The sequence below is a fragment of the Strix uralensis genome, chromosome 36 (assembly GCF_047716275.1).
Source record: "Strix uralensis isolate ZFMK-TIS-50842 chromosome 36, bStrUra1, whole genome shotgun sequence".
In the NCBI taxonomy this organism is placed as follows: Eukaryota; Metazoa; Chordata; class Aves; order Strigiformes; family Strigidae; genus Strix; species Strix uralensis.
Window position 1 is genome coordinate 453,641 of NC_134007.1, and position 132,804 is coordinate 586,444.

At 51.8% G+C, this 132,804-nt stretch overlaps 1 protein-coding gene, 1 non-coding gene and 1 pseudogene across 2 annotated transcripts; 1 reads left to right on the top strand and 2 right to left on the bottom strand.

The window, feature by feature from the left end:
* Positions 1 to 23,590: 23,590 nt before the first annotated feature.
* Positions 23,591 to 23,663, top strand: TRNAF-GAA (transfer RNA phenylalanine (anticodon GAA)). The gene has a single exon. It is a non-coding gene; the product is annotated as a tRNA-Phe (tRNA).
* A 4,178-nt stretch (positions 23,664 to 27,841) lies between these two features.
* LOC141937019 (scavenger receptor cysteine-rich type 1 protein M130-like) lies at positions 27,842 to 88,999 on the bottom strand (annotated as a pseudogene).
* Positions 80,292 to 84,545, bottom strand: LOC141937010 (antigen WC1.1-like). Its single transcript, XM_074854428.1, has 10 exons — positions 84,350 to 84,545; positions 84,192 to 84,265; positions 83,772 to 83,855; positions 83,244 to 83,367; positions 82,570 to 82,632; positions 82,178 to 82,492; positions 81,726 to 81,761; positions 81,303 to 81,440; positions 80,471 to 80,566; positions 80,292 to 80,359 (listed from the first exon to the last, which is right to left on the bottom strand). The coding sequence occupies exons 1-10, from the start codon at positions 84,543 to 84,545 to the stop codon at positions 80,292 to 80,294; spliced, it is 1,194 nt and encodes a 397-aa protein (XP_074710529.1).
* Positions 89,000 to 132,804: the final 43,805 nt, after the last annotated feature.

Sequence of the window (132,804 nt, forward strand, 5' to 3'; positions counted from 1 at the left end):
TTGATTATCTGTCTTGTCTGCTGTGCTCCAGTAAGACATTAGTTAATTCTGTGTTTTCTGCTGACACCTGCTGGCCCTTAGCAGAAGGTTATTGTGGGCCTTCTACAAAACTTTCCTGCCTGAAAGGCTTTCACAACCTCAGAAGTTGTTATTATTGATGTACCGGGTCTGGCTGAGCCAGAATTGGTTTTCCCCTGTAGCAGCCCTCATGGTGCTGTGTTTTATGCTGGGAGCTGGCAGGGTGTTGATAGCACACTCGTGTTGTGGCTACTGCTGAGTGGTGCTTCCACAGCACCAAGGCTCTTTCTGACATTTCCCCCCACAGTGGGACGGGGTGGGCAAGATCTTGGGAGGGGACACAACCAGGACAGCTGACCCGAACTGACCAAAGGGATATTCCAGACCATATCACGTCTGCTCAGTATAAAGCGGGAAGAAAGGAGGAAGGGAGTGGGGTCACCCTTGGTCCTCCAAGGCAACCGCTACGCGTATTGGAGCCCTGCCTCCTGAGAAGGCCCGACATCGCCTGTTCATGGGAAGTAGAGAATAAATCTGGGTTTTTTTTTTTGCTTCCGCGCGCGGACCTTTGCTTTGCTTTGCTTATATTAAAACTGCTGTTGTTTTACCCACAAGGGTTGTTTGTTTTTTTTTCCTATCTTATTTTCTTTCCCCTCTTTGCCCTGTTGAGAAAGAAAGGGGAAGGGGGGGAAGTGATAGAGCGACTTGGTGGGTACCTGGCATTTAGCCAAGGTCAAACCACCACAATTGATAACGATGTCAGGGTGCGGCACAGGACCCCTCAGTTCATCCCACAGAGGGTCCCCATTCGGAGCGCTCCATTCCCTCCACTTTCTGGATCCCTTTGCCGAAGGGCCGCAGGAAATACCCGGCCAGGTCCCAGCAGAGCCGCCCTGCGGGGACACAAGCATCAGCTCTGCTGGGGACACACACGTCCCGTCCAGGGCCACCCTGCAGAGACCCGGGAGACCCCAGCACCCATTGGGGCCATTTTGGGCTCACCAACCCCTTCGTGGGGGTCCCAAATCCAGGACTCACCCTCAGGAGCCCCCACAACGGTGACAAACATCATGGCAGCCGCGAGGACATGGAGGAGCGAGGGCCACCAGCCGAAGAGCAGTGAGCAGAGGACGTTCCCACACATCACCGTGGATCCCACAGGAGGGGAGGCACTGGGTGGGACCGTTGTCACCTGCAATGCCCCAAATCCACACCGTCACCGCACAGGGTTGTCCCCAAGGCCACCCACCTCCGGAGACCCAGATGATGTTGAAGTTGGAGTAGAGCTCCTTGACTGTTAAGAAATAGATGAAAATCTCTTTTTTAATGATTACTTACAAATAAATGAGATCATAGAAATAAGAAATCAGTGGTCATTGTGATTCTGAATAAGAGACTAGAAATTAGTAAACTATTGTAAGGATGCAGGTGTTCAAATAGTCTGAAGATGTAAAACCACGCTGTGCTGCTCATTCGTCCTGTGGTTGACCAAAAACCCAGCCCAGTTAATCCATGGATAAAGACAGATGAATTGAAACATTTGTTTTGATTTTTTATTATATTTATATTTAATATATTTTTATTATATTTATAATTAAATATATAAAATAAATGTATATTATCTATATTATAGACAATATCTATATGTAGATTTAATTTATATTTAGTATATTTTAACTGCTATAGACATAAGAAATGGGTGATAATCAAAGTGTCTAGTCTTAAGATTCTTAAAGGTTATAAGATTAACTTCTCAGAAATTAGAAATGTTAAATGGAACATCGAGAGAAGGTTGCAGAAGACAGATGAAGAAAGAGGCTGTTTGAAGCTGGATGACTTGATGGCCCTGAAACGGACCAATAGACCACGTGATCAGGAGCAGAACCAAAGACAAGAAAGGACTTGCTGACTGATGGAAATTTATGGACATTTTTGATCACTGAAAGAATAGAGAATTGAAACATCAAGGGAAACTGAGGTGGACTTTGATGTGATGGTTTAGAATCCCGATATAAGGAGGAGCAGGGACTGATGCCAGTTGCCGTTCACTGAGGTGGGGTGCACGTGATAATAAAGGCCAAACTAGAGTGAAGCCCATTCCGTTACAAGTCTATTTTACTTGTCTTTATCACTCTGCAAGACATAGAAATATCTGTCTTTTATGCTGCAGGCCTGAGTATGATAGAAATGTTTAGCAAATGTCAGTAAAAATGAAACAAAGAAGAAATGAGGAAAGAAGCAAAGCAAAGAGTATTTTTTAATAGAATTTTCAGCTTTTTAACATATTTTTGTGTTTATTTCCTCTTTAATATACCTTGCTTTTTTTGATATACCAATCTTTGGGGCACTTCATGAACATATTTTCAATTACGATTTTGAAAGACAAAAATATTTCCAGAAGTGGGGTGGGATGTAGCTGCAGGGACACAGATGCCCTAAGTCACAGGGGAAGAGTTTTGTCTTTATCATTGACGATCTCTGATCGGTGCTCCCAGGGCCGCGTTGTCCTGTGGCTCTTCCATTTCTTGAAGCCAAACTGCAGAGGTTTTTTTAAATTTATTTTTCTGGGGGGAGTAGAGGGAAGAAAAACAAACCCCATTACAGCCATCCAGCAGCACCCATGGGTGCCCCCACCCATGCCACAGCCACCCACCTTAGAGTCGTCGGAGAGCTTGTTGGCCTCCGTGGCGTTTTCGGCCGCAGAAATCCCCTCCTCAGTGTGATACTCAGGAGGGGGGGCCCCTGATACCCAGGATGGGGGGGCGCCCCCAGGGTGCCTGGGATTGGGGGGACACACCCTATCAGTGCCCAGTGTGATGCTTAGGAGGGGGAACCCCCCTGGTACCCAGGATGGGGGGGACCCCCCCCCAGTGCCTGATATAATTGTCAGGAAGGGGGACACCCCCCTCAGGTGCCTCCCCCCCCCCCCCCCCCCCCACGCTCTGGGCACATCCTCCATGCAACAGCAGCCTAGGGGAAGGGGGGAAGCCTAGGGAGGGCTCCCTCTCGCTGTCCATGGCGGCGTCTGTCCGTCCGTCCATCAGTCGGTTGGTGGGTCCGTCCCGGCCCGCCGGTATTTAACGGGAGGTGTCGGGCATGAGCGAGATGCGGCCCCCCCACCTCCCCCAGAACCGTCCCCCTTCCCACCAGGAGGGGCCGGGGCCGACCTGCCTCCGCAGGGTCCTGGGGTGCGCCTGATAACAGGGTGCATGGTGTATCGGGGCACCCAAGGATGTGGGTGCGCTTCGACGGTGGGCGTGGTGTATCGGGGTGCAGGGGAACCAAGGTGCATGGTGTGGGGGGGTGCACAGGGTCGGGGGTGCACAGGAATCAGGGTGTGTGGTGTACTGGGGTACACAAGGATGGGGGTGCATGGGGAGCAGGGTGCGTGGTGTATCGGGGTGCGGGGGGTTGGGATGCAGAAGAATCTGGGGTGCCCAGGGAGTGGGGTGCATGGTTTACCCAGGTGAGCAGTGCACAGTAGCACAGGGGAGTGGGGGGCACAGTATGTTGGAGTACACGGGGACTGGGGTGTGTTAGGGTACACAGGGACTGGGGCACAGAGTGTATTGGGGTGCACAGTGAGTGGGGTGCACAATCTGTTGCGGTACAGTATATTGGGGTACATGGGGAGCACAATGTATTGGGGTACACAGGGACTGCAGTACACGGTGTGTTGGAGTACACAAGGTGTTGGGGTACATGGGGTATGTGGTTTCTGGGGGTGCCTGGGGACCAGGCACAGGGTGTTATCGGGGTGCAGAGCTATCGGGGTGTGCAGGGACCTGGGCCCCGGGGCTGCTTCTTGAGAAACGCCCAGTTTTGGATCAAAAAGAGAGAATTTCTGCCCATCAAGAGCCTTTGGCAGGTGAGTAATGGGGCTGGGGGGGAGAGGGGAGGCAGAGGGTCAAGCCCAGCTAAACCCGGTTCTTCCAAGTCCCCCCTGGGTGCGGTGATGGGCTGAGCGGTGCTGAGCCCCCAGAAAAACCCAAACCAGCGTTTGCTCAAACAACTCCTTTAACACAGGAAAAACCCGGCGGCTGCCGGGGGATGAGAATCGCCAGGAACAGACGGTTCACACCAAAAACCAGCAGCTCCCCCCGCCCTGCAGAGAGAAAATACAGCACAAAAATAGATTTTCTCACACCAAAACACGGGGGGTTCCCCACCCCCACTGCAGTTCTCACAGCTTTTATAGACAAATGGAGGGGTTTTGGCACTTTACGACTCACAGAGACCTTTAGCATCGGGGGCTTATGGATTTTTATTCCCCTTTGAAAAAAAACTATTAAAACTCTACGCTTCCAGCGACCTCATTTGCCAGAATTTCCAAGAGATTCTCCTCCCCCATCTATAAAAAGGTTTTTTGGCAAATACTGAACAACTCTGCTTTGAAACAAACCCAAGGGGGTTTTTTCCCCCCAAAAGGAAGGAAGACAGAATTCCACCTTGATTTCTAAACGACATGAATATAAAAGACTCTCGTTTGGGGTTTGGGGTCTGGTTGGGTGGTTTTGGTCTCCCTTGCACTTACATTTTGATTGCTTGGTTTTGCTTTGTTCTGATACAAACCAGCTGCTCTAAACCAAACTAGGGACAAAGGACAAATCCCGATATGACAAATTTAGATCTGCTTTGCAAAAGGAGCAAACACAGACACAGACAACTCTCCGCTGGCTGCTGCTCCCCTTCAGCGGCACAGGGCACCAAACAAAGACCCCAACTGTCCCCTCGGGAGCTGGCCTGGTCCTTACCTGACTGGAGCTGCTGCTCGGGGAATAGGTTCCAGCACTGCCATAAGCAGTGCGGGTGCTTGACAGAGCCCGTTGATGAGGGCTGTACCCTGGGCTACAACCGGCAGCAAACTTTGGGCGGGCGTGAGGGCAGCGGTACAGGCTGTAACTCAGCACACTCTGGCCCCGGAGCCAAGGAGAAGGTGTCCAGGACGGGGCTTTCTTTGCCGCCAGCTCACGCGCTGGAGTTGTTTGTACCGCTGCAAGAAGGAAAAACAGAATTAGCATTGCGGATGCAGCAGCCCCAAACTCTCCTCCCCACTTTAGACGCACACACAACGCTATCTTAAGGCGATTTAAAAAAGGTGCTACAAGGGACACTAGAAAAATCTGGCCCCTACAGAACTCAGCAGTCAAGCCACTGACAGAAAAAAAGAGAAGACTGAGACACAGGACCACAGCTCAGCACGAATTCTGCAGCTTCAGATTTCAGTTCAGTGTTACCAGGCACCTTGCCTAACCCAGGGGGTTCTCTATTCCCTCGCCTATCTCATCAGCTCCTCCACCTGCATACTTTGTGCATCTTCAGGCGTTGAATGTCTCAAATGGTCTGTGCAAATAAACACAGGAGATGCTTGAACCTTGGTGTTACAGCGTTACAACCCTCTGGTTCCCATTTTCTAGGGGCAGAGGAGCAGAGCGCAATACTACCGTGCCAGCATTTCCCTTTTGGTGTATTTGCCTTGTCAGGTTCTTTTTAGAACTTTGCTCTGACCTTCAAAAGCTTTCTGAGTGACCACTCTCTAGACTCGTTCTCAGACTTCACACGAAGGTCTGTCTGTCCCTCTCATTTGGTTCTCGTTACCCAGCGTGACAGTAGTAGGACATCAAAATTAAATACGAACCTGCGCTCTCTGCCTTGCTCCTAGTTCCACGGATAAGTCACAAATTCCTTGCCCAACCTGTCCTTCAGCAGCCACTCTCATCCTGCCCTCTTCCACCGTCTGTGTTTCCCCTCCAGTTCTCCCCACAACACTCATCAAATTATCACTTGACGTGGTGAATTTTAACATGCTGCGGGTAATTCAGTCACCGTTCCTGTCACATGAGGCGATTCAGAACTCGCTTTGCTAAAGAATCCTGGTGTTGAGAAAGACACCATCTTGAAACAAAACAAAAAAAAGAATAAAAAGAATTGCCAGAGCTATTGACTGCACCCACCTGCATTCCGCAACCCCAGCAGGGTCTGCTGGCGAGGACTCACGACCAAGCTGGTCGGTGCCACTGTGTATCTGAAGTACACCCAGAAATCAAAGGCGGCGTTCAGGCTGAACAGAGATGCGAGTGAGAGTTCTAGAAGAAACAGAGAAGTTTTTACCGAGGCTTGAACACGGGGAATAACCAAAGTGTCTTGTTTGCAAAAACAGGCATATGCCTATTAAAAACAGGTCTAATTATTAGCGCTGTCAATAAGTACCAGTTTGGGCAATGGCTAAGATTTCACTTTTTTATGCCAGAACCATTGGAGATAATTTTCCTTTCTGTACTGAGATTAATTGACACTGCTAAAATTGAATTTTTAAAGATGGACAGTCATTTTCCAAATCTACTACAATGAAGTTTCACAGTATTTCTCAAAAACTGTCTTCTGTCAAATCATCTGTCACTCATCTCATGATTTTTCTCCTCCTCTTGCTTCATCCACTAATCATATTTGACACAGCTGGCTTAGAGTCTGCTCCTCCAAAACAAACTTTAATTCTTGTGAAATGCCATCCACGCCCACGGTACAATAGAGCAGGAAAATCTGCCGTGTTCCCCAAAGCCTTCCTCTACACGGTCAGCAGATTTAATGCACCAAGGAAGTTCTTCCTATCTAAGAAAGCTGTTAACACTCCTTACCTGTCACTAAAACGGATGAAATTCCAAGTTTCATGGAGACAGCAGAAAGCAAACCAAAGCTTTGGTTTAAATTTAAAACAAACAAAAAAACCCCAATTTAAAAAAAAAAAAGCTAGTTAAAGACTACCTCTCCAGCAATCAAACTGACAAGTGAGAAGAAGAAAAGAACCCTGAGAACTAATTTAAACGCTGCAGCAACTCACCAAGATACCAGAGTGGCCAGCATGCGATGTTGTAATACGAGCTTAGGAGTTTTCCAGTCCTGAAAAGAAAACAAAAGAAGTTCTCATTTTGCAACTATTCAGTCCCAGGAAATATTCAGGGAGATACAAAGGAGGAGGCTTTGCTTGTTTGACTCAGATGTGACAATTAACGCACATTTCAGTATAGATCATGCCTGCGAGAGACACATTAAGGAGTCCCCAGGCCAAGAGCTCTTTCCGGGCTTCAACCTCCTTCCTCATCTTGACGGCCCTGTCGATGACGGGAGTTGCTGGACTCTGTTCTAGTGCCATGGTCTGTAACAGCAAACACAGAGAAATGACAGAATTCGACAACTTTTATACTGTAAGACCCTCGGTCAGCACATGATTCAAGAAAAAAAAGCAGTAATCCAAAACAGACCATGTAAATGGACTTTACCTTTAGCCAGAGTCATGTTTACCATCTTAAAAAAAAAAAAACCCAACAGATTCTTTTTACCAGCAAAAACAGGTAATATTTCTTCGATGAACTCTCCTGTCAGCACTGCCACCTCATTACTGAGGAACAGCGTCCACCTTCCCCAGTGAGGTGCAGGTAAGAGGACAGAGACAGATCCCAACCTCGGTTTTGAACAATAACATCCTTCAGCAGCAAGAGGCAAAGCTCCTGCCTTCTCCAAGCAAAGGGAGCCAGAGGAAGGAAAGGCCTTGCACAGCTCTGCAGTTTTTCAACTGAGAATTCCCACTCGTTTCAGTTGGGAACAGAGGGTTTTCAGACTGTACAGCCACGTCCTGGGAGTTCGGTACATCTAAAAGTTCGTACCAGATGTGAAAGAAATAACCCTGGTGACTTTTTCTTCTAGTCCTGTCACCAAAATACGCTGCTGCTCCTCCCTGCCACTCACTTGAAAACTTGTCACAGAATTCTTCACTAGAGGGGAACATAAATAATTTGCTTTCTGGGACAAATACTTCTTGTATACATCACTGCCTCCTTACTGGTACAACGATTCAAGGGTGAAATAGCGAACACCAGGATTACTGGGAGAATTCTACAAGAACACGGTGCCTGGCAGTTTTCTTGACAGGTTTTTCACACAGTTTCAGCCCCAAGACTTCCCTTCCCACACCGACAAAGGCAGCGACCCCAAGCTCAGACCCTCTCCCCATCCTCACGCTCCCAACCTCTCCCTGAACCACGTCCTCCTGCAGAAGCTGCACTCTCAGGGCACTGACATCAAAGGGACATTGGATCCTTTTCTCCTTGCTGAGGGGGGCTGGGTGTGGGGTGTTCACCTCCAGACTGAACTATGTCCTCCCTGTCCCCTGCCCTCTTCTGCTAAGGCACAGGCATGAGGGGAGGCCTCACCCTGACACCCCAGCAGGTGCTGACCCCAGGGCCACACAGGGAGGTCCCCCACACCTCCCCTTGCCCCAAACCCCCCAGCTTCCCCCCACGCCATCCCCTCTGCCACACACAGCCCCAGCTCCCCACGCCCCACGGCACCCTCCCCCCAGCCCTGTCACACACCAACAACTGCCACAGCTTCCCCTGCCACGCACAGGGACCCTCGGAGCTCCCCCTGCACAGACCCCACTGTCACACGCAGGCAGCCTCCACAGCTGCCCCCAGTCACCACCCCCCACACCACTCTGGGGGGGTCTCCACAGCTCCCCCCGCTGTTAATATTTATAACAGGTGAGCTCTTTATCTCCGGCTAACACTGCAGCACGGTGGGCTCTTTATCCTTGGCGAACAGCGCAGGAAGGTGGGTTCTGGCTAATTGGGCAAAGAGGGCTGTGGCTCTCTGGCTAACAATTGAGGAAGGTGGGCTCCAGCTCTCTGGCTAACAACGCAGGAAGGTGGGCTCAGAGTTTCCTTTGAGGCTGGCCAGCCACCCAGAGCATACTGTGAGCCAGTTGGACACCACCTGGCCAGCCAGAGGCAACTTAGAGTCTGCCTGGACAAGAGGTAGTTCAGGCAGAGCCTACTTGCATCCCTCGTGGACCACAGCTGGCCAGACAGGTCCTCTTCAGAGTTGCCTTGGAGCCCGGCCTGCCACCCAGAGCCTATTTAGAGCACAGCTGGATACCAGATGGCCAGCCAGAGGCAACTTAAGAGCCCATCTGGACCACAGCTCAGCTAGCCACAACCTACTCACAGCCCTCTTGGATGGCAGCAGCTGGCCAGACAGAGCCTCCCCAGAGCCATTGTGGCCTGCAGCCTGCCATCCAAAGCCTACTTGGAGCCCACGGGACAGCACAGCTGGCCAGCCAGAGCCTACTCCCAGTACTTCTGGAGGCCAGCATGCCATTCAGAGAGTAATTGGAGCCCAGTTGGACACCAGCTGGCCAGGCAGTGGCAACCTACAGCCCTCCTAGACCACGGGTCAGCCAGCCAGAGCCCACTCACAGCACTCTTGGACCTCAGCTGGCCAGCCAGAGCCTACCTGCAGCCATCTTGGACCAAAGCTGGACACTCAGATCTTACTCAGAGTCATCCTTGAGGCCGGCATGCAGGAAGGCCAACAACGCAGCAAGATGGGATCTGGCTAGCGCAGGGGTGGTGGGCTGGTCCACATGGGCTCCAAGTAGGCTCAGCCTGGATTACCTGCAGTCCAGGGGGACTCTAAATTGCCTCTGGTTGGCCAGGTGGTGTCTAGCTGGACTCTGAGTAGGATCTGTGTGCCATGCCAGGCTCAAAGACTACTCTCAGTAGGATTGACTGGCCAGCTTTAGTGTTGCACTGGGCTCCAAGTGGGCTCTGACTAGCAGGCTGCAGGCCACAAGGGCTCTGAGTAGGCTCTGGCTGGCAGGATGGGGTCCAAGAGGGCTCTGAGAGCCAGAGCCCATCTTCCTGAGTTGTTAGCCCGAGCCTACGTGCCTTTGGTTAGCCAGGGCCCACATTCCTTTGATTAGCCAGAGAGCAGGACCCCACCTTCTCTCATTGGGAATCAGAGCGCCAGAGCTCAACTTCCTGCCTTGGTAGCCACAGAGACAGAGCCCACCTTCCTTTGCTGTTAGCCAGAAGCACAGCCCACCTCCTTGCCTTGGTAGCCAGAGAGCCAGAGCCCTCTTTCTTTCCTTGTTAGCCAGAGACAGAGCCCAGCTTCCTGCCTCGTTAGTCAGAGAGCCAGAGCCCACCTTCCTCCATTAGCCACAGGCCCCCTTCCTTGCATTAGCCAGAGCCCACCTTCCTGCGCTAGTTAGAGACACGGAGCCAACTCTCCTGCACTGTTGGTCAGAGAGACAGAGCCCGCCGTTGAGCCTCGTCAGCCAGCGCCCAACTTCCTGCTTTGTTAGCCGGAGACCGATAGCCCTCCCTCCTGCGTTGTTAGCCAGAGAGCCTGACCCAACTTGCCTGCATTAGCCAGAGAGCCAGAGCCCACCTTCCTACCTTGTTAGCCAGAGCCCACCTTCCTGCGTTGTTACCCCGAGACACAAAGCCAAATTTCCTGTGTTGGTTGCCAGAGAGCCCGAGCTCCTTTCCTGCATTGGTAGCCAGAACCCGAATTCCTGCATCATTAGTCAGAGAGAAAGAGGCCACCTTCCTTCCCTAGTCCATTAGCCAGAGAACCAGAGGCCAGCTTCCTTCCCTAGCAATTAGCCAGGGAGCCAGAGGCCACCTTCCTTCCCTAGCCCATCACCCAGAGAGCCAGAGGTCACCTTCCTTCCTTAGCCCACTAGCCAGAGAGCCAGAAGCCACGTTCCTTCCCCAGACCTTTAGCCAGAGTGCTAGAGGCCACCTTCCTTCCCTAGCCCATTGGCCAGAGAGCCAGAGGCCACCTTCCTTTACTAGACCTTTAGCCAGAAAGACAGAGGCCAGCTTCCTTCCCTAGCCCTTTATTCAGAGAGACAGAGGCCAGCTTCCTTCCTTAGCCCACTAGTCAGAGAGCCAGAGGCCAGCTTCCTTCCCTAGTACATTATCCAGAGAGCCAGAGGCCACCTTCCTTCCCTAGCCCATCAGCCAGAGAGACAGAGGCCACCTTCCTTCCCTAACGCATCAGCCAGAGAGACAGAGGTCACCTTCCGTCCCTAGCCCATTAGCCGGAGAGTAAGAGCCCACCTTCCTAACTGTGGTGGTTTAGCCCCTGCCGGGGTCTGAGACCACGCGGCCGCTGCCCCTCCCCCACAAAGGGAGTGTAAATACAAAGCCCCAAGTCTGAAATAAGGAAAGGTTTAATACAACAATGCAATAGCAACACAACAAACAACAACAATAGCAATAACAGTAATAGTGATAGCAATGAACAAAGCAAAATAGCTACCAAATACAGCAGTTTGAAGCACGATGTACAAAACCACGAGTGCACCGCGCTCCCGCGCCAGGAAAATGTGACCTGCCAGGATGTGACGTTCGCATGGTATCTGAATAACCTGGCTAGAGCTCCCCCCCCACTGCTGGGGAAATTTAACCCTATCCTGGTTAAACCAGGACATAATCCACCCCTTTATTCTATACCATGTGCGTCACATCCAGCTGCCACTTAGCAATTAACATTGACAAAGAAAAAATTAACAAAAGCACAGTATAACTCACCCACAATCAAGTCCCCTTGTGGTACGCATTGGACCTCTCCATCCTTCTGCATCACCCACCAGGTGCACCCAGGTCCTTGAGCAAAAACAATCCCGTGGATGGGTTTGCCTTTGCCCGGCGCAGGACTAACCCAGACCATTTTTCCCAGCAGGTCCCTCATGCGCACCACAGGGACTCTATCCCCGTCCACAACACGTGGAAGTTTTGACTGAGCCGGGCCAGCTCGATTGGCAGATCCTCTTGTGTTCACTAACCAAGTGGCCTTTGTCAGATGTGTGTCCCAGTGTTTGAAGATTCCACCCCCCATTGCTCTCAAAGTAGTTTTTAACAGTCCATTGAAGTGTTCGATCTTCCCAGAGGCTGGTGGGTGGTAGGGGATGTGGTAGACCCACTTGATGCCGTGTTCTTCTGCCCAGGCATTTATGAGGTTATTTCGGAAGTGAGTCCCATTGTCCGACTCAATCCTCTCTGGGGTGCCGTGTCGTCACAGGACTCGCTCTTCAAGGCCCAGGATGGTGTTCCAGGCGGTGGCGTGGGACACTGGATAAGTTTCGAGCCATCCAGTGGTTGCTTCCACCATTGTGAGCACGTGGCACTTGCCTTGGCGGGTCTGTGGCAGTGTGATGTAGTCGATCTGCCAGGCCTCTCCATACTTATATTTCATCCATCAATCTTCATTCCGCTGGGGCTTCACCCATTTGGCTTGTTTGATTGCAGCACACGTCTCTCATCCATGGATGATCTCTGCGATGGTGGCAATGGTGAGGTCCACCCCTCGATCTCAAGCCCACCTGTATGTTGCATCTCTGCCTTGGTGGCCCGAGGTCTCATGGGTCCACCAGGCTATGAACAGTTCACCTTTGCGCTGCCAGTCCAAGTCCACCTGAGCCACTTCAATCTTAGCAGCTTGGTCCGCCTGCTGGTTGTATTGATGTTCATCAGTGGCCCGACTCTTGGGTATATGGGCGTCCACATGGCGCACCTTCACAACGAGGTTCTCCACCTGGGCTGCAATGTCCTGCCATACTTCAGCGGCCCAGACAGGTCTGCCCTTGCGTTGCCAGTTGTTCTGTTTCCATTGCTGCAACCACATCCACAGGGCACTTGCCACCACCCACGAGTCAGTGTAGAGATAGAGCCTCGGCCACTTTTCTCAGTCAGCAATCTCCAAAGCCAATTGGGTGGCTTTCACCTCTGCGAACTGGTTTGATTAACCTTGTCCCTCAATAGCTTCAGTGGTTCGTCCTGTGGGATACCACACAGCAGCCTTCCATCGTCGATGTTTTCCCACAATGGGATAAGACCCATCAGTGAAAAGGGCATATCGCTTCTCCTCCTCTGGCAGCTCGTTATATGGTGGGGCCTCCTCAGCACGTGTTACCTCCTGTTCTGGTGACATCCCAGAATCTTTGCTCTCTGGCCAGTTTATGACCACTTCCACTAAACCTGGGGCGTCGAGGTTCCCTATTCAGGCCCGTTGTGTTATCAATGCAACCCATTTACTCCACGTGGCATCTGTTGCATGATGTGTGGAGGGAGCCTTTCCTTTGAACATCCATCCCAGCACCGGCAGTCGAGGTGCCAGGAGGAGCTGTGTCTCAGTGCCGACCACTTCTGAGGCAGCTCGAATTCCTTCATACTCTGCCAGTATCTCCTTCTCAGTCAGTGTAGTTAGCTTCAGAGCCTTTGTATCCCTGGCTCCAAAAGCCTAGAGGTCGGCCTCGGGATTCCCCATCTGCTCTCTGCCAAAGGCTCCAGGAAGGGCCATTCTCCCTGGCTGCGGTGTAGAGCACGTTCTTAATCTCCTGCCCTGTCCGGACTGGCCCGAGGGCCACTGCCTGGGTAATCTCCTGCTTAATTTGTTCAAAGGCTTGTTGCTCAGGGCCCCATTTAAAATCGTTCTTCTTGCGGGTTACGTGGTAGAGAGGGCTCACAATCAGGCTGTAGTTTGGGATGTGCATCCTCCAGAACCCCACAGCGCCCAAGAAAGACTGAGTCTCCTTTTTGGTGGTTGGTGGGGCCATGGCTGTTATCTTGTTTATCACCTCCATCGGGATGTGGTGACGCCCATCTTGCCATTTTATTCCTAGGAACTGAATCTCCCTTCCAGGCCCCTTAACTTTCTCTCGATTGATGGCAAAACCAGCCTTCAGGAGGATTTCAATTACCTTCTTTCCTTTCTCAAAGACTTCCTCAGCCGTGTCCCCCCATACAATGATATCATCAATAAACTGCAGGTGTTCTGGAGCCCCACCTTTCTCCAGTGCAGTATGGACCAGTCTATGGCAAATGGTGGAGCTGTGGTTCCACCCCTGGGGCAATCAATTCCAGGTGTACTGGACACCCCTCCAAGTGAATGCAAACTGTGGCCTGCACTCTGGTGCTATTGGGATGGAGAAGAACGCATTAGCGATGTCAATCATGGCGTACCACTTGGCTGCCTTCGACTCCAGCTCATACTGGAGCTCTAGCATGTCCGGCACTGCAGCACTCATCGCTGGCGTAACTTCATTCAGGCCACGGTAGTCCACGGTTAGTCTCCATTAGCCATTAGGTTTTCTCACTGGCCATATAGGGCTGTTGAAAGGTGAATGAGTCTTTCTGATCACCTTCTGGCTTTCTAGTCGACGGATCAGCTGATGGATGGGGACCAGGGAATCTCGGTTAGTGCGGTACTGCCGCCAGTGCACCGTCTTGGTAGCAATTGGCACTCGCTGCTCTTCAACCTTAAGCAACCCCACCACCGAGGGATCCTCTGAGAGGCTGGGTAAGGTCGACAATTGCTCAGTCTCCTCCAGGGCAGCTATACCAAAGGCCCACCGGTACCCTTTTGGGTCTTTAAAGTACCCTCTCCTGAGGTAGTCTATACCTAGGATGCACGGGGCATCTGGGCCAGTCACAATGGGGTGCTTATGCCAGTCCTTCCCAGTTAAGCTTACTTCAGCTTCTAATAGGGTCAGCTGTTGGGACCCCCCTGTCACTCCGGAGATGCAGATGGGTTCAACCTCACTGTGGCTTGATGGCATCAGGGTGCACTGTGTGCCAGTGTCTACCAAGGCCTTATATTCTTGTGGTTCCAATGTGCCAGGCCATCGGATCCACACCTTCCAGTAAATCCGATTATCCCTTTCCTCCACCTGGCTGGAGGCAGGGCCCCTCTAATCCTGCTCACCATCACTCACTTGTTCTAAGAGTGACTCCTGCAAGAATGACTTCCTGGTCCCCTCAAGAGGGTCAAGCATAATGTTGGCCATTCTGTTCTGTCTGGGGGATTTCCGACTGGACACTGGAGCTGCGTCTTTCTTGGAAGACTCCCCTTTCATGGTGGTCTTCCCTTTCAGCTGCTGTACTCGTGTAGGTAGGGCAGGAGTGGGCTGTCCATCCCACTTCCTCATGTTTTCCCCATGGTTGCGGAGGAAGAACCACAGGGTGCCCTGTGGTCTGTATCTTCCACTGCCCTTCTCTTGGGTGGGAAAACGCCTGTTCCTAATGGCTGAGACATCGGCCCGTGGAGGTGGAATGTAGGACATGTCCTCTTCCACTTTTTGGAGCCTCTGAGACAGTTCCTCTACAGCTGAAACCCAGGCATGTTGAGAGGAAGGGAGATTTCCCTCATATTGCCGGAGCTGGCCTATCACTTCATCCACTGTCTGAGTCTGGGTGTCTCACCACCAGGACACTACTGCTAATGCTTTGGAATGTGCCTCTGGTCCACTTTGCAGGAACTTCTGCCACATCGACTGTGTGCAAGGGGCCTGATCTGGATCCATTGGTGACTGCTCATCATTCAGATCACCATAGACCATGTCAAACACAGCCATTTCCCTGAGGTTTTGAATGCCTTTCTCCATGTCGGTCCACTTGCCTAACCGACATAGAGCATCATCCTTGTAGGGGTGCCTCTCCCTCACACCAAGCAGGAGTCGCCTCCGAAGGCAGAGGGTTCGAGTCTGTTTCCCTATTGCCTTGTCAATACCAGCCTGCTTGGCCAAAGGTCCCAGCTGCTTGGCCTCTCTCCCCTCCAATTCCAAACCAGCAGCTCCATTATCCCAGCATTGGAGCAGCCAGGTGTAAATTTGCTCGCCTGGAAGGCGGCTGAAATCCTTCCGCATATCTCGCAACTCACTGAGGGATAGAGATCGGATGGTTACCTCCGGCTCTTCCTCCTGCTCTCGTGATGGGCCTGGTTCATCATCACCCTGTACACTGCGAGGGGATTTATTTGGTATATTTGGTTTTCCGTATCAGGGTGACTGATATTGGTACTGCTTGTCCCTCTGGGTCAGCTGCTGTGCTGGTGGAGGCAACTGATGTTGGCACTGCCTGTCCCCCTCGCTCAGCTGCTGTACCAGTAGGCTCACTTTCAGATCCTGCAGCCCCTTCTCCCCCTTGAGGGCAATGAACAGTGTTAAAGATGACACGGTAGGCACGGGCAAGCCCCCAGCACATCGCAGCAAGTTGTGTCTCCCGGGCTTTATCAGATTGGCAACACACCTTTTTCAAACACTCCACCAGTTTATCAGGACTCTGCATTTGTTCAGGAGTGAAATTCCAAAACATTGGAGGTGACCACTGACTCAGGCACTTGCCCATCTTCTCCCACACACCTTCCCATTTATAACTATCTGCCCTCGGGGCAGGTTTCCGGGTGGTGTTATTATTGCAGAAATACCGCATGGCCCAAGACAAGATCTGGCAGACATTCAGAAAGCATTGTGCCATGAACACAGTGGCCAGGATGCTCCAGGGATAGCTGAAACTCTCAAAAACTGAGAGGATCCCTTCCCCTGGCTCACCCATAGAGGGGGTGAGACCCCTAACAAAAGCCCAGGCAGCAAACAGGTACGAGTTCACCCCCACAAGCAGTGATGCAAGCCCATTATAAGCAGTCAGTAGCCAGTACAGCAAAATAAAACCCTTGACACATTTTCCACCGACAGCAAACGCCAGCACTAGGAGCACAGAGTGGATATAAGGATTAATCCAGCTCCACTACACAAGAAAATTGGCCAGCATTGCAAACGTTCTTTATCAAACAATACAAATAAAAACAGAAAAATTGCACCTAACAGATTGCTCTAACACACCTTCTCCTTTTGTCCTTATCTCAGCCCTCTCGTGGCCCCACGTTGGGCGCCAAAAGTTGTGGCGGTTTAGTCCCTGCCGGGGTCTGAGACCACGCGGCCGCTGCCCCTCCCCCACAAAGGGAGTGAATTACAAACCCCGGGGTTGAGATAAGGAGAGGTTTAATACAACAGTGCAACAGCAACAAAACAAACAACAACAATAACAGTAGCAAATAACAATAACAGTAATAACAGTAAACAGAACAAAAAACATACTGATACCACAGTGAGGAGAGCGACCAAACAACACACGCGTTCACCGATTCTCCCACGCTTGGGTGCCAGGACGTGACGTCAGCGTGGTATTGAATAACACGGCTAGAGCTCCCCCCCCACTGCTGGGTGAACTTAACCCTATCCTGGCTAAACCAGGACAGAGACATCTGGATTTGATGGACTATTTGGGGTCCATGCTGGGACCAGTACTGTTTAATATCTTCATCAGTGACATAGACAGTGGGATCAAGTGCACCCTCAGCATGTTTACATATGACACCAAGCTGAGTGGTGCAGTTGACACTCCCAAGGGACAGGATGCCATCCAGAGGGACCTGGACAAGCCCAAGAAGTGGTTCCATGTGAATCTTGTGAAATTCAACAAGGCCAAGTGCAAGGTCCTGCACCTGGGTCAAGGCAATCCCTGGTATCAGGACAGGCTGGAGGATGAAGGGATTGAGAACAGCCCTGCAGAGAAGGACTTGGGGGTGGTGGTAAATGAAAAGTTGAACATGAGCTGACAATGTGCACTCACAGCCCAGAAAGCCAACAGTATCCTGGACTTCATCAAAAGAAATGTGGCCAGCAGGTCGAGAGGGGGGATGGTGCCCCTCTACTCTGCTCTGCTGAGACCCCCCGGTGTACTGCGACCAGCTCTGGGGTCCTCAGCACAGGAGAGACATGGACCTGTTTGAGCGGGTCCAGAGGAGACCCAGAAAAATGTTCAGAGGAATTGTTCAGCCTGGAGAAGAGAAGGCTCCAGGGAGACGGTATTGCTGCCTTTCAGTACTTAGAGGGGGCTTAAAAGAGAGGTGGAGGGAGACTGTTTAACAGGTCCTGTTGTGATAGGACAAGGTGTAATGGTGTTAAACTAAGAGGGGTTGGTTCAGATAGATATAAGGAAGAAGATTTCTATAATGAGGGTGGTGAAACACTGGAACAAGCTGCCCACAGAGGTTGTAGATGCCCCATCCCTGGAAACATTCAAGGTCAAGCTGGATGGGGCTTTGAGCAACCTGATCTAGTTGCAGATGTCCCTGCTCATTGCAGGGCGTTGGATTAGGTCACCTTTAATGGTCTCTTCCAACGCAAACTATTCTGTGATTCTATTCCATGATTCTTTCACAGCCACCTCCACATTCATTTTTCTGCCTGGTTCCGTCACCTCTGATTTCCTTCCTCCCCAGCCCCTAGGGATGGTCACCTTCTCTGGTTGCTCCCTCCATAATCTCTTCAGTGATGGCCCTCAGTGGGGCATGATAATAGCCTCTGACACATGGAGGTTTGCTGCTGACTTTCAATTCTCCAGAGCCTTGTTTAATCTTCTCTCAGGATCTGCAGTTCAGGAACTTGGCACCAGAGGGATCATTAACATGCAACACTCTCTGACAAGCCAAGTCTCTGGGCATAACTTTCCTTATCTCCTCACATCTTATGTAGTTAATTTGAGAGGTTTCAGGAGCACAGTCACTGTGAAAAGCTTTAATACTCAAATTCAGTGAGAAAGAATTTATTCTTTTTCCATTTTCCTATTTCTTCTGATTACAGATTATGTGATATCAGTCATCTCCAATTAGTCGCCCCAGTCTCCATGACCTTTCAGAGATGATGGAGAGTGGCCTCACTGTGACATCGTCTTGCTCTCTCCACACCCTTGGGTGCAGCCCCTCTGGTGTTGTGGACTGCTAAGGGTTGACTTTGATCAAGTAGCCCCTGATTCGGCTTTCCTTGACCACTGAATGCTCTCCTCCAGAGTCCTGCCTTGAGGCACAAAGGCCTGGGAGACCTTGCTGCTGAAGACTGAGGAAAAGAGGACAGAGAGTATCTCAGATCTTTCTCCACCTACCCTTACTAAATGTAGCAGTGCTCCCACATTCTCTTTGCTACTTCTTTAACAAATCCTGAAGCAGTAAACACTTGTTACGATACTCTTGAACTCACTTCCAAGTTTCAACTGAGTTTTGATACAGACCATTGCCAAGCTTGGAAGATGCTCTCATGGAAGACGAGTTGTCCTGAGTTCTGCTTCCCTTCAGTGCTGCTGACTGTGAGATGCCCACTAAAACTCCCCAGAACAGGCCAGAGGCTGCTCTTCTGATTTCTTGCATCTGCAGTCTTCTAATCTACTTCCTCACTCCCCTCGGGCACTGGGACCCCACTATTTCAAGGTCATGACAGCTGGTCTGCACATCCCTGGCCAGCTCTGTCTTTCTTGAAAACATCACATCCAGGTTTGCTTTATCCTTATTGGCCCATCCGGCAGCTGTGCTAAGAAGCTGTTGTGAGACACTGCAGGAACCCCCTGGACTGTTGGCATGCTGCCGTGTTCTTCTTCAGAAAGTGCCAGGGTCATTAACGTTCCCAGTGAGGCCCAGGCTTCTCCATCCAGAGACTTCCTTGGGGTGCTTAGAGAAGACTATGCCCACTTTCCATGCTGACTGGGGGTTCCTTAACTCCTACAACAATGTCACTTTGCTGGCCTCTCCTCTGATACTCACGTAAAAAGGCTCACCCAACTTTTCACCAACCCCATTAAACAGCTCCTTCCTTTTGAGGGACAGCACTCCAGATCCTTCCAGCCTGTCTCTCCTGAAAAGCCTGTACCCATCCATTGCAGCACCCAAGTTGTGTCACTTGTCCTGCCACACTGTGGCAGTTACTCCATGGATGTCAAAAAGCACAGGCTGCAGCTTTTCCTGGCGGTGCCCCTGGCTGAGGGCATCGGTGCAGGTTTGGGCTGCAACACCTCATGTATGGTTATAGGCTAAGCTCTGACTTGTCTTAGGGAAACTTGGTACCAAGCATCCAAGACCCCCTGTGTGCAAAGGCTTTGCTTCAGAGCAGAGACGTGCCAGAGGGGTTGGGAGAAACATAAAGCTGAAAGTGGATGCCAAGAGAGTGAGTGTGAGAGATGACCTGTTAAAATAGGTCCTGAAAGAAACAGACCTGCGAGAAACAAAGACAGAAAAACATCCTGAGAAAGAGATAAAGTGTAGCAGGTGGAGTGGAGGCCCTCCAAGCTAAGGAATGTCTAAACACTCACAAGTAATGAAACTATGGTCATGGAGTGGATAGTGTTGAGGTCGAAGCTGATAAGGCTGCCTGGATAGCACAGGATGCAGCTGGAGGGGGGAGACCTGTGGGGACAGGACGGTTCTGCTCTGGGGCACCTGGTCGAGTTTCAGGGGCCATCTGTCCGGTGAATGACCTTTGCTTCATTATCCATGAAATGCATATTAAAGTTAACACCCCTCAATATGCTAATGAGGGCTAACATGATCATGCTAATTACATCATCCCATGAAACACCTTACCCCTCCCCATCCATTGGATACGTAGGCATGGGGGTCGACCTAGGGGATGGACCCAAGGAAAGTGTGTATAAATTGGGGGGGGGGGCAAGGAGTAACAAGAGATAAAGAAAAAAAAAGACATGAAGAAATGAAGAAGAGGGATGCATCCCTGACGAACTCGGATGGGACCAACGCAGGAACCCGGACCGGTGATCTCTATTTCTCTATTCTCTCTATCTCCTTCCTTTCCTTTTTCCCCTTTTCTCTCACTACCGGTAAGTAACACAAGGCATACTATATCGCTTACCATAACTCATTATATAATTAGCCAGTTATCATGTATCCAATTAGTACACTGAGGGAAGTTAATAAATGTCTGGACTTTGAGACTTGTTTCACTGTTGTCCACTCTGTTGGGGATTTACCTATCTGAGTCACTTGTCTCCTCATCTGAGTGGGACGTGACACCCCACTCTAAATGGGGATGGCTCTCCTGGGCTGTACTTGCAAGCTCCATGGAGCTGGGTGTGAGAGTCTTGGTATCTCACGTAACACTACAGGCCTCTATTTGGACATTAGATAGAGAAACTGTCCAGAATTTAATTAGGCAATGCGGGGATGAAAACCATCACTACAGTCAGTGGAGATCTGGTCAACCCAGCTAATGGAAAAGACAGAGAGAACCTGAGCTCTCCCTGGGCTACAGGGCACCATTTGTCAGATGGCAGCATGGGCTGCCAAGAAAAGAGTAAATAAGGACAAGTGCAGTTGTCTTGCAGATGCCTTGGAAAACCTCTGGCACCTCAGATGTCACCAGGTGTTTCATCTGAAGAGCCAACTCCTGACCTGCATCTTCATTAGTTACCACAGGAGCTGAGACAAGGAACTCACATACAGGTGCCTATTTAATGCAGCTCTGAACTGAGACAAGAGGAATCCCACCTCCTGGGGGGTTGCAGCAGGCATGGGAGGGAGCTGAGTCCCCAACCAACACTAGCGACAGAAATGAAGGATGCTATGCCTCGACTGACTCAGCTGAATCCCTTCCTCTCAGCAGGAGTAAAGAAGATCCCTGCCTGTCATTGTCTGGGTATCCTGCCTAGTAATAAGATAAAAAGGAGATTTTTAGACCTAACTCTATCTCTGATAGCAGAAATGCCACTGCTGGAAAGAAGTGTCTCTCCCCAGCTGTGGGAGGGAACATCAGTGACTGCTTCAGGCTGTGTCACAGCAGGTTCCCCTGGAGCCCCTGGGTCCCTGCACGCCAGCGGCTGTGTGCTGGGGCAGGGACTCTGCCGCCTGCCAGGGTCAGCACTCAGCCTGCTCAGGGAGCTCCCCACAGCGTTGTGGGGAGAAGCTGTGGGGGGAAGGAGAGACCCCTGGCAGGACAGGGTCCTTCTGCTGTCAAAAGGGTGCTGTGTGGACCAGGGCTGATCACAGCCCCAGATCACATGCAGTGAATTTCCAAGGGGAATTTTCAAGAGGAAGGTCACGATGGGGACTACGTAAATGGGAAGGAGTGTGTGATTTGAGATTTATCTCTTTGGTTGGTTGGCAGGGCAGTGGGAGACTGTAGACTTCTCCCTGCTCTGGAGAAGAAACTTTTCTGAGCTGCTCCTGAGCCCCTGCACACACAGTGATACCCCTGGGCAGCGCCCTGCTACCAGGAGGTGTCTGCAGGGCAGAGCTGAGCACACAGTGTGTGAGATGGGGTCTGTGAGCACTGACAGGGAGGAGACTTAGGGACAGAGAAATAGCTCCTGGCTGGGAGAGTTCAAGGCAGCAGAGAAATGGCAGGGAGGAAGAGACAGCTGCTCCCAGAAATGCCATGGATAGGGGATTTGGGCATCTCCCTGCAATCCCCTGCAGTTCAGACATGTTCAGGGAACATCCCCCTTGGTCTCCTCTCCCACCCAGCACAGCCTTTGCCCCAGGGTTGTGGGGTTTCAGACTGAGTCTTCTTCTTGGCAGCCCAACCTGCAGTGAGGAGAAACCCCCAAGTGCCTGTCTGTCTGTCCCTGTCCTTCCTCCCTTGGCAGGAGCATTGGGGCATTTCTCTGTGTTCCCCTCCTGTCCTTGCTGCTTGTGTCCCCACCTTCCTGGGGACGAAAAGGTTTCCTGAAAGGGGCAAGGCAGTTGAGGGTTTTCCATGAGAACTGGGATAGGTTTTGCTCAGAGAGCTCTGCCCTAACTTCTCACTGCCTTTACCTCCTTGTGCAGGTCCCCGTGCACAGAGGCAGCAAATGTCCAACGGCAGCTCCATCACTGAGTTCTTCTTCCTGGCATTCACAGAGAGACGGGAGCTGCAGCTCTTGCACTTCTGGCTCTTCCTGGGCATCTCCCTGGCTGCCCTCCTGGGCAAAGGCCTCATCATCACCTCCATCGCCTGTGACCACCACCTGCACACCCCCATGTACTTGTTCTTCCTCAGCCTTTCCCTTTTCGACCTGGACTCCATCTCCACCACAGTCATGGTTTGAGCCCAACAGGGAACTGAGCACCACGCAGCCGCTCACTAACCCCTTCCCCCTCAGGAACGGGAAGGAGAAAATGAAGTAAAAGGCTCGGGAATTGAGATCAGGACAGGGAGGAATGACTCACATATTAAGGTCATGGGCAAAAGAGAGTCTCACTAGGGGACAAGAAAAGCTATCAATTTAATTCAAACACTAACAACAACAACACTTAACCAGCAGAGTGGGACAGTGAGAAATATGACCACATCTTAAAAACAACTTCCCCCCAACCAAACCTTCTTCCTGGGTGCAGCTTTGCTCCTGATTTCTCTACCTCCTCCCATGGTAGCAGCACAGGGGGGCAGGGGATGGGGTTACCGTCAGTTCATCAACTGTTGAAACTGCCGATCCTTAACCCTCGGGGCAAGGACTCCTCGCACTCTTCCCTTGCTTCAGTGTGGGTTACCTCTCACAGGAGATAGCCCTCCATGAACTTTCTCTGACGTGAATCCTTCCCATGGGATTCATTCTTCCGAAGATGCTCCGGCGTGTGTCACCCCTGCGTGTTGTAGTCCTCCCAGCACCAAACTACAACAGCGGGGGCCTTTTCTTCCCTCCGATTTCCAACCTCCTTTAAGTGCAGCTGCCTGCTCCTGTGTGGGGTCCTCCACAGGCCGTAGGTCAGCATCTGCTCCACTGTGGACCTCCATGGGTGGCAGAGGGTGGCCCTGCCGTCTCACCATGGGCTGCAGGGGGGCTCTCTGCACTGGCACACACGGCCCCCAGCCGCTTCTTCTTCCTTTCTTCCACTGACCTCAGTGTTCGCAGAGGTGCTCTACTCACAACTCCTCCTCACAACTCCAACTTCTCCTCCCAGTTTCCCCTCTTAAATACATTATCAGAGGTTCAGTCACCATCATTACCTGCTTTGGCCTTGGCCAGATGCGGATCTGACTTGGAGCCAAAGGACCTTCGAGAAGCTTCTCAGAGGAGCCACTGCTGTAGCTGCCTCCCCTGCTACCAAGAACCCCTGCACAGCACCCAATCCCAGCACAAGGAGCTGACAGTTTGCAGGGACAAGAGACATGGGCTGCTGGGGCAGGGCTGAAGGAGCTCAGCTGGGAGAGCATTAGACTGAACATCTAAAGGTCCCTGGTTCAACCCTGGGCTTCAGCAATGATTTTTCCCCCTAGATTTTTGCAGAGCCCATCTGCCTTCTTCCAGCCCGCCCTGGCCCTCCTTGCTCCTTCCCTTCTTGCCAGAGCACTGCCCGTGCGCTGTAGCTGCAGATCTAGAGGCTAGAATGAGCCTTCCTCCAGCATCACAAGCCCCAGCCTCCTCCTGGGCAAGAGTCTCCATTCAGGGCTTCTTTGGGGTGGTCTCCAGCTGTGCCTCCTTCCCTGTTCCACAGGGACTGGGACCTCATCTCTGTGGGGTCTCTGTAAAGACCTTGTCCCTCTCATCTTTGTCATTCTCAGTGGTGCACAGACTGCTCCCCTCCTCATGCCTGTCTTTCACCTCGACCTCAGTTCCCAGACCAGGGCACACTGCCCATGGGGAAGCCACTGTCCCCCCAGTCCCAGGGAGAGGCACTTTTGGGAACTGAGACCTAAATGTCAGCCAGACCTCTGATGTTCCCCAGACAGCTGACAAAGCTGTGCTGAGGATCATCCCCTGTGACGCTTGGGCCTCACTGTTGTTTAGTCACACACTGTCCTGAGCAGAGTTTCTTGGTCCCCTTTGCCCCCTGCTGCAATGTTTGATGAAACCCAGACATGTTCCTCTCTGGGCAGCAGCAGGGAGATACACAGCACAGGGGGACACCTCTGGGGCCCCACATGAACATCCCTCTGCATCAGCTCCTCCCTCCTGCAAGGGCACAGGTCGGGACAGAAGTGCCAGCAGTGGCTTCCCTGGTGTTTGTGGCATCGCTGGAGAACAACGGACATGTTGTGAGCGATCCAGACCAAGGGGCCTCACTGTAACAGCAAGCTGCAGCTGTGTTCAAGGACATAAACAAGGGCGAGACGGCCTGAGAAACTACATTCCTGCCCAAGAGATAAAGATGTTGGAATGTCGAAAACAGGGGGTCTACCTGGTGTGAGAGCAGCGCGTGGACACCACACTGGGACCAATCATAGAGGGCAGAAGGGCGTGTGAACAGGTAGCTTTAGCCTATTAGCAATACGATAGTGGTGAAGCCTGGGATAGAGTATAAATTGCTGTGTAGCCTTTAATAAAGTGGCATTAACTTGATCAAATTGGTCGTCTAAGATGTGTCCGAGACTTCCACGTTGGCAGGTGTGCAGCATGGAAGGTCACCAACTCACACTATGACTTCCAAACAGGGTTGTGATGTCACATATACATCATGGGAGGAGAGGGTCTTTCCTGCTAGCAGGTGTAACAGGGATGGAGCCGAGCATCTGCTTGGCATGGGGGAGGTCCTGGCTTCACTCCCCAGCATCTCCAGAGGTGCTTCTACCCTGACTGCCCAGCCTCAGGCAGGTGTGGGCTGCAGTTCAGACACTGGTCCTCTCCAGGCCCTGAGGGCCTGTGCTGCCCACCCAGGGCTCATCTGCGAGGGTAGGAGGGTGGTGGAAGGGCTGTGTGCGCTGCCTCTGCTGAGCCCCTCTTGGAGGAGAAGAGGGCGGCTGTGCTGGACCTGAGCTCAGGTCACTGCCCTGTGCCACAGACCCCCACCACCCAGGGACAACGTTGGCAGCGGAGTGTGCTCCTCTGTGGGGAGAGCTCAGGGAGGGGAAAGATGTCAGCAGCACGCTAGGAATCCTTTCTGGCTGCACTGAGAGATGTGTTTTGAGTGTGCTGGTCCAGCTCAGGTGTCCTTTGGGACCAGGGACACACTGCCCTGGTGATTTCCTAGGATTGAGGGTCTGAGATTGTCCTTTCTCCAGGCAGAGATCCCATACCACATGGGAAGCCTCCTCTGTGCCAGCAGGTAGCAGGGTCTGAGTTGGATGAGCCTGGCAGGGCTGTGGGACTCCCAGCTGGAGCAGATGCATTTCTTACCCCGACCCTGTCTCTAGGTCCTTCTCCTTCCACCATCACCACTGGTTTGAGCAGAGCCTCAGCTCAGGGAACCCAGAGAGGCTGAGGTCAGGCACAGCCCTGCCAAGGGGGGACTGGTAGGGCCAGTGACCACTTCTTGTTCCCGGGGTGTTTGGTGTCTCCGTCCAACCTGTGTTGGTGGGATCGGAGAGGCACAGGTCTGTCCACAGCCACGCAGAGGTGGCGATAGCCAGGAGATGGTGCCTCAGCTGCTTCCCCAGCAAGACACTGGCAACTAAATTGCGATGTGAGACATGGACTTTCACGTCATGGTGCCCAGACCCTGGGCATGGTGAGCCCAAACTCAGAGAAATAAGGCTGGTCTCCTGTGGGCTTTCTACAGCTGAGCTCTGCCCAGTGTGGGGCTGCAGTGCTGAGGGTTGGGGTCTCACTGCGACCCCCCTCAGGTAGGTCCTCAGGAGCTGCAGGAGCACCCACAGCTCTGGGGCACAGTGACAATCTTGCTTGGCTGCAGAGAATGGACCCAGCCATCAGGGCCAGACTGTTCAGGTCCCCAAATGCCATGAAACAGGTTCCTTCTGCTCAGCGGTGCTGTCCCCTCCAGCATACCCAGGCCTGGGGCTTCTTTCTCCCAGAAGGAAGACGCAAACCTCTACCAGCTGCCAGAGTAAGGGAGAGATATTATACCTGTGGGAGGGCAGAGTTGGTGGGGAGGTGGCATGGAACAGGCACTGGGCTCTTCTCCCCAGTCCCCACTTGGGGCACCCTGAGTCCATACCGCCCATAGGTGTCCACCATCCTGTGTCCAGAAGATAACACTCCCTTCTTCTTCTTTACTTCACGTTTAGACCTTATTTCTCTGAGACACAGGGCTGGAGCTTATCCCAGTGGGAGTTTTGCAGGGGATGGAGGCTGTGTTTGCAATGCCCATGTACGTCACCCATCAGCGTGGGGGTCTTGCCCTGGGAACTCTGGTCTCCCATGGGGGCTGCCAGCAAAAAGGCTTCCGGGTGTGGGGCAGAGGGATGTGTGTACCTCAGCTCACCCCAGCTCCCCCCCAGGGGTGGACAAACTCCCAGCAGGGAATGGGGCAACACTGCAATAGGAGAGGATGTTGCCAACATCTGCCTCCTCCCCACTTCTGCTCCAGGGCCAGATCCTGCTGTTTGCAGGGCTGCAGAGCTGCAGCTGCTCCCCACAGGGAATCCTGCCACAGACACCCAACGCACATTCCAGCCCGTGGCAGAGAAGCCTGTTGGAGAAGAGCTGGCAGGGTGTGGAGACCCACCAGCGGGAGCAGGGAGCGCAGTTTGTCAGTTTGGGCGCCAGGTCCTGCGCAGGTGTCAAACCCTTCTCCCAGCCTGGCTCCTGCATGAGAGGATTCTCTGCCCATGGGCACTGGGGCAGGTGAAACCCCAGCTGAGGGAGAGGGACCCTGGCTCAGCTCTCAGCAGCACCTGTTTTAGTGGAGGGACACAAAATTTCCACTGCCATGGAAATGTGCCCACATGAGCAGCCGCCTGGATGGGCCCTTCTCCAGGCCAGGAGCTCGTCCAGGAGGAGGAGGTTGGGGGCCCAGGGATGCCACAGGTCTGCAAAGCAGCAGGAACAACCCATGGAGACGGGTCCTGGTAGAGCATGAGGAGAGGGAATCCCAGCCCCATGTGTCCAGAAAATGGCTCTGCACTCTGTGCTGGGGTACTGGGGAGCAGAGCTGCCTCCTAAGTACTGGGGGAGATAATCCACAGGCCACGATCCTCCCTGGTCTGGCTGGGGTGTTCAGGGGCCCTGTGGTCACCTTAGGCTCACTTCTGTGAGCCAAAAGCCCAGGGCTTCCCCTGACATGGCAGCTCTGTCATGGCCTCTGCACTGTGGGACCAGCGTGACCGAGGCAGGGCCTGGGGCAAAGAGCAGCTGGAACCCTCAGGTGAGGAGATGGGTGCTCCCACAGGGTACATCACGGGACCTACCATAGAGGCATATTGACTAGAAACTGCCTGTGGCCAGCAGGATGGAAATATTTCTGTCACTAAGATTATTCCCCAGGGGCCATGGGCTCTCGCAGCCCAACAGCCTGACCCTGAGTCTGCTGTCCCTGAGACATGGCGCTTCCCTACCACTGTGTCTTTGTTCTCTGCTCCCCTGACCAGCCTCAGGAAGATGCCCCTGACACCTGGCAGGCAAGGAGATGCTCTGGGTCAAAGCCCCCAGAGAATTTTAATAAGAACAAATAAGGATGCACAGCATAAAAATGGGAATAAAAATAGAGGAAACTCCAGGTGATTTCTGCTGCCCATGGGTCAAGGGAGTCGGTTCCCCGGTCCTCACGGCCCTCCCAGCTGCACAGACCTCTCCTCCCTCCCAGCTGCACCCAGCTGCAGGGCAGGGATGGGCTCTCCTGGCCTGGGGCTCAGGGACTGTTGTGCACCAAGCTACAGTGTCACAGCTGTTGTGTCCTCATGGGGATGTGCCACAGACACCTCTTCAGCATCATCATAGCCCATGCTCCCCGGGGACAGGGACGAGGTGTCTCCTTCAGCTCCAGGGATCTCAACACTTCTCTGGGAGCATGGGGTGACCCCTGCAAGCAGCAAGGCAGGACATTTCAGTTCACCTCTTGGTGTCTGTACCCCACCATCGTCCCTGCTCCTCACCACATTCAGCTCCTTCTCCCACCTCCAGGCCTTTCAAGGAAAACTCCTGGGGCAGGTTCCCCCTTCCCAGGAGGTTTGGGCCTCACTACAGTAGTGACTTGGGAGGCTCAAGGGATTGCACCCTAGGAACAGGCAGTGCTGTCTTTCCCTCTCACCTCTGGGTGCATCCCTGGGGCCTGCTCCCTCCTCTGGCATCCTGGGCATTTCCCACTCTCCCTTCCCCGGATCAGAAACCTCTCTGGCATCATCGTAACCATCTTCTGGGTGATCTCTGGGCAGGACAAGGACATCTGAAAGGAGAGGGGAGCTGGTGACAGTGAGAAGATATGTCCTGCGGAGCAGAGGACAGGAGGATGCGCAGGGACACAGGGCTGAGTCACTGGGCTTGCCAGCACCTCAGGAGATGCCCATGTCCTCCCCATCTCCAATGGTGACACTCAGTGACTCCTCTGTCCATCATGTGTTTGCAGGGAGATCAAACCCTTCCTGCCTCCATTACCTGGTGCTGATCCCAGACCATCCTCGTCCTCGCTGACCCCAGGGTAGGGCTGTAGCTGGGTCAGGGACTGCTCTGAAGAGGAGCCTGGAGAGCAGCACAGCGGGTGTTATGGAGCAAGCCCCACTGACCTGGCTCATGGTCAGCGCTGCTGGGGAAGAGGGACCCACAGAGCTGGGGCTGCATGGGGAGGAGGGCTGGGAATTCACCCTGCTCCCCCAGGACAAACCCTGTCCCAAAAGTGCTCCAGAGCTGCCCTAGCACAGCCCCTTCCCTCACTCCTCGGGTGCCACATGGGGTGCAGGGGCAGGAATAAAGGGGCTGTCCAGCTGGGACAGTCAGAGCTGACTGGTAGAAAGCTTCTCTCTTGGGCCAAGGACCTGGATGCTCTCCCCACAGACCCCGCACACCAAGCACCAGAGGGACCCTGGACTGGGAGGGCTTCAGGGGATCAGCTCTGGGTTGGGGCTAGGGGAAAGGGTTCTGCAGATGTGCCTCCAGGGAGTACCCACACCCACCTGAGTGACCAAACCTGGCCTGCTTCTCCAAAGCTGGGCTGTAACCAATCTCCTCATACACAGCCTCAAGGAAGGGCTCCTGAGCTCTCCTGGAGCCTGGGGACAGAAGCAGGGCTAGCACAGGGACAGGCAGAGGGGCCCTGGGTTCACACTGTGATCCCCCAAACCAGTGCCATGGGCCAGCCCAGGACTGCTCTGAGAGCACAGCCCCACTGTGCTGCCCAGGCACGACTGCCACATCCCCCGTGAGGGCAACATCGCTGTGGAGATCCTCTGGGGCAGCGTCACCCTCGCATCATCCCTTTGAAGACAGTGCTCATGCCCCTCTGGCCCCTGGATCATGCCCCCCTTATCTCACCCTGGAGCAGCTCCCACACTTCCTCTGCACCTGGAGCTTGCCCCTGTCTGCCCCATGGGTCCATAGTAGGGTCCCTGTCCTGGGGGTGGGCAGGCATGGGCTGAGGGACAGGCTTGGGGCCTGACACCACGGTGATGGACCCTGCTGCCCCGCACTCCTCCTAGCATCTCCCTTGCCCCAGAGCCCTCTCCAGCACTACCTAGAGCACTGCCAGTCTTGGCCATCCCCACTCTGCCATATCTCTCCTCGCCCCATCACTAGCTACCCCCACCTCTGGGCTCTCTCCAGCCCTTGCTGCTGGTGGCCCACGGACAGGCACTCAGTGGGGCAGTACATGTGAAGGTGGCAGCACACATTCTCATCTCCCCACTCTGCCTGTGCCTCTCACTGACAACCCTCACTGACACCCCCCTGCAGCACCACACCGTCCTTCCAGGAGGTATCTCCCCCTGGGACCTCTGGGGAAGGACCCACCTCTGCTCCCAGCCCTGGTGCTCAGCACTTGCCCAGCCAAGAGGGCCAGGAGCAGGCAGAGAAGGGCCCCCAGGATGATGCAGATGATGACGGGCACTGAGACTCTCCCGCTGCTGGTCTGACGGCCTCGAGTGGGAACTGCAGGAGAGAGAAAATGGAAGGGGCAGCAACCAGGCCTGGGAGAGGTGGAGGCAGCACCAGTCCTGACCCCATCACACAAGGCAGCAGAGGCTGGAGGGCCCCAGGAATGAGTGTTGGGGAAGCTTCCACACTGCTGACAAAATGACAACTCTTCCTCACACCCTCCCACCACCTCAGTGCCTCCTCCAGAGACTTTCACACCCCAGCAAGGAGCCCCTTCCATCCATCTGTGAGTCACAACCCAGCTCCACAGATACCCAGCCCCAGAGGGAGGACAACTTACCTGCTTGGGGTGGGGATGTTGCCATCCTGGGTGTAGCTGCAGAGGAGGAAAAAGAGAGCAGGGCTGAGACACTGGGTATGCGGGGAGGGGGGAGCCTCGTCCCCAGCACACCATGGGGTGTCTATAGATGTCCCTGACATATCCAACCCAAATAGCCCCTCCTGTAGTGCCTGAAAGAGAGGCCAGGGCAGCGCCCAGCACCTCTGCTCTGGGAGGCAGGCAGGAAGGCACAGGCAGACCGGGGATAGCCCTGGGACTGCAGGGCCCCATGGGTAGTGGCCAAAGGACATCCAGTTCAACGAGGCTGCTCCCTGACTGGCACCAGCCTCCTGTACTCTGCAGGAACATTCCTGCTCATGGGAGGTCGGGGCCATGTCAGGACCTCGTGCACTGAAGGTCTTCCCCAGCTCCCTGCCAATGCCTGACCAAGGGGTCCCAGCCCTGCCACTCACCTGAGCAGCGCACGGCAGCGTCTTCCTTATGCCGGCAAGCACCGCTGTCCCCAGGCCGGGCCCAGCAGTCCTGCAGGGATGGCTCCGTCCCCTGGCACTCCACCTGCTCCAGCCAGATGGGGCCCATCCCCATCCCAAACACAGCCTCACGCAGGGCAGACACTGCACGGCCACAGCCCAGCTGCCTGCACGCCACTTCGGCATCCCGTATGTCCCAGGAGTCGTCACACACCGTTCCCCAGGAGCCACGGTGCCAGACCTCCACTCTGCCCGAGCACCCGTCCTCACCGCCCATGGCACGAATCTTCTCCCTGGCTGGAGAAGGAAAAGACCTCCCATGGCACCAGGACAGCAGGCAGAGCCCTGCCAGACACAGAGGGGCAAATCCTAACCTGTGCAGCTCGTGGAGTTGGGGCACGGGGCCAATGGGGTCAGGGGCATTTCTGGGTGTCCCCCTGAAGAAAGAAACATTGTGGTGAAGGGGCTGGTTTGGAGGACCATTCAGGAGAGAGCAGGGCTGAGCTCTGCTTGTGCTTTCCTGTACCATCTTGGTTATGGCAGCAACTGAACTGCAGTCATCCAGGGGACACGCACAGGACTGTGGGGGGACCCCGAGTGCTCAGCCCCAAGAGCTCCCTGGTTCACAGCACAGCAGTAGCTTGTCTATGGAGGGGAGGCTCTTCTGAAACCTGTCTGGTCTCTTCTGAGACCTCACCTGGAGATGCCTCTGCCTCCCCCAGGTGCTGCTGGCAACCTGGGTTGCAACTGCTGCTGGACATGTGTGGTTGTGGTCATGTTTGTGCCACTGGCAGCAGAAGGGTCTGACGTGGAAAGGAAAAGCCCCTCCAAGCTCTTTATCTGTGCTTGGCTATGGCCAGCAGGCAGCAGGATCTGAGGTGACATGAGTACCTGGGAGGATCAGAGTTACCGTTGCAGGTGATGTCGGTCTCCTCTCGCAGGTCTTGGCATGACTGTGGGTTCCAGGGAGTGGAGGGACACTGCCAGAAGGAGCTGTTTCTCTCCCCACACTGCACGCGATCCAGCCAGGCAGGGCCAGACTCCCTACCAGAGGGCTGGCGTCTTTCCAGGGATCCTCCATCCCCACAGCCCAGCTCCTTGCACACCAGCATCACTGTGTTGAGAGTCATCGAGTTGGAGCAAACGCTCCCCCATGTCCCGTTGTAGAAAACCCGTAGACGCCCAGAGCAGCCGTCACTGTTCTCCAGCCTCAGGGCCACGAACTCTGGGAGGAAAAGACCCCAAAGGGGGAACAGGCTGCCCTGGGGCTGTGGGAGCCAGGACACCTATGCATCCCCAGGCCCTCCACTGGGCAGGGCCAACACGTCCCCTTTGCACACAGGGGCAGAGAGAAGTCCCTGATGGACAGACACCCCTGCCCTTCCCACTAACCCTCGGGGATGGCTGAGCTCCCCAGGACCCCCAGTGGGACTGAGGGTGCCCATGTATGCGTGTCCACAGGATGTGCTCGGGCAGGAGCTCAGGGGCAGCCAGGGACAGCCTCAGCCATACCCGGCTCTCCCCGTGTCCTGGCCTCCCCAGGAACCAGGCTCCCACCACAACTCCTGGCACAGACCTGAGCAGATGACTCCTGCATCCTCTTTGTGCCCGCAGTCATGCTGCCCCCAGGGCCCAGCCGGGCAGTCCCAGAGAGCAGCTTCGGTCCCAGAACAGTTCACACCATCCAGCCAGATCTGCCCGGAGCCTTCCCCGAACTGAGCAGAGCCGGCTGCCTCCACTGCCCCTCCGCAGCCCAGCTGGTGGCAGACAACGGTGGCATCAGACAGGTCCCAGCCATCGTCGCAGACAGTCCCCCACATGCCCTGGTAGTAGATCTCCACTCTCCCTGCGCAGCGCCCGGCCCCATTCACCAGCCGGAGCCATTGACTCCCTGCAGTGGGTACAAACCCCAGTTGCTGCCAGGGACTGTCTGCCTGCACAGACCATCACCTGGGGAGCCTGCACAGTGCCACTCACCCCCACAAATGACTCCCACGTCCTCCACAACCCCTGCCGCCAGCACGCTCTCAGGCAGGGAGGTGTTGCAGAGACTCAGGTTGGCCTCATGCCCTGTGCACTGGACCCCACGCAGCCCCACGGGGCCCGTTCCTCGCTCAGGCTTTGGGGGGTTGTAGGCTGTCCCGGCCTCCCCACACCGCAGCTGCCGGCACACCACGCTGGCCTCATTCACGTCCCACTGGTCATCCAGGACTCTGCCCCACGCCCCATCCTGGAAGATCTCCACTCGTCCATCGCAGCGGCTCCCTCCGCCCACCAGCCGCAGGGATCCAAACCTGGCCGAGCCTGGGGAGAGCAGAGATGCCACGGCCATGGGCGGCACTGGGAGCATGGCACCCTTCAGGGAGGGGGGCAAGGGGGGATTTCACCACCAAACTGGACAAGATTGAGCCTTGTGCTGAGGAGAAGCGAAGGTAAAGCCTGGGCCCTCTCTGCAGCTCACACCCAGGTCTGCTGCTGCTGGGGGCACCCAGGCAGCTCCTGCTGGGTGGTGGGATGAGGCTCTGTGGGGATGGGATGTGGGTGTCTGCAGCCAGAGGGATGGGACAGAGCCCTGCAGTCCTGTCTCAAGCTACTTGCACAGTACGAGAACAGAGGAGGCCAGGCCTGGCGGTGACACTGGGGCCCAAGCCACTGCCCTAGGGCCAGATGCCTGCCTCCATTCAGTCCTCAGCTGTCCCAAAGTGGAGCGCTCACTCTGAGCAGGGAAAAACCTCCAGATGGCTCCTGGGGAAGCCAGGGTTTCTCCGGGGAGAAAGTCAGCCTGGTATGGCCACGGGAGCCCTGCTCTGCGTGGCCATGTTATACACAAATGACAAATGGATTTAATGCAGCATTCTTCTGGCACTCACCTGAGCAAATGACAGCAGCAGTGTTCCCTTGGGAGCACTGTGAGGCCCCCAGGGTGGTCACTGGGCACTGCTGCAGGTGGGCTTCAGTCCCGTCACAGTGGAATGAGTCTCTCCAGACAGGGCCAGTCTCTCTCCCAAAATGCTCTCCTCCAGGAATGGACTCAGCAAACCCGCAGTTGAGTTGCCGACAGAGAACGTGGGCATCCGAGAGATCCCAGCGGGAGGCACAGAGGGTCCCCCAGGTCCCCAGCACCTGGACCTCCACCCTCCCTGCACACACTGTGCTGCCATTCACCAGCCTGAACCCTGTGTACTCTGGGGAGAGAGGAGGAGGAATGAGGGTGGATTGGTGCTCTTGTACCCTCCGTAGCTGGCAGAGAGGCCAGAGGGACAACATGCCCTTGTTTTCCTCCTGCACTATTTTCATGCTGCAGACAACACCATCCACCCCTCCTGCCCTCACCCCCGGCCCAGCACGGCCCTTGCTCTGTTACCCAGTCCCCACCACAGCCCCAGTGTTCAACACCCCTCCCTGTGTCCTTACGTGTGCAGGTGACAACAGCGCTGTTTGCCTGGGTGCAGGGCTGGTCCCTGGGGGACCCCCTGGGGCAGGAGGCGAGGAGGGATTCATTCCCCACACACTGCAGCTCTCCATCCCAGATGGGACCCACCCCTTCTCCAAAGGGACTTCCTCCAGGGACAGGCAGGGCTGCGCCGCACTGCAACTCCCTGCAGAGCACGTCAGCAGCTTTGGGACCAAAGTGGGAAGCGCAGACAGTTTTCCACTGGCCCCCGTCATGGATCTGCACACGTCCTGAGCAGCGGCTCCTCCCTTCCACCAGACGGACAAATCCTGCAAAAAACCCAAAACAGTTGGGAGTTCCCAGAGCCCTCTGGCAGTTACATGCCCACATCCCACATCACCTCTGAGCAAGCTGTGACCAATTCACCCATTGCACATCCCAGAGGAAGCTGCTGGGGGAGTGTTGGTGACACAAACACATCCAGGCTCCCTTGCACCCCTTCGCTACACCGTCACAGCACATTCCGGGTTTTGGCCAGGATAGATTTATATTCCCTTGGGCTGAGAGGGAGAACAGCTAGAGGGTCGGATCCCGATCAACCATTGGAGTATTTCATACCATGTGACGTCATGCTCAGTGTATATAGGCGGATGAGGGCTCTCTCTAGTGCGCTCTATGCGGTTTTGCGGGATTTTCTGGTGCAGTCGGATTGCTGCTGGGGGGTGGGCTGCATACCTGTCGCCGTGCTCGGTAAGCCACTGCTGCATTTTACACGTCTTTGGACTCACTACTATTACTGATGTTTTCTTGTTACTTTTAGTAAATCTTTTTTTTTATTCAACCTACGAATTTTCTTCTTTTTGTGTCTCCACTATTTCACCGGGGAGAGGGGAGGGGGACGTGAAAGTCTGGCCACGTAGCGATTGGTTGCCAGCTGAGTTCAAAGCACAACAGGCACTCAAGGGTATGTGTCTGTGACAGACCCACAGCACACCCTGCAAACCATGTGGGTGCCTTTGGGACCAAAGTGTGAGTCACAGACAGTTTTCCAAAGGTCCTCCTCATGGATCACTATACGTCCTCAGGAGGGGCTGTCCCCTTAGAGCAACTGGAGAGATTCTGGATCAACCAAAGACCCCTGAGAGTTCCCACAGCCCTCTGGCAATACCCTGACTGATCTCAGAGGTGGCCACAGGCAAAAAGCCCTACGACATCCCCAGCTGCTCTCAGGGGGTGCTGATGGCAAAAACACATCAGCCCCCAGCCTGCTGCTCCTCGGAAATCGGCACAGAACTTCTGGGCTTGCTTCTCTCCCAACAGCCACAGCCACAGGAATCTCTCAGAGAAACTGCTGCTGCCCCAGAGACCTTGGGCTGCCCAGTACTGGTCCCTGGGTACTGTCACACCCAGAGCACTTGGGGTTCAGGGAAAAGGGCCCAGGCACTGTTGGGTGCTGCATCTTGCTCTGTCCCACTGAGTTCAGGGTCAGGCGTGAGGAACCCCTTGGTGGCACGAGAAGCCCACCTTGTTTCCACAGGGGTCTTGAGCTGTTGGGGCACTGCTGGGGGATAGAACGTGTCACAGGGCAAAAGTACAGTGAGGATGTACTGCTCAGGTGCCCACCCAGGAAAGAGGTTCTCAGCCTCAGCCAGAGTGCACTGCTGGACATGCATGTCCCTGCCCATGGCTCACAGAAGGCAGGAGAGTGGACAGAAGAAAAGCCCTGGGCTTACACGAGCTCCTGGTGCAAGGGCAGGCACAGAGCAGAGACAGTAAGTGCTGACAAATCCCCCGTGGCACCGAGCAGCCAGGGGTTGGGGCAGGCAGGAGAGGCTGGGCAGCAGGTCAGCACTGCCTGGACGGGGCAATGTCCCCATGCTCAGGCTCTCATGGGTTGACCTGGGAGAGGAACGAGGTGCCACGTGCCACCCTGCTCTTCTGCCCAAGCCCAGCACTTCTCCTCTCAAAGCAACCCCTTTTCTTCAACCAAGGGACTCGTGTCTGCCAGGGGGCACAACCCAAGAGTAGCTATTCATCTCATGCCCTTGGCCAGGACAGTGGGTGGCCACATGAGTCACTTGTGGTGCCTCTGGCATGGGGGCACCTTGCCCTCAGCACCGATAGACAGGTCCTGGGTGAACAGGAGGAGAAAGATGGGAATCAACAGACAGTGCAGGGCAGAGATGGAGGGTTCATCTGTGGCACCTCAGGGGCCAGGCACGGTAAGGGCAATCCTGGGCAGGTTCCCACTGGCCTTTCCCCAGGGACTGGGGCTACCAGTAATGACAGTGCCAGCTCAGCAGTGTGACCAGCCACATTGGGCAATGCTCTGGCGCCTGACAGTTGATCCCTGAGGGCACAGCCAGGTTCCTTCCACAATCCCAACCCCAGAGATGGAGAATAGCTCGTCCCCTTACCTGAACATATCACTCCAGTATCAAAACGATGATCACAATTATGTTTACCCCATCCACTGTGTGTGCAGTCAGACAGGGCAGATTCGGTGCCTTTACACCCAACATCATCCATCCAAATGCGGCCAGATCCTTTCCCAAAGTGTCCGTACTTAGGAGCTCCAACAGCAGACCCACAGCCCAGCTGCTTACAAACCACTGCTGCATCAGTCATGTCCCAATAGTCACCACACACGGTCCCCCACTGGTCTTGTTGTTTCACCTCGACTCTCCCAGCACAGCGACTGCCGCCATCTGCCAGCCTCACCTCCACAGCACCTTCAAACACCAACATGAACTGGGTCAGGAGAGCACCAAGCCCCAGCACTGTCGCTCTCAAGGAACTCCCTGCCAGGGTAGAGTCAGAGGTACCAGGGTGGGACCCCACTCCCCTCCAGGATGTCCCCAGGGCACTTCAGGGGACCCTTCTATCCTCATGGGCTGTGCAATGCTGTGGGTTCCCAGATGTAACCCTGCTGGGTCATTTACCATCCCACCACACAAGCCATCTTTTCACAGCCCAATGGCTACCGCCCTCTTGCCCATGACCACCCACACACTGCCCAGCCTTGCACTCGGCACCTTCTCCTCCCCAGCACCCCCTGAACAGCCCCATGTGCCCAGGCCTGCAGCTTCCCATGCAAACTGCCTGCCCCAGCACCATCCAAACCCACCCCCAAGCCCAGGGCTTTCCTTGTCCCCACTGAGAGGATCCAGAATGTCCCCGCACCCACATCCCCTCCTCACCCCTGGTGTCAGCCCTTTCTCTGCACTGGGCCAGACCCCCAGGCAAGATGTCCCCCTACAGTAGATGCTCCAGTCCCCTTCCCTCGGTGGGGTACAAACTGTTCCTGTGGGGTCAGCGATCCCTGGAACAATGGGGCAGGGAACAGCACACAAACCCTTCAGGGTACCCGAGAGATTGGCAGTGCCCTGGGGGGATCTCTGAGTGCTTCCATCACCCACTAGGCCACCACCGGCTCCAGAGGCTCACTGCTAGGGAACAGGGGGTCCCAAAAAGGTACCCCATGACAGGGTGTCTCTGATTGCAGCTATGCACAGGGTGCCCTAAACAGCAGCAGCTGGAGAAGGAGATGATACTCTCTCCCACCCAGGTGGGCACAGGGTCCCGGAACTTGAGCACCTTCTGCCCCTCGTCTCAGTGGCACCTGCAAAGCATCCCCATTCCCTGACAGATCCCAATGACCACGCTGGTACCTGTTGGCCCTGTGCTGTGGGACAAGGGAGATGGCACTTACCCCTGCACAGCTGTACCCAGAGGAGCAGCCACAGCATCTGAGGGGACAGGAGTCCCTCTGTGCCCATCCTAAGCCTCCTGCCCTGCCTGCACATCCCTGCTGCGCCACACTCCCTGCCACAGCTCCTGGGAACTCGTGGGGACAATGACGACGGGAGGGCAATATATCTCTGCTGATGCCAGCTCAGCTACAGGAGGAGCCAATCAAAGCAGCAGCCCCTTTTTAGACATTATCGGGACCTATCTCCCCTCCGACACAGCCCAGCCCTCCAATGAACTTCTCCAGTGCCATTCATGACCATATATGAGGGATGGCTCCGCTGCAGGTGACACGTCACAGTGGCGGTGGGGCGTCACAGGACAGGGTCAGTTGTAGTGGGGGAAATGGGTTTTTCATGCCTTGAACCCTGCTGTGTGGACCAGGAGCACTGAGCATCTCCTATACTGGGCACAACCAAGAGCCCAACATGCGAGTTTCCAGCCATCCCCATGCCATGGGAACAACAGGGCTGGGACTGCACCGGGGGATGTGTCAGGAAGGGAACAGCCCCTGCCCCTGCTTCAGACCCCTCTGTGCTGAGAGCATCAGCTGGGAAGGGGCCTTAGCCCAGGCCAGAGCCCCATCCCAGGAGCGCTGGCTCACCCGTCACTCCCTGGAGAGCCCCACGGAAGGTCCCTTCCAATGAGATGGAGCTGGAGCTGGGACATGTCCCTGTCCTGGCAGCAGACACACAGCTCAGACATATCCCTGACTCTCAGCATGTCACCGAGGGGCCGTTATTCCCCACGGGTGGCTCAGGAGCTGCAGCCTGCAGGTGCACAAACCACAGCCCACGTGACCTCGCAGAGCTCCCTGTGCTCCCCCCGCAGAGCCCGGGCAGGATGTCTGTGGTTTCCTCCTGGCGCTGAGCCCAGGCACATCCCTGTGGTACCCTCAAACTCCCCCTACCCCAACAGCTCCAGCCAGGGCTGCAGGGGCTGCTCCTTCAGCCTTGCAGACACGGGGCCGGGCAGCTTCTGGCCACTACAATGCCCCTCTGATGCAAATGGCTGTTCTGCGCTGAGCCCCACGGCCACGGAGTGCCATCGGTGACGTGACCTCACACCCTCCTATGGCCACCACTGTGTGCTCATGAGTTACACTGACAGTGACCTCACACCCTCCTGCTGCCACTTCTGTGTGTGCACGAGTCACACTGTCACACGTGTGTGTGGTATATGACTTCTGCTGGCAATGGTTCTTCCAAAAAGCCATATTTGGACACGGTCTAAAGATCATTAGGTGACATCAGAAGCACCTACACAAGCTATGGGCCAGATCCTGCCCTATCAGCTGCTCAGGCACCAGTGACATCACAAGCTCACACACAGCCATGGGCATGCTCCTGCCCTATCTGCTACTCAGACACAGGTGATGTCATAGCATCTACCTCTGACATTGGCCTGCTGCTGGCCTATCGGCTGTTCAGACACCAATGACCTCAAACCCACCGACACAAACTATGGGCCTGCTCCTGCTCTATCAGCTGCTCAGGCAGCAGGGGCATTATAAGCACCTACAGATGCCGTGGGCCTACTACAGGCCTATGAGCTACTCAGGCGTGAGTGACCTCATTAGCACAGACACAAGCCATGGGCCTGCTCCTGCCCTATCAGCTACTCAAGCAACAGTGACCTCAAAACAACCTACATGTACTTGTCATGGTTTAACCCCAGCCAGCAGCTCAGCCCCACACAGTCCCTTGCTCACTATTTCACTAAATACAAAGTTAATTCTAACCCAGCCAAAACCAGTACAATGCCAGATGCCTGCTCCTGCCCTGTCAGCTACTCAGGCACCAGTGACCTCACAAGTGCATATACACCTCTTGCCATGTTCTCGCTGTTGATGTATTCAGACTCCGGTGACCTCACATGCCCCTGTAGAGGCCATGCACCTGGTCCTGGCCAATCAGCTATTCAGCCAAGAGTGACATCACAAGTACATACCCAATGCATTTGTCTCCCTCTTGCCTATCAGCTACTTGGACATCAGTGACCTGACCACCACGCATCCCTCCACTTGTTATCTGCTCGCCTATGAGATAAGAAGGCACAAATGGCCTCACAAGCTCTGACACAAGTCATGTGCATGCGCTCGGTCTATCAGCTACTCAGGCACCAGGAATCTCACAAGCACTTACACAAGCCATGTACCAGCTCCCAGCCTGTGATCTACTCAGGCACCAGTAGCCTCACAAGCACATACCAACCTAGTTGCTCTGTGCTTGTGTGGTGGGTAACCCTGTGTGGCAGCCCCCACCCAGTCACTTGCTCACTCCCCAGCAGCAGGATTGTGGAGGGAAGTGGAAGGAGAAAAGTGAGGGAAACAATCTCATGGGCTGAGATAAAAACCGTTGAGTAAGCAGAGCAGCAATCACTCAGAGCAGGAGATTGATCCCCGGCCAGACTCTGAGCAAAGGATACTTTGAAGAACACCCTCCACTCCCCCAGTTTTATTGCTGTTCGTGACATCATATGGTGTGGAGTATTGATTTGGTCAGTTGGGGACAGCTGTTCTGGCTTTGTCCCCTCCCAGACCCTTGCTACCACCAGCCTCCTGCTTGTCAGGGCAGAGGGAGAAATAGTGAAGACCTTGACACTGTGCAAGAACTGCTCAGCAACAGCTACAGTGTTGGGTGATATCAAAGCTGTTTTGGCCACCAAGGCAAAGCACAGCACCATAGGGGCTGCTGAGAAGAAAATTAACTCCATCCCAGCCAGACCCAGTGCAATCCCCACCCCTTATTCCATACCATGTGCATCCTGCTCAGCTCCTACCATATTCAATACATTTACATCCACCACCACCATCCCCTTCCCCATCCCTTGACATGACACACACACAGCACACTGGGTTTGGCTGGTGTGGCTCAAGCAGACTTGGACAAGTCCCAGCACACGCTTGACTTCTCCCCTCACTCAGTCAGGCACAGCTTTTAGAAACATTCAGTCAGGTTATCAACCTAAGGACAAGAAAATTTATGTAACACCAGCCTGCACCCCACGGTGGGCTTACAGGTAGCTGACCCCCACAGCCATGGGGAAAGGGAGTTCCCCACCAGCACCCTACCCCTCTGTTTGGCACCTCAAAATCCAGTTTGTGGTTCATGGGCTAACTGGTGAGTTCCTCTGGTTTGCGTGGTCTTTTTTGGAATCCCCTCTGGGTCTTTTCTCTATTGTCCCCATGCACATATTCTTCTGAAGTTGGCATTTTGTCCTGGTTTTCCCCATTTGCAGACAGTGTTGCCTGTGCCTTGCAGCACCAAGAAGAGCTCAGAGTCTGCCCCAGTCTACCTTGCCTGGCCGTCCGGCAGGGCTGGGCTGCTGGGGGCCTTCCAGTCCAGCTGGCAGGATCGGGCTCTTCTTTGGATGTTACAGGGATGGTACTGAGGGCCCCTTAGTGGTGTCCTGGGAGGGGCCATAGCCGTGGGGCACGTTCCAGCTTGTCTGTGTCCTCCCCACCTTCTTGAGGTTCCCCCAGCCCAGACATGTCTGGACTTCTGCAGCCTGGTAAAGTAGGGGACCTCGACTCCTACAGTATTCCTATGATACTTTATTGCAATTGATGCTATTCCTCAGAAGAAATGATAAATGGGATGAGGTGGTATATGCTGATATGTTTTTCACCTTAAGAAATCATCCTGAGTGGCAAAAAGAGTGTGGTAGAAATTTGGCCCCTCAGGATCCCCTTGTTTTGGCATTAGAAAAGAATAAAAAGAGGGAACAGGGAAAATTGAAGCGATGTTGTTCAGCATGTAGTATTGGAGAAAGATGTCTAAAAGTGAAGGACTGGGGAGCTGAAGAAAGGATGGAGGATTATGTACTGCCACCTCCTATATTACCTGCAGGATTTCCAGATGAGGAAAATGACGCTGGGGCAGGGCCACTAGTGGAAAGATCAACCCCAATTACTGCCCGAACTCGTAGTAAAACAGGACCAGTTAAAGTCCTCTTTAATATGGGAGACTTGGATGCTTGGAAGGAAGTGGTTAAAGGGTATAGAGATGATCCACTGAAGATTGCCAACAGATTTGAATTAATAATTAAAAATCAAAACCCAGATTGGAAAGATATAGACATAATGTTAGGTGCAATGACTGAAAATGAGAAACAGCTGGTTTTAAAAACTGCCCAAACCCAAGTGCAGGCTCAGATTACAGCTGGAATGCTGGTAGGGGGAGTTGATCAGTATGTTCCCCTGACTGACCCGAATTGGGATCCAAATGATAATATGGATTATCGCATGTTAAAGCGATATCCAGATTGGATAAAATTTGGATTGGAGAATGCAATCCCAAAGGCTATAAATTGGTCAGCACTTTATACTGTAAAGCAGGGGCAAACTGAAACCCCTACAGAATTCTTAGACAAATTACAATTGGCAATGCGTAAATATACTGCCTTAGGCCCCTCATCTGATGTAGGGCAGCAACAATTGGTATCATTGGTTTTGGGCCAATCATCGGAAGATATTAGGAGAAAACTCCAGAAACTAAAAGAGCCTGAAGCGTGGGATTTGGAGAAGTTAATTGAAGAAGCCTGGAGGGTATACAGAAATAGAGAAAACAGTGATAAGAGAAAATTAAATAGAACAATATCCATAACAACAATTGCAGCATTAGAACGAAGTGCGGGCCCTCAGAGACTCCCTGGATGCAGAGGTAAAGGAGGACCTCCTGTGGGAACTCGAAGTTTCCAAACAACACTGAGACCAGATCAGTGTGCTTATTGTGGAGAAAGCGGGCATTGGAAAAAGGACTGTCGGAAACTGAGAAAAGTAAAGCCTGAAGTGATTGCTGAAATGGAATGACAGGGACCTGGGGAATCTACCCGAGCGGATCCACTGGTTAAATTGAAGCTAAAGAATCAGAATGAGGAGATAGAATTTCTTATAGATATGGGTGCCTCATATTCTGTATTAAATCAGGAACTAATACCTGTAGGTCACAATTTTGTAACTGTAATAGGAGCTACTAGCCAGCAAAAGAAGGCTTTCTTTTTACAGCCAATTGAATTTAAGATTGGAAAACAAATGGGAATTCACAAATTACTTTATTTACCAGAATCTCCAAAATCCTTATTGGGACGGGACTTATTAGAGCAATTAGAGGCACAGATAATTTTTGAAAAGGATAAAATAGAACTCAGAGTGAAAATAATCAACTAATTAAAATTTTAAGTTTAGCTATGATTCAAATGGAAAAACAAACTGAGGGTACCCCAGAACTTGGCAAAATATTAGATCAAGTGTATCCAGGAGTATGGGCCTCTGAAACTCCTGGTAAGGCCAAAAATACTATGCCAGTGAAAGTGGAATTAACACCTGGTTCTGGTGCAATTAAAATGAAACAGTATCCTTTAAGATTGGAAGATCGGAGAGGTATAAAAAAACATAATTGGAAGATTCTTAAAATTTGGTTTGAATCAGAATTTAATACCCCAATTTTACTGATAAAGAAGCTGGATGGGAAATATAGAATAGTACAAGACTTACGGGCAGTTAACAGAATTGTGGAAGATCTATACCCAGTAGTAGCAAATCCATACAGCTTAGTAACTAGCCTCAAAGAAACATAGGAATAGTTTACAGCATTGGATTTAAAAGATGCATTCTTTGGCCTCACCTTGGCCCCTGAAAGCCACCATCTGTTTGCCTTTGAATGGGAAAATGCCGATTCAGAGCGTAAAACCGTAAAACTCAACTTACTGGACAGTGTTACCCCAGGGATTTAAAAATAGCCCTACAATTTTTGGAAACCAATTAGCAAGAGAACTAGAACTTTGGGAAAGGCCTCCAGGTAATGGCATCCTTTTTCAATATGTAGATGATATCTTAATAGCTACAGAGAAAAGAGAAGAATGTAAAGAATGGACTGTGAGCTTACTGAACTTTCTTGGACTAAGTGGTTATCGAGTGTCATTACAGAAAGCTCAAAAAGCAGATTGAGGTCAGCACAGTTGAAGAGGAGGTGGTCAGAGACCTGCTACACCACTTGGATGCACACAAGTCTGTGGGACCGGATGGGTTACACCCAAGGGTGCTGAAAGAGTTGGCAGATGTGCTCGCCAAGCCGCTTTCCATGATCTACCTGAAATCATGGCTAACTGGGGAGGTCCCAACGGACTGGAGGGTGGCCAATGTGACACCCATCTACAAGAAAGGCAGAAAGGAGGATCCGGGAAACTATAGACCTGTCAGTCTGACCTCAGTGCCAGGTAAGGTCATGGAGCAGCTCATCTTGAGTGCCATTAAAAGTCATATAATGGACAACCAGGGGATCAGGCCCAGTCAGCATGGGTTTATGAAAGGCAGGTCCTGCCTGACAAACCTGATCTCCTTCTATGACAGAGCGACCTGCTTATTGGATGAGGGAAAGGCTGTGGATGTTGTTTACCTTGACTTCAGTAAGGCCTTTGACACCGTTTCCCACAGCATTCTCCTGGCAAAACTGGCTGCTCGAGGCTTGGATGGGCACACGCTTCGCTGGGTAAAAAAGCTGGCTGGATGGCCGGGCCCAAAGAGTGGTGGTGAACGGAGTTAAATCCAGTTGGCGACCGGTCACAAGTGGTGTCCCCCAGGGCTTGGTTTTAAGGCCATTCCTGTTTAACATCTTTATTGATGATCTAGACGAAGGGATCGAGTGCACCCTCAGTCAGTTTGCAGACGACACCAAGTTGGGTGGGAGTGTTGATCTGCTCAAGGGTAGGGAGGCTCTGCAGAGAGACCTGGACAGGCTGGAGCGATGGGTTAAGGCCAACTGTATGAGCTTCAATAAGGCCAAATGCCGGGTGCTGCACTTGGGCCACAACAACCCCCAGCAGTGCTACAGGCTTGGGGAGGAGTGGCTGGAGAGCTGCCAGTCAGAGAGGGACCTGGGGGTGTTGATTGACAGCCGGCTGAACATGAGCCAGTAGTCTGCCCAGGTGGCCAAGAAGGCCAATGGTATCCTGGCTTGTGTCAGAAAGAGTGTGGCCAGCAGGGACAAGGAAGGGATCTTGCCCATGTACTCGGCACTGGCAAGGCTGCCCCTTGATGACTGGGTTCAGTTTTGGGCCCCTCCCTACAAAAAGGACATTGAATCACTTGAGCGTGTCCAGAGAACGGCAACGAAGCTGGTGAAGAGTCTGGAGCACATGTCATACGAGGAGCGACTGAGGGAACTGGGGTTGTTTAGTCTGGAGAAGAGGAGACTGAGGGGAGACCTCGTTGCCCTCTACAGCTACCTGAAAGGAGGTTGCAGAGAGCTGGGGATGAGCGTCTTTAACCAAGTAATGAGTGATAAGACAAGAGGGAATGGCCTCAAATTGCACCAGGGAATTTAGACTAGATATTAGGAAGAATTTCCTTATAGAACGAGTAGTCAGGCATTGGAATGGGCTGCCCAGGGAGGTAGTGGAGTTCCCATCCCTGGAGGTATTTAAGAGTTGGGTTGACATAGCGCTTAGGGTTATGGTGTAGTTGGGAACTATCAGTGCTACATTAATGGTTGGACTAGATGATCTTCAAGGTCTTTTCTAACCTAGATGTTTCTGTGATTCTGATTCTGTGAAATCCTGAAACAGAAGTGGTCTATTTGGGATTCCTCATCTCCAAAGGACAACGACAGTTTGGAACTGAAAGGAAAGAGGCCATCTGTAGGACTCCAGAGCCAACTACGGTAAAGGAACTTTGAACTTTTCTAGGAATGACAGGTTGGTGCCGTCTATAGATTTATAATTATGCACTAATAGTAAAACTTTATATGAACTATTGAAAGGTAATCAGAAGCAATTAATCTGGACTGATGAGGCCAAAAGAGCATTTAAAGAGTTAAGATTAGAACTGATGAGAGCCCCTGCTTTGGGCTTGCCAGATGTGACTAAACTTTTTTGGTTGTATGCCTATGAAAAACAAGGAGTGGCCCTAGGAATTTTAGCCCAAAGATTGGGACCCTACAAGCAAGCAGTAGCATATTTTTCCAAATAATTGGTTTAAGTCAGCAAAGGATGGCCAGGATGCCTCCGGGCAGTGGCGGCTGTTGTCACAATCATTCAAGAGGCTCAAAAGTTTACCCTGGGGCAGAAGATCATCGTTCACACTTCCCATGCAGTAACTTCTGTTTTGGAACAAAAAGGCGGACATTGGTTATCACCGTCTAGATTTTTAAAATATCAGGCAGTCCTAATGGAGCAGGACAATGTGGAAATTATTCCATCTACAATAGTTAACCCTGCCTCTTTTCTAAGTGACAAATAGGAAACTGACCCCATTATACATGACTGCATAGAAACAATTGAAACCATCTATGCGAGTAGACCTGACCTGAAAGAAGAACCGTTGGAAGAAGCCGACCATACCTGGTATACAGATGGAAGCAGTTTTGTGAAAAATGGAGTCTGAAGGGCCAGATACACAGTGACAACGACAGATCAGGTAATAGAAGCAAAACCTCTCCCAAAAGGTACATCAGCACAGAGGGCGGAGATAATCGCCTTAACGAGAGCACTGGAGCTCGCTGAAGGACTACGTGTAAATATATGGACAGATTCAAAGTATGCCTATGGTGTAGTGCATGCTCATGGAGCGATCTGGAAAGAACAAGGACTTTTAACTACACAAGGAAAAAGTATTAAACACGCAGATATTACAAATTTTGGAAGCAATCCGATTTCCGACAGCTGTGGCCATCGTGCATTGTAGAGGACATCAGAAAGGTAATACTGACCAGGAGGTGGGTAACAAATTGGCTGGTTATAAGGCAAGGCAAGCAATGGAACAAGGTGAGGTATTAAGTTTGATTCCTAAAAAAATCTCTATCATTACCTGAAACAGTAAAATCTGATGAAAAAGATAAAAAGCTAAAATTGATTCGTCAAATTGGGCAACAGTAGAAGACAATCGAGTAATAGTTCCCTTTAGAATATTATGGACATTGGTAAAATTAAACATGAAAAAAGTCACTGGGGAACAGAAGCTCTGTATAATTCTCTCTCTAAGCAAATAATAGATCAAAACTTGTTTCAAAATATGAGAAATGTGGTTAACAAATATGAGACATGTTTGAAAACCCAAAAGTAGAGCACCAAGTAAAGTTTAGAAATATTAGCAAAGGATGTGTTCCAGGTCAAAGTTGGGAAATAGACTTCTCAGAATTGCCTAGAAAAGGGGGGTATAGATATCTGTCAATATTAACAGACACCTATTCCAGTTGGCCTGAAGCATTTCCCTGTCGAACTAATAAAGCTCGAGAAGTGACTAAAATTCTGTTAGCAAAAGAATTTGCTTAGAAAAAAGAAAAGGGGGGAAATGAAGGGAAGCTGCTACAAGTATGCTTGAAATTGCTAATTTACAGGGACCTGTAATATAAGACATTTAGTTTTAACGTTAGACATCACTGGTATTTTACTAGCTTTTTTCCCCTGTATTTTTCCTGTATTTTGCTGTAATGTATATAATTTCATTTATCCTTTTTCCTAACTACCCTCTGTAGTCATTACCCACTTGTAAGATGTTTTGAAACCTTTAACTCCTTGCCCAGTAGAGATAAGACAGACCTTGGACAGTCTGAAAAACTCCCTGAGTACATCCCTAATAGCAGGAACCTAAAAAACCAAGTGTCTAAGAAGACTCCAGTGTTGAGATAAGTGCTGAGAGCTGGAACAAACAGGAGCTGAAGGATGCATGAAGTAACTCTATGACCAGATATGGACACTAGAAACCTAATTCACTAACGGACAGTGTGAGGAAGAGTATGTGGACCCCTAAGGAGGGGAGAAGACCCTCACTCTATTTTTACTATGCCTGCTCAGAGTATGTAAATGAATTCTGAGAACCCATTAGCATAAGACTGTCTTTTCTAAGAAATGTGATACATACGTGTGCTTTTTGTGTATATTAGTCAGAGAGTTTTGTTAGTAAGCGTGGCACTTGTGGTGGAGCGATCCCCAGTGCTGCCCAGCGCTGTGAATGAAGAACACCTGCTTAACAGTTATACTGAATTCTGACTGTGGAGTGAAGCTCTTTGTTTCAGGAGAGCCTGGTGTCCCATTAGCAGAGCCGCAGGGTGTGCCTGTAGCCCTGTCCCCTGTCTGTGCCCACTGTCCTGTGCACTTGTGCCTCCCACCGCAGCACCTGTGCTCTGTTGAGGGACGTTGTGTCCCAGAGTCCCCAGATCATAACCCTGTGCTGAAGCAGCTCTATCGCTGCCCTCAGCTGCTCAGTGCCACTTTCCCCCTGCAGTACTCACTGTGCCCGGGGGCTGAGAGGAGCAGAGAGCCAGGAGTGGGCCCAGGAGAGGAGGGGCTGTGGCTCATGACTGCCCCTTTCTGTCCCCTCATCCTGCCTGGGGGCTCTAGGGAAGCCCATTCCCACAGATGGGAGAGGTGAAGGAGGCCAGGGAAGCCTGTCTTGTTGCTGCAGGAAAGTCCCCTGGCTTGACCTCCTTGCCATGGGGGGCAGGGGCAGGATCAGGCCTCATGCTGGTGTGCCCCATCCGCATGCTGAGCCTTGCAGATGCACACCCTGCCCTGGCAGTGACCCCCCGCCCTCCATAGACACTGCAGGGTCTCACTCTCTGGCCCACAGACTCGGGGACCCCAGCCCCCTCATGGGACCTGCGTGCCCAGTGCAGCCCCTGGGCAGACATTCTGCAGGCCACAGCTTGCTCACTGTGGAGCAGGGCTGCCTGGGGCCATTTTGCAGGGGCTGCAGGTCTGCCCGCAGCTGCTTGAGGCAGAGACTCAGGGGTGTCCATGCCCATGTCAGCCAGGCTGGCCCCTTGCTCACCTGTGAGCTTGGGGCAGCTGGGGTTGATCTTCTCTCTTCCTCCTGCCAGGAGTCGAACCCTGTGCGGGAGCTCTCAATCCATCACCATCCACCTTTCAAGATGCGATGGAGTTTGTGGTGGGCAGCAAAGAAAAGATGAAGCAGGAAGTGTGTGAGAGCCTGCTCCCACTGTTGTTCCACCTGCACGACCAAGACAAGCGTGTGGCTGAGGTCGGGATTCCCAACACGCTGACCAGTCCTTTAGGGAGGGCGATGCTGGCACCCATTGGGTGTGCCTGAGCACCAGGGGCCAGGGCTGCTGATAGCCGGAGCCTTTGAACATGCGTCACATTGAGGCCCAACTTGCTGAGTCCCTGAGGACCAGGCGGAGCCCCTCTCCATGTCTGCTGCCTTTCTCCCCCTGCCATGTCTCCAGCTGACCAGAAGGACAGGGATGTGTGTCCTTCCCCACCCTACCCCCTCCATACAGCCCTGTACCAGCACAGTCATGGAAAGGATGTGGCTGCCCTGCAGCTGGCAGGGGCCGAGACATTTCCCAGACCTGCCCTGACTGGTCCCACAGGGCTCAGCAGCAGTCCAGGGCCACCAAGGACCAAACGTTCAAGTCCTGATGGGTTTCCAGCACACTCCAGAGCACCCCCAGCGTGGGGAGAAAAGATTTGGGAGGGACGGTGTGGGATGCAGTCAGGAGAGGGGTCTGGCCCTGTCTCCTGGGTACTGGGTACTGGAGCTCAACCAAGTGGGACACGGAGCTGCAGGTGTGTCCTCATATCCATCGCCTGTGGCTGAGTCCTGCCATCGCACCTTGGTGACTGCAGCACTTCAGCCTCCTCCCAGCCTTGGCAACAGCTCGGAAACATTTGGGGCTCTCTGTACCACTGCTCCAGCAGCATGAGGTGCCCAAGGTTGTGGCTGCCCTCTTCTCCTTCCAGGGTGTGGAACCCAGTTGCAGTGTCAGTCCCCAGCTGCTGCATCTTCCCCACATGGGCTGGGACAGCCTCTGAGCTCTGCCAAGGTGAGGGGGGTGCAGGCTCTTCTGCCCTGGGGATGGTGCCATCTCTGCTGCTTGGCAGGCCTCTCAGGAAGCCCTACTCAGCACTGCATGGTTCCTGAAGTGGGGGCAGATTGCAAACCTAGCTGAGACAGTGCAGGTGTGGAGGATTGGGAAGCACCTGGTGAGTGGAGTCCCAACGCCCCCAGGATCCAGCCTGGGTGAGATCTGCCCCGTTCCCAGCATACGGGATGGAGGGATGTGCTCCCCCTATTGCTGCAGCCCAGAGCCCCTGGCTGGGTGCTCCACACCCACTGTTTTTCCTCTAGCCCTGGCCAGCTCTGCTCCAGGCTCCTCACCCTTTGCTCCCTGCTGGGGACTTGAAGGAGACCCTGCCACCAGGATGGCAGCACCACATCCTCTGGGAGCACTCTGCTCCCTCTGAACCTCAACGTCACACATCTCCCAGAGGGGAGCTGGGAATGTCCTGGTGAGGGGAGAGGAACAGGAGGGTGGCCCTGGGCAGGGGGATGGCCTGGTTGGGGGTCAGTTCTGCACCAACCCTGCACTGTTCTCCTCTCTTCAGCTGGGCAGGAACAGGCGCAGAGCCAAGGACTATCTGTGCTGGAGCTGGTCATAACTGCAGAGCCTGCAGCAGCCCTTGTGGCTCTGAGGTTCATTGGTGAGCCACGAGCCCTGGGGCCCTTCCATTACCCAGGGTTTTGATGCAGTAAGTCAGGAGCCACAATGGCCCAGTGTAGGGCCCAGGAACCTGTGGGGCACCCAGTCATGCGCTCCCACCCCTTCCTGAAAAGGTGGGGCTGGCAGGAGGCTCATTGCTCCCACACCCCCAGTGCTGCACCACAGGAGCCCCCCAGGCTCAGCCCTTTCTGGGGAGCTGTGATGCTGGGCAGGTTGGGCAGCAAGGTCCCAGGCTGTGTGTCCCTTGGGGTCATTGGGCAGCACGTGGTGGAGCAGTATGAGAAGATCCAGGGCCTCTGCAAGGGCAGTGGGATGTCAGTGGGGGCTGGTGCAGAGGATGAAGGACTCTGGCACTGAGCTCCTGCCCTATCCAGGGCGAAGGGGGGTTCTTCTCTCAGTACCTCCATGGGGAAGGGGATATTTCTGTGCTCCTGGGTATGACCTCTTGGCCATGGGAAGAGCTGTCCGCAATGGGCCCTTCCTGGAGGGGGAGGCCAGGTTTTCCACAGATACAGGCGTGTCTCTCACTTCTGTTTCTCTGTTGCCTCAGTCCTTCAGGGCTTCAGGGAAGACACCAGTCCCCTGGTCTCACCCCTGGCAACTCAGATGCTCCTGATATTGAAAAAAGAAAGGCTGACAGCAAGGTTTAACCTAGGATGGCTGTGCCTCAGGCTGCAGGGGGGCATGGAAGAAATGGCACTCTGCCCCAGGGGACAGTTCTGCTTGAGCAGAGTCAAAGCAGCAGTCCCAGACCCAGGGTGCTCTGCAATCTGTGAACATGTGATTGTTCTGGTAAGATCCTGGCTTCTCCTCCTGCCCACAGACCTGCTCCATTCCTCGGGCGCATCCCATCCCCATTGCTGTGCTACCATTCACCTGTGAGAGACGAGAAACCAGGCCTGTGAGAAACTAAGAAAAACAGCCGGAGAAAGCAAAAGTCGAGGCTGATGAAAGAAATGCCTCAAACACTCACAAGACAAAACTCTGAGTCACAGGGTGCATTCTGTGGAGGTCGAAGCTGATAAGGCTGCCCCAATAACACAAGATGGGACTGGAGGAGGGAGCCCTGTGAAGGCAGGACGGCTCTGCTCTGGTGCACCTGGCCAAAACTTCAAGGGCCATCTGTCCGGTGAATGACCTTTGCTTCATTATCCACAAAATGCATATTAAAGTTAACACCCCTCAATATGCTAACGAGGGCTAACATGATCATGCTAATTACAACATTCCATGAAACACCTTACCCCTCCCCGTACATGGGATACGTAGATATGTGAGTCGACCTAGGGGATGGACCCAAGGAAAGTGGGTATAAATCAAGAAGGGGGGGGGGCGGGGAGAGAGAGTGCAGTGAAGCGAAGAAGACGGATGCCAGTGAAAAAGACAGATGCTTCCTGTGCCTCCTGGAACCCTCGTCGTCAGGATCAGCGCAGAAACCCAGACCGGTGATCTGTATTTCCCCATTCCCTCTATCTCCCTCTTTTCCCTTTCCTATTAAGAAATGCAAGGCATATTGTATTGCTTGGCACAACTTGCTATATACTTAGCCAGCTATCGTATGTTCAATTAGTACATTGTGAGTAGTTAATAAATGTTTGGACTTGGAGACTTGTTGTCCGCTCCATTGGGGATTTGCGAATCTGAGTCACTTGTCTCCCTTGTCTGAGTGGGACGTGACATCACCCTGTTGTGCTTTTCCCAAAGACGGAGCCCTCCTTCTTCAGCAGGTGTGGGTATCTTCTCTTTGTGAAGAGTAACAGGGAAGAAACCTACCCCAAAATAATCAGCACTGTCCTGAGAGTGGCAAGACATCTGCTCTTTCAAGATGTCCATGCCAGTGCAGAGCACACCCACACACAAAGTGAAGTAGAGGGGCAAAATCACCATCCTTGACCTGCTGGCCAAACTTCCTTGTAGGCAGCCCTGGATATGGTTGGCTTTCTGGGCTGCAGGCACAAATTGCTGGCTCTTGTCCGATTTTTCATCCACCAGTATCCCCAAGTTCTCAGGGCTACTCTCAATTCATTCACCACCCTGTCAGCGCAGGACCTTGCACTCTGCCTTGTTGAACTTCAGGATGTTCTCATGGGCCTGAGAGTCAAGTCTGTCAAGGTCCCTCTGGACGACATCCTTTCCCTCGAGAGTATCGACTGAACCACCCAGCTTGGTCATCATCTCCACACTTGCTGAGGGTGCACTCAATCCCACTGCCTATGCTGTTGATGAAGATATTAAATGGTATTGGTCCCAGTAGAGCCCCTTGAGGGACACGTCTTGTGGGGCATTGAACCATTGTCTGTAACCCATTGGATGCGGCCAGCAGCCAATTCCTTATTCATCTAACAGGCCCTCCATCAAACCCATCAAATGTAGAAGGCCAGTAGATGTCATCTATAGCTCATCCCCTGTCTCCTGATGCACTCACTCCATTGTAGATTAGTCAGGCACGATTTGCCCTTGGTGAAACCATGTTGGCTGTCTCTAATCAGGACGGATCTTGTTCCACAAAGATCTGTTTCATGATCTTACTGGGCACAGAGGTAAGGCTGACTGGTTGGTAGTTCCCAGGGTCCTCCTTTCTGCCCTTTTTCAAAATGGGCATGAAGTTTTCCTTTTTCTGTCACTGGGGACTTGTGGAGTCACTGGGGACTTTGCAATGGACTCGCAATGAACACAAGTGAGAACAAATGCCATCAGCTATTCCTGAAGGTACCATGACAGCATGGGGGACAGACAGTGTCTAGAGGTCATTTCACGTTGAGAGAAACATCCCCTGGGAGACACCTGAATGCAGCACTGGGATGTGTTTCCTTGAACTGAAGGACCCTCTGTCCGTTCTTCATGCCTTGGGACATCTCAGACAAGTGCAGAGCAGGGCAATACACCCCAGGGTTGAGGTGCCTCCCAGCCTCCTGGGAGTGGCAACCAATTGCCAAAGAGACACTAGGACTGCTGCGATGCACTGCCTCTGCACGTGGAAGGGAAGGACGCATGGCTCTGAACACCCCTGTGTACAGGAAGAGAACATGAGGCCAGCTCAGATGCTGACACCTCACAGAGCCCTGACACTTCTCTGTGTGACTCCAGGAACAATTCCCACCATCCCAGTGAGATTTATCTCACCTGCCTTGGAAAGGCTCATTGCCATTTGCTCTCCCTGCTCTGATAGTCTCCCCTGCCTTTCTGGCCTGTGCCTTCCAACGCACAGTATGAAAGAAGCACAGTTGTGGAGCATCACACATGTGCAGTCAGAGGGGTTCTGCAAGCAGGAGCATCATTGCTCTCTAGAAGGCGGCAGCTCTCACCTTTCAGAAAACACAGAGCACATTGAGGGAGGATGAATACACTCAGAGGCACACACGCCTCCTTATTTCACCTCTCTGAACTTCCTTCCCAATCTCTTTAAGCAACTAACAAGGAAACATATGTTCTTCCTCACAGGTGTCCTACCGGGTGAGATTGACAAGAACAATTTAACTCCTCGTGTGGAGAAAGAGGAACCATAAAATCAGGCATCACTGATGGACTTTCCCCTACTGTAAATGTGAAATGTATCCAATCCTTTGACAAGTTGCTTCCTCCTCTCTCTCATGACCTGCCTTGAGATTGTAGTTGGGAACATCCTCATTATTGGGCTGTTGGTGCAAATCCAGCTCTGTAAAACCGCATGGCCGCCTTCCTGGGGAATGTGTCCTCCCTGGAACCTGCCACAGCTCTACCACCACGCCCCAGCTGCTGGCCAGCTTTCTGACTGGGAACAGCACCATCTAGGCTCACAGCAGTGTTAGTACCGTTTCCTGCATCTTTGCACGCACAGAGGGTTTACTGCTGGTGACCACACTCTATGGTCAGTACTTGGCTGTGTGCCACCGCATGTTATCTGAAAGACTCATGACCCGGAAGGTCTGTCTCCAGCAGCTGCCCCTTGGCTGGGGGATTTCTGTCACCTACAGCAATTTCATTCTTGTCCCAGATATGGTCCAGTGGCCCAAAGGTACTGGACCTCACCTGTGACCTCACCCCATTTCTGGAGCTCTCCTGCAGGGACACGGGGATACAAGCTCTTTGCTTTCATAACCTCCTTCTTAGAGCCAGTCCTCCCCTTCTGTTCACATGGGCATCCTGGGTGTGCATCAGAGCTGCCACCCTGGGGCAGCTCTCCCGCCCAGCATGGCCAGGCATAAGGCCTTCTCCACCTGCTCCTCTCACTTCACTGTTTTTACAGCACCCTCCTCCTTTCTGTGTGACGCCCAGAACAGCCCTCCTGATCGTGTCTGGCAGGGCCCTTTTCCTGCAGCATTCTCATGCTCCTGCTCAATCCGCTCATCGTGTTTCCAGGGGAAGTGAAGCACTGAGAAAAACACTCAGGAAAGCTGTGAGCTGCTCAGACAGCCCATTGAAGTTGTGGACCTGCAGGAAGAAATCACTACTGGTCCTCTTTTGAACCAGCCCAGAGGACCTGGAAAGGTGTGTGCTGTGTCCTGGGCACTCCCCTGGAAGTGTGGGAGATGGAGAAGGCTTCTGGTGTGGGAAGGTGCAGTCAGAGCTGGCCGGTGTCATTGTGTGAGACCTCTTACAAACATCTTGGAAGGGACAGAGCAATCAGAGGGGTTATTTGGGACTTGGGAAAGGCACACATCAAACCCAGGTCCAAGAAGGGCAGGGAGGAGAATTGGGAGGATTACAGGCAGGTCAGCTTCACCCCAGTCCCTGGGAATGTGATGGGGCAAGTGTTCCTCAGTCATCTCCAGGCACTTGAAGGATGAAAAGGGGATTGCTGAACCCATATGGAGGAGGAAAGAAGGGCATGTTGTCTACCTGGACTTTAGTAAGACCTAAGACATGGTCTCCCATGGTCTCCTTGTAGCCACATTCAGATCTAGACTGAAGAAGTGGATGATTTTGTGGGGAGGGGTTTGGCTGGACAAGCTGGCCCAAATGTTGCCAGTGGTACAAAGTCCTTCTGGCAGCCAGCAACTAGTGATATCCCTCAGTGATCAGCACTTGATCAACACTGTTGAACATCTTTTTCATCTCCCTGTACGATGGGATGGAGCGCACTTTCAGCTCCTTTGTTTGTGAAGCCACGCTGGGGGAAGCCCTTAAGCAATCTCATCTAGTTCAGCCTGCCTTGAGCAGGAGAGTTGGGCAGGATGATGGTCAGGTTTATCTTCCAGCCCAAGTTTCTCTATGATTCGATGAATCTTTCCCTTGGAGAGCTCTCACAGACATAACAGGCAGAGGAAGAGAGAGAGAGAGAGAGAGAGAGAGAAATAAAATGTGCCAAAATAAAGATGGTACCTCCTCTGAGCAATGTTTCTGCATTTGAAGCATTAGTGGGAAATTTACTTTGATAGGGTCTGCACAAAACTGTTCAGATAGAGAATGAGTGTAATCAGCTTGCTAGCACATGCTCATGGTGTTTTCAATAAAAAAAAAATAAAAAATCATGAAAATTCAGGAAAAAATGGCTTAGCAGTGCTGGAAAGGATGACTTTCTTCAGTTAGGACAAAGAGTTCTTTTCTGCAGAGGTTTCAACTTTCTCCTAAAATCTACATTCATGGCTTCAAATCATGAGCTCCTAAAGCAGTCACAGAGCTGGAAAGTGCCGCAGAGATGCCCTGGAGTGCCTGCAGAGTGCCTGCTCAAGCCCCCCTGTGCAATGTGTCCCAGGAGCTATGGGAGCCCTTCTGGAACACGACCTGGTGGGCAGGCAGGGTACCTCTGGGGTGGTGCAGGGCACCACCTGCCACCAGCGCTGTTGGGCAGGCGGAGTAGGGCCCTCTCCAGCACAGCAGAACATTGTGTCCCCTGGGATGCTGGCACTGATGTCACCTGTTTTCAGGAATTGACTAGTCAGCAGTGTGAAGGCAGATACTCAGACGGCATGAAGGGCATCATAAAGTTGACTCCAACATGATTAAATACTTGGGTAGGTCAGGGGGAACTGGGACAAGACAGATGGGAGAATGGAGGGTGAGAAGATGGGCTTGAACAACAGAGATGAAAGATTTTGAAGGGGTAAGATCTGTTCAGGTAATGTTGAGGCTACTGCAACACTGACTGTGAAAACATTCACAGAATCACAGAATCACAGAATCAACTAGGTTGGAAAGGACCTTGAAGATCATCTAGTCCAACCATTAACCTAGCACTGCCAGTTCCCATCTACACCATATCTCTCAGCGCTATATCGACCCTAGTCTTAAACACCTCCAGGGATGGGGACTCCACCACCTCCCTGGGCAATCCATTCCACTGCCTAATAACCCGTTCTGTAAAGAAATACTTCCTGAAATCTAGTCTAAACCTTCCCTGGCGCAACTTGAGGCCATTCCCTCTTGTCCTATCACTTGTTACTTGGTTAAGAGACTCATCCCCAGCTCTCTGCAACCTCCTTTCAGGTAGTTGTAGAGGGCGATGACGTCTCCCCTCAGCCTCCTCTTCTCCAGACTAAACAACCACAGTTCCCTCAGCTGCTCCTCATACGACATGTGCTCCAGACCCTTCACCAGCTTTGTTGCCCTTCTCTGGACACGCTCGAGTCATTCAATGGCCTTTTTGTAGTGAGGGGCCGAAAACTGAACACAGTAATTGAGGTGCGGCCTCACCAGTGCAGAGTACAGGGGTAAGATCACTTCCCTGTCCCTGCTGGCCACACTATTTCTGATACAAGCCAGGATGCCATTGGCCTTCTTGGCCACCTGGGCACACTGCTGGCTCATGTTCAGATGGCTATCAATCGCCCCCCCCCCCCCAGGTCCCTCTCTGACTGGCAGCTCTCCAGCCACTCCTCCCCAAGCCTGTAGTGCTGCTGGGGGTTGTTGTGGCCCAAGGGCAGCACCCGGCATTTGGCCTTATTGAAACTCATACAGTTGACCTTAACCCATCGCTCCAGCCTGTCCAGACCTCTCTGCAGAGCCTCCCTACTCTCGAGCAGATCAACACTCCCACCCAGCTTGGTGTCATCTGCAAACTTACTGAGGGTGCACTCGATCCCCTTGTCCAGATCATCAATAAAGACGTTAAACAGGAATGGCCCCAAAACCAAGCCCTGGGGGACACCACTCGTGACCGGCCTCCAACCGGATTTAACTCCGTTCACCACAACTCTTTGGGCCCGGCCATCCAGCCAGTTTTTTACCCAGCGGAGCGTGTGCCCATCCAAGCTGCGAGTAGTCAGTTTCGCCAGGAGAATGCTGTGGGAAACGGTGTCAAAGGCCTTACTGAAGTCAAGGTAAACTACATCCACAGCCTACCCCTCATCCAATAAGCGGGTCGCCCTGTTGTAGAAGGAGATCAGGTTTGTCAGGCAGGACCCGCCTTTCATAAACTCATGCTGACTAGGCCTGATCCCCTGATTGTCCATTATACGACTTTTAATGGCACTCGACCTGTTCCATGACCTTCCCTGGCACCGGGGTCAGACTGACAGGTCTATAGTTTCCTGGATTCTCCTTCCTGCCTTTCTTGTACATGGGTGTCACATTTGCCACACTCCAGTCCAATGGGATCTCTGCAGTTAGCCATGACTTCAGGTTGTGGTGGTTTGACCTTGGCTAAATGCCAGGTACCCACCAAGTCGCTCTCTCTCTTCCCCCCTTCCCCTTTTTTCTCAAGAAGGCAAAGAGGGGAAAGAAAATAAGATAGGGAAAAAAACCATCCCTTGTGGGTAAAACAAAAGCAGTTTTAATATAAGCAAAGCGAAGCAAAGTCCGCGCGTGGAAGCAAAAAAAAGAAAACAGATTTATTCCCTACTTCCCATGAACAGGCGATGTCGGGCCTTCTCAGGAAGCAGGGCTCCAATACGCGTAGGGGTTGCCTCGGAGTACCAAGGGTGACCCCACCCCCTTCCTCCTTTCTCCCCGCTTTATACTGAGCAGACGTCAGATGGTCTGGAATATCCCTTTGGTCAGTTCGGGTCAGCTGTCCTGGTTGTGTCCCCTCCCAAGATCTTGCCCACCCCGTCCCACTGTGGGGGGGGGAAATGTCAGAAAGAGCCTTGGTGCTGTGTGAGCACCACTCAGCAGTAGCCACAACACCAGTGTGCTATCAACACCCTGCCAGCTCCCAACATAAAACACAGCACCATGAGGGCTGCTACAGGGGAAAACCAATTCCAGCTCAGCCACACCCAGTACACAGGCAGATCATGAATCGCGGCTTGGCGAGCACATCTGCCAAGTCCCTCAGCACCCTTGGGTGTAACCCATCCGGTCCCACAGACTTGTGTGCATCCAAGTGGTGTAGCAGGTCTCTGACCACCTCCTCTTCAACTGTGCTGACCTCAATCTGCTTCCCCTCCCCATCTCCCAGCTCATGAGGTTGGGTGTCCAGGGAACAGCCAGTTCCACTGCTAAAGACTGAGGCAAAGTAGGTGTTGAGCACCTCAGCCTTTTCCTCATCCTTAGTTACCATGTTTCCCTCTGCATCCAGTAAACGAGGGAGATTTTCCCTAATCCTCCTTTTGCTGTTAACGAATTTATAGGAACATTTTTTATTATACTTAACAGCTGCAGCCAAGTTGAGCTCTAGCTGCACTTTGGCTCTCCTAATATTCTCCCTGCATAGCTTCACTACATCTTTATAGTCTTCATGAGAGACCTGGCCCCTCTTCCAAAGGTCATTGCTTCTCCTTTTGTTCTTGAGATGCAGCCAAAGGTCCCTGTTTAGCCAGGCCGGTCTCCTTCCCCACCTGCTTGCTTTCCGGCACACGGGAACAGCCTGCTCCTGTGCCTTTAAGACTTCGCTCTTGAAGTATGTCCAGCCTTCCTGGACTCCCATATCCTTCAAGGCAGCCTCCCAAGGGATTTTGTTAATCAGCCTTTTGAACAGGTTGAAGTTAGCCCTCCGGAAGTCTAAGGTGGCAGTTTTACTAACTTCTCTCTTTGTTTCTCGAAGGATTGAAAATTCAATCATCTCATGATCACTGGACCCTAGATGGCCTCTAACCTTTACTGCCCCCACAAGCTCTTCCCTGTTCACAAGAAGCAGGTCCAGGAGGGCACCTCCCCTGGTCGGCTCACTCACCAGCTGTGTGAGGAAGTTATCCTCCACACATTTCAGGAACCTCCTGCATTGTCCCCTCTCTGCTGTGCTGTGATCCCAGCAGATATCTGGGAGGTTAAAGTCCCCCACAAGAACAACGGCAAGTGACCGCAAGATTTCTCCCAACTGTTTCTAGAAAGCTTCATCCCCCTCACTGCTTTGGTTGGGGGGTCTATAGCAGGCTCCCACAGCAAGTTCTGCTTTATTGGCCCTTAACCTAATCCAAACACTCTCAACCCCGTTATCACTGTACTTGATTTCTGAGCTCTCACAGCATTCTCTTACATATAGGGCCACTCCACCACCTCTCCTTCCCTGTCTGTCCCTCCTGAAGAGCTTGTAGCCATCGATTGCAGCACTCCAGTCGTGTGAGGCATCCCACCATGTTTCTGTTATGGCTACTATGTCATAGTTCTCATTCTGCATCATGGCCTCAAGCTCCCCCTGTTTGTTGCTCATTAGTATAGATGCACTTGAGATGAGCTAATGAATCCAACACCTTGTGACTGTGGGCCCCATTCCCTACCAGACCCTTCTCAGGTGCTTCCACAGTCCCTAAACATCTTTCCCTTCTCCCAACTGAAGTGGCAGAGGGAGACCCCTCACCAGTCCACCATCCTTCAAGCTTTGGCACGCTTCCATTGAGCTTGTTCCTAACAGGCCCAGTTATCTCCCCATCCCCCCTCATATCTAGTTTAAAGCCCTGTCAATAAGCCCTGCCAACTCCTGCCCCAGAGTCCTTTTCCCCTTGTGGGACAGCTCCATCCCACCTGTCTCATTTGTCACCAGCAGACCAGGTGCCTTATAAACCTCGCCATGACTTGCCAGGTCACTGAGAAAGTTTGGTCAGATGATCTGTGGATTTCCTGTCCCACTCCAGGCACTGTTGCTCAGATGCAGGGCTGCTTGGCAGGTACCTCCAAACAGCCCTGATCATTTCCGTTGCTTGGCTTTTTCTTTTCTTTTTCCTACTCACAATGTCTCTCCTTGACCATCCTTGTACCCTCCCATGCAAATAGCCCATCTCTATTTACCCTTTCCTCTCTGGTCCTGGTTTGGCTTCCTTTGTACTTTCATGTGGTGTTTCTGAGCTTCTCACCATGGGAATGTGTCGCAGTAGAGACGGACACGACAAACATCAGATTGTGTAAAAATGACCAAAATGGCTACAAAAACTCCTTTATTGTTCTAACAAGCCTTTTCATAACCTTCTTCAAAGTAGGTGTTCATACAGGGTTGGTTTACCTTAGTAACTAACAGTTCATGATTGGGTGTTAGTTTCTCACCTGAATCGCCAGGACAGTTCTTCTTATCTTAGTTCTCTAATCTTGTTTCCATGGCACTTCTCGGGACTTTCTGGCCTCTCATGGATACACTGGAATCTCGTCAAGGTTAAATTCTTCTTCAGTTAGACTAGAGGCAGACCCGCTGCCTCCCCTGACAATTCCCCCTTTTTATCTTTGTGCTAGAAATATTGCGAGAGCAGTCTTCTGCAGGGCCCTTTGCAGAAGACTGACAAGACAGGGCAACATTAAAAGCACGGTCACAATTATCAAGATCACTACCCCCCACAGTTTTGACCAGAGATATCAACCATCCAGAAAGTCCCCAACCTTTAAACATCCTTGTTAACCAATCTAATCCATCATCTTCTGTTAAACGTTTGACACCATCTTTTAGCTGCTGTATGCTTTTGAAAATAGATTCTGAGTGGTCAGACAAATTCATGCAACACATTCCATCAAAATCTTCACATCCATGTCCTTGCGCTAAAAGCAAAAAGTCAATAGCAGCTCTGTTCTGTAAAGTAGCATGTCTAACACTATCAGCATCAGTTAAAAGGCCACTTAAAGCTAAAAAGGTAGCATTAGTTTGTTTGCTAAGCCAACATCCCAACTTATTTAAAGTTCTTAGGGCATTCGCAACGCCAACTACTGGTGCCAATATGGAGGCTGCTATGATCTGGCCTGGATTCCAGAATTCAATGTTATCTTGACAAGAACTGCTGAACTGATGAACAGTCCTTTGAACTCGCTTATGTTTTCGAGTCATATTCAGAATCATTGACACATTTGGTGTTAATAACGTGAGGCGTCCGAGGCTACACGGGCCTCCATTCAGTTTAGATGGAACGCCTCCCCAGGCACGATCTCCACAGATTAAAAACACACCAGCAGGTAACACAAGAGGAACGTCAGAAGACCATGAGATGTTAGTCGAGGTATAATTGCACCAAGCGGTTGGGTTATGATAAGCAGCATTAGTTGCATTCACATTTTGCCCTCTCCGTGCAGAAGTATTATAAGAGTAATTAAAAAACACACAAGTGTCCATTATGACAGAGCCTAGCAACTCTAGTTCTTGGGGTTCTTGCGTAACTTGTGGAAGGTGACTATATACACCATCCCAATTATCTATACAATTTTTTGGAGAGTTGCAAAGAGAGAAAAGCTGAAGGGTTTGTGGGATTGGCCATGTGTCTCCTGGCAATCCCACCAAACATGTGGAGAATGGATTTGTTGCTGAGGAGAGGGGCTCTGAGGAGGAGGACAGCAGCGGGGGACCCTCCTGAAAGCATCAAAAACCCACGGCAAAACCGCAAGCCGTGAAGGCAGAAGCCCAGGGAAGAGGGAGAGCCTCAAGTCACCTCCCCCCTGAGCGGGAAGAGTGAGCTGCCGCTAACGAGGGTGGCGGTGAGTCAGAGTGGGCGGAGACTGGAGTGACACCCTACGCCCCTCACGTACAAGAGCAGCCCCCAGGGAGCGCGAGCGACCAGGAGCGCGGCAAACGGGGCGGGCAAACAGGGCGTGGCGCATCAGAAGGGTGAGGCGCATCAGTTTGCGCAGCAGTTCGCGCAGGCAGGGCGAGCGGACAGGGCGCAGTCTATCTCCGGGCTCTATCTGAGCTAGTTTCTCTTATCATCATCCACGAGTAGACTGAACCATGGTCTCCACTCGGGTCAAAACCACCACCAGAAAGAACGTGGCGACCCAGACGGAACTGCCACGCAAACATGCAGCGATCCAGGTCCTGGGATGCAGGGAGTGTCTGAGACTGTCAGTCCTGTCGGATGGCACCAGTGATAACACCTGTGTGCGCTGTGATCAGCTGGATGAGCTGCTCAGCCTGGTGGCGGAACTCAAAGAAGAGGTCGAGAGATTAAGAAGTATTAGGGAGTGTGAAAGGGAACTTGATTGGTGGAGTAACACCTTAGCACCCCTAAAGCAACAGCAGCAAATGGAGGCTCCGAACGAGGTAGGTAACCCCTCAACCTCTTGCTACCAGGCAGAAGGAGGGGACCTAAGAGATGGGGGAGGCTGGAAACAGGTCCCTGCTCGGGGAGGCAGGAAAATCCTCTCCCAACCTCCCTCACCCTCCATGGTGTCCCTTCACAATAGATTCGGGACCCTGGAACTTTTGAGTGAGTAAGAGAAGGAGGAAGGAAATGAGACAAACAAGGAGGAAGACCAAGGTCCACCAAGGCCGGGTCACTCTAGACCAGGTATTAAAACCAGTTCTAAAAAGAACCCCAGAAGAGTCATTGTAGTGGGTGACTCCGTTCTGAGGGGTACCGAAGGCCCTATATGCAGACCGGACCCACTTCATAGGGAAGTCTGCTGCATCCCTGGGGCCCGTGTCAAGGACCTCAAGGCAAAACTCCCCGCTCTAGTGAGACCCAAGGACTACTACCCTCTCCTGGTTTTTCAGGTAGGTAGTGACGACATTACTAGGAGTAGTCCCAAAGCAATGAAGAGAGATTTCAGGTCCTTGGGGAAAGTGATTAAGGGGTCGGGGGCACAAATTGTGTTCTCCTCCATCCCTTCAGTTGGGGGGATGGATGAAAAAGAATACAGGAGAACTCAACAGAGGAACTTGTAGCTCCAAGACTGGTGTTACCGTCAGGGATTTGGATTTTTCAATCATGGGTTGGTATACAGGGCATCAGACCTTTTGGCATTAGATGGAATGCACCTGTCCCAGAGGGGGAAGAGGATCTTGGGGCAGGAGTTAGCTGGGCTCATTGACAGAGCTTTAAACTAAATTTGAAGGGGGAAGGGGGTAAAACATCAGCCCATCTGAAGTGCATGTATACCAATGCACACAGCATGGGTAACAAACAGGAGGAGCTTGAAACCATGATGAAACAGGAAAATTATCATGTCATGGCTATAACAGAAACATGGTGGGATGTCTCCCATGACTGGAGTGCGCCTGTTGAGGGCTACAAGTTCTTTAGAAGGGATAGACAAGGAAGGAGAGGCGGTGGGGTGGCGCTGTATGTTAGGGACTGTTATGATTGCTTTGAGCACAAGTGTAGCAAAGACAGGGTAGAGTGTCTTTGAGTTAGAATCAGGGGGAAGGCCAACAGGGCAGATGTTGTAGTAGGAGTCTACTATAGGCCACCCACCCAGGACAGAGAGGTGGATGAAATATTCTATAGGTATTTAGGAGAAATTTCACAATCGCTTGCCCTTGTTCTTGTGGGAGACTTTAACTTCCCAGACATCTGCTGGAAATAGAGCACAGCAGAGCGAGACCAGTCCCGGAGATTCCTGGAATGTGTGGGAGACAACTTCCTGATGCAACTGATGAGAGAACCAACCAGAGAAGGTGCCCTGCTGGATCTCCTTTTTGTGAACAGAGAAGGACTGGTGGATGATGTGGTGGTCAGAGGACGACTAGGGCACAGCGATCATGAAATAATAGAGTTCTCTATTCTTAGAGAGGCCAGGAGAGGGCTAAGCAGAACTGACATCCTGGATTTCAAAAGGGCTGACTTTGTCTTGTTTAGGCACCTGCTTGAAAGGATCCCTTGGGAGACGATCCTGAAGGGTATAGGGGTCCAGGAAGGCTGGGCACTCTTTAAGAAGGAAGTGTTAATGGCTCAGGAACAGGCAGTCCCCAGGTGCTGTAAGAGAAGCCGGTGACAGAGAAGACCACCCTGGCTGAACAGGGAGCTTTGGTTGCAACTCAGGGAGAAAAGGAGAGTTTACAGCCTTTGGAAGAAGGGACTAGCCACTCACAGTGATTACAAAGAGGTTGTGAGGCTATGCAGGGCAGAAATCAGGAGGTCTAAAGCCCAGCTGGAAATTACCCTGGCTTCAGCAATCAAGGATAACAAGAAAGGTTTCTATAAGTATGTCAGTAGCAAAAGAAAGACCAAAGAGAGTCTCCATCCCCTGCTGGATGCAGGAGGAAACATGGTAACAAGTGATGAGGGGAAGGCTGAGGTCCTTAATGTCTTCTTTGCCTCAGTCTTTAATAACAAGACTAGTTGTATTGAGGGAATCCAGCCTCCTCAGCCAGACGATAGAGACTGCGAGAACGACCCCCCCGCAATCCAGGAGACAGTCAGTGACCTACTGCATCACGTAGACACACGTAAGTCTATGGAACCTGATGGGATACACCCGAGGGTGCTGAAGGAGCTGGCTGGGGTGCTCGCCAAGCCGCTTTCCATCATTTACCAGCAGTCCTGGCTGACCGGGGAGGTCCTGACAGATTGGAAACTGGCCAATGTGATGCCCATCTATAAGAAGGGTCGGAAGGATGATCCAGGAAATTACAGGCCTGTCAGCTTGACGTCGGTGCCCGGGAAGCTGATAGAGCAGCTCATCCAGAGTACCATCACACAACACATGTGGGACAACCAGATGATCAGGCCCAGTCAGCATGGGTTTATGAAAGGCAGGTCCTGCCTGACAAACCTGATCTCCTTCTAGCAGGGTGACCCGCTTATTGGATGAGGGGAAGGCTGTGGATGTAGTTTACCTTGACTTCAGTAAGGCCTTTGACACCATTTCCCACAGCATTCTCCTGGCAAAACTGGCTGCTCGAGGGTTGGATGATCGCACGCTTTGCTGGGTAAAAAACTGGTTGGATGGCCAGGCCCAAAGAGTTGTGGTGAATGGAGTTAAATCCAGTTGGAAGCCGGTCACGAGTGGTGTCCCCCAGGGCTCGGTTTTGGGGCCACTCCTGTTTAACATCTTTATTGATGATCTGGACAAGGGGATCGAGTGCACCCTGAGTAAGTTTGCAGACGACACCCAGTTGGGTGGGAGTGTTGATCTGCTCGAGGGTAGGGAGGCTCTGCAGAGAGACCTGGCCAGGCTGGAGCGATGGGCTGAGGCCAACTGTATGAGCTTCAATAAGGCCAAATGCCGGGTGCTGCCCTTGGGCCACAACAACCCCCAGCAGCACTACAGGCTTGGGGAGGAGTGGCTGGAGAGCTGCCAGTCAGAGAGGGACCTGGGGGGGTTGATTGACAGCTGGCTGAACATGAGCCAGCAGTGTGCCCAGGTGGCCAAGAAGGCAAATGGCATCCTGGCTTGTATCAGCACTAGTGTGGCCAGCAGGGACAGTGAAGGGATCTTGCCCCTGTACTCTGCACTGGTGAGGCCGCACCTCGATTACTGTGTTCAGTTTTGGGCCCCTCACTACAAAAAGGCCATTGAATGACTCGAGCGTGTCCAGAGAAGGGCAACAGAGCTGGTGAAGGGTCTGGAGCACATGTCGTATGAGGAGCAGCTGAGGGAACTGGGGTTGTTTAGTTTGGAGAAGAGGAGGCTGAGGGGAGACGTCATCGCCCTCTACAACTACCTGAAAGGAGGTTGCAGAGAGCTGGGGATGAGCCTCTTTAACCAAGTAATGAGTGATAAGACAAGAGGGAATGGCCTCAAGTTGCGCCAGGGAAGGTTCAGACTGGATATTAGGAAGTATTTCTTTACAGAACAGGTTGTTAGGCATTGGAATGGGCTGCCCAGGGAGGTGGTGCAGTTCCCATCCCTGAAGGTGTTTAAGAGACGGGTCGACATAGCGCTGAGGGATATGCTGTAGTTGGAAACTACCAATGCTAGGTTAATGGTTGGACTAGATGATCTTCAAGGTCCTTTCCAACCTATATGATTCTGTGATTCTGTGATTCTGTGATTCTGTGATTTTCCGGGTTCGCGGTAGAGAGGCACAAGGCTTCTTGATGTGTCATGTTTGCCAAAGTTACCCAGACATTCTGCTTGGGTTCTGGAATTACCCTTCCTTCACCCTGATGCAGGTTCCAGCACAGGCTGAACACACCAAGCAGGAACCCAGCGAGGGCCGGCATCCGTAGAGACACAAGCATAACCCCTGCCTCAGGTTAATAGCTCACATGGTCCACTCCACTGGCCAGTAATTAGATCTCTAACATGCACTTTGACGCCCTTTTGCAAATCCTGTTTTGAAAAAAGAAAAGAGAAATGCTGAAAAAGAGGAGGTAGAGAATTGTCCCCATAATGGCGAAAGTTAAGAACATAAACTGCTTTATCTAAACATGCCTGTGGTGGTTCCCCAATCATTCCCCCTTTTTGTTTTTGAAGCTGCCGCTTCAGTGTGCCATGTGCACGCTCAACAATTGCTTGTCCTGTCGGGGAATGGGGAATTCCTGTAACATGAGTAACACCCCACAAATTAAAAAATGTTTGAACTTTCTGTGAAACATATGCTGGGCCGTTGTCCATTTTAATTTGGCGTGGCACCCCAAGCATAGAAAAAGCCTTTTGGAAATGTCGAATTACATCTTTTCCTGTTTCTCCATTATGTGCTGTTGCTACTAAGGCACGAGAATAAGTATCAATAGAAACATGAACATATTTCTGTCGGCCAAATTCATTCACATGAGTAACATCAGTTTGCCAAATCTGTAAAGCCTGCATACCTCTGGGATTAGTACCAAAATACACTGGTGTGTGAGTTCCTTGGCAATCAGGGCAGGCAGCCACAATGGACCGAGCTTCAGTATGAGACAAGCTGAACTGCCATCGTAAAGCTCGATATCCTTGGTGCAAAAATTGATGTGATAATACAGCTTGTTGCTTTATGTTAGGAACAGTACTCAGAGTCATAGCAGAAACAAGAGCGTCCGCTCTGGCATTACCTTCTGTATAAAATCCTGGTAAAGTGGTATGACTGCGGATGTGCATGATAAAATAAGGTTCTGTCCGTAGTTGAATACTTTTCCAGAGTTCTAAAAGTACATCAAATAATAATTGATTGTCTGACATGGTCAAAACCACTTTGTCTAGTCAAGAAACTAAGTTAGCTACATACGCTGAGTCAGGTACAATATTTACAGGAGTAGAAAAAATAGAAAAAACAACAGCCATTGCACGCAGCTCTGCTACTTGTGGAGAACCATTTTGATATACTCCTTTGTTGTTCCAGTTGTTGTTTTCATACCATACTACTGCTGCTTTACCTGTTTTTCCTGAGCCATCTGTAAAAACAGTAAGGCCGTTCACTGGTTCTGGCTGGCTTAAATTTTTCTGACCAAATGGTACTTCTCGAGCAAATTTCAGCAGCGGGTGTGATGGCAGGTGATATGATAGCTGTCCCTGAAAGTCCGCCATGGCTTCTTGCAGCTCATAATTGTTCGCCAGACACCATTCAAAATACCAATTTTGAACAGGTAAAACAATCGCAGCTGGGTCACGCCCTGTTAGCTCTGTACATCGTTTTCTGGCTTTTATGATTACATCAGCAATAAGCTCAAACAGTCCAGGAGCAGCTTTTCGTGATCGGAATGACAGAAACATCCATTCCAAAATATGTAATGGGTCATCCCACTCAGAATTCCACTGCACTAAAGCACCAAATGGCACAGTTCTGTCAGTTAGTACAAAGAGTTGTACCAATTGAGACAGATCTATTCCAGAAACAAATTTCTCGTGTATAGATCGTTCCACCATGTGACTTACATTTAATGCTTCCTCAGTTAATATTCTGGGTTCTGTTGGATCATTGGAATTTTTTAATAATTGGTCAGTCCGATCAGGGATCCCATTAATTTCTGTACGTCATTAAGGGTTTTAACTTCAAGGTTAAGTTTCACAGGTTGAGGCATTACCTGCTTACCTGTAACTGTCCTTCCTAGATATTTCCAGGGTTCTACCTTTTGGATCTTTTCAGGGGCAACAACCAATCCATAGTGTTGTAATGAATCTCTGGTCAAATTCTCCATGTCATTCAACTGCTCCTTGTTGTTTGATGCTAACAGGATGTCATCCATGTAATGGTAACAATAGCTGGTAGGGAATTTCTCCCTTACAGGTGACAAAGCTTGTGCCACAAACCATTGACAAATTGTTGGTGAATTTTTCATGCCCTGCGGCAGAACTCTCCATTGATATCTTTTTGAGGGTTCTGTGATTGACAGAGGGCACAGAGAATGCAAATTTTTCCCTGTCTTGAGAGGCTAATGGTATTGTAAAAAAACAGTCCTTAAGGTCCATGACAATGATTTCCCAATCTTGAGGGATCATGGCAGGTGAAGGCATGCCTGGTTGCAGAGCCCCCATCGTGGCCATGACAGCATTGACCTGCCGCAGGTCATGTAAAAATCGCCATTTTCCTGATTTCTTTTTTATCACAAACACTGGAGTGTTCCATGGGCTCTGAGAGGGTTCAATGTGTCCAGCAGCTAGCTGTTCTGCCACCAATTCTTGCAGGGCTTTTAATTTTTCAGTTGGCAGGGGCCACTGATCCACCCACACAGGGTTATTCGTTAACCAAGTTAAAACAAGTGTGGGCTGTCTGACACCCTGCAGCACAGTGGCCCCCGTTAAAAATCCGTGGTAATTCTCACCCCCCATTGCGACAAGCAATCCCTCCCCCATAAATTGAGGGGAGCTGCCGTCACATATGGTTTAATGACTGCTCATTGCCCCTCAGGATTGGTAATCAGAACTGCTGTGGCTGCCGTCCTTGCTCGCGTGAATCCTCCCAGCCCCACTACTCCCACACCCACATCCTCTGTTGGCCAGGTGGATGGCCATAGATAATCAGCAATAATAGTCACATCGGCTCTGGTGTCCAGGAGCCCCGCAAGCCTTACTGTGGTCGGAGATTGTCCGTGATTCGACAGCGTGCACGTCATATGTGGTCGGGATGATGAAACAGTCTGAGACCAGCAAACTTGAGGGGGTCCCGTAGAGCCGAAGCCTCCATCGCATCGCAGTCGCTGTTCTGCTTTCGAAATACAACTCAGAAAAGGAATAAGTTGAGCAATGCGAGTACCTTTTGGGATTGTTACTGGTGGGTAGGGGGTTGAAACCAGTGCATAAATTTGACCTGTAAAATCAGCATCAATAACTCCTACATGCACAATCAGTCCACCCAACGTGCTACTTGATCTTCCCAGTAGTAATGCACTTAGTCCTCATCCTATAGGACCCCTTGCATCAAGAGGGACCTTAACGATGTCTTTTGTGACTATAGTTACTGTGTCGGCGGTGGATACATCCAACCCTGCTGAGCCAGTTGTTGCGGCTGATAGCTGTTCGCAGAGGGGAGTTGGCCAGCTGTCGGGAGAGGAGTTGTCCTCGCGCGCCCTTTCGCGCTCTTTTTGTGGTTTCCCTGTAGTGGCTGCCCGTTAACATGAAATTTGGAACGACATTGTTTTGCAAAATGTCTCGGTTGCAATTAGTTCCCAGTGGGATGTTCACCGGTTGTTTACCCGGTGATGTTCTGTCTGGACAAGCTACCTTCATGTGCCCTTCTTTGCCGCACCCAAAGCATTTCCCTGAATTTCTCATATTCATAGCAGTAGCTAGGGTGGCCACTTGCGCTGCCATCTGAGCAGCCACCTTATGTTCCACTGTCCCAACCTTAGAACACGCAGCCACCATGTCAGGAATAGAAGGATCTCCCGGTACAGCCTGTATTATCTTTTGACAGTCCTCATTAGCATTATCTTTTGGTAACTGTTTGCACATCATTTGTCTTAACGCCTCATCTTCTACCTGTTTTTCCAGTGCGGCAGATATTTTTTCTACAAACTGTAAAAAGAGCTCTCTGGGGCCTTGGTGGATAGCAATGTATTTTTGCTTTGGAGCTGCCATTTCCATGGTTCGCTTTAATGCTGTAATTCCTATATGTTGTGCCTGTTCGAGAACAATCGGAGGCCACGTAGCTTGCAGTTGAGGGTGTACTAAACGGCCCCTCACCAAGCAAAGCATCCTCTCCGAGGCCTAGCCTCGGGTCATCCTGTGGCAGTCGTAAATTATTCTGCATGGCTGCGCATGCCATCTGCCTCAAAGTAGGTTGAAACACTTGTAATTGCATGGGCTGAAACAGCACTTGTGCGAGATGCGTAACGTCATATGGACACAACAGATCTGTGCTGATTATTCGAATAAGTTGCATCACCTCAGGAGAATTGATTCCAAATTTCTGTGCCTTATTCTGCAAATCCTGCACTACTTCCCAGCCGATTGGATTGTGCTCATCGTGCTGGTTTGTGCCTGCAACAGCTTTATAAACAGGGAATGCACCAGGAGCCTCTGCTGCTATATCTACAGGCTTTGGACATGCCGGTGTTGGAGAGTACGGGCTGAGGCGTTCAACCAGATCCCAGTTGCCAGCTTCGGCAGCATACTTCCTAACTCCCTCCCAAAATCGATCAGGGGATCTTGGGACTACAGTTATTGTGGATGGAGGGAGAGTCCATGGCTGGGCTTTTTTCACTATGGTTTTATCTGCAAGATGCAGAGTTCACATAGCGGCAGTTAAAGCTTCTTCTCCCTCTCTTTCATTTTCACTCTCACTTTCCGGCTCTGTGTTATTCACCGGATTCGCTGTATTTTTCTCGGCAGGAAGGGGGGGGACGGGGGGCGATGGAGTCACCCCTTCTGCTGCTGCGCCTCTAGGAGCCGCCGCTGCACTGCTAGGTGGGGGGGGGCCCTCATCGCGCAGCAAAATATTTAATGGCGGAGGAGGAGGAGGTGGGCGGGGGCATGATTTTTGCCTGTGAGGGGTTTCCTGCCTGCTACTGCCGACACTGAGACATCGGCTTCATTTGCCCCTTGGTCACAATCTCTCCCCTTCCTAACATTTTCTCGTTTCTCATCTTTCTTTTGCTCATCATGCGCCTCACATTCTGCTTTCCATTCCTTCAGGATGTGGTTGCCAACTCACATGCCTGTTTTTGTCCTTTAGAGACCTCATCTCATATTTTCAAGCCTACTCCTTGCCATGCACTCACACTGAATGCAGTCACTGTTGTGGCTTCAAAGCCTTGCATCTTACTCCATATCAAAATCTTTTTCAGGTTTTGTTCTGTGCTTTTAACCCCTTTTCTTTTTAATAAGGCTTTCCAGGTAGACAAAATCGTCTCCTCTTCTTTTGTTAATTGCTGCCCCATAATTGCAGTCCCATTCCCGGTGGCTCATCTTTTTAGGTGTCGAAGTTCAGGTCCGGACCAAGCAGATTCCCTCTGCTCTCAGCTTCACCGGGCTCCATCTCCACAGCTCTTCCTGCCGCTGCTATATTTCTCCACAGCTCTGCCCGCCGCAGAATGCGTTGCCTTTAAATGATCACTTCACCCAATCACATCGGGGTCATCACCATTTGTCGCAGTAGAGACGGACACGACTGTGGTGGTTTGACCTTGGCTAAATGCCAGGTACCCATCAAGTCGCTCTATCACTTCCCTCCCTTCCCCTTCTTTCCTCAACAGGGCAAAGAGGGGAAAGAAAATAAGATAGGAAAAAAACCCCCAACCCTTGTGGGTAAAACAACAGCAGTTTTAATATAAGCAAAGCAAAGCAAAGGTCCATGCGTGGAAGCAAAAAAAAAGAAAACAGATTTATTCTCTACTTCCCATGAACAGGCGATGTCGGGCCTTCTCAGGAAGCAGGGCTCCAATACGCATAGGGGTTGCCTTGGAGGACCAAGGGTGACCCCACCCCCTTCCTCCTTTCTCCCCGCTTTATACTGAGCAGACGTCAGATGGTCTGGAATATCCCTTTGGTCAGTTCGGGTCAGCTGTCCTGGTTGTGTCCCCTCCCAAGATCTTGCCCACCCCGTCCCACTGTGGGGGGGAAAATGTCAGAAAGAGCCTTGGTGCTGTGTAAGCACCACTCAGCAGTAGCCACACCACCAGTGTGCTATCAACACCCTGCCAGCTCCCAACATAAAACACAGCACCATGAGGGCTGCTACAGGGGAAAACCAATTCCGGCTCAGCCAGACCCAGTACCAATGGATGAAATCCTTATAGCAGCAGAAACACAGGAGATCATGGAAAACCCTCTTGGTTTAACCAAAGACTCACTATCTCAAATGGGGTTGCAAATAGCACCTGAAAAGGTACAGAGATCATCACCGTGGCAGTACCTGGGGTGGAGAATTTGTGAACAGACCATTGTCCCCCAACACCTTAAACTTAAAACTGATGTTAAGACTTTAAATGATTTACAGAAACTGTTAGGAGCCATAAACTGGACACAGCTGTTGTTGGGCCTAACTAAGGATGATCTGCATAGCTCGTTTGATATTTTGTGAGGAGATCCTTCACTGACATCACCCAGAGTACTTTCAGAGAAAACGAAACGAGAACTCCACTGTGTAGCTCATGCCATCTCAGAAACACAGCAAGCACAGCTTTCACATGCATTTTTCCACCAAAATATCAGGGCAATACAAAACCAGTTTTCTTTATCAAGGCCTCAGGCTGAAGACATCATTGTAACTTGCCCTGAATGCCAGAAGGACTCTCTCTCTCTTCAACAGCTAGTGGTGTCAATCCTCGGGGACTCACTCCTCAGAATTATGGCAATCTGACGTCAGTCCCTTTGCTTCATTTGGACCATTAAAATAGGTGCCGTCAATATTGCGTCACTTCTCGTCGCAGATACCAGATCAACAAGAAGTCCAGGGCAAGGCTCAACTGTTAACAAAAACCTAGAAAGTGCTACTTTGGAAGTACCACATCCTTTAATAACCTGGGGAAGAGGTTATGCTTCTGTTTTCACAGGTCACACTCCGCGGTGGCTACCAGCAAGCTGTGTACAACCACACCTGAGGCGTGAGAGGCAGCTCTTGGCGAACACTCAGGAGCCGGCTGTGGGTGCTGTGAATACCCCTGTGCCAACAGTTCACGATCTCTTCAACTGACCATTTAAGCAGAATGGATGGGTAATGCTTGCTACTGCAATAGGACAAAATACACTATCTCTGTCCTTAATCACACTGCAGTTGCCAACACTTCTAAGAGAAAATGCTGACAGTAATTGCAACTCCTTAATGACATATATAGGCTTACTAGTCACTAGTGAAAGATGTAGCTTACACAAAATGTAGTTATTAATAAGGATGAAATGCTATAAGAATGTGTGTATTCAACTTTCTTTGTTTAGCAATATTAAGAATTAGGAACTCAAGTGTTTAACCTTATTAGAAACTCCCTTGGTTTTCCCCCTTGAGTGGTGGCCAGGCTCTGGGTGGAACCCAACAGGATGATGAGATCAGATGTTTCTGCTCAAAGAAAATTGCCAGTTATTTTGGCCTGTTGATTTGGAGGCTGGACCTGCTTGCGGCAATGTTGGATGCCTCACCTACGGATGGACGCATTGCGTAGAATTTCCGGTTTGTGAGGAAGGGTACTCTAAATTCTCGCTGCATCCAGGGTTCCCCAGCAATTATGGATCTGGATGTTAGTACCCCATTAAGTAAGTGTGCTATTCCCTGTTTTCCTTACTGTTTATTTTTGTGGTATTTAGTCATATCCCTTAGTTATGGGTACTGAAATTAGCTTACTCTTTTTTACCTAGTAACTGTAACTGCTGTATTGTTTCTAGCCTTCTGTGAAACTATTTTAAGTATGCTGTGTTTTTGGAAGTTTGCCTAACCCTTAATTGCTAAAGTCTCGAAATAAGCCTTGCAGGTGCAGCTGTAAAACAAAGAAAGGGGAGATGTGGGAGGCATTGGCCTGTCAGCCTTGCACAGCCTCTAAGAAACAGCAAGGGTTTGATGAAGAACAGGCCTCAGAAGATAGATAAGGAACTGCTGAGTTGTGCCAACGTGGCAGGCAAAAACAGCGGACAGCTGCAACACTGAACTGTGAAAAAGTACTAAGCTGTGAGAAGTTACCATTGCGGTAGGGCGGAATGCGCCAGGGAATATGGGAAATTATTTCAATTGACCCGTGAAACTGATAATGGACCAGCCTATACGTCTCGAAAATTTGCTCCTTTTAGTCAACTCTGTGTCACATCACAGGTATACCACATTCCCCCACGGGGCAAGCCATAGTGGAGAGAGCGCATCAAAACTTTAAAAGCGCTTTTGCAAAAACAAAAAGGGGGAGAGGTCTTGGCTGCTGCAGAACCACTTGCAAAAGCGGTGTATGTGTTAAATTACTTAAGGCTCACAGGTGATAGGGAGGAACCATCAGTTGTAATACATAGTATGGGTCTGAAATCTGATATAAGCCAGTGTGGAGATGGTGCTTTTGCTCAGTACAAAGATGTTACTATAGGAGAGTGGAAAGGACCTGTGGAACTAAAAATGACGGGTCGAGGCTATGCCTGCGTTATTACCGACACCGGCACTAGATGGGTTCCGAGTCGATGGGTGCAACTCTGGAAAAAGGAAGTTAAGAAAGATGAAACAGAAACCGAATGAGATATTAACTTGGAGCAAGGGTTATGTTTGTGTTTTCACAGATGCTGGCTCTCGCTGGGTTCCTGCTCGGTGTGTTCAGCCTGTATTGGAACCTGCCTCAGGGTGAAGGATGGGTGGTCTCACAACCAAATACCACCGCAAGCCCTGAAAAGCCATTCTCTACATGCTTGGTAGAAATACCTGTGGATACATGGCCGAACCCACTGCAGTTTTGGCTTAGCAAACAAACTAATGCTACTTCTTTGGCTTTAAGTGGTCTTTTAACTGATGCTGATCGTGTTAGACATGCTACGTTATAAAATAGAGCTGCGATTGACTTTTGCTTCTAGCGCAAGGACATGGTTGTGCTGAATTTGGAGGAATGTGCTGTATGAATCTATCCGATCATTCAGAATCTATTTTTAAAAGCATTCAGCAATTGAAAGATGGAGTCAAACGCTTAACAGAAGATGATGGCTTGGACTGACTGACAAGGATGTTTAAAGGTTGGGGATTATCTGGTTAGTTGATATAATTAGTCAGAACTGTCGGAGTAGTCCTTTTGATTGTAGTGACTGTGCTCTTAATGTTGCCTTGCCTTATCGGCCTTCTGCAAAGGGCCCTGCAGAGGACTGTCGGTGCAATGTTTTTAGCACAGGAACACAGGGGGGTCTGGATCGCTCAAAAACAAAAAGGGGGATTTGTGGCATCGCTGGAGAACAACGGGCATGTTGTGAGCGATCCAGACCAAGGGGCCTCACTGTAACAGCAAGCTGCAGCTGTGTTCAAGGACATAAACAAGGCCGAGATGGCCTGAGAAACTGCATTCCTGCCCAAGAGATAAAGATGTTGGAATGTCGAAAACAGGGGGTCTACCTGGGGGGAGAGCAGCACATGGAAACCACACTGGGACCAATCATAGAGGGCAGAAAGGCGCGTGAACAGGTAGCTTTAGCCTATTAGCAATACGATAGCGGCGCGTGAAGCCTGTGATAGAGTATAAATTGCTGTGTAGCCTTTAATAAAGTGGCATTAACTTGATCAAATTCGTCGTCTAAGATGTGTCCGAGACTTCCACGTCGGCAGGTGTGCAGCATGGAAGGTCACCAACTCACAGTGTGACTTCCAAACAGGGTTGTGATGTCACATACACATCATGGGAGGAGAGGGTCTCTCCTGCTGGCAGGTGTAACAGGGATGGAGCCGAGCATCTGCTTGGCATGGGGGAGGTCCTGGCTTCACTCCCCAGCATCTCCAGAGGTGCTTCCACCCTGACTGCCCAGCCTCAGGCAGGTGTGGGCTGCAGTTCAGGCACTGGTCCTCTCCAGGCCCTGAGGGCCTGTGCTGCCCACCCAGGGCTCATCTGCGAGGGGATGAGGGCAGTGGGAGGGCTGTGTGCGCTGCCTCTGCTGAGCCCCTCTTGGAGGAGAAGAGGGCGGCTGTGCTGGACCTGAGCTCAGGTCACTGCCCTGTGCCACAGACCCCCACCACCCAGGGACAACGCTGACAGCAGAGTGTGCTCCTCTGTGGGGAGAGCTCAGGGAGGGGAAAGATGTCAGCAGCACGCTAGGAATCCTTTCTTGCTGCACTGAGAGATGTGTTGTGAGTGTGCTGGTCCAGCCCAGGTGTCCTTTGGGACCAGGGACACACTGACCTGGTGGCTTCCCAGGGGTGAGGGTCTGAGATTGTCCTTTCTCCAGGCGGAGATCCCATACCACATGGGAAACCTCCTCTGTGCCAGCAGGTAGCAGGGTCAGAGCTGGATGAGCCTGGCAGGGCTGTGGGACTCCCAGCTGGAGCAGAGGCATTTCTTACCCCAACCCTGTCTCTAGGTCCTTCTCCTTCCACCATCACCACTGGTTTGAGCAGAGCCTCAGCTCAGGGAACCCAGAGAGGCTGAGGTCAGGCACAGCCCTGCCAAGGGACTGGTAGGGCCGGTGCCCACTTCTTGTTCCTGGGGTGTTTGGTGTCTCCGTCCAACCTGTGTTGGTGGGATCGGAGAGGCACAGGTCTGTCCACAGCCACGCAGAGGCGGCGATAGCCAGGAGATGGTGCCTTGGCTGCTTCCCCAGCAAGACACTGGCAACTAAATTGGGGTGTGAGGCATGGACTTTCACTTCATGGTGCCCAGACCCTGGGCATGGTGAGCCTAAACTCAGAGAAATAAGGCTGGTCTCCCATGGGCTTTCCACAGCTGAGCTCTGCCCAGTGTGGGGCTGCAGTGCTGAGGGCTGGGGTCTCACTGCGACCCCCCTCAGGTAGGTCCTCAGAAGCTGCAGGAGCACCCACAACTCTGGGGCACAGTGACAATTCTGCTTGGCTGCAGAGAATGGAGCCAGCCGTCAGGGCCAGACTGTTCAGGTCCCCAAATGCCATGAAAGAGGTTCCTTCTGCTCAGGGGTGTTGCCCCCTGCAGCATACCCAGGCCTGGGGCTTCTTTCTCCAAGAAGGAAGAGGCAAACCTCTACCAGCTGCCAGAGTAAGGGAGAGATATTATACCTGTGGGAGGGCAGAGTTGGTGGGGAGGTGGCATGGAACAGGCACTGGGCTCTTCTCCCCAGTCCCCACTTGGGGCACCTTGAGTCCATACCACCCATAGGCGTCCACCATCTTGTGTCCAGAAGATAACACTTCCTTCTTGTTCTTTACTTCACTTTTAGACCTTATTTCTCTGAGACACAGGGCTGGAGCTTATCCCAGTGGGAGTTTTGCAGGGGATGGAGGCTGTGTTTGCAATGCCCATGTACGTCACCCATCAGCGTGGGGGTCTTGCCCTGGGAACTCTGGTCTCCCATGGGGGCTGCCAGCAAGAAGGCTTCCGGGTGTGGGGCAGAGGGATGTGTGAACCTCATCTCCCCTCAGCACCCCCCAGGGTCACCCCAGGGGTGGACAAGCTCCCAGCAGGGAATGGGGCAACACTGCAATAGGAGAGGATGTTGCCAACATCTGCCTCCTCCCCGCTTGTGCTCCAGGGCCAGATCCTGCTGTTTGCAAGGCTGCAGAGCTGCAGCTGCTCCCCACAGGGAATCCTGCCACAGACACCCAACGCACATTCCAGCCCGTGGCAGAGAAGCCTGTTGGAGAAGAGCTGGCAGGGTGTGGAGACCCACCAGCGGGAGCAGGGAGGGCAGTTTGTCAGTTTGGGCGCCAGGTCCTGCGCAGGTGTCAAACCCTTCTCCCGGCCTGGCTCCTGCATGAGAGGATTCTCTGCCCATGGGCGCTGGGGCAGGTGAAACCCCAGCTGAGGGAAAGGGACACTGGCTCAGCTCTCAGCAGCACCTGTTTTACTGGAGGGATGCAAAATTTCCACTGCCATGGAAATGTGTCCACATGAGCAGCCGCCTGCATGGGGCCTTCTCCAGGCCAGGAGCTCGTCCAGGAGGAGGAGGATGGGGGCCCAGGGATGCCACAGGTCTGCAAAGCAGCAGGAACAGCCCATGGAGACGGGTCCTGGTAGAGCATGAGGAGAGGGAATCCCAGCCCCATGTGTCCAGAAAATGGCTCTGCACTCTGTGCTGGGGCACTGGGGAGTAGAGCTGCCTCCTACGTACTGGGGGAGATAATCCACAGGCCACGATCCTCCCTGGTCTGGCTGGGATGTTCAGGGACCTGTGGTCACCTTAGGCTCACTTCTATGAGCCAAAAGCCCAGGGCTTCCCCTGACATGGCAGCTCTGTCATGGCCTCTGCACTGTGGGACCAGCGTGGCCGAGGCAGGGCCTGGGGCAAAGAGCAGCTGGAACCCCCAGGTGAGGAGATGGGTGCTCCCACAGGGGTACATCAAGGGACCTACCATAGAGGCATTTTGACTAGAAACTGCCTGTGGCCAGCAGGATGGAAATATTTCTGTCACTAAGATTATTCCCCAGGGACCATGGGCTCTCGCAGCCCAACAGCCTGACCCTGAGTCTGCTGTCCCTGAGACACAGCCCTTCCCTACCACTGTGTCTTTGTTCTCTGCTCCCCTGACCAGCCTCAGGATGATGCCCTGACACCTGGCAGGCAAGGAGATGCTCTGGGTCAAAGCCCCCAGAGACTTTTAATAAGAACAAATAAGGATGCACAGCATAAAAATGGGAATAAAAATAGAGGAAACTCCAGGTGATTTCTGCTGCCCATAGGTCAAGCGAGTCGGTTCCCCAGTGCTCACGGCTCTCCCAGCTGCACAGACCTCTCCTCCCTCCCAGCTGCACCCAGCTGCAGGGCAGGGATGGGCTCTCCTGGCCTGGGGCTCAGGGACTGTTGTGCACCATGCTACAGTGTCACAGCTGTTGTGTCCTCATGGGGATGTGCCACAGACACTTCTTCGGCATCATCATAGCCCATGCTCCCCGGGGACAGGGACAAGGTGTCTCCTTCAGCTCCAGGGATCTCGGCACTTCTCTGGGAGCATGGGGTGACCCCTGCAAGCAGCAAGGGCGGACATTTCAGTTCACTTCTTGGTGTCTGTACTCCACTATCCTCCCTGCTCCTCACCACATTCAGTTCCTTCTCCCACCTCCAGGCCTTTCAAGGAAACCTCCTGGGGCAGGTTCCCCCTTCCCAGGAGGTTTGGGCCTCAGTACAGTAGTGACTTGGGGGGCTCAAGGGATGTCACCCTAGGAACAGGCAGCGCTGTCTTTCCCTCTCACCTCTGGGTGCATCCCTGGGGCCTGCTCCCTCCTCTGGCATCCTGGGCATTTCCCACTCTCCCTCCCCCGGATCAGAAACCTCTCTGGCATCATCGTAGCCATCTTCTGGGTGATCTCTGGGCAGGACAAGGACATCTGAAAGGAGAGGGAAGCTGGTGACAGAGAGAAGATACGTCCTGCAGAGCAGAGGACAGGAGGGTGCGCAGGGACACAGGGCCGAGTCACTGGGGTTGGCAGCACCACAGGAGATGCCCATGTCCTCCCCATCTCCAATGGTGACACTCAGTGACTCCTCTGTCCATCATGTGTTTGCAGGGAGATCAACCCCTTCCTGCCTCCATTACCTGGTGCTGATCCCAGACCATCCTCCTCCTCGCTGACCCCAGGGTAGGGCTGCAGCTGGGTCAGGGACTGCTCTGAAGAGGAGCCTGGAGAGAAGCACAGTGGGTGTTATGGAGCAAGCCCCACTGACCTGGCTCATGGTCAGCGCTGCTGGGGAAGAGGGACCCACAGAGCTGGGGCTGCATGGGGAGGAGGGCTGGGAATTCACCCTGCTCCCCCAGGACAAACCCTGTCCCAAAAGTGCTCCAGAGCTGCCCTAGGACAGCCCCTTCCCTCACTCCTCGGGTGTCACATGGGGTGCAGGGGCAGTAATAAAGGGGCTGTCCAGCTGGGACAGTCAGAGCTGACTGGGAGAAAGCTTCTCTCTTGGGCCCAGGACCTGGATGCTCTCCCACAGACCCCACGCTCCAAGCACCAGAGGGAGCATGGACTGGGGGCGTATCAGGGGATCAGCTCTGGGTTGGCGCCAGGGGAAAGGGTCTTGCAGATGTGCCTCCAGGGAGGACCCACACCCACCTGAGTGACCAAACCTGGCCTGCTTCTCCAAAGCTGGGCTGTAACCAATCTCCTCATACACAGCCTCAAGGAAGGACTCCTGAGCTCTCCTGGAGCCTGGGGACAGAAGCAGGGCTGGCACAGGGACAAGCAAAGGGGCAATGGGATCACACTGTGCTCCCCAAAAGCAGTTCCTTGGGCCAGCCCAGGACTGCTCTGAGAGCACAGCCCCACTGTGCTGCCCAGGCACGGCTGCCACATCCCCCGTGAGGGCAACATCGCTGTGGAGATCCTCTGGGGCAGCGTCACCCTTGCATCATCCCTTTGAAGACAGTGCTCATGCCCCTCTGGCCCCTGGATCATGCCCCCCTTATGTCACCCTGGAGCAGCTCCCACATTTCCTCTGCACCTGGAGCTTGCCCTTGTCTGCCCCACGGGTCCATAGTAAGGCCCCTGTCCTGGGGGTGGGCAGGCATGGGCTGAGGGACAGGCTTGGGGCCTGACACCACGGTGATGGACCCTGCTGCCCCGCACTCCTCCTAGCATCTCCCTTGCCCCAGAGCCCTCTCCAGCACTACCTAGACCACTGCCAGTCTTGGCCATCCCCACTCTGCCATATCTCTCCTCGCCCCATCACTAGCTCCCCCCACCTCTGGGCTCTCTCCAGCCCTTGCTGCTGGTGGCCCACGGACAGGCACTCAGTGGGGCAGCACATGTGAAGGTGGCAGCACACATTCTCATCTCCCCACTCTGCCTGTACCTCTCACTGACAACCCTCGCTGACACCCCCCTGCAACACCACACCGTCCTTCCAGGAGGTATCTCCCCCTGGGACCTCTGGGGAAGGACCCACCTCTGCGTGCAGCCCTGGTGCTCAGCACTTGCCCAGCCAAGAGGGCCAGGAGCAGGCAGAGAAGGGCCCCCAGGATGATGCAGATGATGACGGGCACTGAGACTCTTCCGCTGCTGGTCTGACGGCCTCGGGTGGGAACTGCAGGGGAGAGAAAATGGAAGGGGCAGCACCAGGACTGGGAGAGGTGGAGGCAGCACCAGTCCTGACCCCATCACACAAGGCAGCAGAGGCTGGAGGGCCCCAGGAATGAGTGTTGGGGAAGCTTCCACCTTGCTGACGAAATGACAACTCTTCCTTACACCCTCCCACCACCCCAGTGCCTCCTCCAGAGACTTTCACACCCCAGCAAGGAGCCCCTTCCATCCATCTGTGAGTCACAGCCCAGCTCCAAGGATACCCAGCCCCAGAGGGAGGACAACTTACCTGCTTGAGGTGGGGATGTTGCCATCCTGGGTGTAGCTGCAGAGGAGAAAAAAGAGAGCAGGACTGAGACACTGGGTATGCGGGGAGCGGGGAGCCTCCTCCCCAGCACACCATGGAGTGTCTATAGATGTCCCTGACATATCCAACCCAAATAGCCCCTCCTGTAGTTCCTGAAAGAGAGGCCAGGGCAGCACCCAGCACCTCTGCTCTGGGAGGCAGGCAGGAAGGCACAGGCAGACCGGGGATAGCCCTGGGACTGCAGGGCCCCATGGGGAGTGGCCAAAGGACATCCAGTTCAACGAGGCTGCTCCCTGACTGGCACCAGCCTCCTGTACTCTGCAGGAACCATCTTGCTTATGGGAGGTCGGGGCCATGTCAGGACCTCATGGACTGAAGGTCTTCCCCAGCTCCCTGCCAATGCCTGACCAAGGCATCCCAGCCCTGCCACTCACCTGAGCAGCGCACGGCAGCGTCTTCCTTATGCCGGCAAGCACCGCTGTCCCCAGGCCGGGCCCAGCAGTCCTGCAGGGATAACTCCGTCCCCTGGCACTCCACCTGCTCCAGCCAGATGGGGCCCATCCCCATCCCAAACACAGCCTCACGCAGGGCAGACACTGCACGGCCACAGCCCAGCTGCCTGCACGCCACTTCGGCATCCTGTATGTCCCAGGAGTCGTCACACACCGTCCCCCAGGAGCCACGGTGCCAGACCTCCACTCTGCCCGAGCACTCATCCTCACCGCCCACGGCACGAATCTTCTCCCTGGCTGGAGAAGGCAAAGACCTCCCATGGCACCAGGACAGCAGGCAGAGCCCTGCCAGACACAGAGGGGCAAATCCTTACCTGTGCAGCTCGTGGAGTTGGGGCACGGGGCCAACGGGGCCAGGGGCATTTCTGGGCGTCCCCCTGAAGAAGGAAACATTGTGGTGAAGGGGCTGGTTTGGAGGACCATTCAGGAGAGAGCAGGGCTGAGCTCTGCTTGTGCTTTCCTGTACCATCTTGGTCATGGCAGCAACTGAACTGCAGTCATCCAGGGGACACGCACAGGACTGTGGGGGGACCCCGAGTGCTCAGCCCCAAGAGCTCCCTGGTTCACAGCGCAGCAGTAGCTTGTCTATGGAGGGGAGGCTCTTCTGAAACCTCTCTAGTCTCTTCTGAGACCTCACCTGGAGATGCCTCTGCCTCCCCCAGGCGCTGCTGGCAACCTGGGTTGCAACTGCTGCTGGACATGTGTGGTTGTGGTCATGTTTGTGCCACTGGCAGCAGAAGGGTCTGACATGGAAAGGAAAAGCCCCTCCAAGCTCTTTATCTGTGCTTGGCTATGGCCAGCAGGGAGCAGGATCTGAGGTGACATGAGTACCCGGGAGGATCAGAGTTACCGTTACAGGTGATGTTGGTCTCCTCTCGCAGGTCTTGGCATGACTGTGGGTTCCAGGGAGTGGAGGGACACTGCCAGAAGGAGCTGTTTCTCTCCCCACACTGCACGCGATCCAGCCAGGCAGGGCCAGACTCCCTACCAGAGGGCTGGCGTCTTTCCAGGGATCCTCCATCCCCACAGCTCAGCTCCTTACACACCAGCATCACCGTGTTGAGAGTCATCGAGTTGGAGCAAACGCTCCCCCATGTCCCGTTGTAGAAAACCTGCAGGCGTCCAGAGCAGCCGTCACTGTTCTCCAGCCTCAGGTCCATGAACTCTGGGAGGAAAAGACCCCAAAGGGGGAACAGGCTGCCCTGGGGTTGTGGGAGCTAGGACACCTCTGCATCCCCAGGCCCTCAGCTGGGCAGGGCCAACACGTCCCCTTTGCACCCAGGGTCAGAGAGAAGTCCCTGATGGACAGACACCCCTGCCCTTCCCACTAACCCTTGGGGATGGCTGAGCTCCCCAGGACCCCCAGTGGGACTGAGGGTGCCCATGTATGCGTGTCCACAGGATGTGCTCGGGCAGGAGCTCAGGGGCAGCCAGGGACAGCCTCAGCCATACCCGGCTCTCCCCGTGTCCTGGCCTCCCCAGGAACCAGGCTCCCACCACAACTCCTGGCACAGACCTGAGCAGATGACTCCCGCATCCTCTTTGTGCCCGCAGTTGTGCTGCCCCCAGGGCCCAGCTGGGCAGTCCCAGAGAGCAGCTTCTGTCCCAGAACAGTTCACACCATCCAGCCAGATCTGCCCGGAGCCTTCCCCGAACCGAGCAGAGCCGGCTGCCTCCACTGCCCCTCCGCAGCCCAGCTGGTGGCAGACGACGGCAGCATCAGACAGGTCCCAGCCATCGTCGCAGACAGTCCCCCACATACCCTGGTAGTAGATCTCCACTCTCCCTGCGCAGCGCCCGGCCCCGTTCACCAGCCGGAGCCACCGACTCCCTGCAGTGGGTACAAACCCCAGTTGCTGCCAGGGACTGTCTGCCTGCACAGACCATCACCTGGGGAGCCTGCACACTGCCACTCACCCCCACAAATGACTCCCACGTCCTCCACAACCACTGCCGCCAGCGTGGTCTCAGGCAGGGAGGTGTTGCAGAGGCTCAGGTTGGCCTCATGCCCTGCGCACCGCACCCCTCGCAGCCCCACGGGGCCCATGCCTCGCTCAGGCTTTGGGGGGTTGTAGGCTGTCCCGGCCTCCCCACACCGCAGCTGCCGGCACACCACGCTGGCCTCCTGCACGTCCCACTGGTCATCCAGGACTCTGCCCCATGCCCCATCCTGGAAGATCTCCACTCGTCCATCGCAGCGGCTCCCTCCGCCCACCAGCCGCAGGGATCCAAAGCTGACTGAGCCTGGGGAGAGCAGAGATGCCACAGCCATGGGTGGCACCGGGAGCATGGCACCCTTCAGGGAGGGGGGCAAGGGGGGATTTCCCCACCAAACTGGACAAGATTGAGCCTTGTGCTGAGGAGAAGTTAGGGTAAAGCCCGGGCCCTCTCTGCAGCTCACACCCAGGTCTGCTGCTGCTGGGGGCACCCAGGCAGCTCCTGCTGGGTGGTGGGATGAGGCTCTGTGGGGATGGGATGTGGGTGTCTGCAGCCAGAGGGATGGGACAGAGCCCTGCAGCCCTGTCTCAAGCTACTTGCACAGTACGAGAACAGAGGAGCCCAGGCCTGGCGGTGGCACTGGTGCCTAAGCCTCTGCCCTAGGGACAGATGCCTGCCTCCGTTCAGTCCTCAGCTGTCCCAAAGTGGAGCGCTCACTCTGAGCAGGGAAAAACCTCCAGATGGCTCCTGGGGAAGGCAGGGTTTCTCCAGGGAGAAAGTCAGCCTGGTATGGCCACGGGAGCTCTGCCCTGGGTGGCCATGTTGTACACAAATGACAAATGGATTGAATGCACATTCTTCTGGCACTCACCTGAGCAAATGACAGCAGCAGTGTTCCCTTGGGAGCACAGTGAGGCCCCCAGGGTGGTCACTGGGCACTGCTGCAGGTGGGCTTCAGTCCCGTCACAGTGGAATGAGTCTCTCCAGACAGGGCCAGTCTCTCTCCCAAAATGCTCTCCTCCAGGAATGGACTCAGCAAACCCGCAGTTGAGTTGCCGACAGAGAACGTGGGCATCCGAGAGATCCCAGCGGGACGCACAGAGGGTCCCCCACGTCCCCAGCACCTGGACCTCCACCCTCCCTGCACACACTGTGCTGCCATTCACCAGCCTGAACCCTGTGTACTCTGGGGAGAGAGGAGGAGGAATGAGGGTGGATTGGTGCTCTTGTACCCTCTGTAGCTGGCAGAGAGGCCAGAGGGACAACAAGCCCTTGTTTTCCTCCTGCATTATTTTCATGCTGCAGACAACCCCATCCACCCCTCCTGCCCTCACCCCCGGCCCAGCACGGCCCTTGCTCTGTTACCCAGTCCCCACCACAGCCCCAGTGTTCAACACCCCTCCCTGTGTCCTTACGTGTGCAGGTGACAACAGCGCTGTTTGCGTGGGTGCAGGGCTGGTCCTTGGGCGACCCCTTGGGGCAGGAGGCGAGGAGGGATTCATTCCCCACACACTGCAGCTCTCCATCCCAGATGGGACCCACCCCTTCTCCAAAGGGACTTCCTCCAGGGACAGGCAGGGCTGCGCCGCACTGCAACTCCCTGCAGAGCACGTCAGCAGCTTTGGGACCAAAGTGGGAAGCGCAGACAGTTTTCCACTGGCCCCCGTCATGGATCTGCACACGTCCTGAGCAGCGGCTCCTCCCTTCCACCAGACGGACAAATCCTGCAAAAAACCCAAAACAGTTGGGAGTTCCCAGAGCCCTCTGGCAGTTACATGCCCACATCCCACATCACCTCTGAGCAAGCTGTGACCAATTCACCCATTGCACATCCCAGAGGAAGCTGCTGGGGGAGCGTTGGTGACACAAACACATCCAGGCTCCCTTGCACCCCTTCGCTACACCGTCACAGCACATTCCGGGTTTTGGCCAGGATAGATTTATATTCCCTTGGGCTGAGAGGGAGAACAGCTAGAGGGCTGGATCCCGATCAATCATTGGAGTATTTCATACCATGTGACATCACGCTCAGGGTATATAGGCGGATGAGGGCTCTCTCTAGTGCGCTCTATGCGGTTTTGCGGGATTTTCTGGTGCAGTCAGATTACTACTGGGGGGTGGGCTGCATACCTATCGCCGTGCTCGGTAAGCCACTGCTGCATTTTACACGTCTTTGGACTCACTACTATTACTGATGTTTTCTTGTTACTTTTAGTAAATCTTTTTTTTTATTCAACCTACGAATTTTCTTCTTTTTGTGTCTCCACTATTTCACCGGGGAGAGGGGAGGGGGAGGTGAAAGTCTGGCCACGTAGTGATTGCTTGCCAGCTGAGTTCAAAGCACAACAGGCACTCAAGCTTATGTGTCTGTGACAGACCCACAGCACACCGTGCAAACCATGTGGGTGCCTTTGGGACCAAAGTTTAAGTCACAGACAGTTTTCCAAAGGTCCTCCTCATGGATCACTATACGTCCTCAGGAGGGGCTGTCCCCTTAGAGCAGCTGGAGAGATTCTGGAGCAACCAAAGACCCCTGAGAGTTCCCACAGCCCTCTGGCAATACCCTGACTGATCTCCAAGGTGGCCACAGGCAAAAAGCCCTACGACATCCCCAGCTGCTCTCAGGGGGTGCTGATGGCAAAAACACATCAGCCCCAGCCTGCTGCTCCTCGGAAATCGGCACAGAACTTCTGGGCTTGCTTCTCTACCAACAGCCACAGCCACAGGAATCTCTCAGAGAAACTGCTGCTGCCCCAGAGAACTTGGGCTACCCAGTACTGGTCCCTGGGCACTGTCACACCCAAAGCTCTTGGGGTTGAGGGAAAAGGGCACAGGCACTGTTGGGTGGTGCAGCTTCCTCTGTCCCACTGAGCTCAGGGTCAGGCGTGAGGAACCTCTTGGTGGCACGAGAAGCCCACCTTGTTTCCACAGGGGTCTTGAGCTGTTGGGGCACTGCTGGGATATAGAACGTGTCACAGGGCAAAAGTACAGTGAGGATGTACTGCTCAGGTGCCCACCCAGGAAAGAGGTTCTCAGCCTCAGCCAGAGTGCACTGCTGGGCATGCATGTCCCTGCCCATGGCTGGGCAGAAGGCAGGAGAGTGGACGGAAGAGCAGCCCTGGGCTTACACGAGCTCCCGGTGCAAGGGCAGGCACAGAGCAGAGACAGTAAGTGCTGACAAATCCCCCGTGGCACCGAGCAGCCAGGGGTTGGGGCAGGCAGGAGAGGCTGGGCAGCAGGTCAGCACTGCCTGGACGGGGCCATGTCCCCATGCTCAGGCTCTCATGGGGTGACCTGGGAGAGGAACGAGGTGCCACGTGCCACCCTGCTCTTCTGCCCAAGCCCAGTGCTTCTCCTCTACAAGCAACCCCTTTGATTCAGTCAAGGGACACGTGTCTACTTGGAGGCACAACCCAACAGCAGCTATCCATCTCATGCCCTTGGCCAGGACTGTGGGTGGCCACATGAGTCACTTGCGGTGCCTCTGGCATGGGGGCACCTTGCCCTCAGCACCGATAGACAGGTCCTGGGTGAACAGGAGGAGAAAGATGGGAATCAACAGACAGTGCAGGGCAGAGATGGAGGGTTCATCTGCGCAACTCAGGGGCCAGGCACGGTAAGGGCAACCCTGGGCAGGTTCCTACTGGCCTTTCCCCAGGGACTGGGGACACCAGTAATGACAGTGCCAGCTCAGCAGTGTGACCAGCCACATTGGGCAATGCTCTGGTGCCTGACGGTTGATCCCTGAGGGCACAGCCAGGTTCCTTCCACAATCCCAACCCCAGAGATGGAGAATAGCTTGTCCCCTTACCTGAACACATCACTCCAGCGTCCTCATCATGATCACAGTCATTTTCACCCCATCCGCTGTGTGTGCAGTCAGACAGGGCAGATTCGGTGCCTTTACAGCCAACATCATCCATCCAAATGGGGCCAGATCCTATCCCAAAGTGTCCATACTTAGGAGCTCGAACAGCAGACCCACAGCCCAGCTGCTTACAAACCACTGCTGCATCAGTCATGTCCCAATAGTCACCACACACGGTCCCCCACTGGTCTTGTTGTTTCACCTCGACTCTCCCAGCGCAGCGACTGCCGCCATCTGCCAGCCTCACCTCCACAGCACCTTCAAACACCAACATGAACTGGGTCAGGAGAGCACCAAGCCCCAGCACTGTCGCTCTCAAGGAACTCCCTGCCAGGGTAGAGTCAGAGGTACCAGGGTGGGAGCCCACTCTTCTCCAGGCTGTCCCCAGGGCACTTCAGGGGACCCTTCTATCCTCATGGGCTGTGCAATGCTGTGGGTTCCCAGATGTAAACTTGCTCAGTCATTTGCCATCCCACCACACAAGGCATCTTTTCACAGCCCAATGGCTACCGCCCTCTTGCCCATGGCCACCCACACACTGCCCAGCCTTGCACTCGGCACCTTCTCCTCCCCAGCACCCCCTGAACAGCCCCATGTGCCCAGGCCTGCAGCTTCCCATGCAAACTGCCTGCCCCAGCACCATCCAAACCCACCCCCAAGCCCAGGGCTTTCCTTGTCCCCACTGAGAGGATCCAGAATGTCCCCGCACCCACATCCCCTCCTCACCCCTGGTGTCAGCCCTTTCCCTGCACTGGGCCAGACCCCCAGGCAAGATGTCCCCCTACAATAGATGCTCCGGTCCCCTTCCCTCGGTGGGGTACAAACTGTCCCTGTGGGGTCAGGGATCCCTAGAACAAGGGGGCAGGGAACAGCACACAAACCCTTCAGGGTACCCGAGAGATTGGCAGTGCCCTGTAGGGATCTCTGAGTGCTTCCATCACCCACTAGTCCACCACCAGCTCCAGAGGCTCACTGCTAGGGAACAGGGGGTCCCAAAAAGGTACCCCAGCACAGGGTGTCTCTGATTGCAGCCATGCACAGGCTGCCCTAAACAGCAGCAGCTGGAGAAGGAGATGATACTCTCTCCCACCCAGGTGGGCACAGGGTCCAGGGACTTGAGCACCTTCTGCCCCTCCTCTCAGTGGCACCTGCAAAGAATCCCCATTCCCTGATAGATCCCAATGACCACGCTGGTACCTGTTGGCCCTGTGCTGTGGGACAAGGGAGATGGCACTTACCCCTGCACAGCTGTACCCAGAGGAGCAGCCACAGCATCTGAGGGGAAAGGACTCCCTCTGTGCCCATCCTGAGCCTCCTGCCCTGTCCGCACATCCCTGCTGTGCCACACTCCCTGCCACAGCTCCTGGGAACTCATGGGGACAATGACGACGGGAGGGCAATATATCTCTGCTGATGCCAGCCCAGCTACAGGAAGAGCCAATCAAAGCAGCAGCCCCTTTTTAGACATTATCGGGACCTATCTCCCCTCCGACACAGCCCAGCCCTCCAATGAACTTCTCCAGTGCCATTCATGACCATATATGAGGGATGGCTCCGCTGCAGGTGTCACGTCACTGTGGCGGTGGGGTGTCACAGGACAGGGTCAGTTGTAGTGGGAGAAATGGGTTTTTCATGCCTTGAACCCTGCTGTGTGGACCAGGAGCACTGAGCATCTCCTATACTGGGCACAACCAAGAGCCCAACATGCGAGTGTCCAGCCATCCCCATGCCATGGGAACAACAGGGCTGGGACTGCACCGGGGGATGTGTCAGGAAGGGAACAGCCCCTGCCCCTGCTTCAGACCCTTTGTGCTGAGAGCATCAGCTGGGAAGGGGCCTTATCCCAGGCCAGAGCCCCATCCCAGGAGCGCTGACTCACCCGTCCCTCCCTGGAGAGCCCCACGGAAGGTCCCTTCCAATGAGATGGAGCTGGAGCTGGGACATGTCCCTGTCCTGGCAGCAGACACACAGCTCAGACATATCCCTGACTCTCAGCATGTCATTGAGGGGCCGTTATTCCCCACGGGTGGCTCGGGAGCTGCAGCCTGCAGGTGCACAAACCACAGCCCACGTGACCTCGCAGCGCTCCCTGTGCTTCCCCCTGCAGAGCCCGGGCAGGAAGTCTGTGGTTTCCTCCTGGCACCAAGCCCAGGCACATCCCTGTGGTACCCTCAAACTCCCCCTACCCCAACAGCTCCAGCCAGGGCTGCAGGGGCTGCTCCTTCAGCCTTGCAGACACGGGGCCGGGCAGCTCCTGGCCACCACAATGCCCCTCTGATGCACACGGCTGCTCTGCACTGAGCCCCATGGCCACAGGGTGCCATCGGTGACGTGACTTCACACCCTCCTATGGCCACCACTGTTTGCTCATGAGTTACACTGACAGTGACCTCACACCCTCCTGCTGCCACTGCTTGTGTGCACGAGTCACACTGTCACACGTGTGTGTGGTGTATGGACTTCTGCTGGCAATGGTTCTTCCAAAAAGCCATATTTGGACACAGTCTAAAGATCATTTCGGTGACATCAGAAGCACCTACACAAGCTATGGGCCAGATCCTGCCCTATCAGCTGCTCAGGCACCAGTGACATCACAAGCTCACACACAGCCATGGGCATGCTCCTGCCCTATCTGCTACTCAGACACAGGTGATGTCATAGCATCTACCTCTGATATTGTCCTGCTGCTGGCCTATCGGCTGTTCAGACACCAATGACCTCAAACCCACCGACACAAACTACGGGCCTGCTCCTGCCCTATCAGCTGCTCAGGCAGCAGGGACATTATAAGCACCTACACATGCCGTGGGCCTACTCCAGGCCTATGAGCTACTCAGGCGTGAGTGACCTCATCAGCACAGACACAAGCCATGGGCCTGCTCCTGCCCTATCAGCTACTCAGGCAACAGTGACCTCAAAACAACCTACATGTACTTGTCATGGTTTAACCCCAGCCAGCAGCTCAGCCCCACACAGTCCCTCGCTCACTATTTCGCTAAATACAAAGTTAATTCTACACCAGCCAAAACCAGTACAATGTCAGATGCCTGCTCCTGCCCTGTCAGCTACTCAGGCACCAGTGACCTCACAAGTGCATATACACCTCTTGCCATGTTCTCGCTGTTGACATATTCGGCCTCTGGTGACCTCACATGCACCTGTAGAGGCCATGCACCTGGTCCTGGCCAATCAGCTATTCAGCCAAGAGTGACATCACAAGTACATACCCAATGCATTTGGCTCCCTCTTGCCTATCAGCTACCTTGGACATCAGTGACCTGACCACCACACATCCCTCCACTTGTTATCTGCTCGCCTATGAGATAAGAAGGCACAAGTGACCTCACAAGCTCTGACACAAGTCATGTGCATGCACTCGGTCTATCAGCTACTCAGGCACCAGCAATCTCACAAGCACTTACACAAGCCATGTACCAGCTCCCAGCCTGTGATCTACTAAGGCACCAGTGGCCTCACAAGCACATACCAACCTAGTTGCTCTGTGCTTGTGTGCTGGGTAACTCTGTGTGGCAGCCCCCACCCAGTCACTTGCTCACTCCCCAGCAGCGGGATTATGGTGGGAAGTGGAAGGAGAAAAGTGAGGGAAACAATCTCATGGGCTGAGATAAAAACAGTTGAGTAAGCAGAGCAGCAATGACTCAGAGCAGGAGATTGATCCCCGGCCAGACTCTGAGCAAAGGATACTTTGAAGAACACCCTCCACTCCCCCAGTTTTATTGCTGTTCGTGACGTCATATGGTGTGGTGTATTGATTTGGTCACTTGGGGGTCAGCTGTCCTGGTTTTGTCCCCTCCCAGACCCTTGCTACCACCAGCCTCCTGCTTGTCAGGGCAGAGGGAGAAATAGTGAAGACCTTGACACTGTGCAAGCACTGCTCAGCAACAGCTACAGTGTTGGGGTGTTATCAAAGCTGTTTTGGCCACCATGGCAAAGCACAGCACCATAGGGGCTGCTGAGAAGAAAATTAACTCCATCCCAGCCAGACCCAGTGCAATCCCCACTCCTTATTCCATACCATGTGCATCCTGCTCAGCTCCTACCGTATTCAATACATTTACATCCACCACCACCACCCCCTTCCCCATCCCTTGACATGACACATGCACAGCACACTGGGTTTGGCTGGTGTGGCTCAAGCAGACTTGGACAAGTCCCAGCACACCCTTGACTTCTCCCCTCACTCAGTCAGCCAGAGCCTTTGGAAACATTCAGTCAGGTTATCAACCTAAAGACAAGAAAATTTATGTAGCACCAGCCTGCACCCCACAGTGGTCTTACAGGTAGCTGTGACACCCCCCACAGCCATGGGGAAAGGGAGTTCCCCACCAGCACCCTACCCCTCTGTTTGGCACCTCAAAATCCAGTTTGTGGTTCATGGGCTAACTGGTGAGTTCCTCTGGCTCGCGTGGTCTTTTTTGGAATCCCCTCTGGGTCTTTTCTCTATTGTCCCCATGCACATATTCTTCTGAAGTTGGCATTTTGTCCTGGTTTTCCCCATTTGCAGACAGTGTTGCCTGTGCCTTGCAGCACCTAGAAGAGCTCAGAGTCTGCCCCAGTCTACCCTGCCTGGCCGTCCGGCAGGGCTGGGCTGCTGGGGGCCTTCCAGTCCAGCTGGCAGGATCGGGCTCTTCTTTGGATGTTACAGGGATGGTACTGAGGGCCCCTTAGTGGTGTCCTGGGAGGGGCCATAGCCGTGGGGCACGTTCCAGCTTGTCTGTGTCCTCCCCACCTTCTTGAGGTTCCCCCAGCCCAGACATGTCTGGACTTCTGCAGCCTGGTAAAGTAGGGGACCTCGACTCCTACAGTATTCCTATGATACTTTATTGCAATTGATGCTATTCCTCAGAAGAAATGATAAATGGGATGAGGTGGTATATGCTGATATGTTTTTCACCTTAAGAAATCATCCTGAGTGGCAAAAAGAGTGTGGTAGAAATTTGGCCCCTCAGGATCCCCTTGTTTTGGCATTAGAAAAGAATAAAAAGAGGGAACAGGGAAAATTGAAGCGATGTTGTTCAGCATGTAGTATTGGAGAAAGATGTCTAAAAGTGAAGGACTGGGGAGCTGAAGAAAGGATGGAGGATTATGTACTGCCACCTCCTATATTGCCTGCAGGATTTCCAGATGAGGAAAATGACGCTGGGGCAGGGCCACTAGTGGAAAGATCAACCCCAATTACTGCCCGAACTCGTAGTAAAACAGGACCAGTTAAAGTCCTCTTTAATATGGGAGACTTGGATGCTTGGAAGGAAGTGGTTAAAGGGTATAGAGATGATCCACTGAAGATTGCCAACAGATTTGAATTAATAATTAAAAATCAAAACCCAGATTGGAAAGATATAGACATAATGTTAGGTGCAATGACTGAAAATGAGAAACAGCTGGTTTTAAAAACTGCCCAAACCCAAGTGCAGGCTCAGATTACAGCTGGAATGCTGGTAGGGGGAGTTGATCAGTATGTTCCCCTGACTGACCCGAATTGGGATCCAAATGATAATATGGATTATCGCATGTTAAAGCGATATCCAGATTGGATAAAATTTGGATTGGAGAATGCAATCCCAAAGGCTATAAATTGGTCAGCACTTTATACTGTAAAGCAGGGGCAAACTGAAACCCCTACAGAATTCTTAGACAAATTACAATTGGCAATGCGTAAATATACTGCCTTAGGCCCCTCATCTGATGTAGGGCAGCAACAATTGGTATCATTGGTTTTGGGCCAATCATCGGAAGATATTAGGAGAAAACTCCAGAAACTAAAAGAGCCTGAAGCGTGGGATTTGGAGAAGTTAATTGAAGAAGCCTGGAGGGTATACAGAAATAGAGAAAACAGTGATAAGAGAAAATTAAATAGAACAATATCCATAACAACAATTGCAGCATTAGAACGAAGTGCGGGCCCTCAGAGACTCCCTGGATGCAGAGGTAAAGGAGGACCTCCTGTGGGAACTCGAAGTTTCCAAACAACACTGAGACCAGATCAGTGTGCTTATTGTGGAGAAAGCGGGCATTGGAAAAAGGACTGTCGGAAACTGAGAAAAGTAAAGCCTGAAGTGATTGCTGAAATGGAATGACAGGGACCTGGGGAATCTACCCGAGCGGATCCACTGGTTAAATTGAAGCTAAAGAATCAGAATGAGCAGATAGAATTTCTTATAGATATGGGTGCCTCATATTCTGTATTAAATCAGGAACTAATACCTGTAGGTCACAATTTTGTAACTGTAATAGGAGCTACTAGCCAGCAAAAGAAGGCTTTCTTTTTACAGCCAATTGAATTTAAGATTGGAAAACAAATGGGAATTCACAAATTACTTTATTTACCAGAATCTCCAAAATCCTTATTGGGACGGGACTTATTAGAGCAATTAGAGGCACAGATAATTTTTGAAAAGGATAAAATAGAACTCAGAGTGAAAATAATCAACTAATTAAAATTTTAAGTTTAGCTATGATTCAAATGGAAAAACAAACTGAGGGTACCCCAGAACTTGGCAAAATATTAGATCAAGTGTATCCAGGAGTATGGGCCTCTGAAACTCCTGGTAAGGCCAAAAATACTATGCCAGTGAAAGTGGAATTAACACCTGGTTCTGGTGCAATTAAAATGAAACAGTATCCTTTAAGATTGGAAGATCGGAGAGGTATAAAAAAACATAATTGGAAGATTCTTAAAATTTGGTTTGAATCAGAATTTAATACCCCAATTTTACTGATAAAGAAGCTGGATGGGAAATATAGAATAGTACAAGACTTACGGGCAGTTAACAGAATTGTGGAAGATCTATACCCAGTAGTAGCAAATCCATACAGCTTAGTAACTAGCCTCAAAGAAACATAGGAATAGTTTACAGCATTGGATTTAAAAGATGCATTCTTTGGCCTCACCTTGGCCCCTGAAAGCCACCATCTGTTTGCCTTTGAATGGGAAAACGCCGATTCAGAGCGTATAACCATAAAACTCAACTTACTGGACAGTGTTACCCCAGGGATTTAAAAATAGCCCTACAATTTTTGGAAACCAATTAGCAAGAGAACTAGAACTTTGGGAAAGGCCTCCAGGTAATGGCATCCTTTTTCAATATGTAGATGATATCTTAATAGCTACAGAGAAAAGAGAAGAATGTAAAGAATGGACTGTGAGCTTACTGAACTTTCTTGGACTAAGTGGTTATCGAGTGTCATTACAGAAAGCTCAAAAAGCAGATTGAGGTCAGCACAGTTGAAGAGGAGGTGGTCAGGGACCTGCTACACCACTTGGATGCACACAAGTCTGTGGGACCGGATGGGTTACACCCAAGGGTACTGAGGGAGTTGGCAGATGTGCTCGCCAAGCCGCTTTCCATGATCTACCTGAAATCATGGCTAACTGGGGAGGTCCCAACGGACTGGAGGGTGGCCAATGTGACACCCATCTACAAGAAAGGCAGAAAGGAGGATCCGGGAAACTATAGACCTGTCAGTCTGACCTCGGTGCCAGGGAAGGTCATGGAGCAGCTCATCTTGAGTGCCATTAAAAGTCATATAATGGACAACCAGGGGATCAGGCCCAGTCAGCATGGGTTTATGAAAGGCAGGTCCTGCCTGACAAACCTGATCTCCTTCTACGACAGGGCGACCTGCTTATTGGATGAGGGAAAGGCTGTGGATGTTGTTTACCTTGACTTCAGTAAGGCCTTTGACACCGTTTCCCACAGCATTCTCCTGGCAAAACTGGCTGCTCGAGGCTTGGATGGGCACACGCTTCGCTGGGTAAAAAAGCTGGCTGGATGGCCGGGCCCAAAGAGTTGTGGTGAACGGAGTTAAATCCAGTTGGAGGCCAGTCACGAGTGGTGTCCCCCAGGGCTTGGTTTTAAGGCCATTCCTGTTTAACATCTTTATTGATGATCTGGACAAGGGGATCGAGTGCACCCTCAGTAAGTTTGCAGACGACACCAAGTTGGGTGGGAGTGTTGATCTGCTCGAGGGTAGGGAGGCTCTGCAGAGAGACCTGGACAGGCTGGAGCGATGGGCTGAGGCCAACTGTATGAGCTTCAATAAGGCCAAATGCCGGGTGCTGCCCTTGGGCCACAACAACCCCCAGCAGTGCTACAGGCTTGGGGAGGAGTGGCTGGAGAGCTGCCAGTCAGAGAGGGACCTGGGGTGGTTGATTGACAGCTGGCTGAACATGAGCCAGTAGTCTGCCCAGGTGGCCAAGAAGGCCAATGGCATCCTGGCTTGTGTCAGAAATAGTGTGGCCAGCAGGGACAAGGAAGTGATCTTGCCCATGTACTCGGCACTGGCGAGGCTGCCCCTTGATGACTGTGTTCAGTTTTGGGCCCCTCCCTACAAAAAGGACATTGAATCACTTGAGCGTGTCCAGAGAACGGCAACGAAGCTGGTGAAGAGTCTGGAGCACATGTCATACGAGGAGCGACTGAGGGAACTGGGGTTGTTTAGTCTGGAGAAGAGGAGACTGAGGGGAGACCTCGTTGCCCTCTACAGCTACCTGAAAGGAGGTTGCAGAGAGCTGGGGATGAGCCTCTTTAACCAAGTAACAAGTGATAGGACAAGAGGTAATGGCCTCAAATTGCACCAGGGAATTTAGACTAGATATTAGGAAGAATTTCCTTATAGAACAGTAGTCAGGCATTGGAATGGGCTGCCCAGGGAGGTAGTGGAGTTCCCATCCCTGGAGGTATTTAAGAGTTGGGTTGACATAGTGCTTAGGGTTATGGTGTAGTTGGGAACTATCAATGCTATGTTAATGGTTGGACTAGATGATCTTCAAGGTCTTTTCTAACCTAGACGTTTCTGTGATTCTGATTCTGTGAAATCCTGAAACAGAAGTGGTCTATTTGGGATTCCTCATCTCCAAAGGACAACGACAGTTTGGAACTGAAAGGAAAGAGGCCATCTGTAGGACTCCAGAGCCAACTATGGTAAAGGAACTTTGAACTTTTCTAGGAATGACAGGTTGGTGCCGTCTATAGATTTATAATTATGACTAATAGTAAAACTTTATATGAACTATTGAAAGGTAATCAGAAGCAATTAATCTGGACTGATGAGGCCAAAAGAGCATTTAAAGAGTTAAGATTAGAACTGATGAGAGCCCCTGCTTTGGGCTTGCCAGATGTGACTAAACTTTTTTGGTTGTATGCCTATGAAAAACAAGGAGTGGCCCTAGGAATTTTAGCCCAAAGATTGGGACCCTACAAGCAAGCAGTAGCATATTTTTCCAAATAATTGGTTTAAGTCAGCAAAGGATGGCCAGGATGCCTCCGGGCAGTGGCGGCTGTTGTCACAATCATTCAAGAGGCTCAAAAGTTTACCCTGGGGCAGAAGATCATCGTTCACACTTCCCATGCAGTAACTTCTGTTTTGGAACAAAAAGGCGGACATTGGTTATCACCGTCTAGATTTTTAAAATATCAGGCAGTCCTAATGGAGCAGGACGATGTGGAAATTATTCCATCTACAATAGTTAACCCTGCCTCTTTTCTAAGTGACAAATAGGAAACTGACCCCATTATACATGACTGCACAGAAACAATTGAAACCATCTATGCGAGTAGACCTGACCTGAAAGAAGAACCGTTGGAAGAAGCCGACCATACCTGGTATACAGATGGAAGCAGTTTTGTGAAAAATGGAGTCCGAAGGGCCAGATACACAGTGACAACGACAGATCAGGTAATAGAAGCAAAACCTCTCCCAAAAGGTACATCAGCACAGAGGGCGGAGATAATCGCCTTAACGAGAGCACTGGAGCTCGCTGAAGGACTACGTGTAAATATATGGACAGATTCAAAGTATGCCTATGGTGTAGTGCATGCTCATGGAGTGATCTGGAAAGAACAAGGACTTTTAACTACACAAGGAAAAAGTATTAAACACGCAGATATTACAAATTTTGGAAGCAATCCGATTTCCGACAGCTGTGGCCATCGTGCATTGTAGAGGACATCAGAAAGGTAATACTGACCAGGAGGTGGGTAACAAATTGGCTGGTTATAAGGCAAGGCAAGCAATGGAACAAGGTGAGGTATTAAGTTTGATTCCTAAAAAAATCTCTATCATTACCTGAAACAGTAAAATCTGATGAAAAAGATAAAAAGCTAAAATTGATTAGTCAAATTGGGCAACAGTAGAAGACAATCGAGTAATAGTTCCCTTTAGAATATTATGGACATTGGTAAAATTAAACATGAAAAAAGTCACTGGGGAACAGAAGCTCTGTATAATTCTCTCTCTAAGCAAATAATAGATCGAAACTTGTTTCAAAATATGAGAAATGTGGTTAACAAATATGAGACATGTTTGAAAAATAACCCAAAAGTAGAGCACCAAGTAAAGTTTAGAAATATTAGCAAAGGATGTGTTCCAGGTCAAAGTCGGGAAATAGACTTCTCAGAATTGCCTAGAAAAGGGGGGTATAGATATCTGTCAATATTAACAGACACCTATTCCAGTTGGCCTGAAGCATTTCCCTGTCGAACTAATAAAGCTCGAGAAGTGACTAAAATTCTGTTAGCAAAAGAATTTGCTTAGAAAAAAGAAAAGGGGGGAAATGAAGGGAAGCTGCTACAAGTATGCTTGAAATTGCTAATTTACAGGGACCTGTAATATAAGACATTTAGTTTTAACGTTAGACATCACTGGTATTTTACTAGCTTTTTTCCCCTGTATTTTTCCTGTATTTTGCTGTAATGTATATAATTTCATTTATCCTTTTTCCTAACTACCCTCTGTAGTCATTACCCACTTGTAAGATGTTTTGAAACCTTTAACTCCTTGCCCAGTAGAGATAAGACAGACCTTGGACAGTCTGAAAAACTCCCTGAGTACATCCCTAATAGCAGGAACCTAAAAAAACAAGTGTCTAAGAAGACTCCAGTGTTGAGATAAGTGCTGAGAGCTGGAACAAACAGGAGCTGAAGGATGCATGAAGTAACTCTATGACCAGATATGGACACTAGAAACCTAATTCACTAACGGACAGTGTGAGGAAGAGTATGTGGACCCCTAAGGAGGGGAGAAGACCCTCACTCTATTTTTACTATGCCTGCTCAGAGTATGTAAATGAATTCTGAGAACCCATTAGCATAAGACTGCCTTTTCTAAGAAATGTGATACATACGTGTGCTTTTTGTGTATATTAGTCAGAGAGTTTTGTTAGTAAGCGTGGCACTTGTGGTGGAGCGATCCCCAGTGCTGCCCAGCGCTGTGAATGAAGAACACCTGCTTAACAGTTATACTGAATTCTGACTGTGGAGTGAAGCTCTTTGTTTCAGGAGAGCCTGGTGTCCCATTAGCAGAGCCGCAGGGTGTGCCTGTAGCTCTGTCCCCTGTCTGTGCCCACTGTCCTGGGCACTTGTGCCTCCCACCGCAGCACCTGTGCTCTGTTGAGGGACGTTGTGTCCCAGAGTCCTCAGATCATAACCCTGTGCTGAAGCAGCTCCATCGCTGCCCTCAGCTGCTCAGTGCCACTTTCCCCCTGCAGTACTCACTGTGCCCGGGGGCTGAGAGGAGCAGAGAGCCAGGAGTGGGCCCAGGAGAGGAGAGGCTGTGGCTCATGACTGCCCCTTTCTGTCCCCTCATCCTGCCTGGGGGCTCTAGGGAAGCCCATTCCCACAGATGGGAGAGGTGAAGGAGGCCAGGGAAGCCTGTCTTGTTGCTGCAGGAAAGTCCCCTGGCTTGACCTCCTTGCCATGGGGGGCAGGGGCAGGATCAGGCCTCATGCTGGTGTGTCCCATCCGCATGCTGAGCCTTGCAGATGCACACCCTGCCCTGGCAGTGACCCCCTGCCCTCCATAGACACTGGAGGGTCTCACTCTCTGGTCCACAGACTCGGGGACCCTAGCCCCCTCATGGGACCTGCGTTCCCAGTGCAGCCCCCGGGCAGACATTCTGCAGGCCACAGCTTGCTCACTGTGGAGCAGGGCTGCCTGGGGCCATTTTGCAGGGGCTGCAGGTCTGCCCGCAGCTGCTTGAGGCAGAGACTCAGGGGTGTCCATGCCCATGTCAGCCAGGCTAGCCCCTTGCTCACCTGTGAGCTTGGGGCAGCTGGGGTTGATCTTCTCTCTTCCTCCTGCCAGGAGTCGAACCCTGTGCGGGAGCTCTCAATCCATCACCATCCACCTTTCAAGATGCGATGGAGTTTGTGGTGGGCAGCAAAGAAAAGATGAAGCAGGAAGTGTGTGAGAGCCTGCTCCCACTGTTGTTCCACCTGCATGACCAAGACAAGCGTGTGGCTGAGGTCGGGATTCCCAACACGCTGACCAGTCCTTTAGGGAGGGCGATGCTGGCACCCATTGGGTGTGCCTGAGCACCAGGGGCCAGGGCTGCTGATAGCCGGAGCCTTTGAACATGCGTCACATTGAGGCCCAACTTGCTGAGTCCCTGAGGACCAGGCGGAGCCCCTCTCCATGTCTGCTGCCTTTCTCCCCCTGCCATGCCTCCAGCTGACCAGAAGGACAGGGATGTGTGTCCTGCCCCACCCTACCCCCTCCATACAGCCCTGTACCAGCACAGTCATGGAAAGGATGTGGCCGCCCTGCAGCTGGCAGGGGCTGAGACATTTCCCAGACCTGCCCTGACTGGTCCCACAGGGCTCAGCAGCAGTCCAGGGCCACCAAGGACCAAACGTTCAAGTCCTGATGGGTTTCCAGCACACTCCAGAGCACCCCCAGCGTGGGGAGAAAAGATTTGGGAGGGACGGTGTGGGATGCAGTCAGGAGAGGGGTCTGGCCCTGTCTCCTGGGTACTGGGTACTGGAGCTCAACCAAGTGGGACACGGAGCTGCAGGTGTGTCCTCATATCCATCGCCTGTGGCTGAGTCCTGCCATCGCACCTTGGTGACTGCAGCACTTCAGCCTCCTCCCAGCCTTGGCAACAGCTCAGAAACATTTGGGGCTCTCTGTACCACTGCTCCAGCACCATGAGGTGCCCAAGGTTGTGGCTGCCCTCTTCTCCTTCCAGGGTGTGGAACCCAGTTGCAGTGTCAGTCCCCAGCTGCTGCATCTTCCCCACATGGGCTGGGACAGCCTCTGAGCTCTGCCAAGGTGAGGGGGGTGCAGGCTCTTCTGCCCTGGGGATGGTGCCATCTCTGCTGCTTGGCAGGCCTCTCAGGAAGCCCTCCTCAGCACTGCATGGTTCCTGAAGTGGGGGCAGATTGCAAACCTAGCTGAGACAGTGCAGGTGTGGAGGATTGGGAAGCACCTGGTGAGTGGAGTCCCAACGCCCCCAGGATCCAGCCTGGGTGAGATCTGCCCCGTTCCCAGCATACGGGATGGAGGGATGTGCTCCCCCTATTGCTGCAGACCCTGGCTGGGTGCTCCACACCCACTGTTTTTCCTCTAGCCCTGGCCAGCTCTGCTCCAGGCTCCTCACCCCTTGCTCCCTGCTGGGGACTTGAAGGAGACCCTGCCACCAGGATGGCAGCACCACATCCTCTGGGAGCACTCTGCTCCCTCTGAACCTCAACGTCACACATCTCCCAGAGGGGAGCTGGGGATGTCCTGGTGAGGGGAGAGGAACAGGAGGGTGGCCCTGGGCAGGGGGATGGCCTGGTTGGGGGTCAGTTCTGCACCAACCCTGCACTGTTCTCCTCTCTTCAGCTGGGCAGGAACAGGCGCAGAGCCAAGGACTATCTGTGCTGGAGCTGGTCATAACTGCAGAGCCTGCAGCAGCCCTTGTGGCTCTGAGGTTCATTGGTGAGCCACGAGCCCTGGGGCCCTTCCATTACCCAGGGTTTTGATGCAGTAAGTCAGGAGCCCCAATGGCCCAGTGTAGGGCCCAGGAACCTGTGGGGCACCCAGTCATGCGCTCCCACCCCTTCCTGAAAAGGTGGGGCTGGCAGGAGGCTCATCACTCCCACACCCCCAGTGCTGCACCACAGGAGCCCCCCAGGCTCAGCCCTTTCTGGGGAGCTGTGCTGCTGGGCAGGTTGGGCAGCGAGGTCCCAGGCTGTGTGTCCCTCGGGGTCATTGGGCAGCACGTGGTGGAGCAGTATGAGAAGATCCAGGGCCTCTGCAAGGGCAGTGGGATGTCAGTGGGGGCTGGTGCAGAGGATGAAGGACTCTGGCACTGAGCTCCTGCCCTATCCAGGACGAGGGGGGGGTCTTCTCTCAGTACCTCCATGGGGAAGGGGATATTTCTGTGCTCCTGGGTATGACCTCTTGGCCATGGGAAGAGCTGTCTGCAATGGGCCCTTCCTGGAGGGGGAGGCCAGGTTTTCCACAGATACAGGCGTGTCTCTCACTTCTGTTTCTCTGTTGCCTCAGTCCTTCAGGGCTTCAGGGAAGACACCAGTCCCCTGGTCTCACCCCTGGCAACTCAGATGCTCCTGATATTGAAAAAAGAAAGGCTGACAGCAAGGTTTAACCTAGGATGGCTGTGCCTCAGGCTGCAGGGGGGCATGGAAGAAATGGCACTCTGCCCCAGGGGACAGTTCTGCTTGAGCAGAGTCAAAGCAGCAGTCCCAGACCCAGGGTGCTCTGCAATCTGTGAACATGTGATTGTTCTGGTAAGATCCTGGCTTCTCCTCCTGCCCACAGACCTGCTCCATTCCTCGGGCGCATCCCATCCCCATTGCTGTGCTACCATTCACCCTGTGAGAGACGAGAAACCAGGCCTGTGAGAAACTAAGAAAAACAGCCGGAGAAAGCAAAAGTTGAGGCTGATCAAAGAAATGCCTCAAACACTCACAAGACAAAACTCTGAGTCACAGGGTGCATTCTGTGGAGGTCGAAGCTGATAAGGCTGCCCCAATAACACAAGATGGGACTGGAGGAGGGAGCCCTGTGAAGGCAGGACGGCTCTGCTCTGGTGCACCTGGCCAAAACTTCAAGGGCCATCTGTCCGGTGAATGACCTTTGCTTCATTATCCACGAAATGCATATTAAAGTTAACACCCCTCAATATGCTAACGAGGGCTAACATGATCATGCTAATTACAACATTCCATGAAACACCTTACCCCTCCCCGTACATGGGATACGTAGATATGTGAGTCGACCTAGGGGATGGACCCAAGGAAAGTGGGTATAAATCAAGAAGGGGGGGGGGCAGGGAGAGAGAGTGCAGTGAAGCGAAGAAGACGGATGCCAGTGAAAAAGACAGATGCTTCCTGTGCCTCCTGGAACCCTCGTCGGCAGGATCAGCGCAGACACCCAGCCCAGTGATCTGTATTTCCCCATTCCCTCTATCTCCCTCTTTTCCCTTTCCTATTAAGAAATGCAAGGCATATTGTATTGCTTGGCACAACTTGCTATATACTTAGCCAGCTATCGTATGTTCAATTAGTACATTGTGAGTAGTTAATAAATGTTTGGACTTGGAGACTTGTTGTCCGCTCCATTGGGGATTTGCGAATCTGAGTCACTTGTCTCCCTTGTCTGAGTGGGACGTGACATCACCCTGTTGTGCTTTTCCCAAAGACGGAGCCCTCCTTCTTCAGCAGGTGTGGGTATCTTCTCTTTGTGAAGAGTAACAGGGAAGAAACCTACCCCAAAATAATCAGCACTGTCCTGAGAGTGGCAAGACATCTGCTCTTTCAAGATGTCCATGCCAGTGCAGAGCACACCCACACACAAAGTGAAGTAGAGGGGCAAAATCACCATCCTTGACCTGCTGGCCAAACTTCCTTGTAGGCAGCCCTGGATATGGTTGGCTTTCTGGGCTGCAGGCACAAATTGCTGGCTCTTGTCCGATTTTTCATCCACCAGTATCCCCAAGTTCTCAGGGCTACTCTCAATTCATTCACCACCCTGTCAGCGCAGGACCTTGCACTCTGCCTTGTTGAACTTCAGGATGTTCTCATGGGCCTGAGAGTCAAGTCTGTCAAGGTCCCTCTGGACGACATCCTTTCCCTCGAGAGTATCGACTGAACCACCCAGATTGGTCATCATCTCCACACTTGCTGAGGGTGCACTCAATCCCACTGCCTATGCTGTTGATGAAGATATTAAATGGTATTGGTCCCAGTACAGACCCTTGAGGGACACGTCTTGTGGGGCATTGAACCATTGTCTGTAACCCATTGGATGCGGCCAGCAGCCAATTCCTTATTCATCTAACAGGCCCTCCATCAAACCCATCAAATGTAGAAGGCCAGTAGATGTCATCTATAGCTCATCCCCTGTCTCCTGATGCACTCACTCCATTGTAGATTAGTCAGGCACGATTTGCCCTTGGTGAAACCATGTTGGCTGTCTCTAATCAGGACGGATCTTGTTCCACAAAGATCTGTTTCATGATCTTACTGGGCACAGAGGTAAGGCTGACTGGTTGGTAGTTCCCAGGGTCCTCCTTTCTGCCCTTTTAAAAAATGGGCATGAAGTTTTCCTTTTTCTGTCACTGGGGACTTGTGGAGTCACTGGGGACTTTGCAATGGACTCGCAATGAACACAAGTGAGAACAAATGCCATCAGCTATTCCTGAAGGTACCATGACGGCATGTGGGACAGACAGTGTCTAGAGGTCATTTCACGTTGAGAGAAACATCCCCTGGGAAACACCTGAATGCAGCACTGGGATGTGTTTCCTTGAACTGAAGGACCCTCTGTCCGTTCTCCATGCCTTGGGACATCTCAGACAAGTGCAGAGCAGGGCAATACACCCCAGGGTTGAGGTGCCTCCCAGACTCCTGGGAGTGGCAACCAATTGCCAAAGAGACACTAGGACTGCTGCGATGCACTGCCTCTGCACGTGGAAGGGAAGGACGCATGGCTCTGAACACCCCTGTGTACAGGAAGAGAACATGAGACCAGCTCAGATGCTGACACCTCACAGAGCCCTGACACTTCTCTGTGTGACTCCAGGAACAATTCCCAGCATCCCAGTGAGATTTATCTCACTTGCCTTGGAAAGGCTCATTGCCATTTGCTCTCCCTGCTCTGATAGTCTCCCCTGCCTTTCTGGCCTGTGCCTTCCAACACACAGTATGAAAGAAGCACAGTTGTGGAGCATCACACATGTGCAGTCAGAGGGGTTCTGCAAGCAGGAGCATCATTGCTCTCTAGAAGGCGGCAGCTCTCACCTTTCAGAAAACACAGAGCACATTGAGGGAGGATGAATACACTCAGAGGCACACACGCCTCCTTATTTCACCTCTCTGAACTTCCTTCCCAATCTCTTTAAGCAACTAACAAGGAAACATATGTTCTTCCTCACAGGTGTCCTACCGGGTGAGATTGACAAGAACAATTTAACTCCTCGTGTGGAGAAAGAGGAACCATAAAATCAGGCATCACTGATGGACTTTCCCCTACTGTAAATGTGAAATGTATCCAATCCTTTGACAAGTCACTTCCTCCTCTCTCTCATGACCTGCCTTGAGATTGTAGTTGGGAACATCCTCATTATTGGGCTGTTGGTGCAAATCCAGCTCTGTAAAACCACATGGCCGCCTTCCTGGGGAATGTGTCCTCCCTGGAACCTGCCACAGCTCTACCACCACGCCCCAGCTGCTGGCCAGCTTTCTGACTGGGAACAGCACCATCTCGGCTCACAGCAGTGTTAGTACCGTTTCCTGCACCTTTTGCACGCACAGAGGGTTTACTGCTGGTGACCACACTCTATGGTCAGTACTTGGCTGTGTGCCACCGCATGTTATCTGAAAGACTCATGACCCGGAAGGTCTCTCTCCAGCAGCTGCCCCTTGGCTGGGGGATTTTTGTCACCTACAGCAATTTCATTCTTGTCCCAGATATGGTCCAGTGGCCCAAAGGTACTGGACCTCACCTGTGACCTCACCCCATTTCTGGAGCTCTCCTGCAGGGACACAGGGATACAAGCTCTTTGCTTTCATAACCTGATTCTTAGAGCCAGTCCTCCCCTTCTGTTCACATGGGCATCCTGGGTGTGCATCAGAGCTGCCACCCTGGGGCAGCTCTCCCGCCCAGCATGGCCAGGCATAAGGGCTTCTCCACCTGCTCCTCTCATTTCACTGTTTTTACAGCACCCTCCTCCTTTCTGTGTGACGCCCAGAACAGCCCTCCTGACAGTGTCTGGCAGGGCCCTTTTCCTGCAGCATTCTCATGCTCCTGCTCAATCCGCTCATCGTGTTTCCAGGGGAAGTGAAGCACTGAGAAAAACACTCAGGAAAGCTGTGAGCTGCTCAGACAGCCCATTGAAGTTGTGGACCTGCAGGAAGAAATCACTACTGGTCCTCTTTTGAACCAGCCCAGAGGACCTGGAAAGGTGTGTGCTGTGTCCTGGGCACTCCCCTGGAAGTGTGGGAGATGGAGAAGGCTTCTAGTGTGGGAAGGTGCAGTCAGAGCTGGCCGGTGTCATTGTGTGAGACCTCTTACAAACATCTTGGAAGGGACAGAGCAATCAGAGGGGTTATTTGGGACTTGGGAAAGGCACACATCAAACCCAGGTCCAAGAAGGGCAGGGAGGAGAATTGGGAGGATTACAGGCAGGTCAGCTTCACCCCAGTCCCTGGGAATGTGATGGGGCAAGTGTTCCTCAGCCATCTCCAGGCGCTTGAAGGATGAACAGGGGATTGCTGAACCCATATGGAGGAGGAAAGAAGGGCATGTTGTCTACCTGGACTTTAGTAAGACCTAAGACATGGTCTCCCATGGTCTCCTTGTAGCCACATTCAGATCTAGACTGAAGAAGTGGATGATTTTGTGGGGAGGGGTTTGGCTGGACAAGCTGGCCCAAATGTCACCAGTGGTACAAAGTCCTTCTGGCAGCCAGTTACTAGTGGCATCCCTCAGTGATCAGCACTTGATCAACACTGTTGAACATCTTTTTCATCTCCCTGTACGATGGGATGGAGCACACTTTCAGCTCCTTTGTTTGTGAAGCCACGCTGGGGGAAGCCCTTAAGCAATCTCATCTAGTTCAGCCTGCCTTGAGCAGGAGAGTTGGGCAGGATGATGGTCAGGTTTATCTTCCAGCCCAAGTTACTCTATGATTCGATGAATCTTTCCCTTGGAGAGCTCTCACAGACAAAACAGGCAGAGGAAGAGAGAGAGAGAGAAATAAAATGTGCCAAAATAAAGATGGTACCTCCTCTGAGCAATGTTTCTGCATTTGAAGCATTAGTGGGAAATTTACTTTGATAGGGTCTGCACAAAACTGTTCACAGAGAGAATGAGTGTAATCAGCTTGCTAGCACATGCTCATGGTGTTTTCAATAAAAAAAATAAAAAATCATGAAAATTCAGGAAAAAATGGCTTAGCAGTGCTGGAAAGGATGACTTTCTTCAGTTAGGACAAAGAGTTCTTTTCTGCAGAGGTTTCAACTTTCTCCTAAAATCTACATTCATGGCTTCAAATCATGAGCTCCTAAAGCAGTCACAGGGCTGGACAGTGCCGCAGAGATGCCCTGGAGTGCCTGCAGAGTGCCTGCTCAAGCCCCCCTGTGCAATGTGTCCCAGGAGCTATGGGAGCCCTTCTGGAACACGACCTGGTAGGCAGGCAGGGTACCTCTGGGGTGGTGCAGGGTACCACCTGCCACCAGCGCTGTTGGGCAGGCGGAGTAGGGCCCTCTCCAGCACAGCAGAACATTGTGTCCCCTGGGATGCTGGCACTGATGTCACCTGTTTTCAGGAATTGACTAGTCAGCAGTGTGAAGGCAGATACTCAGACGGCATGAAGGGCATCATAAAGTTGACTCCAACATGATTAAATATTTGGGGAGGTCAGGGGGAACTGGGACAAGACAGATGGGAGAATGGAGGGTGAGAAGATGGGCTTGAACAACAGAGATGAAAGATTTTGAAGGGGTAAGATCTGTTCAGGTAATGTTGAGGCTACTGCAACACTGACTGTGAAAACATTCACAGAATCACAGAATCACAGAATCAACTAGGTTGGAAAGGACCTTGAAGATCATCTAGTCCAACCATTAACCCAGCACTGCCAGTTCCCATCTACACCATATCTCTCAGCGCTATATCGACCCTAGTCTTAAACACCTCCAGGGATGGGGACTCCACCACCTCCCTGGGCAGCCCATTCCACTGCCTAATAACCCGTTCTGTAAAGAAATACTTCCTGAAATCTAGTCTAAACCTTCCCTGGCGCAACTTGAGGCCATTCCCTCTTGTCCTATCACTTGTTACTTGGTTAAGAGACTCATCCCCAGCTCTCTGCAACCTCCTTTCAGGTAGTTGTAGAGGGCGATGAGGTCTCCCCTCAGCCTCCTCTTCTCCAGACTAAACAACCACAGTTCCCTCAGCCGCTCCTCATACGACATGTGCTCCAGACCCTTCACCAGCTTTGTTGCCCTTCTCTGGACACGCTCGAGTCATTCAATGCCCTTTTTGAAGTGAGGGGCCCAAAACTGAACACAGTAATTGAGGTGCGGCCTCACCAGTGCAGAGTACAGGGGTAAGATCACTTCCCTGTCCCTGCTGGCCACGCTATTTCTGATACAAGCCAGGATGCCATTGGCCTTCTTGGCCACCTGGGCACACTGCTGGCTCATGTTCAGATGGCTATCAATCGCCGCCCCCCCCCCCAGGTCCCTCTCTGACTGGCAGCTCTCCAGCCACTCCTCCCCAAGCCTGTAGCGCTGCTGGGGGTTGTTGTGGCCCAAGGGCAGCACCCGGCATTTGGCCTTATTGAAACTCATACAGTTGACCTTAACCCATCGCTCCAGCCTGTCCAGACCTCTCTGCAGAGCCTCCCTACTCTCGAGCAGATCAACACTCCCACCCAGCTTGGTGTCGTCTGCAAACTTACTGAGGGTGCACTCGATCCCCTTGTCCAGATCATCAATAAAGACATTAAACAGGAATGGCCCCAAAACCAAGCCTGGGGGACACCACTCGTGACCGGCCTCCAACCGGATTTAACTCCGTTCACCACAACTCTTTGGGCCTGGCCATCCAGACAGTTTTTTACCCAGCGGAGCGTGTGCCCATCCAAGCTGCGAGTAGTCAGTTTCGCCAGGAGAATGCTGTGGGAAACGGTGTCAAAGGCCTTACTAAAGTCAAGGTAAACTACATCCACAGCCTTCCCCTCATCCAATAAGCGGGTCGCCCTGTCGTAGAAGGAGATCAGGTTTGTCAGGCAGGACCTGCCTTTCATAAACTCATGCTGACTAGGCCTGATCCCCTGATTGTCCATTATACGACTTTTAATGGCACTCGACCTGTTCCATGACCTTCCCTGGCACCGGGGTCAGACTGACAGGTCTATAGTTTCCTGGATTCTCCTTCCTGCCTTTCTTGTAGATGGGTGTCACATTTGCCACACTCCAGTCCAATGGGATCTCTGCAGTTAGCCATGACTTCAGGTTGTGGTGGTTTGACCTTGGCTAAATGCCAGGTACCCACCAAGTCGCTCTCTCTCTTCCCCCCTTCCCCTTTTTTCTCAAGAAGGCAAAGAGGGGAAAGAAAATAAGATAGGGAAAAAAACCATCCCTTGTGGGTAAAACAAAAGCAGTTTTAATATAAGCAAAGCGAAGCAAAGTCCGCGCGTGGAAGCAAAAAAAAGAAAACAGATTTATTCTCTACTTCCCATGAACAGGCGATGTCGGGCCTTCTCAGGAAGCAGGGCTGCAATACGCGTAGGGGTTGCCTCGGAGTACCAAGGGTGACCCCACCCCCTTCCTCCTTTCTCCCACCTTTATACTGAGCAGACGTCAGATGGTCTGGAATATCCCTTTGGTCAGTTCGGGTCAGCTGTCCTGGTTGTGTCCCCTCCCAAGATCTTGCCCACCCCGTCCCACTGTTGGGGGGGGAAATGTCAGAAAGAGCCTTGGTGCTGTGTGAGCACCACTCAGCAGTAGCCACACCACCAGTGTGCTATCAACACCCTGCCAGCTCCCAACATAAAACACAGCACCATGAGGGCTGCTACAGGGGAAAACCAATTCCAGCTCAGCCACACCCAGTACACAGGCAGATCATGAATCGCGGCTTGGCGAGCACATCTGCCAAGTCCCTCAGCACCCTTGGGTGTAACCCATCCGGTCCCACAGACTTGTGTGCATCCAAGTGGTGTAGCAGGTCTCTGACCACCTCCTCTTCAACTGTGCTGACCTCAATCTGCTTCCCCTCCCCATCTCCCAGCTCATGAGGTTGGGTGTCCAGGGAACAGCCAGTTCCACTGCTAAAGACTGAGGCAAAGTAGGTGTTGAGCACCTCAGCCTTTTCCTCATCCTTAGTTACCATGTTTCCCTCTGCATCCAGTAAACGAGGGAGATTTTCCCTAATCCTCCTTTTGCTGTTAACGAATTTATAGGAACATTTTTTATTATACTTAACAGCTGCAGCCAAGTTGAGCTCTAGCTGCACTTTGGCTCTCCTAATATTCTCCCTGCATAACTTCACTACATCTTTATAGTCTTCATGAGAGACCTGGCCCCTCTTCCAAAGGTCTTTGCTTCTCCTTTTGTTCTTGAGATCCAGCCAAAGGTCCCTGTTTAGCCAGGCCGGTCTCCTTCCCCACCTGCTTGCTTTCCGGCACACGGGAACAGCCTGCTCCTGTGCCTTTAAGACTTCGCTCTTGAAGTATGTCCAGCCTTCCTGGACTCCCATATCCTTCAAGGCAGCCTCCCAAGGGATTTTGTTAATCAGCCTTTTGAACAGGTTGAAGTTAGCCCTCCGGAAGTCTAAGGTGGCAGTTTTACTAACTTCTCTCTTTGTTTCTCGAAGGATTGAAAATTCAATCATCTCATGATCACTGGACCCTAGATGGCCTCTAACCTTTACTGCCCCCACAAGCTCTTCCCTGTTCACAAGAAGCAGGTCCAGGAGGGCATCTCCCCTGGTCGGCTCACTCACCAGCTGTGTGAGGAAGTTATCCTCCACACATTTCAGGAACCTCCTGCATTGTCCCCTCTCTGCTGTGCTGTGATCCCAGCAGATATCTGGGAGGTTAAAGTCCCCCACAAGAACAACGGCAAGTGACCGCAAGATTTCTCCCAACTGTTTCTAGAAAGCTTCATCCCCCTCACTGCTTTGGTTGGGGGGTCTATAGCAGGCTCCCACAGCAAGTTCTGCTTTATTGGCCCTTAACCTAATCCAAACACTCTCAACCCCGTTATCACTGTACTTGATTTCTGAGCTCTCACATCATTCTCTTACATATAGGGCCACTCCACCACCTCTCCTTCCCTGTCTGTCCCTCCTGAAGAGCTTGTAGCCATCGATTGCAGCACTCCAGTCGTGTGAGGCATCCCACCATGTTTCTGTTATGGCTACTATGTCATAGTTCTCATTCTGCATCATGGCCTCAAGCTCCCCCTGTTTGTTGCTCATTAGTATAGATGCACTTGAGATGAGCTAATGAATCCAACACCTTGTGACTGTGGGCCCCATTCCCTACCAGACCCTTCTCAGGTGCTTCCACAGTCCCTAAACATCTTTCCCTTCTCCCAACTGAAGTGGCAGAGGGAGACCCCTCACCAGTCCACCATCCTTCAAGCTTTGGCACGCTTCCATTGAGCTTGTTCCTAACAGGCCCAGTTATCTCCCCATCCCCCCTCATATCTAGTTTAAAGCCCTGTCAATAAGCCCTGCCAACTCCTGCCCCAGAGTCCTTTTCCCCTTGTGGGACAGCTCCATCCCACCTGTCTCATTTGTCACCAGCAGACCAGGTGCCTTATAAACCTCGCCATGACTTGCCAGGTCACTGAGAAAGTTTGGTCAGATGATCTGTGGATTTCCTGTCCCACTCCAGGCACTGTTGCTCAGATGCAGGGCTGCTTGGCAGGTACCTCCAAACAGCCCTGATCATTTCCGTTGCTTGGCTTTTTCTTTTCTTTTTCCTACTCACAATGTCTCTCCTTGACCATCCTTGTACCCTCCCATGCAAATAGCCCATCTCTATTTACCCTTTCCTCTCTGGTCCTGGTTTGGCTTCCTTTGTACTTTCATGTGGTGTTTCTGAGCTTCTCACCATGGGAATGTGTCGCAGTAGAGACGGACACGACAAACATCAGATTGTGTAAAAATGACCAAAATGGCTACAAAAACTCCTTTATTGTTCTAACAAGCCTTTTCATAACCTTCTTCAAAGTAGGTGTTCATACAGGGTTGGTTTACCTTAGTAACTAACAGTTCATGATTGGGTGTTAGTTTCTCGCCTGAATCGCCAGGACAGTTCTTCTTATCTTAGTTCTCTAATCTTGTTTCCATGGCACTTCTCGGGACTTTCTGGCCTCTCATGGATACACTGGAATCTCGTCAAGGTTAAACTCTTCTTCAGTTAGACTAGAGGTAGACCCGCTGCCTCCCCTGACAATTCCCCCTTTTTATCTTTGTGCTAGAAATATTGCGAGAGCAGTCTTCTGCAGGGCCCTTTGCAGAAGACTGACAAGACAGGGCAACATTAAAAGCATGGTCACAATTATCAAGATCACTACCCCCACAGTTTTGACCAGAGATATCAACCATCCAGAAAGTCCCCAACCTTTAAACATCCTTGTTAACCAATCTAATCCATCATCTTCTGTTAAACGTTTGACACCATCTTTTAGCTGCTGTATGCTTTTGAAAATAGATTCTGAGTGGTCAGACAAATTCATGCAACACATTCCATCAAAATCTTCACATCCATGTCCTTGCGCTAAAAGCAAAAAGTCAATAGCAGCTCTGTTCTGTAAAGTAGCATGTCTAACACTATCAGCATCAGTTAAAAGGCCACTTAAAGCTAAAAAGGTAACATTAGTTTGTTTGCTAAGCCAACATCCCAACTTATTTAAAGTTCTTAGGGCATTCGCAATGCCAACTACTGGTGCCAATATGGAGGCTGCTATGATCTGGCCTGGATTCCAGAATTCAATGTTATCTTGACAAGAACTGCTGAACTGATGAACAGTCCTTTGAACTCGCTTATGTTTTCGAGTCATATTCAGAATCATTGACACATTTGGTGTTAATAACGTGAGGCGTCCGAGGCTACACGGGCCTCCATTCAGTTTAGATGGAACGCCTCCCCAGGCACGATCTCCACAGATTAAAAACACACCAGGAGGTAACACAAGAGGAATGTCAGAAGACCGTGAGATGTTAGTCGAGGTATAATTGCACCAAGCGGTTGGGTTATGATAAGCAGCATTAGTTGCATTCACATTTTGCCCTCTCCGTGCGGAAGTATTATAAGAGTAATTAAAAAACACACAAGTGTCCATTATGACAGAGCCTAGCAACTCTAGTTCTTGGGGTTCTTGCATAACTTGTGGAAGGTGACTATATACACCATCCCAATTATCTGTACAATTTTTTGGAGAGTTGCAAAGAGAGAAAAGCTGAAGGGTTTGTGGGATTGGCCATGTGTCTACTGGCAATCCCACCAAACATGTGGAGAATGGATTTGTTGCTGAGGAGAAGGGCTCCGAGGAGGAGGACAGCAGCGGGGGACCCTCCTGAAAGCATCAAAAACCCACGGCAAAACCGCAAGCCATGAAGGCAGAAGCCCAGGGAAGAGGAAGAGCCTCAAGTTGCCTCCCCCCTGAGCGGGAAGAGTGAGCTGCCGCTAACGAGGGTGGCGGTGAGTCAGAGTGGGCGGAGACTGGAGTGACGACACCCCACGCCCCTCACGTACAAGAGCAGCCCCCAGGGAGTGCAAGCGACCAGGAGCGCGGCGAACAGGGCGGGCAAACAGGGCGTGGCGCGTCAGAAGGGTGAGGCGCATCAGTTTGCGCAGCAGTTCGCTCAGGCAGGGCGAGCGGACAGGGCGCAGTCTATCTCCGGGCTCTATCTGAGCTAGTTCCTCTTATCATCCTCCACGAGTAGACTGAACCATGGTCTCCACTCAGGTCAAAACCACCACCAGAAAGAACGTGGCGACCCAGACGGAACTGCCATGCAAACATGCAGCGATCCAGGTCCCGGGCTGCAGGGAGTGTCTGAGACTGTCAGTCCTGTCGGATGGCACCAGTGATAACACCTGTGTGCGCTGTGATCAGCTGGATGAGCTGCTCAGCCTGGTGGCGGAACTCAAAGAAGAGGTCGAGAGATTAAGAAGTATTAGGGAGTGTGAAAGGGAACTTGATTGGTGGAGTAACACCTTAGCACCCCTAAAGCAACAGCAGCAAATGGAGGCTCCGAACGAGGTAGGTAACCCCTCAACCTCTTGCTACCAGGCAGGAGGAGGGGACCTAAGAGATGGGGGAGGCTGGAAACAGGTCCCTGCTCGGGGAGGCAGGAAAATCCTCTTCCGACCTCCCTCACCCCCCATGGTGTCCCTTCACAATAGATTCGGGACCCTGGAACTTTTGAGTGAGTAAGAGAAGGAGGAAGGAAATGAGACAAACAAGGAGGAAGACTAAGGTCCACCAAGGCCGGGTCACTCTAGACCAGGTATTAAAACCAGTTCTAAAAAGAACCCCAGAAGAGTCATTGTAGTGGGTGACTCCATTCTGAGGGGTACCAAAGGCCCTATATGCAGACCGGACCCACTTCATAGGGAAGTCTGCTGCATCCCTGGGGCCCGTGTCAAGGACCTCAAGGCAAAACTCCCCGCTCTAGTGAGACCCAAGGACTACTACCCTCTCCTGGTTTTTCAGGTAGGTAGTGATGACATTACTAGGAGTAGTCCCAAAGCAATGAAGAGAGATTTCAGGTCCTTGGGGAAAGTGATTAGGGGGTTGGGGGCACAAATTGTGTTCTCCTCCATCCCTTCAGTTGGGGGGATGGAAGAAAAAGAATACAGGAGAACTCAACAGATGAACTTGTGGCTCCAAGACTGGTGTTACCGTCAGGGATTTGGATTTTTCAATCATGGGTTGGTATACAGGGCATCAGACCTTTTGGCATTAGATGGGATGCACCTGTCCCAGAGGGGGAAGAGGATCTTGGGACAGGAGTTAGCTGGGCTCATTGACAGAGCTTTAAACTAAATTTGAAGGGGGAAGGGGGTAAAACATCAGCCCATCTGAAGTGCATGTATACCAATGCACACAGCATGGGTAACAAACAGGAGGAGCTTGAAACCATGATGAAACAGGAAAATTATCATGTCATGGCTATAACAGAAACATGGTGGGATGTCTCCCATGACTGGAGTGCACCTGTTGAGGGCTACAAGCTCTTTAGAAGGGACAGACAAGGAAGGAGAGGCGGTGGGGTGGCGCTGTATGTTAGGGACAGTTATGATTGCTTTGAGCACAAGTGTAGCAAAGACAGGGTAGAGTGTCTTTGAGTTAGAATCAGGGCGAAGGCCAACAGGGCAGATGTTGTAGTAGGAGTCTACTATAGGCCACCCACCCAGGACAGAGAGGTGGATGAAATATTCTATAGGTATTTAGGAGAAATTTCACAATCGCTTGCCCTTGTTCTTGTGGGAGACTTTAACTTCCCAGACATCTGCTGGAAATAGAGCACAGCAGAGCGAGACCAGTCCCGGAGATTCCTGGAATGTGTGGGAGACAACTTCCTGATGCAACTGGTGAGACAACCAACCAGAGAAGGTGCCTTGCTGGATCTCCTCTTTGTGAACAGAGAAGGACTGGTGGATGATGTGGTGGTCAGAGGACGACTAGGGCACAGCGATCATGAAATAATAGAGTTCTCTATTCTTAGAGAGGCCAGGAGAGTGCTAAGCAGAACTGACATCCTGGATTTCAAAAGGGCTGACTTTGTCTTGTTTAGGCACCTGCTTGAAAGGATCCCTTGGGAGACGATCCTGAAGGGTATAGGGGTCCAGGAAGGCTGGGCACTCTTTAAGAAGGAAGTGTTAATGGCTCAGGAGCAGGCAGTCCCCAGGTGCTGTAAGAGAAGCCGGTGACAGAGAAGACCACCCTGGCTGAACAGGGAGCTTTGGTTGCAACTCAGGGAGAAAAGGAGAGTTTACAGCCTTTGGAAGAAGGGACTAGCCACTCACAGTGATTACAAAGAGGTTGTGAGGCTATGCAGGGCAGAAATCAGGAGGTCTAAAGCCCAGCTGGAAATTACCCTGGCTTCAGCAATCAAGGATAACAAGAAAGGTTTCTATAAGTATGTCAGTAGCAAAAGAAAGACCAAAGAGAGTCTCCATCCCCTGCTGGATGCAGGAGGAAACATGGTAACAAGTGATGAGGAGAAGGCTGAGGTCCTTAATGCCTTCTTTGCCTCAGTCTTTAATAACAAGACTAGTTGTATTGAGGGAATCCAGCCTCCTCAGGCAGACGATAGAGACTGCGAGAACGACACCCCCGCAATCCAGGAGACAGTCAGTGACCTACTGCATCACGTAGACACACGCAAGTCTATGGAACCTGATGGGATACACCCGAGGGTGCTGAAGGAGCTGGCTGGGGTGCTTGCCAAGCCGCTTTCCATCATTTACCAGCAGTCCTGGCTGACTGGGGAGGTCCTGACAGATTGGAAACTGGCCAATGTGATGCCCATCTATAAGAAGGGTCGGAAGGATGATCCAGGAAATTACAGGCCTGTCAGCTTGACGTCGGTGCCCGGGAAGCTGATAGAGCAGCTCATCCAGAGTACCATCACACAACACATGCGGGACAACCAGATGATCAGGCCCAGTCAGCATGGGTTTATGAAAGGCAGGTCCTGCCTGACAAACCTGATCTCCTTCTAGCAGGGTGACCCGCTTATTGGATGAGGGGAAGGCTGTGGATGTAGTTTACCTTGACTTCAGTAAGGCCTTTGACACCATTTCCCACAGCATTCTCCTGGCAAAACTGGCTGCTCGAGGCTTGGATGATCGCACGCTTTGCTGGGTAAAAAACTGGTTGGATGGCCAGGCCCAAAGAGTTGTGGTGAATGGAGTTAAATCCAGTTGGAAGCCGGTCACGAGTGGTGTCCCCCAGGGCTCGGTTTTGGGGCCACTTCTGTTTAACATCTTTATTGATGATCTGGACAAGGGGATCGAGCGCACCCTCAGTAAGTTTGCAGACGACACCCAGTTGGGTGGGAGTGTTGATCTGCTTGAGGGTAGGGAGGCTCTGCAGAGAGATCCGGACAGGCTGGAGCGATGGGCTGAGGCCAACTGTATGAGCTTCAATAAGGCCAAATTCCGGGTGCTGCCCTTGGGCCACAACAACCCCCAGCAGCGCTACAGGCTTGGGGAGGAGTGGCTGGAGAGCTGCCAGTCAGAGAGGGACCTGGGGGTATTGATTGACAGCCGGCTGAACATGAGCCAGCAGTGTGCCCAGGTGGCCAAGAAGGCCAATGGCATCCTGGCTTGTATCAGCACTAGTGTGGCCAGCAGGGACAGTGAAGGGATCTTGCCCCTGTACTCTGCACTGGTGAGGCCGCACCTCGATTACTGTGTTCAGTTTTGGGGCCCTCACTACAAAAAGGACATTGAATGACTCGAGCGTGTCCAGAGAAGGGCAACAGAGCTGGTGAAGGGTCTGGAGCACATGTCGTATGAGGAGCAGCTGAGGGAACTGGGGTTGTTTAGTTTGGAGAAGAGGAGGCTGAGGGGGGAACTCATTGCCCTCTACAACTACCTGAAAGGAGGTTGCAGAGAGCTGGGGATGAGCCTCTTTAACCAAGTAATGAGTGATAAGACAAGAGGGAATGGCCTCAAGTTGCGCCAGGGAAGGTTCAGACTGGATATTAGGAAGTATTTCTTTACAGAACAGGTTGTTAGGCATTGGAATGGGCTGCCCAGGGAGGTGGTGCAGTTCCCATCCCTGAAGGTGTTTAAGAGTCGGGTTGACATAGCGCTGAGGGATATGCTGTAGTTGGAAACTACCAATGCTAGGTTAATGGTTGGACTAGATGATCTTCAAGGTCCTTTCCAACCTATATGATTCTGTGATTCTGTGATTCTGTGATTTTCCGGGTTCGCAGTAGAGAGGCACAAGGCTTCTTGATGTGTCATGTTTGCCAAAGTTACCCAGACATTCTGCTTGGGTTCTGGAATTACCCTTCCTTCACCCTGATGCAGGTTCCAGCACAGGCTGAACACACCGAGCAGGAACCCAGCGAGGGCCGGCATCCGTAGAGACACAAGCATAACCCCTGCCTCAGGTTAATAGCTCACATGGTCCACTCCACTGGCCAGTAATTAGATCTCTAACATGCACTTTGACGCCCTTTTGCAAATCCTGTTTTGAAAAAAGAAAAGAGAAATGCTGAAAAAGAGGAGGTAGAGAATTGTCCCCATAATGGCGAAAGTTAAGAACATAAACTGCTTTATCTAAACATGCCTGTGGTGGTTCCCCAATCATTCCCCCTTTTTGTTTTTGAAGCTGCCGCTTCAGCGTGCCATGTGCACGCTCAACAATTGCTTGTCCTGTCGGGGAATGGGGAATTCCTGTAACATGAGTAACACCCCACAAATTAAAAAATGTTTGAACTTTCTGTGAAACATATGCTGGGCCGTTGTCCATTTTAATTTGGCATGGCACCCCAAGCATAGAAAAAGCCTTTTGGAAATGTCGAATTACATCTTTTCCTGTTTCTCCATTATGTGCTGTTGCTACTAAGGCACGAGAATAAGTATCAATAGAAACATGAACATATTTCTGTCGGCCAAATTCATTCACATGAGTAACATCAGTTTGCCAAATCTGTAAAGCCTGCATACCTCTGGGGTTAGTACCAAAATACACTGGTGTGTGAGTTCCTTGGCAATCAGGGCAGGCAGCCACAATGGACCGAGCTTCAGTATGAGACAAGCTGAACTGCCATCGTAAAGCTCGATATCCTTGGTGCAAAAATTGATGTGATAATACAGCTTGTTGCTTTATGTTAGGAACAGTACTCAGAGTCATAGCAGAAACAAGAGCGTCCGCTCTGGCATTACCTTCTGTATAAAATCCTGGTAAAGTGGTATGACTGCGGATGTGCATGATAAAATAAGGTTCTGTCCGTAGTTGAATACTTTTCCAGAGTTCTAAAAGTACATCAAATAATAATTGATTGTCTGACATGGTCAAAACCACTTTGTCTAGTCTAGAAACTAAGTTAGCTACATACGCTGAGTCAGGTACAATATTTACAGGAGTAGAAAAAATAGAAAAAACAACAGCCATTGCACGCAGCTCTGCTACTTGTGGAGAACCATTTTGATATACTCCTTTGTTGTTCCAGTTGTTGTTTTCATACCATACTACTGCTGCTTTACCTGTTTTTCCTGAGCCATCTGTAAAAACAGTAAGGCCGTTCACTGGTTCTGGCTGGCTTAAATTTTTCTGACCAAATGGTACTTCTCGAGCAAATTTCAGCAGCGGGTGTGATGGCAGGTGATATGATAGCTGTCCCTGAAAGTCCGCCATGGCTTCTTGCAGCTCATAATTGTTCGCCAGACACCATTCAAAATACCAATTTTGAACAGGTAAAACAATCGCAGCTGGGTCACGCCCTGTTAGCTCTGTACATCGTTTTCTGGCTTTTATGATTACATCAGCAATAAGCTCAAACAGTCCAGGAGCAGCTTTTCGTGATCGGAATGACAGAAACATCCATTCCAAAATATGTAATGGGTCATCCCACTCAGAATTCCACTGCACTAAAGCACCAAATGGCACAGTTCTGTCAGTTAGTACAAAGAGTTGTACCAATTGAGACAGATCTATTCCAGAAACAAATTTCTCGTGTATAGATCGTTCCACCATGTGACTTACATTTAATGCTTCCTCAGTTAATATTCTGGGTTCTGTTGGATCATTGGAATTTTTTAATAATTGGTCAGTCCGATCAGGGATCCCATTAATTTCTGTACGTCATTAAGGGTTTTAACTTCAAGGTTAAGTTTCACAGGTTGAGGCATTACCTGCTTACCTGTAACTGTCATTCCTAGATATTTCCAGGGTTCTACCTTTTGGATCTTTTCAGGGGCAACAACCAATCCATATTGTTGTAATGAATCTCTGGTCAAATTCTCCATGTCATTCAACTGCTCCTTGTTGTTTGATGCTAACAGGATGTCATCCATGTAATGGTAACAATAACTGGTAGGGAATTTCTCCCTTACAGGTGACAAAGCTTGTGCCACAAACCATTGACAAATTGTTGGTGAATTTTTCATGCCCTGCGGCAGAACTCTCCATTGATATCTTTTTGCAGGTTCTGCATGATTGACAGAAGGCACAGAGAATGCAAATTTTTCTCTGTCTTGACAAGCTAATGGTATTGTAAAAAAACAATCCTTGAGATCCATGACAATGATTTCCCAGTCTTGAGGGATCATGGCAGGTGAAGTCATGCCTGGTTGCAGAGCCCCCATCGTGGCCATGACAGCATTGATCTGCCGCAGGTCATGCAAAAATCGCCATTTTCCTGATTTCTTTTTTATCACAAACACTGGAGTATTCCAGGGGCTCTGAGAGGGTTCAATGTGTCCAGCAGCTAGCTGTTCTGCCACCAATTCTTGCAGGGCCTTTAATTTCTCTGTTGGTAGGGGCCACTGATCCACCCACACAGGGCTATTCGTTAACCAGGTCAACACAAGCGTGGGTTGCCTAACACCCTGCAGCACAGTGGCCCCCGTTAAAAATCCGTAGTAATCTTCACCCCCCACTGTGACAAGCAATCTCTCCCCCATAGATTGAGGGGAGCTGCTGTCACATATGGTTTAACGACTGCTTGTTGGCCCTCAGGATTGGTGATCAGAATTGCCGTAGCTGCTGTTCTTGCTCGTGCGGAGCCTCCCAGCCCCACTACCCCTGTGTTCACATCCTCTGTTGGCCAGGTGGATGGCCACAGATAGTTAGAAACAATAGTCACATCGGCGCCCGTATCTAGGAGCCCCGCAAGCCTTACTGTAGTCGGTGAATGTCCATGATTTGACAGCGTGCACGTCATATGTGGTCGAGATGATGAGACAGTCTGAGACCAGCACACTTGAGGGGGTTCTGTAGAACCGAAGCCTCCATTGCCTCGCAGTCGCTGTTCTGCTTTTGGGACACAACTCAAAAAAGGAACAAGTTGAGCAAGACGAGTACCTTTTGGAATCGTAACAGGTGGATAAAGGGTCGAAACTAATGCACAAATTTGACCCGTAAAGTCAGCATCAATGACTCCCACATGCACGATTAATCCGTTTAAGGTGCTACTTGATCTTCCTATAAGTAACGCACTCAGTCCTCGTCCTATGGGACCCCTCGCCTCAAGAGGGACCTTAACAATGTCTTTTGTAACTATAGTTATTGTGTCGGCGGTGGATACATCCAACCCTGCTGAGCCAGTTGTTGCGGCTGATAGCTGCTCACAGAGGGGATTTGACCTGCTGTCTGGAGGGGATTTGATGTCCTCGCGCGCCCTCTCGCGCTCTTCTTGTGGTTTCCCTGTATCGGTTGCCCGTTAGCATGAAACTTGGAACGACATTGTTTCGCGAAATGTCCCAATTTCCCACATTTATTGCAATTAGTTCCTGGTGGGACAGTCATGGGCTGCTTGCCTGCCGACCTTCTGTTCGGGCAATTTACTTTCATATGACCGTCTTTACCACATCCAAAGCATTTTCCTGTATTTCGCATGTTCATGGCAGTAGCTAAAGCCGCCATTTTATGTTCCACTGTACCAACCTTTGAACATGCGGCCACCATGTCAGGAATAGAAGGATCTCCTGGTAAAGACTGTATTATCTTTTGGCAGTCCTCATTAGCATTATCCTTTGCTAGCTGTTTGCACAACATTTGTCTTAACGTTTCATCTTCTACCTGTTTCTCCAATGCAGCAGATATTTTTTCTACAAATTGCAAAAAGGGTTCTTCAGGACCTTGCCGGATAGCAATATACTTCTGTTTTGGAGCTGCCATTTCCATGGTTCGCTTTAATGCTGTAATCCCTATGTGTTGTGCCTGTTCAAGGACAATCGGAGGCCACGTAGCTTGCAGCTGAGGGTTACTAAATGGTCCCTCGCCAAGCAAGGCGTCTTCTCCGAGTCCTAACCTCGGATTGTCTTGTGGCAGTCGAGCATTATTTTGTGCAGCTGCTCATGCCATCTGCCTCCAAGTAGATTGAAACACTTGTAATTGTACTGGCTGAAACAGCACTTGTGCGAGATGTGTAACATCATATGGACACAACAAATCTGTGCTGATTATTCGAATAAGTTGCATCACCTCAGGAGAATTGATTCCAAATTTCTGTGCTTTATTCTGCAAATCCTGCACCACCTTCCAACTGATCGGATTGTGCTCATCATGCTCATTTGTGCCTGCAACAGCTTTATAAACAGGGAATGCACCATAAGCCTCTGCTGCTATATCTACAGGCTTTGGACATGCCGGGGTTGGAGAGTACGGGCTGAGGCGTTCAACCAGATGCCAGTTGCCAGCTTCAGCAGCATACTTTCTAACTCCCTCCCAAAATCGATCAGGGGACCTTGGAATTACAGTTACTGTGGATGGAGGGAGAGTCCATGGCTGGGCTTTCTTCACCATAGGTTTATCTGTGATATGTAGAGTTTGTAAAGCCGTGGTTAAAGCTTCTTCTCCCTCACTTTCATTTTCGCTCTCGCTCTCTGGTTCTGTGTTACCCGCCCTATTTTCCTCCTCGGGGGGGGGCTGATGGAATCACCCCTTCTGCTGCTGCGCCGCTAGGGGCTGCCGCTGCACCACTAGGTGGGGGGGGCTCCTCATCGCCCCGCAAAATATTTAATGGTGGAGGAGGAGGAGGTGGGCGAGGGCGCGATCTGCTTTTGCCCGTGAGGGGTTTCCTGCCTGCTATTCCTGAGGCTGAGGTATCCACTGCCTTTGTCCCTTTGCCACAGTCCTCCCCGTCATTGTCTTCAGGTCGAATGTCTGTTAGTTTCCCATCAGAGGCCTCACGCTCTATCTTCCATTCCTTTAAGGTTTCACTCAATAAGCGCCATGTGGTTGCCAACTCACATGCCTCTTTTTGTCCTTTAGAGACCTCATCCAATATTTTCAATCCTACTGCTTGCCATGCACTCACACTGAATGCAGTAACTGTTGTGGCTTCAAAGCCTTGCATCTTACTCCATAGCAAAATCTTTTTCAGGCTTTGTTCTGAGGTTTTAACCCCCTTTCTTTTTAATAGGGCTTTCCAGGTAGACAAAATTGTCTCCTCTTCCTTTGTTAATGACTGCCCCATAATTACAGTCCCGTTCCAGGTGGCTCACCTTTTTAGGTGTCGAAGTTCAGGTCCGGACCAGGCAGATTCCCTCTGCTCTCAGCTACACCGGGCTCCGTCTCCGCGGCTCTTCCTGCCGCCGTTATACTTCTCCTTTAAATGACCACTTCGCTCTAATCACGTCGCTCTAATCAATCACGTCGCTCTAATCAATCACGTCGGGGTCACCATTTGTCGCAGTTGAGACGGACACGACAAACATCAGATTGTGTGAAAGCGACCAAAATGGCTGCAAAAGCACCTTTATTGTTCTAACAAGCTTTTTTATAACCTTCTTCAAAGTAGGTGTTCATACAGGATTGGTTTACTTTAGTAACTAACAGTTCACGATTGGGTGATAGTTTCTCGCCTGAATCGTCAGGACAGTTCTTCTTATCTTAGTTCTCTAATCTTGTTTCCATGGCACTTCTCGGACTTTCTGGTCTCTCATGGATACACTGGAATCTCGTCAAGGTTAAATTCTTCTTCAGTTAGACTAGAGGCAGACCCGCTGCCTCCCCCGACAGGGTTGTGCTTCCACCCCTGGGGCAGTTGATTCCAGGTATATTGGACACCCCTCCACGTGAAAGCAAACTGTGGCCTGCACTCTTCTGCCAAAGGAATTGAAAAGAATGCATTGGAAATGTTGATTGTGGCGTACCACTTGGCTGCCTTTGACTCCAGTTCATATTGGAGCTCTAACATATCTGGTACAGCAGCACTCAGTGGTGGCGTCACTTCGTTCAGGCCATGATAGTCTACTGTTATACTCCACCCTCCGTCAGACTTTCGCACTGGCCATATTGGGCTATTAAAAGGCGAATGTGTCTTACTGATGACACCTTGGGTCTCCAGTTGACGGATCAGTTCTTGGATGGGAGCCAGAGAGTCTCGGTTTGTGCAATACTGCCGTCAGTGCACGGTCCTTGTAGCATTTGGCACCTGTTGTTCTTCAACTCGCAACAATCCTACAACAAAAGGATCTTCTGAGAGGCCAGGCAGATTAGACAACTGTTTGACCTTCTCTGTGTTCACACTGGCCACACCAAAAGCCCATCAGTATCCTTTTGGGTCTTTGAAATACCCCCTCTTGAGGTAGTCAATGCCCAAGATACAAGGGGCTTCTGGGCCAGTTACAATGGGATGTTTTTCCCACTTGTCCCCGGTCAAGCTAACCTCGGACTCCAGTACTGACAGTTCTTGACATGCCCCTGTCACTCCTGAGATCCAGATAGGTTCTGCCCCTCTATAACTTGATGGCATTAATGTACACTGTGCCCCGGTGTCGATTAAAGCCTGGTACTTCTGTGGATTTGATGTGCCAGGCCATCGAATCCACACTGTCCAATACACCCGATCATGCCCTTGCTCCTCCTGGCTGGAGGCAGGGGCCCTCTATTCCTATTCTTGGTCAGAGTATTCACTGTCTGACCCTTGCCGTGCCAGGCCGGAAACTCCTTCATCAGGGCCAAGGGAGGTGATCTCAGTCTTCCTGTATCTGGGAGATAGCTGATTACTTTCTTGCGGTTTCACACCAGCTACATTAACAACGTTCTTGGATGTCTTCTTCTTGGCAGGGGTCTTTCCTCACAATTCATGTACACGAGCTTCCAACTTGAAGGTGGGTTGACCATCCCACTTCCTCATGTCCTCCCCCTGGTCACGCAGGAAGAACCAAAGTTCGCCACGTGTCATACGCCTGGGTTTTCCTTTCCCTCTGACTGGGGTGGAAGAGAACTGATTTCTTGGGGTGCTCCTGACATCTAAGGCACTCGCCCGTAGAGATGAGGAGGTACCAAGACTCTCTTCAAAGTTCTGAAGCCAGGAAGAGACTGCCTCCACAGCTGGCGTACATCTTAGTCCTTCTCCCACATCCATTTCTGGATAGTACATCGCAGCCAAGCCGGCAGAATACGAGGATGGCGCACCTTTAATCACCTTCCTCCACATGGCCCGTGTGCACAGGACATCCTCTGGATTTTTAGGGGCTTCATCATTATCTGGATCACTATAGATGACTTCCAGCACTGCTAATTCTCTCAGGTACTGGACACCTTCATCTGCAGTAGCCCACTTCCCTGGGGAGTTGTCCGTAAGATCTTCCTTGAAAGGATATCTTGCTTTAACACTTGAAAGGAGCCGTCTCCACAGACTGCAAATTGCTGTTTCTTTTCCAATTCCCCTTTCAATTCCTCGATCTCTAGCAAGGGAACCCAGCTGTTGGGCTTCCTTACCTTCCAGCTGTTGAGCATCAGCCCCATTATCCCAGCATCGAAGCAGCCAGGCAGCAATCCGCTCACCCGGCTGGCGGCGATAGTCTTTCCGCAGATCTCGCAGTTCTGATGACGTCAGGGACCAGGTAGTTTCTGCCTCCTGTTTGAATTCTGTTATTCCCTCTTCTGACCCCTTTGCTGAAGGACCAGCTTCTTCCTCTTCTTTCTCCTCCCTTATTAATCGAGGGTATGGGCATGTTTTTCTCCTTGTCCACTGTTCCTTTTTTACTACTGGGGCAATCTCTGCTGTTGTTGTTATTGTTTGAGTTCCCGTTTCCACCACAGTCCTTTGAGAGCACTGAACTGCAGCTCGATAAGCACAGGCCAGGCCCCAGTACAGCGCTAGGAGTTGCTGATTTTCACTGGGATAGGCAAGGCACCCTTCTATCAGATGTTGTGTCAATTTTGCGGGGTTGCTTGACTGTTCAGGGGTAAGATCCCAGGCTACAGGAGGTGATAACCGTCCTAGGAATCTGCCCAAATCCTTCCACTCCCCCTGCCACCCAGGGACAGGCCGCCTCAGGGCACGTTTTGGTATTCTCTCACCCAAAATTTGCCTTCTCTTACACCAAAAACCTAACGTGCTCCACACAGCCCACAATAGGCGAACAGCATTAATGAACAGTATCAAAGAGCTAACATAAGGATTAATAAGCACTTCGGGAGCTTGCAGAATAAAACCACTCATGATGTTCCCAATTTCTTCCAGCATGTTCCCGAGCTTAGCAAAATAAAGATAAGCAGAGCAATAAACAAACCCGTGACCAGCACAAGAGCTTGTCGCTTAATAACTGCTGTAGCTATAGCACAATTAATATAAAACTGCCGTTGTCGTGCCCCACGTTGGGTGCCAAAAAAGACTGTGGTGGTTTGACCTTGGCTAAATGCCAGGTACCCACCAAGTCGCTCTATCACTTCCCCCCCTTCCCCTTTTTTCTCAACAGGGCAAAGAGGGGAAAGAAAATAAGATAGGAAAAAAAAACCCCAACCCTTGTGGATAAAACAAAAGCAGTTTAATATAAGCAAAGCAAAGCAAAGGTCCATGCGTGGAAGCAAAAAAAAAAAAAAACAGATTTATTCTCTACTTCCCATGAACAGGCGATGTCGGGCCTTCTCAGGAAGCAGGGCTCCAATACGCGTAGCGGTTGCCTCGGAGGACCAAGGGTGACCCCACCCCCTTCCTCCTTTCTCCCACCTTTATACTGAGCAGACGTCAGATGGTCTGGAATATCCCTTTGGTCAGTTCGGGTCAGCTGTCCTGGTTGTGTCCCCTCACAAGATCTTGCCCACCCCATCCCACTGTGGGGGGGGGAAATGTCAGAAAGAGCCTTGGTGCTGTGTGAGCACCACTCAGCAGTAGCCACACCACCAGTGTGCTATCAACACCCTGCCAGCTCCCAACATAAAACACAGCACCATGAGGGCTGCTACAGGGGAAAACCAATTCCAGCTCAGCCAGACCCAGTACCAATGGATGAAATCCTTATAGCAGCAGAAACACAGGAGATCATGGAAAACCCTCTTGGTTTAACCAAAGACTCACTATCTCAAATGGGGTTGCAAATAGCACCTGAAAAGGTACAGAGATCATCACCGTGGCAGTACCTGGGGTGGAGAATTTGTGAACAGACCATTGTCCTGCAACAAGTTAAACTTAAAACTGATGTTAAGACTTTAAATGATTTGCGGAAACTGTTGGGAGCCATAAATTGGATACGGCCGTTGTTGGGCCTAACTAATGATGATCTGCATAGCTTGTTTGATATTTTGCAAGGAATCCTTCACTGACATCACCCAGAGGACTTACAGAGAAAGCGAAACAAGATCTCCACCGTGTAGCTAACGCCATGTCAGAAACACGAGCATCGTGATGTGTGCCCGGCCATCTGTATCAACCGATATTATTTAACCCTCCAGGGCAGCCCTATGCTCTGCTGTTTCAGTAGGTTGAAACACTTAGTGACCCTCTTGTTATTGTTGAATGGATTTTTTTATTTTGTTTTTTGTTTTGTGACACCAAATGCACAAGACGGTCACTACTCATCCAGAAATGTTTGCCAAACTGATCATGAAAGGTAGGCAGTGCCTGCTATCACTTGCTGGTCAGCAACCTGTGTGTATCCTTGTTCCGGTTACTATGCACATGTTACATGGCTAATACAAATGTCTTTGGGCAAGCTCAGCTTTCACATGCATTTTTTCCACCAAAACGCCAGGCCAATACAAAACCAGTTTTCTTTATCAAGGCGTCAGGCTAAAGACATCATCGCCACTTGCCCTGAGTGCCAGAAGGACTCCCTCTCTTCAACAGCTAGTGTTGTCAACCCTCGGGGACTCACCTCAGAATTATGGCAATCTGATGTCACTCACTTTGCTGCATTTGGAACGTTAAAATATGTACCTGTGTCTGTTGATACCTTTTCTGGAGCAGTGTTTGCTTCCTGCCATACAGTGGGGAGTCAAGCATCTGACCGGCATTCCCCACTCACCGACCAGACAGGCCATTGTGGAGCGTATGCATGGCACGCTAAAGCATCTATTGCAACAACAAGAAGGGGAGATGGAGGGGATCAATCTACACCTCACGAAAGGCTAAATAAGGCATTATATGCCATGAACTTTTTAAACATTTCCCCTGTCTCACAGGTGCCACCAATATTGCGTCACTTCTCGTCACAGATACCAGACCAACAAGAAGTCCAGGGCAAGGCTCAAGTGTTAGCAAAAAACCTGGAGAGTGGTAACTGGGAAGGACCAGATCCTTTAATAACCTGGGGAAGAGGTTATGCTTGTGTCTCCACAGGTCACGGTCCCCGGTGGTTACCGGCAAGGTGCGTGCGACCATACCTGAAGTGTGAGAGGCAGCTTTTGGTGGACACTCAGGAGCCAGCTGTGGGTGCTGTGGATGCCCCTGTGCCGACAGTCTGTGGTCTCTTCGACTGATCATTTAAGCAGAATGGATGGGTAATGCTTGCTGCTGCAACGGGACAAAATACACTATCTCTGTCCTTAATTATCACACTACGGTGGCCAACTCTTTTAAGAGAAAATGAATAACAGTAATCGCAACTCCTTAATGACATATATAGGCTTGCTAGACACTAGTGAAAGATGTAGCTTAGGCAAAATGTAGTTATTAATAAGGATGAAATGCTATAAGAATGTGTGTATTCAACTTTCTTTGTTTAGCAATATTGAGAATTAAGAACTCAAGTGTTTAACCTTATTAGAAACTCCCTTGGTTTCCCCCCTGAGTGGTGGCCAGGCTCTGGGTGGAACCCAACAGGAGGATGAGATCAGATGTTTCTGCTCAAAGAAAATTGCCAGTTATTTTGGCCTGTTGATTTAGAGGCTGGACCTGCTTGCAGCGATGTTGGATGCCTCACCTACGGATGGACGCATCGCGTAGGATTTCCGGTTTGCGAGGAAGGGCACTCTAAATTCTCGCTGCATCCAGGGTTCCCCAGTGATTGCGCATCTGAATGTTAGTACCCCATTAAGTAAGTGTGCTATTCTGTATCTTCCTTATTTTGTAATACTTAGTCAAAGTCTGTCCTACTCTTTTCAACTAGTAACTGTAACTGCTGTTTTGTTTTTAGCCTTTTGTAGAATTGTTTTAGGTATACTGTGTTTTTTGAAGTTTTTCTAAACCTTAATTGATAAAGCTCTGAAACAAGTCTTGCACGTGCAGCTGTAAAACAAAGAAGGGGGAGATGTGGGAGGCATCGGCCTGTCAGCTCTGCACATCCCCTGAGAAACAGCAAGGGTTTTGATGAGAAACAGCCTTGGGAGAAAGATAAGAAACTGCTGAGCTGTGCCAAGGTGTCAGAGGAAAACAACGGAGAGCTGCAACACTGAGCTGTGGGAAAGTGCTGAGCTGTGAGAAGTTGCTACCGCGAGAACAGCGCGTGAACGAGAGGTGATTGGTCTGCACAGCGCGTGGTAGAGGGGTCTGATGCTGATAGGAGAAAAGGTTGAGAGCTGTCTAATTGCTGATTTGCTAATTATGAAGTAAGAGCTTTGGCGAGAGCATAAGTACATACTATTGGAAAAATAAACGGCTTTGCTTGTTATAACTCTCATAGAGTTGAGCAGGTCCGATATCCTCCCGCAAGAGTCGCGTAGTCTTGAAGCCAGCGGAGGCCGGGAAAGTTCTTAGGTCAGGCACAAACCCTGGAGCTCTGACGCCACGTTGGCCCGTTACCTGAGCACCATTCCAAGGAGCAGTTTTCCCTCACCCCGTGCCCTCCTTGTGCTTATTTGGGTCCCTGCCCCGGAACACGCCAGGAGCACGGGCACCACCGGCACTGGAGGTGAGACAGGAGCGATGCCCCGCCCACCGCTGCCAGCAGAAGTCCCGCCCCATCCCAGCCGCCTCAGGGGCCATTTGCCCAGCAAGTCCCTGACCTCCACTAGTCACGGGCTTTGTTGGGATTGGCTGCAAGGGCCGCTGCTCTCCCCACCCCACCCTTCTGGTTTACCCGAAGTACATCTGATGCAGAAGGCCCTTCCCTTACACACCCAGGGGCTGCCATTTTGTTCTGGCCGCCAACTGGGAGGGCTGCCATTTTATGGATGGCTGCTGCCATTTTATGGGAGTGAGCCACCTGGCTCTTAAAGATCGTACTGCTCTGTGATTGGCTGACGGCCATCGCTTGACAGCATCACCCCCACCATTCTCAGGGAATCCTATGACTGGTGGCAAGAGGAGCCTCTCCTCCCAGCGCACCCAGAGGCAAGTCAGCAAAGGAAGCCGCTGTCATTACGTACAGGGAGCCGCCGCTTTGGACAGTCTCATTCCCCACATGTTTTCATACTGCATTGTGATTGGGTGGCAGCCATGTTTTCACACCCTCATACCCATGTGTTCCTATGTAGCCCTGCGAATGGCTGCCTGCCTGCTTTGGACAAGGGAGTGCTCAGATATAAAAATATGTATATTTATTGATGATATACACATTTTTAGAAATCTATATATGACTGAGTGTACAAATAAGTATAAATATATTTTTATTTATTTATGGTTAGATACAGCATTTTAAATATATATACCTCTATACACGTATATATGTGTATACATTTATATATGTATGTAAACATTTATAAAGCCGGAGAAATTAAATCTATATAACAATTACCACATAGGTGTAGAATGGATAAAACCTACTTTCATAAGAGCTAAGGGAATGAACAAATAGAGTTGAAATGTGAACAGGCAGAAAAGTCAACAGCTGAGTGGAGGTCCCCTACTTTACCAGGCTGCAGAAGTCCAGACATATCTGGGCTGGGGGAACCTCAAGAAGGTGGGGAGGACACAGACAAGCTGGAACGTGCCCCAGTGCTATGGCCCCTCCCAGGACACCACTAAGGTCCCTCAGCACCATCCCTGTAACATCCAAAGATGACCCCAATCCTGCCAGCTGGACTGGAAGGCCCCCAGCAGCCCAGCCCTGCCGGACGGCCAGGCAGGGTAGACTGGGGCAGACTCTGAGCTCTTCTTGGTGCTGCAAGGCACAGGCAACACTGTCTGTGAACACGGAAAACCAGGACAAAATGCCAACATCAGAAGAATATGTGCGTGGGGACAATAGTGAAAAGACCCAGAGGGGATTCCAAAAAAGACCACGTGAACCAGAGGAACTCACCAGTTAGCCCATGAACCACAAACTGGATTTTGAGGTGCCAAACAGAGGGGTAGGGTGCTGGTGGGGAACTCCCTTTCCCCATGGCTGTGGGGGGTCTCACAGCTGCCTGTAAGACCACTGTGGGGTGCAGGCTGGTGCTACATAAATTTCCTTGTCTTTAGGTTGATAACCTGACTGAATGTTTCTAAAAGCTCTGGCTGACTGAGTGAGGGGAGGAGTCGGGCATGTGCTGGGAATTTCCAGGTCCGTCTGAGTAACACCAACCAAACCCATTCTGCTGTGTGTGTGCCATGTCAGGGATGGGGAAGGGGGTGGTGGTGGTGGATGTAAATGTATTGAATACGGTAGGAGCTGAGCAGGATGCACATGGTATGGAATAAGGGGTGGGGATTGCACTGGGTCTGGCTGGGATGGAGTTATTTTTTTTCTCAGCAGCCCCTATGGTGCTGTGCTTTGCCTTGGTGGCCAAAACAGCTTTGATAACACCCCAACATCATAGATGTTGCTGAGCAGTGCTTGCACAGCATCAAGGCCTTCTCTGTCTCTTCCTCTGTCCTGACAAGGAGAAAGCTGGGGGTGGCAGTAGGCTGGGAGGGGACCAAGCCAGGACAGCTGACCCCAAGTGACCAAATTGATACTCCATGCCATATGACATCATGATCAACAATAAAACTGGGGGAGTGGGGGGTGTTCTTCAAAGTATCCTTTGCTCAGAGTCTGGCCGGACATCAATCTCCTGCTCTGAGTAATTTCTGCTCTGTTTACTCGACTGTTTTTATCTCAACTCATATGACTTTTTTCCCTCACTTTTGTCCTTTGAGTTTCCTCCCCCATCCCACTCCTGGGGAGTGAGCAAGTGACTGGGTGGGGGCTGCCACACGGGGTTACCAACTACACGAGCACACAGCAACTAGGTTGGTATGTGCTTGTGAGGTCACTTGTGCCTTCTTATCTTGTAGGCGAGCAGATAACAAGTGGAGGGAAGCGTGGTGGTCAGGTCACTGGTGTCTGAGAGCTGATAGGCAAGAGGGAGACAAATGCATTGGATATGTACTTGTGATGTCAGAGAATCACAGAATCACAGAATCATCTCAGTTGGAAAAAACCTTGAAGATCATCCAGTCCAACCATTAACCTCACACTGACAGTTCCCAACTACACCATATCCTAAGCGCTATGTCAATGCAACTCTTAAACACCTGCAGGGATGGGGAATCCACCACTGCCCTGAGCAGCCCATTTCAACACCCAACAACCCCTTCGGGAAAGAAATCCTTCCTAAGAGCCAGTCTGACCCTGCCCTGGCACAGCTTGAGGACATTCCCTCTTGTCCTGGCACTTGTTCCTTGGTTCAAGAGACTCATCCCCCCTCTCTGCACCCTTCTTTCAGGGAGTTGTAGAGGGCCATGAGGTCTCCCCTCAGCCTCCTCTTCTCCACACTAAACCCCCCCAGTTCCCTCAGACGCTCCCCATCAGACCTGTGCTCCAGACCCTGCACCAGCTTCGTTGCCCTTCTCTGGACACGCTCAATTCATTCAATGGCCTTTTTGTAGTGAGGGGCCAAAAACTGAACACAGTAATCGAGGTGCGGCCTCACCAGTGCCGAGTACAGGGTTAAGATCCCTTCCCTGTCCCTGCTGGCCACACTATTTCTGATACAAGCCAGGATGCCACTGGCCTTCTTGGCCACCTGGGCACACTGCTGTCTCCTGTTCATCCAGCTATCAGTCAACACCCCCAGGTCCCTCTCTGACTGGCAGCTCTCCAGCCACACCTCCCCAAGCCTGTAGCGCTGCTGGGGGTTGTTGTGGCCAAAGTACAGAACCCATCATTTGGCCTTATTGAAACTCCTGCAGTTGGCCTTAGC

What these genes read in the sequence shown, in the direction of transcription:
- LOC141937010 (XM_074854428.1), bottom strand. Translation starts at nt 84,545, where the DNA reads ATGCTCCCGGTGCCACCCATGGCTGTGGCATCTCTGCTCTCCCCAGGC. An exon ending in GGTGTGCCGGCAGCTGCGGT is followed by an intron (nt 84,266 to 84,349) that starts GTGGGGAGGCCG and finishes TGCGGTGCGCAG; the next exon opens with GGCATGAGGCCAACCTGAGC. An exon ending in CGGCAGTGGTTGTGGAGGAC is followed by an intron (nt 83,856 to 84,191) that starts GTGGGAGTCATT and finishes GTTCTGGGACAG; the next exon opens with AAGCTGCTCTCTGGGACTGC.